The 144,179-nt window shown below is 42.9% G+C and overlaps 2 protein-coding genes across 3 annotated transcripts; both read left to right on the top strand.

The window, feature by feature from the left end:
* Positions 1–40,769: 40,769 nt before the first annotated feature.
* LOC133419670 (protoheme IX farnesyltransferase, mitochondrial) lies at positions 40,770–101,176 on the top strand. 2 transcript variants are annotated; one of them, XM_061709024.1, is made up of 8 exons: positions 40,770–40,868; positions 42,663–42,805; positions 42,968–43,136; positions 43,218–43,364; positions 45,104–45,228; positions 82,903–82,973; positions 93,447–93,679; positions 100,212–101,176. In XM_061709024.1, exons 1-8 carry the CDS (start codon positions 40,838–40,840, stop codon positions 100,658–100,660), a joined length of 1,368 nt encoding a protein of 455 aa, XP_061565008.1. In that variant the 5' UTR covers positions 40,770–40,837; the 3' UTR covers positions 100,661–101,176. The 2 variants fall into 2 exon arrangements, with proteins under 2 accessions (XP_061565008.1, XP_061565007.1); XM_061709023.1 differs by having other exon boundaries at positions 42,968–43,364; positions 100,212–101,174.
* Positions 101,177–104,915: 3,739 nt separating this feature from the next.
* LOC133419672 (heparan sulfate glucosamine 3-O-sulfotransferase 3B1-like) lies at positions 104,916–127,629 on the top strand. The gene is made up of 2 exons (XM_061709025.1): positions 104,916–105,769; positions 123,991–127,629. The coding sequence occupies exons 1-2, from the start codon at positions 105,159–105,161 to the stop codon at positions 124,607–124,609; spliced, it is 1,230 nt and encodes a 409-aa protein (XP_061565009.1). The 5' UTR covers positions 104,916–105,158; the 3' UTR covers positions 124,610–127,629.
* The last annotated feature ends 16,550 nt before the right edge of the window (positions 127,630–144,179 follow it).

Genomic DNA, 144,179 nt, shown 5'->3' with positions numbered 1-144,179 from the left:
CTTTACTGCATGTTTTCCTCTCTCACTACCCGTTTCCTGTCTAGCCTCTTTCAAAATAAAGGCCACTATGACCACAAAAAGGCTTAAAAAAACCGTGGGCAGAATGCCAGCTCCCTTGGGTATAATCGTCCTTGTCTTAAAAAAAAACACATTTAACATCAAGTCCAGACTTATAACAAGGGACTACCCAATCCGCCCTTTTTTTTGCTTGTAAGTGTGTATCATCCTGCTACAGCAGCTCCTCCTTCGTCTTTCTGCTCTTGAATGAGAACAAAATGATGATTAATGTCTTTACTCTAATTAATATACATCTGTGGAGTGGAAACAACAGAGTAGCTCCTCCAAAGGGATTTGGGAGATAGGTCGTCCGCATTAGTGTGTGCGTGGATGCGGCGGGGGGATTTTGATGTCGCCGTGTGAGGCAGACAGGTGGTGCTGATGGGGCTACGTGATTCACTTTGCTCCTTATTTGCATACATATGACAACCATCTGTGCTAATAGGCTTCTGTGATGTCTCTATTAGGCTCATTGCCACCACTGTTTTGCCTGAGGACCACGCCGTTGTACCAACATTGTGCTCATGTCCGTCGGCTTTAAGCAACGCGGCAGCTGATGCCATCTAGTACGTGGAAAAAGACTCGGCCGTTATGAACGGGTGGGACATAACTGCGTAATGGGATTTAAACCAAAAATATGCCACAGCTGCTGACATATAATCACCACAACCTGTCTTTCATAAATATTTGGATTAACAGCAAAGAAAAATGGACGATGAAACAGAAATAGGGATAATGAGAGATTCTCCACAAATCCCTATTCAATATGTCTCGCTGTAAGTGTTTCTGGCAGCTTAGTTGCAGATAGATTGTAGCGCACATGCATTTCGTTCAGTACAAAGGTGTACGTGATGGCTTCAAACAGGATCATACTGACTGAGGAAAACAAAAGGCAGCAGTTTGTTTTTGCGGAAAAATAATTTCCATTATGGATGGGGCATGTTTCTCACCCGGAATGTGGGTCATCTGTGTCCAACTTTGTGTTTGGGGGCTTACTTTAGAGGTTACTCATGACCACCTACAAAATCAGTAACCACATACATGATCAATGGGTAAAGTGGACTAATGGGCCAAAATATCAGATTGCTGTTTGCTGAACATTTGTTAAGTCTGCAGTTTGCTTTAATATAACGTGAGGAAACAATGTGTTGAGTAAATCCATCGGGCCACAGGGGTATTGTCTGATGAGATGCCAAAAGATGAGGAAATAGATCCACCTCTAACTGTGGAGCTGGACCAGCGCAAGAGGGCTAAGTGAACCTTTTACAGTGAAACATAGCGAACAACAGAGAACGTATTACACTCTGAGCAAGATTAGTAGAGAAGAAGAAACAGCAGACAGGGACAGAAAGAGAGAGACAGAGTACCCTGTAACACTGCCAACACCAGCACTTTGTTTCATTACAGGATCCCAGCTACTTTTCTTAGATTTTCCTCCAACCTTTGCAGAGGAAACAACTCAGAACTGTCTGGGAAGTAAAAAAAGTTTCTAAACCGGAGTTGCTCTGTTCCAGGGTTTGGACTTTAAGCAACTGTCTTTGTCTTTTCCAGATATTTACCACCAAGACGATGAAATAAAAGGGCAGCTCATGAATTTAAGCCTGTTTCGTGTCACAACCCCACCATCTAACTTCCAAGCAAAGATATAAAACCTCAAAATCGAAAACGTGAAGTATTTATGGAAAGAGAGAATTCCTAAAGCTGCTTTGACTTGTTTTTTTTGGAAGATATAATGAAATCAAGATTTTTTCTCATCAATGTCATTTTAATTTAATTTTCCATACACATGCATTTTTTATTTTTCATTTTTTTATTTTAGGTCTGCAACAGATTCCAGAAAAAAGTTTCCAAGTCAGCAAGGAGGTGAAAGAAGATCTCACTGACAAAGTAGCTGTTAACAATAATTTGTTATAACAGTTCCATAGAAAAGCCTGATTTGTCGACGAGCAGCGACCGACAGGGGATCTCCACTTGTCAACAAATGTCTGAGAAATTCAGTGAAATGCGTAAAAAAAAGCATGTAAGTATGCAAATCCTTTCCAAACTTCCTTTCCTCAAAGAAACACTGGAAAGGATTTACATATTTCTTCTTCTTCCGAGCTGGACCTTCACACAGTGGAAATGTGTGTTGTGGTTGGCCAAATTAGTGGTTTTAAGAAAAAAAAAAAAAGGGCTATGTGGTCTGTGCCAAAGACAAAAAAATAGAGCATCTGGAACTGTTATCAACAACAAATCCAGATGCCAGGCGCTGGGATAGCGTGGGCTTGTATCGGTTTCTTTAGCAATGCCCACTTATACTTGTGTGATGGCAGCGATGCAGAAAAGTAACCTAAGATTTCATCTTTTCTTGGCATTTTGTTTTCAAAAAAGCAATGAAAAATGTGAATGTTTCATGTTGTTACATAGTTTTTTTTATGTGGGATTGTATTAGTTTCTCAGTGCTGGTCAGGACTCAGTGCCTTGCATGTTTTAGATGTTTAGATGCTCCAAGGAACCTGATTCAAATGAATAGATCATCATATCAACTTGCCATCAAGGTGTGTAATTACTTGTTCATTTACCCTGCAGGTTAACATCTAAAACATGCGAGTCGCTGCTTCCTGAGGACCAGGATTGACAAACACATGCTTTTACTTAACCTTTAGGTCAAGTTAATCAAATTATCCCCTTGTCCTACACATAATACAACTTAATTGCTCTCGCTCTCTTGTAGCAACACATTCTCCAGGTAGGAGTTTTAAGGAATAATACAATTTAAATGAAACACATCTGTCGACACAAATCGTGGAAAATAACTTACTTTTTTTTTCGTGTACATGCCAAGACTTTAAGAAACTGTCACAAAAGGAAAAGTGACAGTTTTAATAAATTCATCATCTGGAAGTCAGTGACACATAAAACTCAAGACCAAGTTAATCTACTTCAATAAACAAAAATGTTTGGTCAGTGTAGCTGGTTTAGAGAGGTGGATTCGGATACCATCCCCTCTTCTAAGGGGTTCTTTTTAAGATCGGTGCCCTGCTGTCTTTTAGAGTAAAACAAATGCAGCAGGATGGGAAGTTGAGTGAAGATGAAGATGGATAAGCTGGATAACTCTACTCTGATCTGGGTCTGTGATCTCCCAGCACCCTGCAAACTTGAGCCCCAATGAACGACATATTACATAATTACTGAACCCCCTCAACTATTGGCATTTTTCCACTAGCACCCACTCGGCTCTACTCATCTCAACTCAGCTCGACTCAACTCGGCATGGTTTCTTTTCCATAACAATTCAGCACCTGGAGCAGAAGTAGGAGGTTGGAGTGAAGCTGCTGTGACGTATTTGATTGTGTGATCTAAACGGAGAAGACAACAACACTAAAGATGTAGAACCTGGAGGAGATGATGGATGTGCTGCTGGGTCTGTGGCTTGTGTTCAATATCAAGTAAAAAAATGAGAGAGAGAGAAGATTCAAGCAGCGATGCTTTTTTTTTTTTTTTGTTTGTCTCGGCGCTGCTGAGACAAACCCAGGTGAGAAGTGGGGGGGTTGGGGTGAAGCTGCTGTGACGTACTCAATTGCGCAACACGTTTGTTTGTGTCGGCACTGATGAGAAATCAGCTGGAGCCGCGAGCGGCTGAGAAGAAACAGAACGCCTGGTAGATCTGGTTGTTCCTTATCGTCCGTCTAGATCCCTTTTTAATTCTCTCCTCAGCACCAGGTTTATGAACATCTGCACCTCAGAGTTGGATCATGAAATAGACGTTTGCGCTGCCATTCTCTGTCGGATAAAATCGCCGCAAGCTCCCGTTTCCTGATTCAAACGTCTGACGGCCCCGCCGAGGATGTCTCGGAAGTAAAAGACTACACAGATTTTGATCCAGACTGTGAGGAGACTGATCCGTCAACAGATGGAGAGGAAGAGGCACCTGAGGAGACATTCCAGTCCAAGAGTGGACACTTGCTCTGGTCTTCAATCCCCCAGGACAGAGGAAGTGGAGTGAGAGTGGAAAACATTATGAAGATGACGCCAGGGCCAACACGCTATGTAAGATCTCTTGTGGATGACATCAAGTCCAGCTTCCAACTCTTGTGACGAGAGTCCATTGAGGGAATTATACTGAAGATGACAAACCTGGAGGGGAAGCGTGTTTGGGGACACCTGGAGAGAAATTGACCTGGTAGGCCCCCAAGCCTACATAGGTCTGATGATTTTAGCAGGAGTGTATCGCTCAAACAGTGATGCTACAAAAAATCTGTGGGATGCAGAGACTAAAGGTGCTTTTCCACTAGTACCTACTCAACCCGACTCTACTCAACTCGCCTCGGTTTGGTTCTTTTCCACCAGGGGTCTAACGTGCCGAGTAGATACTTTTTCTGTATCTATTCTGTCGAGGCTCTAAGCTGCTGAGTCGGCTGTATCTGACATCATCACACTACAGGCCACCGATTGGTCGGGGGGTTGGAGTCAGACGTCTGAGTCAGGAGGAGGAAATCAGAGAAAGAGTAACTTGCGGCTTCTTGTTCCTTTTTATTCGACAGGCAACGGCAGCAAAAGTCTGTTTGGTGATCCAACTCTGAGGTGCAGATGTTCATAAACCTGGTGCTGAGGAGAGAATTAAAAAGGGATCTAGAAGGGCGATAAGGAACGACCAGATCTACCAGGAGCTCTGTCTCTTCATAGCTGCTCACGGCTCCAGCTGACTTTTCAGCAGCGCTGAGACAAACAAACAAACAAAAAAAGCGTCGCCGCTTGAAGCTTCTCTCTCTCTCATTTTTTAACTTGATATCAAACACAAGCCACAGACCCAGCAGCACATCTATCATCTCCTCCAGGTTCTACATCTTTAGTGTTGTTGTCTTCTTCTTTTAAATCACACAATCAAATACGTCACAGCAGCTTCAGTCCAACCTCCTACTTCTGCTCCAGGTGATGAATTGTTATGGAAAAGGAACTTGGCCGAGTTGAGATGAGTAGAGATGATGTAGGTGCTAGTGGAAAAGCGCCATAGCATGGCACATGTGACAACTTCACATCATTTGCTTTTGGTCAGGAGCTGCTGAAAAGAAAGATCACCATTTGTAGGAACAGTGAGGAAGAACAAGCCTGAACTTCCTCCGGCACTGACCATGAGTTTGGTCTCTGGTTTTCCATTTTTTTTCTCATTACATGTTCATTTTGTAACACACTTTTAGTGCCTTTTTGGATTTTCATTGCAGTTATGTTATGTCTAATTCTATAAATTCATGTTAAACACTACTTTGAGACATTGTTCACATTTAAAGAATGTTCAATAACAATTTGGTGGTGAAAAATGTTTTTTGTGCTAATTTAAGAGCAGTTAAAACAGATGCCGGGAACACTAAACTAAGAGGTGGGAGGTGAATACGACAGGAGGGCTAAGGCGATAATGTGCGGTTACGTTTAGGACAACATCATTGCTTGACTTGGCTTGAAGCATCATGGGAGATTTCTCCAAGAATATCAGAAATCTCTTGCCCCATCTGCAAACTACACAAATCAGAGACAAAAATACTTTGCAATGCAGAAGCCTACTTCATTGAAAGCATATTAATGTATAATTTGTTTCCATCTGCGCACATGCATTAACTTTTGTTTTGTGCCTCTTGAACATGATTCCAAATTATAAATCCAGTCCACCTTAACAGGATTATCACATCCTGGTATTTCCCAGCTGATATGAATAAATGAGAGGAGCTTTCATTACTGCTCCTCTGTCCTTCTGACATTTAGACAGTCCATTAGTGTCCAAAAACTCTGCAGTATTTGGTGATTATTGAGGCATATGCTGCCTTTCCTTTGCATTGACGCTATCATTAGCAGATTTGAGACTCGTAATGATCAAGTTTCAATAAAAACAGATCGCTGAGTTGAATGCCCTGGAGAGTTTCCCCTCCTCAGCCTCTTTTGTCCTCTTTTTGTCTTATCTCCTCCCCTCCTCTGCAATGTTAACTCTTCGTCTCGTTGATTAGTAAAAGGCTTGCGTAGGTGTGATGAGTTCTGCCCAATGGAGCCATCCTTTCATCTACTCTTCTTCCTCACCGTTCTTTTCCTTCCCACTTCCTCTCATACATGTTCTCCTTCCCCACCGCTCTGTTTTGACACGTTCATTTCACCTTCCTCCCCCTCTTTATGTTAGTGCTGACAGTTTCTGTAGGTGTGATGGGTTAGCGAACCTGTTTGCATGATACCGTTCTCTTTTACACCTTTTCCTCCTCCTCTTTCTGCTGTTGATAAGTGACAGCTTGCAGAGGTGGGGTGAGCTTTGTCTGCAGCTTCCCACCCCCCACCCCCCATCAGTAGTTTGGTCCAGACAGCAGATTCCCAAGACAGTAATAACCTCTGAATAGATGATGATAATAGCTTCCAGACTAAAGACATCTCATAGTTCATCCTTTACTCATCCGTTCCTCCCCTCTGTTTCTCTCTCCCTTCTCAGATTTAACATGTTTATGGCTTCAAGGTATAAAGAGCAAGCGCTGCTTGCCCCGGCACATCTTTGTCTTGCAAACTGCTGCTACATTTGTGATGCAAGAGAAAAAAACAAGACAGAATATTATGAACAATGCTCGCCAAAAGCCGCCGCTGAGTAGCGTTTTAATTGGAGGTCTCCCACACCTACAACTGCACATGCCCCCAGGGCTTCTCGTTGGCCCTAATCCCATTGCGTAATGTTTTCTTGACGTTGTGCCTGACTGAAAATCAATTAGCAACCGCTGCAATCGCAGAGTGCAGGAAGACTCCTGGGCACCATTCGAGCTTCTTAATTTGTTCCTGAACGAGCAACAATTATACCACGCTAGTCAAGTGCATTGTGTGTGTGTTTTTTTCCCTGTGTCATGCATTAAACCGGCACAGATTTCAGGGTATATCAAAATGTTTTCCAGAGCCTCCCACCCCAATGAGATAATCAACCGTCATTCTCCTCAGCTTGATACTCGGACTTGGCATGTGCGATTCCTCAGATGCCTCACGCTGCGACTCCTCCATCATCGCTCCAATCCAATCTGCTCCTCTCGTGCCTTGTTTTGTTCCGCCCGGGAGAGTCGATGTTCAGGGACAAAGAAAGAAGGGCGTTTGCAGGAAAATGCAGCTTAAGTCCTATCCTCAGCCCAATGCGTTGCTCACTTGTTGTAAAAGGAAGGACGGACTGGAAATAAATCACATCAACCCAACGGATTAATGTGGGTCTGTCTAAAAAAGAGCAACAGACAAGGACACGCGCGTTCCTTTAGCTTTGCTTACTGCACATCCAAAGTGGAAAACTCATTTAAATGGAGTTATGACAATTACGTATGAAATAAGGGCATATAGTGGTGTGAACACTCTTCAAAGAGGAGCGTTATTAAACTTAACAGAACAGACGGGCAAACAGGCCAACACGGCTACAGATCATGAAACGCCTCCCTGACACCAGGCATGCTCATCTTGGAAGTGTCACTTTTACGAGAGCCGGGATACGGCCGTTAATAAAGACAAGTGCCAGTGTCTCATTAGACTCCCGGTCCCCGTGCCAGCTCTGCAGAGCAAGGGCAGCCATGCACAAGAACTAACAGGGTCATCAAGCCGCAGGAGGACTCCGGCCCGACACCGCGGGCTAACGGCTGCAATAACGTCTGCTGTTAGGCACACAACCAGCTGCTTAGCTTTCACAGCTGTTCCTCCGCTCAATCTACTCAGCGACAACATTTGTACACGATGGCAGCCTGATTGAAAAAACAGAAAACGCCAATACAAATGTCAAGCTGAACCCGTCTTTAGTCAAGTCCAGCGGGGAAATGCAAAATGCTGACCTTCTGTAGAGCATTACTTTGCACGGTTTCCATACCGCTGTACGTGCTTCTTCTTCTGTCTGCCCTTTCTGTGTGATCAAGTGCCTCATACAAACCCCCCCTTTCTTTTTCTTAAGTTTGTTTAATCTATGCACACTCATAATTAGTTTTACATGGAATAAGCCGCTGCAGCTGTTTCTATTCCAGGTGTGTTGACTCCCTGCCATCTTTACTGGCTGTCTACCAACATGTCAAAGAAGTCTGTTTGAGAAATGATATTTGAACTTTGGAAGCAGCAACAGTAAATGCTTTCAGTGCTTGAACTATTGCAACACTGTAACACTGTCAGCCGTAGACAGATCTGGTTTCAAAATAACACAAAGACCCAAACGCTATAACTGTCACTCATTCGTTTAATTTTACGTATTTAGATTTTAAAATACACAAAGGTATTTTTCGTTTGCCCCCAGTATAATATAGCCGCATGCCAAAGTATTCACCCATAAAAACATAACTTCTCTCAACATACCATTATTTATTTCATTAAAAATTTCACCTGAAAGATAAAGAAATCATGTGGGTGATATTCAGTGCCCTCTTACTGCTCTAATAGGATCTAAGAGATTATCATCCACAGGTTTTTATCTATATTTATATCTATAAAAGCAGACATTTAGGCGGTGTGCTGGTATGTAGCATTCAAGTACTTGCTAACACCATGCCAAGAGGGAAAGACATACGGAGCCGTCTTAAAAGCCTCAGTTGGAAGTCTCAGTATTCCCAAAAATGTTAGTCTGTCCAACGCTCCAATAAATACAACAGATGAATAGCTTAATTAGGTTAAACATTAAATAAATACAATCTATTTCAGACCCTACAGGAACCTCTGAACATGCTAAAGTTCTTGACATTTAATAAGAGGAAAACTGACGAGGTACAGTTTGTTTGGAAGCGTTGGCAGGAGAACGCTTTCATCTAATTGTAAATTATCTAAAGGCATAGCTGTGATTTGCTGAACTATGTCCGAGCAAACCACAAAACCAAGCACCAGTTTTCCAGCAAAAACCCCTCCCACCCATTATCAAGCACAGCGGTGGAGGGCTGATGATGTGGAGTTGTTTTGGAACCACAGGGCCTGAAGACCAATCTGTATACCACAGTACTTATAAATACTCTGGTATACAGAGTATTTATAAATACTATGCATACCAGAGTATTTATAAAGGGCAAATGTGAGGCCAGAGAATCATCAGCTAAAGCCGTCAAAGTCAGGTCAGATCTAATGATCCAAATCCAACCCGCAAATCTTTATCAGAATGAAATTGAATGAAACTGTAAAGTAAAAGAATGAAAGTTTTGAAACGCCCTGATCAAAGTCCAGGCCTGAGTCAGATTAAGAGAGGAACCATGCAGTCAAACCAGAAACAAACTGCTTTATTTGTGTCAAATTGTATTTACTTTTGTTCTTTCCCAGTCAGTTATTAATATATGTGAGTATTAAATATTGCAGCTGTGTCACAAAAATATATTATTTGTTGAGGTTCTATCTGCCAAATGAGACATAATATCAGATGATTTTTATGATGTTTTTACAAGTGTTCCTCAAAACATTTACAGTGGTGTAGTGTGGTGAAGGTCTTTGTAGGACTGATGCACACGGAAAGCCCCGGCTCACCTAATGCTTGGATTAATAAGGGAATGTCAGTCCCTTGTGTCCTTCTGGAGGATGCACTTTATCACTCCAGCCTGTTTACCAAAGGAGAACCGAGCTGAAACAAATGTCCTCTCGTTCTCTCCCTCCTTAGCTTTTCATAGAGTGATTGAGCAATTAAGCATGATTGATCAATCAGGGAGAGTGAGAAGAGCGGAATCTACCCAGGAACACTGAAGGAATCCATACGCTAGCTTTGAATTAGTGAGAAAAATGGCCGGAGGGACTGAGGCAGCCGGACGCTGGACTAAGGGAGGGGGGAGAAAAGACAGGGCATTTAACGTCGTGTGGATGTGTGGACCTGTGCATGTAACCTCCCAGGAGAGAGACAGATGTGTGGGCTGGAAAGGAGAAAGCTGTAAGAGGGAGGAGGAGTAGGGCTGGGAGGGAAACGAAAGTGTAATTAGTCTCTGAATGATAGCGGAGTGGCGTCCAGCCCCCATCATGTTCTCCCAGGATCGTGGCAAATCCCGTGTGCAATCTGTTAGATATTTCTGTTTCACGATGTTGAATTCACCGCATATCAGATCAGCAGACAATTGAAACATGGTCGTATCCTTATGTGCAGTGATCCGTAGGCTTTAATCCCCATTTCAATGGCCTTTTTTTTAGGTTATTGCTGATGAATAATGCTTTTTCCCACACACTTGTGTTATTGTTTTCATATCTGTAGCTCAGTTAAATCCTGTTGTTTCCAGACTTGTCTTAATTCCCATTATTCAAAGATACCGATAGTGGTTCGCCAAGGAGAAGGAGCCAGGCGATTGTCAACGGACTTGGCTGTACACAAGATTATCTATAGGCATCTGCCTGAACCTGTCCCGCACGTATGCCTCCTTCCTGTTCTTTCCCAGCCAATTATTAATATATGTGGGTATTAAATATCACACCTGTGTCACAGACAAATCCCCCACATTGGAGTTCAGCCGTCGTTTAAGCGGGGCTAGTTTATCCGCTGCTGGTGGCAGCTGCGTGACAGAGATTACGTGGAGACCTCAGCCCACCCAAGCAGAACAATATCTATCGGCTGTCTCTCCACCGCTGCAGCTCGTCTCACCTCCGTTCATTCATACACACTCAAAGAGAACATGGAAAACAAGCATCTTGGATTGTCTTATTTTTAATTTAAAGAGCTTATGCCTGCGCCTATCAAATAACATTCAAACACCAACCTACGATCGCTTTTACACACACATATTAAACCCGATATATTAAACCAGCAGCAGCAGAGATTACAGGCAGGTATCATCAGTCAGTGCTGACGAAGCTCTTTGCTAATGATCACACTTTGGATGTGCTGCAACATGTCCATGTTTGTTAAACTGGTGGTAAAAACTGCAATAAAAGCAATGGGAAGTTGGCATAAAGGATGTGTCAACAACTTTTCTACGGCTGAATTAAACATGAGGAGAAGAGCTGAGTTATTCATGAGCTCGATGGAGTACCAGGGAACTAAACAACGTGAGGATGCAGAGTGTTTAGCATGCTGGTGATGGCATTAGAGCATAATCGATATCTGGCAGAGATGTGCAGTCCTGAACACGTGGAGGGAACTCTTCTGAAATTTTACATACCATTCTCATTTTCTTATACAAAAAAAATGGATTGTCTTAATTTGTGTACTGTATATCGGTTTATGGACAGCTCTTCTGGAACGAAACTCACTTCGTTCCTTTATCTCCCTTCAAAATGACCAAAAGTCCCATTTTCATGAACCTCTTCAACATCTTGGAGGTATATCTTCAAAGTTAGCACAAACATTCAACTGGACATTCACATCTGCAATAAATAAATAAATAGATAAAGCTTTTAGACGATGTTTGTTTCAGGAGGAATTTTAAATTGGACATGAAGTTTGGTTGTAGTCTGGTTGACCAATAGGAGCAGGTTTAGCTCTGTGATATGTGAAAAAGAAGTCGTGGACTGCCGTATAGCTATGAACTAGTTTTAGATCACTCTTGATTATCCATCTCCATTGACCTCTCCTCACACAGAGTGAAGAATTATGGGTATTCAAACACTGGGATTGCATGCTGTCTTCTAATAAACAAACACCTCCCGACTATCAGAGAAAATGCTACATGGAAGTCAAGTTAAGCTCAGGATCACTGGATTCAAACGGTTTTAAGACAATAAACCCTGCACCCCAACCTGGGACTTGCTGATTGGGCCTGAGTTTCGGGAGCTGCATGCTGGCCTGCGGTCCCCACCCCTGGTCATCCCGCTGCTGCTTCCACCTGCCTGCTGTGCTGCTGCCGTCCCTGACCCACCAGTCTGGCCCTCGGCAGGAGGGTCCCCCCTTACGAGCCTGGTCCTGCTCAAGGTTTCTTCCCTCCTAAAGGGGAGTTTTTCCTTGCCACTGTTTGGCTTAAGGTTTTTCTCCCACTAGGGGAGTTTTTATCTGCCATTGTTTATGTAATAACTGCTCGAGGGTCATGTTCTGGGTATGGGTCTCTGGAAAGCGTCTAGAGACAACTTTTGTGTAGTAGACGCTATATAAATAAAATTGAATTGAAAATTGAATAATCAATATTATTATTAAAGAGGTCCTGTGGTGACCTGTCCAGGGTGAACCTGCCTCTGGCCTGGCATTAGCTGGGACAGGCTCTAGCAGACCCCCGTGACCCTGCACAGAAACGGGTATAGAAAATGTATGGATGGATTATAAAAGAGGAAACACCCAAACCTATAAGGAATGGTGAAACATGGAACAAAGTCATAACAACTGTCTCAATGGGAAGTCGCCAATATTTTTGTGTCACAAATTTTGTTCAGCTGTGACTAATGTCCTTCCCACTAGAGCCCTGCGCAGGACTGTTTTCTTCATCCCACTCTGACCATTACCGCCCACTCCTGCTGAATTTCTGACCATTACAGCCCACTCTCGCTGCAGTGCAGGCTGCGCGGCGAACCCCGCCAGACCCGGGCATCGCGACCCACCTATCCCAGGCCGGCGAGGCAACGCGGGTGATGTGGGCCCCTCTCCCGCCCCTGGTGTTGAGTGCATGTAATTAATGCAATAAAAACAGGGAGAGGGAGGTCAGGGTATCATGCTGACAATGATCCCCCCCTCCAGAACTAGGTGTCGTTGTTAAGTGTATTTATTAAATGTTGAATGTGCAGTGTCTACAGTGTTATTAAAGCCGGGAGGCGGGGAGTACCGGGCCACGTGGGACAATGTCCCCTACGGCCCAGACCCCCCGCCCCTTCGCCTGTGTGCGTATGAATCGTGTAGGGGGGGAAGGAGGGGGAGCGGAGGCCGAAGCCAGGAAGCAGGACCAGCAGACGGATAGTTTATTTAATGTAAGTTATATGGGTACAGAACATACGCTGCCTCTTGGATGAACAACTTGCTCAACTTAAGTTGCAAGGCATTTAAAGTAGTGATATCGTAACGATGTGAAATTGTACTCTAAATCAGTAGAACCTTAATCATTTTTTTATACATTTCAAAGTCTTGACCGTAATACTCTTTAAAGCAGGTTTCCTCCCTAAAGGATATAACATTTTACACAAGCAAGGTGCTCGAGTGGGAGGATTGCTCAATAGTGGCCAGTTATTTAACACACTCTCATTCCTGACTTAAACACAACTGTCTCCCCAAATCTTTATGTCCTCATCTGAACCTCTCCAGTCCTCCATTTGAAACTGATCCAACACGCTGAAACTCCTCCAACGGGCAGTGATGGGAGTGTGAAGTAGCTGGAATTCCAGCTGCAGTTGGGAGTGTATTTTCCAATTAAAAAAAGAGAGAGAGAATGTAATCTGCTCCTCTGACATCCTTTCATTAAGGGTTGGTAAGTCAGATTAGATCCACATTCTCCATCTGTTAACAGTCCTTTATGGATATCAAGAGATCCATGTTTCGGTACACGGGGCGGTTGTTTTTTGCTTGTAAACCCTCCTTGCTTCGTCCTCAAGGTCGTGAGCTCTAACCTTTTTCAGACTTCAACATCTGTCATTAAACACTTTATTTATGTAAAATCCGAGACGTTGAAAAGTATGGTACAGGTTTTAGACAGTATCGCCAATAAATGGAGAACTTTGAGCAGTCAGAAAGGTTGTTCGCAGGTAAACAAATGCTGCAGTGGGAACACTGGGGAATAAAAACATCACCCCGTGTTTCCTAGTTGGAGAAAAATACAGCCCTTGGGAAAAACAAATGAAGGCGTTCCCATACATATTTCACAGGAAAACAGTGAGGTTCTGTGTGTAATTAGGAACACTTATCATGAAGAAGAAGAAAAAAACAGTCCTCCGAGTGGCATTCCTCACTCTTAGCAGCGGAGGTCAAAAAACATCTTAAACAATACGAATGATCGTCTGCGGTTTCTGTTCCCAGAACACTAAAAGTGCAGCACGCTGAAAGTCCACAGGACAACATTTCCCACACAGCCCATCCTCAGTGGGAATGAGCATGCTCGACGCATTCATCCTGACAATCCTGACGAGGACAAATCTAATCCATTTAGTGAACTGGCCACATTCAGAATTTTATCAGCAAATGTAATTTTCTTGAAGGAAAATTGTCTGACTTTGATTGAAATTAAGCCACTAAACACAGGTGATATCACCTACAGAGGTGATGTGCTCTGGCATGTTGTAAATGGCATAGGGGAGATTATTGTTCCGATTTATTCTGATTGTGCAGACGGGGCTGGGATGCAGTAGTGCATGCTGCAGATCCATGTTTCCAATATTAGATTCCAGTTTCATAATGGAAGCATGACAGTAGTTCCCCTTTCGAATAGTAATCAGCAGCTCATCATCCGTCTTGTTTTGAGGGGAGATATTGTGACGAATGTTTGACTGATTATACTATTGATTATACTTTATAAAATCTAAAAGTGTAGATGGTAAAACTAGATGGCAGCATGTGCAGGAAAAAGGACGGGGAAAGCGGTGAAAGAAAGAACAGATCTGTGTCCCATCAGATCAGTTAGTACTCAGGCTCAGATCCAGGGGGTATTTCACATCCCTGCACTGCATATCCACCTGTTATCTATACTACCTGCCTGTTCCAGTGGACTATCACTTGGGTCTGGTGAAACCTATCCCAGCTCTTCGGGGAAAAGGCGAGGCCACACCTAGGAAAGCTCATCATCAGAGGGACGCATACACATTCCCTCCTATTTGGAGATTTATAATAATCAATTAGCCTAACAAACTTTTCTGACTGTGGGAGGAGACTGGAAGAAGCTCCATAAAGACAGACAGCTGACCGGAGTTGAACCAGGAACCTTCTTGCTTCAAGGCAACAGTGCTAGCCACAAAGCCACCATGTTGTCACCCTGCACTTGGTATAAACATGGCAAGCATCAGTCAAAAAGAGAAAAAGTACATAGAGATAAAGCACAAGAGAATCCTTTTGAGCCATAACTTCAAACTTCTGTTTTAGGGGCTGGAGTTAGTCGCTCCCTTCCCTCCCACTCTTACAACCGTGCAACTGTTGTAATTCAGTACAACTGTGAATTCAGTATGACATGAAGCTGTGTGGAGATAACTACAGGGATGTTGGATAATTCTACTCAAACCTGAGTCTGTGATGTCACAGTGAGGAGCTCTCTGATTGGCCCACGTGGCTCTGATCAGAGCCACAGCTCTGTTATATTGGACCCTTGAAGAGTTGATTATCACTCAACACACACAAATACACTTTAAACATTATACTAGACATTTTTTTTTGGGGGGGGGGGTCACATTTATTCGAGTATATGACGATGCAGAAGGAGTGTACAAAACTCCAGTTACAAGAAACGAAGGGAATGCTTTAGGACTGGGGTTCATCAAACGTATCCTTGAGCCACTTGTCCGTCAATCCAGATGAGCCCATGGATTCAGGTGAGTCTACAGACATGGGTCCTGATTTGTCGACCTGGATCTGTCATCCACGTTATATCTCCAACATAGGCAGGATGTGTGCGCCATCTCCGACAGCCCGGCCAACGTGCTATCAGCCTGAGCAGCGGTTGTTGAAAGCCGGCAGATGGTTTTGTGTATGTTGTAATCTACAGGATATATGGAAAGTAGTGAACAAAACAATGGTCTAAGTGAAACATCTGTATAGCCTACATATCCCTGACGTGAGTTGCAGCTTTAGTGCTGGTACCGAACAAGTCTGCCCACTGATCTGATGTGACCAAACTTGAATATTTCTAAGACATGCGCTCTCAACTTAAAGACAATTTTTTCATCAGTGGCCTAAACTATTAGTTTCTACTACACCAAAAGATATTCATGTAGAGACTATGCGTCACGGTAAACACACCTGCATACACACAGGTGGTTTTATTAGGGCCCGAGCACTTACAGTGCGAAGGCCCTATTTTTTATTTTTTATTTTTTTCCTTCTTCTGACAAAAGGAAGGCCTTTTTTCCCCCTAAACGTGCCCCAAAAGTCACCAAATCTTGCACACAAGCCAGGCCTGGTGAAAAATTTGATATTTAATGGTTTGCATTAATGGGCGTGGCAAAATGCCTCAACAGCGCCCCCTAAAAAACTTTGTGCCTCAAGCCCCACAATACGGTTTGACGTACAAATCAGTACACACCAATGTAATTTTTTTTTTTTTTTTTTTTTTTTTTTTTACCTTGTCTGCACACATATTATTGATTGATACCATGACGGTAGAAACCAAAAGTGTATATGTGTGCATTATTACTATATTTAATATATATACATATATATACGCACACATATGCGTACACATACATAAATATACACATACAAACCCATTGTTTTTTTTTTTTTTTTTGGGGGGGGGTGGGGGGGGGGGTGGGTGACGACCTCCACTGCCAATCCAGGAAGCAGGGACACACGGAGACACACGTCAAGCACTGGAAATCTGCAACAAAAAACCACAAACAAAGCACGAAACCGGCACGGAGCCAACCAAAACAATAACAGCTATCGACCTAAATCTTGAGATCTGATCGCAGTCTAAGCTACACCAATGTAATTTAAAGAAAAGTCTCTTGGCGCCATGGCCGAAACCGAAAAGGGAATGTCGGCCATTTTGAATTAATTGTGTAATTTTGGCGCAATTTATGCCATTTCTTCGGCAGTTAATACGGCCCGAACCGTAACGTGCACCCAGGTGGGTTATACATCACAATGTTCGTCTCCATCCTGCGACAATGCGCATTACTTTTTTCAGTCAAAAGCGTTACCGTGGCGACGATAGATGCCAAAAAGCGCACCCCCCCTTCATCTGATTGGTCCATATTTGATAGTTCCTACTTTCTGCCATAACTTTTGAACGGGTTGTGATAAAGACACGTGGGTGGTGTCATCAGACTCGGTATTGAGTACTTGACCTTCATTGGCCTGAATTAGCCCCGCCCCTTCTTCTGATTGGTCGATATTTTAAATTTTGAATGGTTTGACATAGAGAGTCATGGCTAGTGTCATCCGCTAAATGTCCAGGCCTGAAGAATCTACATCAAGTCATACAAGCTTCCACTGAAGCTTGAAAGTGCACAAGGGTGGGAGGGCCCGTTCATCGCTGCTTGCAGCTTTAATTATTGTTGCTATTGAGCAGTCCAACTTACTTTCAGGTTTAGTTTATTTCACATCGGTCTTAACAATGTTTATCAACCCCTCAATGTGACTCGTACCTGAATCGGGTTATTTTGTATCTGCTCCACACAGCTGCACTCACATTCACACACGGTGCAAATTTTGGTCATAATTATGGGCGCCTTGTTGAAGGTGCACACAGTGAATTTTTGGAGCTTGATACATATTTACACAGGCACAATCCAGTTTAAACTTGTTCGTCTTGCGACGGGGCTTACAAATGTCTCCTGCCATCTGGATACACAGACCGCCCTTTCTCTTCTGTATTTAATTCATAACTTCAGTGCAGAATCTCTGCGCGAGTGTTTGTGTCGTCTTATGTGGACGCCTAAACATATATTTACAGCACATGAGACGGCCACGGCAGCTCTCGAGCCCTGTAAAGTATCCCCCGGACCTCTGAGTACAGAATGTCCATCCACTCTTGTCTTCCTCGTGTCCGACCATCTGGCAGATGATGACTATTCCACCTGGCACAAATGCTCTGCAAAGAAACAGAAACAAGTTGGGACAGAAAAACAAATAAATCAGCTTGATTCCGCGAAGCAAGCCTGATCTAAACACATCCTGAGCAATTTCACATGGATTTTTCTTAAATCGACAAATCTGACTGTTGACGGTCAGTTGGGGGATATTTGGAACGGAGGGAAAAAAAAGATGACAGAGTGTGAATTTACTGTTGAAAGATGCCAGCGTTTGACTGACAAGCTAAAACACACGGGCTACACATCGCTGGTGTTTTTTACCCCTTCGCAGAGAGACCTGTTTAATACTTTTAAGTGGCAGAGTAAACATTTGGCATAAGGAAGCACTTGATTCAAGCAGAACGATTCAAGTCGGACAGCGGATAGGGAAGGGGACATGAAAGAAACCCTTCATGGATCCAACTGGCCTCGCGGGTCGAGTTTCAAACAACCGTCCCCGTCGTCCTTCACCCTCAAACACACTCTGCTCTCTCACGCATTACACTTCAGATGCACAAACAAGCGCGCTAGCACAAACACGCTCCTCTGAAAACCATGTGTGAGGCATTTGTAGTGTGGATGCATAAAGCTCATGATGTCAGGATATTGGTAAAAACTCAGGAATTCGGGGCTAATGAATGTTTTAAAGCTCAATAAATGGGGCAAAGCCAGTGTCTTTAAAGACCATCAGGGAGGAGACCGACTGCACTTCCTCTCCAGCACACAGTCCATCAGCGGGATTTTGAAACGCTGATTTAGATTTTTGGTTTGTCCACACTTGAACAAGATTGTTGTTTTATTGCCTCTCTGTTACGGTTTATGGCTTTTGATATTTTGTTAAGATATTTGGTCTCTGTTTTCCTGCTCTGTCTGTTTTGTTGGACCCATACTTGTGTTTAGTTAGCATTTCGAAAGTGCAGTCTGAGTTCTGTTCATATAACACAGTATGTAGTGTGGACTGCAGGACGGTATGGCGGTTATTGTTAGTATGCCACAGTAAGAGAGATTATGCTACGACACACCCAGAAGCCCCACACATTACCACTACTGCTGTAGTCGCCTATTGAATTACAGATATTGGCACGCTGACATTTTTTCAAGCTACACATCTTTATGGTTTTATGTTTGTTGTCTTTTTTGTAATTATTTGCACGTTGCATACTGGACACTGTCTTAACAAAACCAGTGCACACTAGTAGTTCACTGTGTGGTTTCTTCCTTCTGCATATTAATGAGTTTTGCTTCACACCATGAAGATTCACACCGTTCTCTAAAGCCCATACCATATACTGCGCATACAGTGGGGCAAAAAAGTATTCAGTCAGCCACCAATTGTGCAAGTTCTCCTACTTCAAAAGATGAGAGAGGTCTGTAATTTTCATCACAGGTAACTTCAACTAGGAAATCACATTGTCGGATTTTTACTGAATTAATTGGTAAATTCCTGGGTAAAATAAATATTTGGTCACCTACAAACAAGCAAGATTTCTGCCTTTCACAGACCTGTAACAACCATGTAACCATGTACCTGCAAATACATTCTTTAAAAATCAGACAATGTGATTTTCTGGATTTTATTTTTAGGGCCCGAGCACCTTCAGTGCGAAGGCCCTATTGTATCTGTAGGAATTTTTCTTTCTTTCTTTCTTTCTTTCTTTCTTTCTTCTGACGAAAGGAGGGCCTTTTTGCCCCCCTAAACGTGCCCAAAAAGTCACCAAATTTTGCATGCAAGTCAGGCCTGGCGAAAAATTTGATATTTAATGGTTTACATTAATGGGCGTGGCAAAATGGCTCAACAGCGCCCCCTTGAAAACTTTGTGCCTCAAGCCCCACGATACGGTTTGACGTACATGCACGGAAATCGCTACACACCTGTATCAGTACACAACTTAAAGAAAAGTCTCTTGGCGACATGGCCGAAACCGAACAGGAAGTCATCCATTTTGAATTAATCGTGTCACTTTGGCGCAATTTATGCCATTCCTTCGGCAGTTAATACGGCCCGAACCGTAACGTGCACCCAGGTGTGTTATACATCAAAACGTGCGTCTCCATCCTGCGACAACACGCATTACTTTTCTCTTTCAAAAGCGTTACCGTGGCGACGCTAGACGCCAAAAAGCGCGCCCACCCTTCATCTGGTTGGTTCAGACAGAAAAAACTTTGCGCCTCAAGCCCCATAATACGGTTTGACGTACATGAACGAAAATCGGTACACTTCTTTATCATGTCTTTACTTAAAGAAAAGTCTCTTGGCGCCATGGCCGAAACCGAACAGGAAGTCGGCCATTTTGAACATTCTGAATTAATCTCGTAATTTTGGAGCAATATGAGCCATTCCTTCGAGAATTAATACGGCCCGAACCGTAACGTGCACCCAGATGTGTTATACATCAAAATGTGCGTCTCCATCCTGCGACTACACGCATTACTTTTCTCTTTCAAAAGTGTTACCGTGGCGACACTAGACGCCAAAAAGCGCACCCCCCCTTCATCTGATTGGTCCATATTTGATAGTTCCCCAAAAGTCACCAAATTTTGCATGCAAGCCAGGCCTGGCGATAAATTTGATATTTCATGGTTTGTATTAATGGGCGTGGCCCAACGGCTCAACAGCGCCCCCCGGAAAACTTTGTGCCTCAAGCCCCACAATACGGTTTGACGTACATGCACGAAAATCGGTACACACCTGTATCATGTCGCAACTTAAAGAAAAGTCTCTTGGCGCCATGGCCGAAACCGAATAGGAAGTCGGCCATTTTGAATTAATTGTGTAATTTTGATGCAATTTATGCCATTCTTTCGGCAATTAATACGGCCCGAACCGTAACGTGCACCCAGGTGTGTTATACATCAAAATGTGCGTCTTCATCTTGCGACTACGCGCATTACTTTTCTCTTTCAAAAGTGTTACCGTGGCGACGCTAGACGCCAAAAAGCGTGCCCCCCTTCATCTGATTGGTCCATATTTGATAGTTCTCCAAAAGTCAACAAATTTTGCATGCAAGCCAGGCTTGGGGATAAATTTGATATTTCATGGTTTGCATTAATGGGCGTGGCCTAACGGCTCAACAGCGCCCCCTAGAATACTTTTCTCTGCCATAACTTTTGAATGGTTTGACATAAAGCGTCGTGAGTGGTGTCATGAGACTCGGTATTGAGTCCTTGAGCTTCATTGGCCTGAATTAGCCCCGCCCCTTCTTCTGATTGGTTGTCCCTTTTTTCTGCTATAACTTTTGAATGGTTTGACATAGGAAGTCGTGGGTGGTGTCATGGGACTCTGTAATGAGTCCTTAAGCTTCGTTGGCCTTAATTAGCCCCGCCCCTTATTCTTATTGGTTGTCCCGATTTTCTGCTATAACTTTTGAATGGTTTGACATAGAGAGTCGCGGGTGGTGTCATCAGATTCTTTATGGAGCCCTTGACCTTCATTGGCCTGAATTAGCCCCGCCCCTTCTTCTGATTGGTTGTCCCTTTTTTCTGCTATAACTTTTGAATGGTTTGACATAGGAAGTCGTGGGTGGTGTCATTTCTGATATGCTTATGGGTGGCGGTGGCCGTGAGTGCGAGGGCCCGTTCATCGCTGCTTGCAGCTTTAATTCATTTTGTCTCTTATATTTGAGATATACCTATGACGAAAATGACAGGCCTCTCTTATATTTTGAAATGGGAGAACTTGCACAATTGGGCCCAATCTCAATACTCCGCCTACTTTTCTTCACTCGCCCTTCTTTTCTCCACTCGCACTTCTTTTCTTCCCTAACCCCTAAAAAAGAAGGGGGAGATTTTAGGGCACTTGAGATCAAGGGCACTTGGCCCAGGTGCCTGTCCAATTTCTCCTACTCCCCCTCGTTTTCATCCCTACCCTGATCAGGAAGCTGAGAGCCAAAAGCTGTTTTAATTTCAGCTGTAGCGCTGTTAATATGGCACTTTATTAAGTTTTAATATTTTTTCAGGCATAAAGGTAACCTTAAGATCCGCAACCGGGGCTCAGTTTATCCAAATAACGCCTGTTAAGAAATTTGACCCGATGTTTTCGGAGATGAGAAGAGCCGCCGCCCCCGGGGAGCAGCCTCAGCTCACAGCCCGAGAAGAGATGTATCCGCCGGGTCAGGCTGCTGCGTCGCCCCGGGAGAGAAACTCTCTCCCGGGACGCAGCTCCGTTGAGAATTACGCTGGCTGAAATAAATCATTTAGGAAGATGTTGGTTTAATAGATGAAATCTAACAGTTGTAGCTACCCCTGTTAAGAAATTTGCTCCGAAATTTAGAGATTTCTGTCTGCCGGCTCCGGAGTTTAGGTCCGCGTTAAATAGACGCAGCCTATGGCGTAGCTTACGTAACCTACGGCGTCGCTTACGTAACCTACGGCGTCGCTTACGTAACCTACGGCGTCGCTTACGTAGGTTACGTAACCATATTCCGGCGCGATCTTAGCGAACAACGGACAAAAAAGGGATTATGTACATTCACTGAGTGAATATTATGAAAGTAAAATATTGGTTTGCGCCGAGAAATGTAATCAAAATGCATTTTTATGCAGAAACTAACTCAAAATATTGATTTTATTCCCAAAAAAATAAGAAATGTCCGCCATGTTTTTTTTTTTGATTCAGTCCGCAAATGACAACGAAAAGCATTCTGGGAAATTTTCATACCCCCTCGCTCGCCAAGTGAGCATCTGCAAACCCTCGATTTGAAGGGGCTATTCTCAGCCCCTAGCCCTCATTATGCCCCCTCCCCCTTGGTGAAAAGAGGAATTGGGACACCACTACCTTCACGAGAACGCGCAAAAGATAGGGTTAGTGAAGAAAAGGAGGGCGAGGGGGAGTATTGGGACGCAGCCTTAGTGTCTGACTAAATACTTTTTTGCTCCACTGTACATTTCAGTATGCTCATCATCTGCTGCATCATTACTGCCATGACAAATACTGATAAATGTTGTCTTTTGCACCATTGACAATATATCTGTGCCTCTCCTCTCTCTTTTCTTCGTCCTCTAGACCTGCTCTACCCGGCTGGCCTTCTGCAGGACTCACTCCCCTTATGATCCAGGTCCTGCTGAAGGTTTCTCTCTGGGGGAGATTTTCCTTGCCACTGTTTGGCTTAAGGTTTTCCTCCCACAAGGGGAGTTTTTACCTGCCATTGTGTAACTAATAATTCCTCAGGGGTCACGTTCTGGGTCTCTGGAAAGCACCTAAAGAAAATTTGTATTTTAATAAATGCTATATGACTAAAACTGAAATGTGTTCTGTATGTGTCAAAATAAACTCACATTCTTAATGTAATATGCTGTTTCAAAAAAGGTTTGCCTCCTTAAGACTTGGCTCACACTTGGTCTTAATGTGACAAATACTGCACTCAGTTTGTGCATTTGTTTGCTACCTCTGTGGAAAGCGTCCCCAAAACTAAATAGGCAAGACTGGAAGAAGAGACTCGACCCTAACTAGGGTTAAATCTTATTCACCTCCATAGAGGGCAAGAGGTCACATCATCACAACAAGGCAGATGACAAACTGACCAACATGACGACACGGCAGATCTTTACAATACACCTAATTTGTCAGTATGATGGAGAACGGTACTTTGTAAAGGATCTTAGATAGTTTATATTCAGGTACATTTTTAACAATTGACAGTATTTAGAGTATATTAGACTCAAATTTTCAGTTAAATAAGGAAAGATTAAGTGAAAGAAGAGAACAAGATTTAACAACAAATGAGGTATTTCAATTATTTTCTTGATGATTAGACTCATCACATGGAGGAAGGGAGGACGTAAGGGAGTAGGATCTGACTCCCAGAGTCCAGACACCGGGGATGCTGGATGAGGAGAGCAAGCAGGAGGCTAAGACTGTTCATGGTTATGAAGAGGTGGCGATGGGGAGGAAAAACACAGTAATGACAGAGAACGATAGAGCAGGGATGAAATTTAGAGACCAGGCATCGGACTGACCGGGCCAACCAGAAGGGAGCAAGAGGGTCATTGGCCCAGAGTACCGTCATCAGAGCTAAGTATAAGCTACGTTTGACAGCGTGGGAACACAGGAAATGGCAAAGACAGTTTACTGTAACGGTGTCTTCTGAGAACTTGATAAGTCGGTAAAATGTTTTTGCTTTGCCCAGTTTGTAATCCAGGTGTACAGACAGAAAAAACTGTCTTCTTGAGGTCTCTTCTTGTAGCGGATAATCTTGCCTCTTCCCTGTAAGAAACTGACTGCTGTGAGTAGTCTTGCTGTTAGGATTAAAAAAAAGAAGACCAAAGTGACCTTAAGCATTGTTCCTTAAGATGGACACACTTACACACTTCAGGACTCCTGATTATAGGACAGCGAGTCATGTAGTCTGAACAGGACAGCAATCTGTCTGCAAATCATGAAGTGTGAAAACAGTTTTAGCTGATATTTTGAATTCTGCGGCAGGAAGGAATTATGTGACCGAATAATCTCACTAATTGATGTATTTAGAGCAAAAGAGGACAACAAAGCAATTCTTATAACAATTGTATAATTCAACAAAGTTTTATTATGGCTCCTGCTTTCATAGGAAGTCATTTAACACGGTGAACGGTGAACCGTCTGAAGCTCAAGAAACAAACCCAAGAGCCGTGGTTCTGCTCTTTCAGAAGGCTTTACATCATCAAAAAGACAGTCCCAACCAAACAGGTTTGTCAATTTAAGCTGGTTGCTCCAGCGTAAAGACAGTAATAACTCATTTTGCAAACAGTGCAGCTTTTTTCCTGCATGCAGACTTTAATACTGCTATTAAGCTTCTCAACCTGTATATCAGTCTTAGAAAGCTGCTTAATGTCTTGGCTCTATGTTCTCTGGTCGTTGCCCGTTGTAGTTGGACGTCACAACTTAAACCTGGGAACTGCATTTACTGCCGCCAGGAAATAAGAAACATGCACTCATGTTTTAAATCCTGTGCATATGGACATTTATTCATATATTCATGTATTTCAACATTAATCTCGACATTTTGACTTTTTTCTCGACATTTTGACTTTTTGTGTACAATAAACAAAAAATCTTCCCCTCTCAAATATTTTTCTCCTGCATGGCCCTAATACTCTTCCGTAGATTCTCACAGAACAAAACACATCTAAAAAGTCAAATCTGCAGTAGTATTCAACTTGTAGCTGTAACTAAATTCGACAAGCGTCATCTTATAAATGTATTTGTCAACTCGGTTTGATAAATTATTCTCCAGACTGATTCCATTAAAGTGTTGCTGCTGGTCATAATTTTCCAGGTCACATCTGACAGCACTCTGTAATTATAAAATGGATTTATCTTTCCTTTATTGCCCACCGAGCTGTTGTAAACGGCGTAAGGTATTCTACTGTAGATCTGGGCTCCGTGGTGCTGCTCTGTCATTTATTACAAGAAGACAGAAAGAATTAGGAGAGAGGGACAGAGAAAGAGAGAGGGCACACATGAAAGCTGATCTCAACCGCTTCCACTCCCGATGGCGGTGAAAGCTCTCCGCCAGCCGCTCGCACTGAGCAGATCATTCTCTCTATGCAAATGGCTTTTAGTTGAAAAGAAATTATTGATCATAGATCAGAAAATTGTGCCACCATGCAGGAAATGGCGGACCGGCGAGGAGTCCAGGGTAGGTTTAAATGAGAATGGCGAAATGAAATATGCAAGTCTCTGGCATCCACCTTTTTCCTCATTATGTGGAGCCTTCTGACTGGTAATTAAATTCATGTGCTGATAGGATTCCCTCATTTTCTGCCACCGTGCTTTTCTTCTGCACTTTGTCATTCTGGCACATTCTGAAAAAGGAGAGGGAGTGATATTGGGGGCAGGATAGCGTCATATTTTGCTTTTGTTATTCTTTTTTGAGTTTTTAAATGAAAATTATGAAAAATAAGGTCATTACTGGATTAGATTCCTGCTTTTTTTGTACCACGAAGGTCGACTATTAGCCGTACAGGTGTAAACTGGTCATGTATTATAAATATATAGTGGGTAACATGCCGTTTTTAACAAGCAGAGGATCACCAAAGTACAGAGACTTTAACTGTAATGGACAGAACAGCCTCATCCCCGCTGAAAAAGAGAGGCATCCAGGAATGTTCCACATTTTTCCGCCTTACAAGACCACTTCAAGCACAGCTGCCAAGACTCTGTCACGCATGCAGCCATGCACAATGACCGACAGTCAGGAAGGTCCTCCTCCGGCCCTGGCGGTGTCAGATGGTGCAGCTAACGGAGCTGCTTTCCAAAGAGAAAAGAACATTTTTTCTCACAGAAACAGAGATAGGTCTCTGTAATTACACAAAGTGTGTGGCACAGAGATAGGCAAGGTTAAGCAGACCCAACGTTTGAGCCAATTTATATTACAGATTGCAAGAGAATGGACAGTGCAAAAGAGCAGTGAGAAAGACGAGACCGCAAACTTGTCATATTTTTCAGGTGAAATATACTGTATTATCTGAACTTTTAACACTCTGCAGCACAAAGCAGCACAAAGGATTATTTTTTTCTTGTTAAAATATCTGTTTCCTACAGAAGAGTATCAGGGCCATGCAGGAGAAAAAATATTTGAGAGGGGAAGATTTTTTTTTATTGTGCACTTCGAGAAAAAAGTCGAAATGTCGAGATTAATGTTGAAATACAATTTCAAGAATTAAGTCGAAATTTCGCCTTTTTTCTCAACATTTCGACTTTATTCACAAAATTTCGACTTTTTTCTCGACATTTCAACTGTTTTCTCGAAGTGCATAATGAAAAAAAAATCTTCCTCCTCTAAAATATTATTTTTATTTTTCTCGTGCCTGGCCCTAATACTCTGCCGTAGTTTCCGTTTCATTTGAGGAAATATTTGATCACTTTTAGAATCTACAATCTGAAAAAAATCAATCCAAGTACGTTTGAACCCCAATCCTGGTCAATCTTTCGCAACAGTTTTATATCACTTTATGGCATGAAGTAACCATCGCCAGCTTTGCACGTAGATCAGCCACAGTAGACCTGGCACAGGGGCAACTAAGAGAATCCAGTCAGTAATGAGGGAAGGGGAAACGAGAACAAGCAAGAGACCAAACAAGTGTAAATCTTCGCCAGTGTCATAAAAACCTACACTACAGGGGACCCGCTGCGCTAAAAGCCACCAATTTTCCTCTGAGGTACATTAGTAAGTAAGTAGGTGACAGTTATTTATATACCACCTTTCACATTCACCTGACATGAAGTGGAATAAAATAATTACAATAAAACATTGAGGAACTGAGACTTGTGAGTTGTTGCGTTTTAAAACCACTGGCTGTCCAACTGATTCTAAAACAGGAATTTCCTTTTTAGGGAGCTCAATAATATTTTTCACTGAAACTGGACTCCCAGCTTTAGGAATCTCTATCTGATGGCAAAACAATTGCCTCAAAACCCAACATTATTTCAGCGGGGAGGAAGAGACAGTCCATTTTGTAAGCTGACTCCTACAGGAGCCTGCGGTTTTGCAGCGTCTTCGCCTCCCTCGTGAGCTCCTCTGTCGGGAGATGGACACAAAGCAGGAAACTGATACTGTGAAGACAGGCGTGGCGGCAGAGAGCCGCTGCTGAGCTAAGATTTATGGCTGAGGATGATGCAGGCGATTACTCTTGGTTATTGATGAGAATTGGACGTAGACGATCTTTGGGGATCGTTTGACTACGTGTTTTTGAACTCAGCCGCTAGATTTGTTAGCAGTCTTCATCAGACCACCATAAGCTTCGTCAGCTTTTACGGACAAACGTTAGACATGTTGTTGTGGGGGAATGAATAGGAAATAATAGAAAAAAGAAAGGAATAAATAGATAACACAGCCAGACCGATGGAAAAAGCACATGAGTGATCGCCGCGTCTGGATGTGGAGACTCCGCTGTGACCCCACAAACCGCACGCACTGTGGACCTCTGCTTATTCCTCTTGACAAATTTGTGGGCTCGGCATCGCACTGTGGCCAAAATCCTGGACTTTGAGAGCTCAGCCAAACCAAATAACAGCTTCAACAATAGCTGAGGAGTTGTGGTGACCCCTCTGACCCCGTCTGGAGCTGCTGGACTGCGGTGTCACCTAGTCCGACACGGAGCGGCAAACCACTTGCAAGGCAAACCACAACACCGAGATAATGGAGCCCAACGAAAGACGTGTTTTTGTCCTCAGCCACTCCATAAATCAGCACGAGGTGAGGTCAAAGTGAAAACAGTAAATAGGACACAAAGTAAAGGGAAACTTTTGTGTGTTTTTCCTGAGCAGACGTTTATAATGGGATTGCTGTCCCGGTTAACACGGCCAAGGCTTTATAAAATAGCACTCCGGTCTCCTCGACTTAATTACAAACTTGGGTGGCGCATCTTTTTTATTTTTGTTGACGTTGGGGGGGAAGAGATGCATTTCAGGAAAGACAAAAGACAGACATCGTCTGACATCTCCTGACATCGTCTGACATTAACTTGGCGTGAGTGTGGTTTTCTCAAAAAAAACGAGTGCCCCTCCCAAAACCTACTTTTAGGCCTTTGGGAGGCATGGAGCTCATTCCTCTGAGCTGTTTGGACGGGGTTTTTGGTGAAAGGGGTTCCTCTGTGTGATTGATGAGCCATGGCCAATTAGAAGCTTAGCCACGGAGGCCCACAAAGACAGCCGGGATTTCAGACATAAACACTGGTGGCCATGGGGCTTGAGAATACCTGTTGTCTATGGAAAGAGGGCAACCATCCGGCCAGCAGCTGGGAAGGACACCGACTCTTCCTTTAAGGTTTCAGATGCCTCACTAATACAACGTACCTTTTATTTTAAAAAAAAAGTGGGTTCCAGTGGGGAAGTTGAGTGGATGACGTGAGTGTTCCAGCACGGTGTCGTCGGGGGGGTGGGGGGTGCTGAGAGGCTGCTCCGACTGACGCCGTGTGGTTGACGAGCAACATGGCGCCAGCCGAAAGGCTCGTTAGACAAACTGTGACAACAAAAAGTTGCCCTTGAAAATCAATTATAAACACGAGAGTGTCTCTTTATCTGTTTCTGCTTGAAGTTATGCAGCTCCGTCTGCCTCTCTGGGCTCTTTGAGAAGCTCCGACTCCGCTGCCATTCAGCCGGCCATCCCCAGCGGGATTAGTGATGGCACAAAATCCTGTGGGACTGCGCCTGTAAATCACAGCAGATGAACGGAGGCGATGACAGCTCTATGAGGCCTCTGCTATTTGGCTCGGCCGTTTACTGGGGCATCCTGGGAAGAGAGTGTTTCATTATAGGCAGTTAGTGTGTCCCCCTGTGTCAGCCACGTATAACTAGAAATAAAAAATGATTTAGCCATTTTGTGGAGAGCCTTGTGAGGGCAGCAGGCTATTTGCGAGAAAGCTTCTCTTATTAATATCTGCTAATGACCCTTCAGCGCTGCGCTTACACAAACCGGGGCCCATGCTACCTTCAGTTGACTCAACACATCATCTGTTCACCCCTGAGCACCAAGGTGGTGTGTTTTAAACTGAAAGCTGATTAAATGTGTGGAGTTTTTAAATCACTAAAGAGCCCCCTTTTTCCTCTTGGCACGCCAACTTCACAGTCAATTAGACAACTAGACATAATGACACTGTGCAAGCCCATCAGTCTTACATACTTTCCAGTTTAATAGTTTATGTTTTCTCACTTTGAATAAACATTTTGGCTTTTTTCAAACATTTGACATAGATAACTAAGGATTTAAAGCAAAGAAAAGTTATTTTTTATGGAAGTAACACAAGCTCTTATTAATAACTGCTGTTGTCACTCTCGTGCCATATTGATCAAGCACTACAATAGTTTCTTTACCCCTCATGTCTTCCATCCTGCAGCCTAAATCTTCTATTTAAATGTGTGTTCTGTGAGCATTATGTTTAACCTGCTGTCCCTCACTCTGCTTTTATTGGTGACCTTTCTGACTCTGGATCTACCAAGTCCCACACGCATGTTATCACTTTAAATCTCAGCGTTAGGTAGCTAATAGCAGATCTGAATATGGTGCTAGCACTGCTGATCTCTTTGCTGGGACACTAGACCTGAAGGTTCGTAGCGGAGTAGATCTGAAGTTATTCCTTTTCAAATTAAACTAAAAGTGGTCCTGTTGTGTCCAAAATGTGTCTAAAACATCTTGGGACAAGGTTTCAACATATGGCGTTGCTATTGTAAAACTGTAAACAATGCCAAACAATAGACTGTTCCAGTTAGCAACAGTAACTCAGGATGGTGGGGTGGGAGAATCCAATAACTGGAGTTTACATGGCAACTCTACAGTTCATTTTTTGATAGTAAATAAGGTAAAATAAAACAAAGCAATACATTTATGGATTATAAGTGCGTAGACTTAGTCTTGATTGGTGTAGCAATCATCACTTTTCCCTCACAGCTCCTCTGATGTGGATTAATCAAAGGAGCTGGAAATCATGAAAAACTTGGGCACCACGCAGTAGGAGGAGAAAGAGGCTTTTAAACCAATTTTCAAAAAACCTTTGGGTGACGTCAAGCAGGGTTTGGGATGTATTTGTCACAGCGTGTTTTTAACTTTCTGAACTAACACTCGGTGAGGTCATGGACTCCAGGGTTTGGTGCTTCTTTTAGATAAAGGGTCTCACATTGTTGTTTTCTAGCTGTATTGTACTACTATTCCAAATATACAAAAAACACATCAGTCTTTCTGGAATTGGAATCATCTTTGTGGTAATTTTCACGGTTGAAAGTGAAGCAGAGTGAAAAGATAACCTCTGCTGGCTGACATCAGCCTGCTTTTACTCTGATAAACTGTCATGAACCAGACAATAGAAACCTTCTTTCCTTCAGCTTCTTTGTTGCTCTCCAGAGAGGTTGTTTACAGCCATTTTTTTTTTTTTTGCAAGACAGTGAAAGCAGTGTGATGAAAGACTCTCATACTGAGACCACCACCAGAGGTAGAATAACCATAAAGACTCTTTCAAAGAGGCTTTTTGGTTGAACAGACCCCACAAACTCCTCCTGTTGCTTCTGAGCTCTTCCACTCTGTGTTTCCCATCTGTTCTCCAGGTCTCGTCTTTAGCGCTGCCTTATGGACATAGGACATTAAAGGCATGTTTGGCTTTGTCTTCATTCACTGGAGTGCATCATGCAATTATCTAAACAAGTGGAGCTTCCTGTCTTCCAGAGAAAACTATCCACTTCCTCTAAAATAGTTTCAGTCTCGCTCTCACCAGAAATTCCCAATAAGAAACTGTTACGCTAAAGACACTATTATTCTTATAGTTTCAGTACATTAGCTCAAGCAAGCAGAGTAATGGACAGGCAGTTGGGAAAGCAGAGAGTGTTCCCTGCAATTTACTCTCAGAGCCAATCCAATTAACACTTACTGGCAGCGGGTAAACTATTCCTTGATGCAATAAACAAACATTATTCCACTCCAGTCCAGAGTAGCAGCAGCAGCAGCTGCCCACCCGTTGATTTAGCATGTTTATTAACATCAGTCCTGGATTCTGTGAGGGATGTCAGTCATCAGTAGCGGTAGCCGACAGATTGCTCCACAAAAGATTATGGTTTGAATCGGTGCCCTTCAAAACCATTAACTTGGCAGGTCGGGCTGCTCACGAAGGAGTCCTTGCAGCTTCGGGAAGCAGAATGAGTCGAACATGGAAAATGGAAGTTGTATAACAGTGCGCAGAAATAAATACTATGGTGTAAAACCAAGCAATAAACTTCCCATGAGCCTTCGATACAAACCTAAATGTAGAGAGCCTGACCAGGTCATTGTGGGATGAAATCTTGTAGAACAGAACATAATGGTTAGACCCTGTAATAAAGGTACTCTTATGCCAGATCTGTAATGACCTTGTGTGTATTGTTGGCATTCATCAGTCCCTGCATCTTGATGGTGCATGAAGATTAAACTGTAGGATGTTATGCGGGAAGGAAGAGCTGGGAGCTCAGCAGCAGGACTGAGATGACCAAGGACGGATAGACGCTGAGCTTGCACAGCTGTGAGATTTGGGTTTGTAGGCAACAGCTGTAACCGGAAAAGATATTTTCATCGTGTTATTTCATAAAAGAGGATCTCGCAGCCAAGATAATTGTCTGTCTATCAACTAATGATCCAGTCCCAAGGCAAGTTGAATGTTGTGCAGCTTTGAAGACTGAGTTTCTTTTGAAAAAGACAAACAAACAAACCACGAAACACAAAGTGATTCATCATTTAGGGAGAAAAAGTGGCTGAAAACAGTTGTGTCTTAAGTCTGGATGTAAAACTTGCTACTGTTGTGGCATTTTGGATGTTCTCTGGAGGCTTATTTCAGACTTTAGGAGAGCAACTATGGGCTTATTCAACATGTTTGGATCTAACGCTTGGTTTCAATACGCCTCCGTGCCCTCAGACAATACGTCTGGTTGTTCATTCAGTGCTATGGGAACCTCCATGATCTCTTAGAGGTTAGAAACTCATCTTTCCTGCGCTTTTCGGAGCATGATTTGCACAATTTGGATGGAAAAATTGAGACTTGTGCTTTGAATTTCTGAGAAAATCAATGTGCTGTGCTTGCGAAGACTGGACAACGTAAGTTACGGATGTAACTATGGTTCTGTGAATTCCTGGATGACTGCCAGTGGCAGTAAACAGAGTGGATATGTCTCCTCGCGCTCCGCGCAGGTCGAGATTTAATAACAACAGTGTCACGTGAGTGACGTGTAGGCTACCTGTGCGTCTATAAATACCGCCCGGTAAACTACATCCGGCCTCCCAGAATCTTCTCGCAGGAAGTTCGGAGTGACCGGCGTGACTGGCAGTCATCCAGGAATTCACAGAACCATAGTTACATCCGTAACTTACGTTCTGTTTCATTCCCTCCTGACTGCCAGTGGCAGTAAACAGAGTGGATGACTCATACCAGCACTGTCACGAGGAACAACACCCACCTAGTGGTCAGCCGCAGAAGCCAAAGGCAGAACGGCCGCAGCCAGCGTGGACCCAGAGGCCACGTTAAGGCGATAGAATCTGGAGAAGGTGCACGGCACCGTCCAGGATGCCGCTGCACAGATCTCTGACAATGGTACTCCTCTCATTGCCGCCCAGGAAGTGGCCACACCCCTGGTGGAATGACAGACAACGCCTGAAGGGGCAGGTCTACCTGCCACGTCATAAGCCTGTTTGATTGCTTCAACAATCCAGTGGGAGAGTCGTTGCTTCGACAGGGCACGGCCCTTGTGCGCCCCCCTGTAGCACACAAACAACTGCTCAGAGCGTCGAAAGCTCTGTGTTGCCTGAAGGTACAGCCGCAACGCCCGGACTGGGCACAGCAAATTAGCCCGCTCCTCCAGCCGGGACTCAAACGGGGGAGGATGGTATGCTGCCAACTCTATGGCCTGATTGGCATGGTCAAGGGGTAACATCTTTGGCAGGAAAGCAACATTTGGCCACAGGGTCACTCCTGAGCTGTCCGCCTTCCACCGAAGGCACGTAGGACTGACTGAAAGGGCGTGGAGCTCGCTCACACGCTTGGCAGACGTAACAGCCAACAGAAAGGCGGTCTTCCAAGACGTCGTCCCCAAGGACCCCCCTGCCATAGGCTCAAAGGGTGCCTCGCCCAAGGCCTGCAGGACCAGCGGCAGGTCCCATGCTGCTGCACGCTGCACTCTGGGGGGGCGCAGTCTCCTGGCACCCCGCAGAAACTGTGCCACCCAGTAATGCGCACCAACTGGTCTACCATCGATGTGCCCATGGTGGACAGAAATAGCCGCTACTTGCACCTTCAAGGCCGAGGCCGCCCGGCCCGCCTCAAACAGATACTGCAGGTACCGCAGTACAATTTGTAACGGACAGGAGATCGGGTCAAAACCCCCGTCCCTGCACCAGGAGGAGAAAGCGGCCCAGCAATGCGAATACACCCTTCTTGTGGAAGGAGCTCTAGCATTCTGCAAGGTCTCACATACTGAGGGCTCAAGGTGCGTCAAGAATGACCCTCCCCTCTCAACGGCCAGGCCCAGAGTTGAAGGAGGCTCGGAGAGGGATGCCATACCTCCCCGCCCAGCTGGGACAGGAGGTCCGACCGTACTGGGAGCTGCCAAGGCTCCCCGTCCAACAGGCTGAGGAGCGGGGAGAACCAAATCCTCGAGGGCCACTTGGGCGCCACCAGGAGGACCCTGTGACCCGATAATCTCACCCTGTGAAGCGTGGACATCACCAGGGGAATCGGAGGGAACGCATAAAGGAGGCCTCTCGGCCAAGCATTCTCCTTCTCCTGGACCTCACAGCAGCCTTCGACACCATCAGCCACACCATCCTCCTTTCCCACCTGGAATCATCTCTCTACATCACCGGATCCGCCCTCTCCTGGTTAAAATCCTATCTCACCAACAGACATCAATTCATCAGCATCAACAACTGCTCCTCCTCCACTGCCCCTCTGTCACAAGGCGTCCCCCAGGGTTCGGTGCTTGGTCCTCTACTCTTCATCCTCTACATGCTCCCCCTTGGTAACATCATCCGCCGCCACCGCCTCCACTTCCACTGCTACGCCGACGACGTCCAACTGTACATCTCCACCAAATCCCTCACCTCTGCAACCCACTCTACCCTGACCAACTGCCTCGCTGAAATCAAGTCATGGATGCACTCGAACTTCCTCCAACTCAACTACAACAAATTGGACATGCTCATCATCGGCCCAAAATCCCTCACCAAAACCGCTCACAACTTCACCCTCACCATGGACAACTCCATTCTGTCTCCCTCCACTCACATCCGCAACCTCGGAGTTATCCTGGACAACAACCTCTCCTTCCAACACCATGTCAACCACATCACAAGGACTGCTTTCTTCCACCTCAAAAATATTGCCCGTCTCCGTCCATCACTCTCCTTCTCTACCGCTGAAACCTTGATCCACGCCTTCATCACCTCAAGACTCGACTACTGCAACAGCATCCTCTACGGTTCAACTTCCAAGGTCCTCAATAAACTCCAATACATTCAAAACTCTGCCGCCCGCCTGCTCACCCACACCCGCTCCAGAGATCACATCACCCCAGTCCTTCAGAAGCTCCACTGGCTCCCCATCCCTCAACGGATCCACTTCAAAATCCTTCTCCTCACCCACAAAGCTCTCCACAACCAGGCCCCCTGCTACCTCACTGACCTGCTCCACCGCTACACTCCCTCCCGCAGCCTCCGCTCCTCTGACGCCAACCTCCTGTCCCTTCCAGTCAGAACCAAGCACCGGACCTGGGGCGACAGGGCCTTCTCCATCGCTGCACCCACCCTCTGGAACTCCCTCCCCAAAAACATCCGTGACTGTACAGACCTCCCAGCATTCAAATCCCATCTCAAAACTCACCTTTACAGAACTGCTTTTAATGTGTGATTAATGTCCTGTCTCATGTTGTGTCCTTTTGTACTGTCCTGTGTAATTGTAATTTGTATTATGTGTTTTGTTTTAATGTAAAGCGTCTTTGAGTGCCCAGAAAAGCGCTATATAAATAAAATGTATTATTATTATTATTATTATTAAGTGTTGGCAAGAGTGTCCATCCCGAGCGGGGCACTGGTCTCTGCCAAAGAGAACCACAGTGGACAATGAGTCGTACACTCCGAGGCGAACAGATCCACACGGGCTTCCCCGTATCGATCCCAAATCATTTGCACCACCTGGAGGTGCAACCGCCAGTCCCCTGGGGGCAGCCACCGGCGTGAGAGGGAATCCGCCACCACGTTGGCTCTGCCAGGGAGGTGCATTGCCCTCAAGGAGGCCAATTGAGGATGAGCCCACATCCACAATCTCCGGGCCTCGTTCAAGGAGTCCAGCGACCTGGTTCCCCCCTGGTGGTTGACATGAAACACTGTCGAAGTGTTGTCTGTCCGGACAAGGACATGCTTGCCCCTGAGAAAGGGCAAGAAGTGCCTCAGCGCCAAGTAGACAGTCCGGAGTTCTAGGACATTGATGTGCCGTCCCCGCCACAGAGGGCCCCAAACCCCCTGGACTGACCTCTTCTGCCATACTGCACCCCAACCCTGAGGTGAGGCATCTGTTGTCACCACCTCTCGCCTCGAAGGGACTGAGCCGAGAGGAACACCGTGCAATAGAAAGGTGCTGTCCCGCCACCGGTGGAGATGAATAAGGCACTGGTGTGTAACCTTGACCTTGACCCACCTGTGAAGGCGAGGGTCCATCTGGAGGCTGTTGAACCACATCTGCAGGGGGCGCAGGTGCAGCAGCCCCAGAGGTGTCACAGCCGAGGCCGCCAACAGCATCCCCAGCAGTCGGAGCCATGTGTGGACGGGCAACCTCATCCCGAGGCGGAAGGACCGTAGCAGGTCTTGAATCCGCCCCGCCCGCTCTGCAGTAAGGCGTGCCTGCATCGATACGGAATCGAGGGACAGGCCGATGAAGGTGGTCTGCTGCGTAGGACGCAACAAGCTCTTCTCCCAATTTACCGACATGCCCAGAGCCTCGATATGTGTGAGGACCCTGGATGTCATCAGCTCCGCCTCCTAGAGCGAGGGGGCGCATATAAGCCAGTCGTCCAGATATGGGAGAATCTTCACCCCCGACAGGCATAGCGATGTCAAGGCCGCCCTCATGCATCTGGTGAAGATGCGAGGAGCCAGGGACAGGCCGAAAGGCAGGACGGTGAACTGATAGGCGTGGCCTTGAAAGGCAAAACTGAGAAACCGTCTGTGGTCTGGGTGTATCGGGACGTGAAAGTAGGCGTCCTTGAGGTCTATGGAGGTGAACCACTCCCCTGGAGTGACAGAGTGAAGGACGTCGCGTGTATGCAGCATCCGAAATGGGAGGACCTTCAGGTACTGGTTCAGACCCCGAAGGTCCAGCACAGGCCGAAGAGAAGTGTCTTTCTTCGGAATGAGGAAGTATGTTGAGTAAAACCCACTGCTCTGTGTATGTGGGTGAACTCTTGTGATGGCCTTTTTGTCCAAGAGTTTGGCTATCTCTTGTGACAAACACAGGGACCTCCCGGGGTCTCTGACTGAGGTTTCCCTGACCCCGGAGGGTGGTGGGGGCCGGCGGCGGAACTGCAACCTGTAGCCCTGGGACAGTGTTTTCAAAACCCATACATCCTGAGAATGGGCTGCCCAATAGGCCAGGTGCTGATGTGAAAACCTGCCCACCGCCGGCCCGAGGCCTTCATAGGATTATTTGGGGGTTTGGGGGGACGCTGGTGTTGCCCCTGCACCCGCTGAGACCGGCGAGGTGGAGGGTGTGTGCCCCTGGGTTGACGCCCACCACCCCCAGCAACCCGGCTGTGCTACAAGGGCTGCAGAGGGGGGCTCGGGGGATGTGAGCGGCGCAGGTCTTGTGCGCCCCGTCTCCTGGAGTGCTGAGCTGGGGGTCCCAGGCTCACACTCCGACGACCCCAGGCCTCCGATGCCTGACCCGACTGCTTCCTGCGCTCCAACGCCCGCTCTGCCTCTGGCCCAAACAACTGGCCTGGCACTACAGGAAGCTTCCGTAGCGTCTGCCTGCAATCGTCAGACATGGGTGCCTGCGCCAGCCACACCTGACGCCACGTCACCACCAGGGTGGACATCAGGCGGCCAAGCTCTCTGGTCATCAACCCGAAGGCTTGGAGCGCAGCGTCGTTCGTGTCACCCAACTCCCTGCCCTCATGCTCCGACTGCAACATCTGGGACTGGGCGAGGAGGAGCACGGAGAGGGAGCTCCCAATGCGAGCCATGCGGCCTGCCGCATCATAAGCCGTCGAGAGAAGGCTATCCGTTACCCGGCACTGAGGCCTAGAGTCACAGGCAGGCTGTCAAACACCACCAACCAGAGTTGAGCTTACCTCCCCGAACCTGCAGAAAATATAGATCCGAAACACGGATCTACGGAGCGATTAACCCGCGATGTGTTAACAGCGAGAAGATTCAAGAGGCCGGATGTAGTCTACCGGGTGGTATTTATAGACGCACAGGTAGCCTACACGTCACTCACGTGACACTGTTGTTATTAAATCTCGACCTGCGTGGAGCGCGAGGAGACATATCTACTCTGTTTACTGCCACTGGCAGTCAGGAGGGAATGAAACAGAACTAAATGGGAAGCAAGTCTGCTTTTTTGGGAGGAAAACTTCCTTCAGTTGTTTGACTATGATAAGAGATGGTACAGGCTATGGAACCCTTCTGTGTTTCTAAACAATGACGACGTAGACCGTATGCGTGCGCATTTTGGCAACAGAAGTATGGTGGAAATAAACAGCTTGTAAAGCTATGCAAGGGGCTGAAGACGTTAGCAGGTGGCCACATATACAGTGGTTATATACACCGATTTAACTGAGAAACCGAGTGTGTACACCAAAGAGAAATTAGGGTTAGGACCATCAGACACACCAGCAGCAGCCAATGTGGAAATGTTTATTAAAATGCATTAAGTCTTAAGAACAATAGGCCTAAATACAGCCGACTCAGCAGCTTAGAACCTCGGCAGAATAGTAACAGAAAAAGTATCTACTCGACACGTTAGACTCTTAGTGGGAAAGCGCAAAACCGAGGCGAGTCGAGTCGGGCTGAGTAGGTTCTAGTGGAAAAACGGCATATAAGTCTAAGCTACTGTAAATACGACCGCTCGTCAACAAGTGAGTTTGAGCAATGAGCTGTCCATAAAGAACTGTTCTCATTGCAGCGAACACGAGTGGCACATTGCCTGTCTCATATGGATTAACAAGGGCCGCATGGAAACAAGAAAATAATGCTGCTATGATCAGAAGAATTTTTTATTTTTTTTAAAATTTATTTTAATGGTCTTTTTTTTGAAGGCCTGTGAAAACACAATTTAATGGAAATAAAAGCATTTTCAACACAATATGACCCCTTTTATTGCGCTTCGACAGCTTTAGATGTAACAAACACAACGATAAACAGACAACTGTAGCTTTAACTTATTTATATAAATAATGTAAGGGTGCAAATTAAAAGCAATAAAGATCACAAAAGCCCCTTTTACATTGGCGGATACCCCACGTTTAACTCACGGATCTACTGTAGTGTGTCGCCTGTCCTTTTTACACTGACCGATGCGGGGTGGTGGGTAAAGCTGGCCCACCTATAACTGCAAAAATGAGACAAAGCCGGCCAAAAAACACTTGTCCTGATGTTTATCCATCCTTGTTTTGAAAACTACACCTGTCTGACGACGATAAATCTTGCTGATGTAGGATACATCATTCTACACACTCACACAGGTCACGTTATGTTACATGGATAACGCCTCCCGCCTCGCCTGCCCTCCCCTCAACTCGTCTTCAGGCCAATGGTGACAATTAACACGCCTTGCATTTATATTGCCAACGCGCGTTTAACACGCGTTCATCATCCAGCGCTAATAGCGGGATCCAATGTAAAAACGCTTCAAGATTTCTCCTCTAATTGGCCTTGCCAGTCAGAGGTCAGTCAGATGATTGTAGGGTACACATAAGTAGCAGACCAAACGGTACGACTGGTCTGAGGTCATACAGGGTCAGAGTGTGGAGTTTTAACTGGATTTCAGCTTGGAGTGAAAAATTCCATCGTCTTATTTTTTAAATACGTTTTGTAAAACTGTAAAACTTTAACTCAGATGTTTGCAGAAAACCTGCCCTTATCAGGTTCCAGCATATATAGTTCTGTTTAGCTGATGTAATGTATAGTTCTGCATCTTAAAACTTTAAAACTTAAAACTAAAATAAAAGTTGTATTTGTGTTTATTAACAAGCCAGGCTAAATCTTATGTCTCTAAAAAATATTTGTGATACATTTGTGCAACTTTCTAACCTTTTCTAAATACAGAGTAGATGTAACTCAGTATAATGGCAAATTAACACGTTACATCATTAAATCATGATTTTAGAAGCAAACCCCGAAAGCCACATGGATGACAGTTTAAAAAAAAGAATATCAAAAAGGAAACAAATCAGTTGGTAAAAAGTAAACATTTTACTGCAATACTGAGTGGGATTTTTGAGAACTTTTGCTGCATCATTGAGGGAACAGATGTGTTTGAATGAGTGGGTTCAGGTTCAGTAACTGTTAGCCCACCTGCTCGTGACATCCATATTTATTTTTCTTCCACCAAAAAACCAAAACCAAAGGCTGTAAAGTTTCCTAGTTTATCATACAGTATGTCGATATATATAGATACGTAATATGCCTGTTAAATATAAAAAAATAAAAAAATAAAATGTATATATAATGTAATGTATATGTATATGTATATATATATATATATATATATATATATATATATATATATATATATATATATATATATATATATATATATATATATATATATATATTTATATACATATATATATATATATGACTTGGATTTATATAGCGCCCTTCAAGGCACCCAGAGCGCTTTACAGAGATCATTATTCATTCATACACAATGACATCCTCACTGGTGGTGGTATATATATATATATATATATATATATATATATATATATATATATATATATATATATATATATATATATATATATATACATATGAGCATTTTAGAGGTTTAGAACATATAGACATTCAGCCAAACATTTATACACAAAAACTTGTGCAATACAGTACACAATATAAAATTATATATATTTATAAATGAATAAAATAAAAATATCTATAAAATTAATTTAGCTTAATAAAGCAAGACAGAAAAAAGGTCTCTATAATATGACAATGTGTGTTCGCTCTTTTGGTTTGACATAAGTTTAAGGGAGTCTATTAAATAAATTAATTACATAAGATTTACTATGTAACCTAATGGTTTATTGTCAGATTCAAACTGAGTGATAACATCTTTAGCCATAATTGTTATAGAAAAGTTAGTTTTACTAAGTATAAAATTCTCAAAATCAGTCCAAAACGCAGATGAGAGTGAGCAGTGATAAGATGTTAAAAAGTTTAAGATTAAGATTCCCAGAATATTAAATTTTTTTGAAATAGGATATTTGAGTTTTCTTAAGCTGTAAGCCATGATCAGCAATATTAAAATAATAAAAGGTTTGCAATATTTCAGTTGATTTGTAATGAATCCAGAATGTATGACATTTTTGCATTACAGAAAATAAAGGACTTTATCACAATATTCTAATTTTCTGAGACAGTCCTGTACACTTTTGTCTGTTAAATCTAACCCTCTAATCATCAACCACCGTTGTCATGGTAGCAGCAGGGCACGCGGGGCCGCGTCACGCCCGTGCCCCGGAAGTGCTTCTCTTTACCTAACGAGGTGAAGATGGCGGCGCGCTGCGTGTGAAGGGTCGTAACCGGAGCCGGCTTTATGAGCAAGGAACATGTATAAAACGCCATGTAGCAGACTGTCAGGTAACGCCAGTGGGGAGCGGAACTCCCCTCAAGTGCCGTTGCAGTTTTAAGTCATTTGTAATGTGTAAGGATTGGAAGTAACGCCAGAAGCTGGTTATATCAGGGGTTAGCTTAGCATGTAGCTCCCGGATGTAACTCAATCTTAGAGAGAATTGACCTTAGAAGGCTTTATATACACACATCTGACCCGCCACTGCAGAGGCTTGATCACGACTAATACTAAAATGGCCATTTAAATGGGCTGTCATGTCGGTTTGAGAGGTGCTGTATTTGTTGAGAATATTACAGTGAATCCAGGTCTGTAAGACACTAGAATAGAAATAGAAAGCCTTTATTATCATTATAATGGTACAATGCGATAAGGCAGCAGCTCCGTAAAAGTGCACACATGCAAAGACTATGTAAACAAAGACTGTGTAAACAACAAAATGAGAAACAGGAAACATAAATATATATACACTATAAAAATGAGTGAATGAGACAATAATAATGCACATGAATGGATGGAAGAATATTGCACATAGATGAGTAAAGAATATTGCACATAATGGATAGAGATTAGAGAATATTGCACAGGATGAGGAGCTTGAGGACTAAATATTACAGTGAATCCAGGTCTGTAAGACACTAAATATTACAGTGAATCTAGTTGTTGTAAGACACTAAATATCACAGTGAATCCAGGTCTGCAAGACACTAAATATCACAGTGAATCCAGGTGTTGTAAGACACTAAATATCACAGTGAATCCAGGTGTTGTAAGACACTAAATATCACAGTGAATCCAGGTGTTGTAAGACACTAAATATCACAGTGAATCCAGGTGTTGTAAGACACTAAATATCACAGTGAATCCAGGTGTTGTAAGACACTAAATATCACAGTGAATCCAGGTCTGTAAGACACTAAATATCACAGTGAATCCAGGTGTTGTAAGACACTAAATATCACAGTGAATCCAGGTGTTGTAAGACACTAAATATCACAGTGAATCCAGGTGTTGTAAGACACTAAATATCACAGTGAATCCAGGTCTGTAAGACACTAAATATCACAGTGAATCCAGGTCTGTAAGACACTGCAGATGTGACAGCCGCTGCAAAACACTTCACTAGCAACTATCATTCAGTTAATGAAACAAAGTACAGTGTTGGCAAAAATTGAAAGTAGTCATTGTCTTACCATGGAGGTGAAGAGTAATAAACATGTAATATGTTAAATCTCTCGAATCTCCTGTTTTTATCCAAAGCATTCAAATTAACACAAAAGTATCATGATACAACTCATTTGCTGTATGGCAAAAAACAAACAAACAACAAAAAACAAGTTAGACAATCAGATCTATGTTTAATACTTATTATTTTATTTTTCTTGGTTCTGTGCGCCCAGTAAATAAGTAGAGACCAGATACTTTGACAGTGGTTCCTCACAGTTGCTGCCTTGGGATTGGATAAGTTTGATCATCTCAGTCACTACCAGGTTCTCTGTGTTGGCTGTTGAGCTTAATCTGAAGACACAACATGACAGGTTAGATTGTTGATTGATCGTATCAGATAAAGATAATGTTGTCATGAATGTTGTCTTTTAAATTGATTTGGTCCAAAAAGTCTCAAAATATTCACCATACATACATATACAAATCCTTTTTTATAATAAATTTAACACAGGGAATTTGGGATCTTGAAAAGAAGAAATGTTGTAGCTGAGTTGTTTCTTACTAACCAGATAATTATTTTCTTTTTGTCTGCTTGATATAAATATTTTTTTGTCCTTTTTCATATTTTTCTTTCGCAGGTTTTGTTGGTGTAAGTGTGAAAAAGAAATTGGTCCAAATTGCTCCTCGATGTAACCAGACTGCTCGCTGCCTTATTCAGCTGCACAGAAAAGATCCGTCGACCTGGCTGACGTACCAGCATCTCACCTTCCTCAAACGACAGGTATCGTTTGCTTGACTCGGAATGTCCATGTTGTCTTTTTTCCTCCAAAATAAATGTAAACTTTACATGTATCAAAAACTTGCTTGCCTGTATTGTTGTGCTGTGCTCAGAAACTGTTTGTTCTTCAAATTAAGTTTTTTTTTTTTTTTTTTTTTCCTCAAGTATGTCACAAAAAACCAGAGTGAGCTTCATCAGCGTGCCATCCCCAAACAGGCACATGTTGTGACCATCGTGGATGAGAGAGATGACAGCGTTGAAACGCAAGTGCAGAGAGTCCCAACGATCAATCATGTGGATGCAGACGTTGTTCCAAAGCCAGACTGCGACACCAGTAAGACGGAGCCTGAAACCTCCACCCTGACCCCCTCTACGGAAAATGTGGCAGTGCCAAAAGGTTCTGTGTCCACTGCAGCTTCATCCTCGGTTGAGACTCCACACATCCAAGTAGAGACAGAGGCACAGCGGAACGCCCGCCTGGACCGCCAGTGGAAGCAGCTGAAGGTGGATGTGTCTGAGCTGCCGGATATCTATGCCAGACTCGCCAAAATCAAACTCACAGGTGGAGTACTTCACGGTTACGACATGGATCTCTCAAAATGAGAATGCGTCCGAAATGCCGGACTAAACAGTATATACTCAAAAAGTATACTTAAGTTCAGCACACTTTTGAGTAAATATCAGTAGTATGCATTAATTGGGACGTACTATTAAGAGCCAAAGGTTGTTACCATGGTAACAACTCCTGTCACAGCAGCAGTAGCAGCTGTTACCATGGTAACAGCAGCAGTAGCAGCAGCACCGCTCCGCTCTTTCCCGTTTATCCTGACCCAAATAAGATGACATTATATAATATTATTATATACCAATATTATATAATAATATTGTTATACTTAATATTATACTTATGACATATACTTAGCAACCAAAAGCTGCTGCATTGCATTGTGGGAAGTTTCTGCTTAGCTAGTGTCCATCAATCCACACTAATACATTTCTCCAGAATGAGTATGGATAGTACATACTATTGAGTATGTACTAATGTTTCAGACGCTCTAAAAAATCTCACATACTGTTTTTGCTACTCATTAGGGTGGAAGGATGGGATTTGGGACGTAGCATGTGTTCTTGGATATTTTTGTGGTTAAAATATTTCAACAGTTAGTTAATTATATAGTTATAGGCACATTCATCATTTTAACTGACCTACGCTGATTGAAGTTACTGTAAAAAATATCTGCAGTAGGTTTTAAAAAGAAAGTCTAAATTCAGTGGACGCTAAATTGATTTGCTTTGATCTTCTTCAGTCTTTATCACCACTGTCCTTTTGTCTTCACAAAACTAAAATAGTATATTTGCAAGACTTATTTATTTGTTAGAGTAACCAGAGGTCCTGCACTCTGCCTGGGCTTTTCTAGTTTCCTCTTCTTTTAAAAGAAAATAATGCAGAAGACATTGGTAAGGAGCAGCCAGAGAGGCTGGATTATAGGGAAGTAGGAACCAGGTTAGATAACTGCCAGCTCCTGGCTCTTCATTATAATTGTGTTAAAGAGCTTACGATGGTACGGAGACACACACATGCAGTGTGAAAATAACTTCAACATTACAGGTGGTGCAGCACCCTCCTGTAGAGGTGAGGCTCACTTTATCTTTAAATATCTTTAAATGGTTGGCAAATCAATGTGTGTTGATATGATGTGGAAAAAGTTATTTTTATTTGCTAAATTTAAAAAAAGGGAAATTAAACACAATGTCATATCATATTCATGACTGTCTGGTGTCAGAGGCCTGAAACAGATGGTGTTAAGAATATGAATGTTGTGTTTCAACCGGAAATGTATTTGTGTCATTGACAGGAGCAGCAGAAAATGCCGTAGTAAAGTTGGCTTGTACACCTCAGGAAGAATTGTCTTTCTTTAACGTGGACAGACAGTTTCACTTAAGAGATGCAAAAAATTTAGAGGTGATCCAAACATTGGAAGATTTTCTAACATCTGAAACCCTCTAAATAAATCTGCTCAGACTCAGAATTCATTGTTCACATTTAACTTGCTGAGTCTTGAAGAGAGCTGGGATCACCGCCCTTACTATTGAGTTGAGTAATTAGTAAAATTCACGTAAGAACAAACAAAACAGACAAACCTGCTGTTTAACAAATGCCTATTTATGTCATCTTCAGTTTGGATTTATTGATTTCAAAAATTGTTAAATAATGGTAATGATCAAGTTCAAATTTAACTGGAAGGTCGCTCTGCAAGACGCACACTTGGATTTCAGATTTTTTTCTTTTTTTTTTTCCAGCTCTGGTGGTTACAACTGCAGCAGCTGGATATGCAATGGCTCCAGTGCCCTTTGACCCCCTCATCTTTTTCGTTTCTTCTCTGGGAACAGGCCTCGCGTCTTGTGCTGCTAACTCAATTAACCAGGTTGGTTGACGTCGGTGATGCCCTGCATGCACGTTTCCCAGTGAATGTGTGTTCTCTGTCTGGCTTTCTACGTCATCACAAACATCCAGCAATTTCAGGTTGATGTCTTGAGATTTATCAGGATCTTATCTAAACGGAAAAGGCCCATAACTGAAAAAGGAAATGAATGCATCGACTGTGTAATTGTTTAATAGCTGTAGGAAACTGTGTTTAGGATCTTTAATCTGTTTGGTTTTACATTTTTTTCTTTTTTAAAAAAAATATTACCTGTTAATCTGAACAGTAATCGTGATAATGAAGTTATTATTATATTATAATTATAGTAAAGGCGGGGGGGCGGGCTGGACTGGCTGAGGGTGGAGGTGAGCGGGGGCTCCATGCCTGGCTCTGTGGGGTTCAGTAGTGAACTTTCAGCGCTCTTTTCTTCGTGTGTGTGTGTGTGTGTTTTTTTTTGCACAATAGTTGTCCTTATCTCTTTGATTCACTGTGACCGGAAAAGCCGGAAGCTAAACAAAGTATCAACTAGCGCTCGCGGGGGGTATTGCACCGTGGCGAAATGGAGTGACGGAGAAATAGATGGTAGATTAACCAGCACAAGAAACCCCAAGGCTTGTTTGTTTTGCTGCAGTCGCGTCACGGCAACGGCGTAGGCTCTGCGTTGGTTTAACGCAGAACCTTAATTTAGGCTTAAGTTTTTCCCATGTCTTGTAAATGTAAATAGTACACGGAATGCTCAGAAAGTGTTGTGTTTCTGCACCAATTTTACTCCGATGTACTGTATATATAATCTTAATATATATATATTCTCATAACACCCCGCACTTTTAACAACACAGCCTCTCCTAAAACGTCATGTTGTGCCAGTAAGAGAAACTCCTGAAAGAAGAAGCTGCGCATCCACTTTTGTTCCCTCTCTGCATTCTTCTTTTACGATGTATCTCTAACACGCATCAAGCTGACTGCAATGCTATCATTATTTCCCTCTTGAAAGCTTTTTTTTTTTCTTTCAGGCTCTAAACAAAGGAGCACTTTTGTACTTTTTACCCCCTAGTGTTGACGTTGTACATCGGAATTTGCTCCATGACTTGAGAATATTAGTATAATGGGGGACTTCTCCCGTAACCCTGGATTGAACTGTGCTTTGTGATGTCTTTGGCCTGTAATTTGGCAAAGACGTGGATTACACTGCAGGTTCGTGTCCTTGAGACGGACCCCATCTTCACGCAAACCCCCGCCGGAGTCTCACGTAAACAACGGCGTTCCAGTCTCTGTTTTTATTGTTCTGCAATAGTAAAGAGCTCCACAAGTTAAAGTTCATTACTCTGGCCATCTTGAATGAGACCTTGTGTGATTTAAGAGGTAAACATCTATGGAAATGAAGCCTTGTTTACCCTTTTTTGTTTTTGTGCTCAGGATTAAATTGTGTCAATCACTCTGATCCAGAAAGTTAAAATCTTATTGGCTCTGCAGTGACCTAAAACCAGGGATGGCATGTCTTTTTTTTTTGTGACCCTTTTCACCTCCACCTCACACTGAACAGGTGTGTAAATATCCTGCAGGTATTTGAAGAATGTCCCACTCCCTGCGCGGCGAATAGTTAGGCCCGGACCCAAACTCTAAAACCTCCAGGGTGCTGAGTGACGCAGGAGAAAGCAGACAGTGTTCTCGGTGCGGGCGTCTCTTCATCCCCGGTCCATCCTCGAATCAGTCCTGTCCCGTATCCGGAGATATCCACAAAACAAATCATATCCCATGAAGCAGCGTTATTTGGATTTGTTTGGTTTTCCCTTCAGGTCTCTCTTCTACGGAAGAGTATTAGGGCCAGGCAGGAGAAAAATAAAAATAATATTTTAGAGGAGGGAAATTTTCGAGAAAAAAGTCGAAATGTCGAGAAAAAAGTCAAACTGTCTTTCAACTTTATTTTCTCTAAATTTCGACTTTATTCACGAAATTTCAACTTAATTCTTGAAATTGTATTTCAACATTAATCTCGACATTTCGACTTTTTTCTCAAAATTGTATTTCAACATTAATCTCGACATTGACTTATTTCTCTAAGTGCACAATAAAAAAAAAAATCTTTCCCTCTCAAATGTTTTTTCTCCTGCATGGCCCTAATACTCTTCCGTGCGCTTCAAATCATGTGCTCTGGCTTTGCTCTCAGTTAAATTAGTTCACAAGCGTTGAATCATGTGGGAAATGCAAATTTAGTGCCATTTTGAGATGATTTTATAAAAGAAAAATGGGTGTAAAGTTACTGCATAATGCTTTAAAAACCGCCCAGACAGTGATGATTAGATTGCCACTGTTTTTAAAGTTAATTTTGCACAGCACATGTCCCTGAAGGCTTCTTACTGCACAATCCCAGGTATTTTAAGAACGCTACCGTTAAATATACGGCGAATTAAACAGATCTTAGTTGAATTTCCTTTGATATTTCGCTCGTGAATCTCAGCCCGCAACTCATCACTGCTTATTGTGTTTGATTCCAAGAAATCCTTTTATGAGGCTCGCTGGCTGGTGTGAGATGATTTTCTGTGGTCACATCGTCACCACTCATAACTGGAAATGGCTGGAGAAGGAATTGTAGTTTTAGACTGATTATTCACCTGTCTTACGTGAAGCTGACTTTGAAGCTGATCTTTAAATAAAGTCAGGCGAGAAGGAACCTGTGAAGGATTAGAGGGTGAACAGGAACGTGTTTGCAGTGGGTTAGGCTGGCTTCCATCTGCCCGTGGAGTCTGAACAAACAGCTTTTCTGCATTCACTGTAAACGTACGGCGTCGCTTTTTCTTTTTCTTCTCCGTAATTATGAACAGACAAACACCAGAGATGTCATGTTTGACACCGCGGCTGTGATGGGAGACTTCACCCCTTTGAAGTGGACTCACACATTCAAGGATGATGCTGGTTGTCTTTGTCACACACACACACACACACACACACACACACACACACACACACACACACACACACACACACACACACACACACACACACACACACACACACACACACACACACACACTCACCTGCCTGCTATTCATCTCAGTGTTTTGATCATCTTTTTGTCTTTTATTCAACTTCTTTTAATCTTTAAAATACCTACGCTTCATTGTGAGTGATCAAAGCTGAAGGTGTTTTATGTGAAGAAGAATATAAAAGAGACGGACAGAGAGAAGGCAGAAGCAACGGTTGAAGTCTCTACCTCTGTCCTTGTGCTGAGCGTCGTGTTTGCATCTGACCACACAACTAACACATTAGAGAGGAGAGGAGGGGGATTATGGAGAGAAAGGAACGTGCTTCAGCTCGTGGAGGCAGCAGTCCCGTCTTCGTCTGAGCGGTGGACTGGCACTTACCCACAGGGCAAACAGAAACCGTTGTGGTTTCTTTTGAAAATGTTATTCTATTTACGAAACTGGTGGAAGGAACCATGAGTCACGTCGCGGCGGCCAGTCGCTCTTTTAAGTTTCTTGGCAGCCGCAAGGCTTGTCATGCCTGATTTATAGAAAGAAAGGCAACTGGGATCCAGCAACAATGGGCTTTAATTATTCCAAGCTCCGATTCCCGTTTCCCAATGTGCAACCGTGCAGGGTGTTGTTTTAGCGGCTGCAACTAACGATTCATTTGGTGGTTTCGGTAATCCGCCGGTTAATTTTTGGAGTATTCAGTCAGCTGAACGGCAGTACTGTATTGCAGGTGTAGATGTTGGCACGCTCGAAAGTTGTCTAGCTTTTCCGTTTCGCCGTAGCTCTTCTTCGTAAGCGGGGTTTCACGCTGTCGTCATGGCAACCGACTTCTTCCAGTTATAGCTGATTATTAAGCGCAGCCAGATCAACCTTAGCGTGTCATTGATATTCACGTGGGTTTATTACGGAAGAGTATTAGGTCCAGGCAGGAGAAAAATAAAAATAATATTTTAGAGGAGGAAGATTTTTTTTTTCATTATGCAGTTCGAGAAAAAAGTCGAAATGTCGAAGTACAATTTCGAGAAAAAAGTCAAAATGTTGAGAAAAAAGTCAATATTTCGTAAATAAAGTTGAACAACAAGGTTCAGAATACAAGAATTGGACTTACGATATTGATTTGAAACACACATCACACATATGCAGTTGCATAACTTCAGAAACGTCTCCTTAACGTTCCACTCCAAGGATGTAAGTTAGTTAGTTAGTTAGTTAGTTAGTTAGTTACGGCTGCTGCAGCAGAGCTGTCAGTCGCTCTAACTGGATTTGATGGGCCAGAGGAGACATTTACACTTTATTCACCAAATTGTATTTCAACATTAATCTCGACTTTTTTCTCGACATTTCGACTTTTTTCTCGAAGTGCACAATAAAAAAAAATCTTCCCCTCTCAAATATTTTTTTTCCTGCATGGCCCAAATGCTTTTCCGTAGTTTATACTTCATGCCAACGCATTTTTGATAGAGAGCTGTTAGAAGCTGACCGTAGTTTTGGGTTCGGGGGGTTCTGGGGCCCACGCCGGTCCTGCAGGTGTTCAGCTGTCTGAGCACCACTTCAGCTAATTGGATAATTTGGTCAGATGAAAGTTTGATGCCGGAGCCTGAAAGACCCAGACGGGTCTAACGTAGTCTAGCAGGGCGGATCGGACCAGATAAGGCCTTTTACTGTCAAATGAGTCCCACTGAGCCGCTTTGACAGCGTCTGTAGCGTGAGCCACACCACGTCGGTTTGTGTGTTTGTTCCAGTGAAAGATCAAGCCGGCTCACGTCGCGGCTGCCTAATGTCATTTCTGCTTTCGTGACGACGGCAGGGAGTTTTCTTTTGTGTGCGTCTCTTGTGTGGTGAGCCTGTTGAGGCTGGCACGCTTCAGCCAGCCCCCACAAGCCCCTTCCAGCCTGCACCACTTTCAGCTACACCCTTATTTGTTTGCTCTTTGCAGACATGCATTATTTACATTGATCTCGCATGCTGTTGAACCTACACAGCACATCCTGGTCAGCCTGCAGTATGAAGGGAGATGACTGAGCAGAGACGAGCCATCCTTTTCAGTTACAAGTTACCATATCTGAGGCCGCTTGAATGCAGCTTTAGTAGCACTAGAATTAAAGGCTTTTGCAGCGAAGAAAGTCAAAAGATTTGAAAAGCCTTTCTGACAGATAGTCGGTTTCCTAAAATTCTGTTCTGTTGAGCCAAATGATTGAACCTGGTTAAAACTGATCTTCACACTCATTGCTGTGTAATCTTATAACCCTTTTAAATCTAGAGACTGCTCATGCCTTTAACCTGAAAAGCCTCCGTTAAGCTCATCAAAGGCTAAAGATACCCCAGTTTCCTCCTTCAAGTGCACAAAGAAGGCTTTTTCTTTTAGCTGAAACCTCTTGTTTTGGTACCTTTTAGTTGTGTGTGGCCTTTTATGTTTCAGTATTGTAGTCATTGTAGTCTAAACGTGTGTCCCTTTTGAGGCAAGCCGAGGTTAATCCATAAATCTGGTTTGTTAAATTGCACTAATGCAGGTCTACCAGCTGGTCTTGGCTGCAGCCCATAAGACACTCTTTGTGTAACGCGTGTAATAGTGCTGGGCGGTATGACCAAAAATTTATATCACGGTATTTTTCAAAATTATATCGGTTTCACGGTATATCACTGTATTTTTTTTCTCATGCACAACTGGGTGTTAAACACATTTTCTAATGATTTGGAAAGGAATTGCTGCAGTAAATTGGCTTATAAAGGCCTATTTTACTGTCAAATCAAATCCAATTAATTTGATTTAGGCATGCTTTTCAAAAAACGTCTGACTCCAACCCCCCGACCAATCAGTGGCCTGTAGTGTGATGATGTCAGATACAGCCGACTCAGCAACTTAGAACCTCGGCATAATAGTTACAGAAAAAGTATCTACCGGTACTCGGCACGTTAGACCCCTAGTGGAGAAGAACCAAACTGAGGCGAGTCGAGTCGGGCTGAGTAGGTTCTAGTGGAAAAGCACCATTAGTGTTGTGGCTCCCTGACTGAGCTGGACCTGAATTACAAACCTGGAGTCAACTATTACCGCTGGCTTTCAGGGTTGATTCCATCCATGTCAGGTGTATTTTACAGGGGTTCAAGTCCCTCGTTTAACCCTCCGGTTCATTTAACGCTGCTGTTCCAGAAACATCGGCCTTACTGCTAACCTGCTCGTACTGTTTGGATCAGCAGGGATGGAAACGGTAACAACCTATTATCTTTTATTTAGTACATCTCTGAGATACTGAATATCTCTTAGGCATGAAGACAGCTGTTATTCTTGGACATGGAGTCATCTAAACACTGGTATCAAACAATCTTAAAGTCTCCTTCCACTGCCAAGGGATTTCAGACTTGTTTAAATTTAAATAATTATGGTAGAGTAAACTGTTGTCAGCCTTTGTAAGAGAAGGAAACAGTAAGATGTTGTGGACTGAAACTTTTATAATATACAGAAAACGTCTCTTTCCTCTTGGACTTGTGTGGCGTTAGTACATCCCTCTGTACTTTCTGATGGTACCACATGGCACACACGTACAGATCAAACGCTGGGATTGTTATTCCTCATTACGTGACAGACTACGCTTTGCACCACGCCGTGGAAAACAACACGTCAACCTGCTGGAAATCAATAATACCGGTACTTAACTACCTGGTGATGTTAAGGACTGTGATCTTTCCAGCTTCACTGAAGGCCGTTGCAGAAACCCAGCTGCTTATCTGCTCTTACTTTAGCGATAAACCAAGTGACAATAAAGTCATTTTCTATCAGTCAGGCTGTTATTTACACTTGTGACATTTTATATTCTGAGATTATTATATTATATAAAGTATGACACAGATAGAAAATGCTGCAGTAGCCTCTGCCAGTATCTTGAGAGGGATTTAGGATTTAGACTTCATGCATTTAAGAGCAAATCTTTTCAGAAGATTACAAAATAATATACATTTACAATTTAGTGCAGAAATTCATGTGATTGATTGTTATTAAGAAAAATAATCTCTTGCTCCATTGTGCTGAAATGGTCCCGCCAGATCAGTTATCTTGTGTTTCTGAAGTGGTGGCTGACTCCGCTCCCTAAAAGCAGCAGCTCTGAACCGGTGAACCGAGCTGTCAAGACCGGGGGAAAAGGCTCCGTTTGTGCTCGCTCTTTGTGGTATTTTGACCAAAACATGTCACAGACATTTCATTAGGATCCCAGAAAATGCATCAGCCTTTGAAGAAAAAAAGGCATAATAGGTCTCCTTTAAGGCTTTTGAAGTTGTGATGAAAATAGAGAATGCCTTTAGCTTTTATTTCATACTATGTTTATTGCTTTTGCATGCGCAAATAAGTTGTTTAAGCCTAAATGGTCTTGTGATTTTTTTAATTGTATTTCCATATCTACTTTGCAGTACTGTACAGTACTTTATTAGATTTACTGTTTTTGCTTATTGTCAGTATTAAATGCTTTGGTCCTTTGTCTCGAAATGATGCAGGGCTTTTTAATTTAAAGTAAGAGGTCAGACACATCAGATTTTCATCAAATGCGTTATTTTTACATAAAAGGAGACCCCCTTCTTAGCTGCAGATGTTACTAAGATCCTGTTTTGCACCAGCTTAGTTAAAACAAAAGAGCGAGTTGATCTCTGACATAAACGCATTCTAGCTTTTTTGTTCTGATGGTTTCCACCAAGCTGTTAATACAGCCTCGGAGAATGTCTGGACATTTCCTTTCTTAAATGCCCTGGAAACATGGCACAAAAAGGACCCAATTGGTATCTCCCTTCTAGTGCTGGATTAAAATGAATATTTAACCACGCAGCTCTGTTTAATAGTTAATTTTTTAAAGCCTTTTGTCTTCGTCAGCGGTGGGGTGCCAGTTCATTTGAGACTCCACAAATTGATTTCTTGTAGCCTCAGATGGGAGACAGATGCTCTCCTCTGATAATGCCATGAAAGGGAAAATCCACCTATTATATGCCCTGAAGATAACGGCCACCACGAAGCTAAGTGTTATTCAGGTTTAAGATTTAAATACAACGCTATCGATACACTTATTGTTGTTAGTGTGTATTTTTACTTTGTAAATATACATCATCCTTTACTAGAATCTGGCATCAGCATTCAAATTGAACAACACTTTAGAGTAATAACTCTTGTTTTATATAATAATAGTTGTCCCTCTTGTTTGGAGCCTTAAAATGTAGAGTCTGTAACAAACAAATCGTTGTTTTAATATCAAGACCCAAACAAGTCAAATATGTCAAAACAACAAAGAAACTATTTATGACCACGTTATTCGCTGTGATTTTACATTTTAATCAAAGCAGATAAATAGAATAATAAATAGAAAGGCAGGGTAAATTTCCAGAGATAAAGCTAAAGGTAATTCTGCCAGCAGAAGCATTTTAATCAAATCCCTGTTTGGTGCTAATTTTATGCGGTGCAGCTTTCTTGCTGATTCAATCCTTTGAAATACATGGCCACCTCTTCCAGTTTAACCTGCTTTATAAACTTTAACGAGCTGAACAGAGGGGAATGTAAAGAAATATATATAACGAACGTGGCGAGCAAAGTTTTTCACACTGTCAGCTTTCCTCAACTTGTCTCCATGTCAGCAGTCGGCGTGCATCACAACGCACTCGAGCAGCGTTGATATTAGTCACACCAAATGTTGTTATCGTTGCCAAGTTAACAACAAGGTGAGATTTTATTTCCCATTATTGGAGATAATTATGATCTTAGTGCTTTTTATTCACCTCTCGAAAACGGCTTTCCTTAAACTGTATGAGACTGCGATTGAACATGTGTCATGTAAGCAAGGCAAGTTTATGTGTATAGCACAATTAAACACAAGGTAATTAAAAGTGCTTTACATCAACATTAAAAGCGGCAAGACACAATTAAACAGTAAATAACAAATAAAATGATAAGAAAAGAGGTAAAATAATAAAAAGCACCAGTTGTTAAAAAGTAAGGGCAGTAGATCCAGCAGGTACATCTCTTTCTTACAATGGTAAGAATTACGTTTCTATACGGTCAAAACGTACAAAGACCAGGTCAAATACAGTATTAGAAAAGTAATCTGTGCTGATTCGTGCGGTGAATCAGACCAATTTGGCAATTCTACGTCACAATGTCTGCATTCAGGGCTTATCTGTCACTAGTGTAACTTCGTGCGGTTTTCAAAAATCACAAGTATTTAATTTAAGAGTACGCTTCAGTAAACAGTAATGTTTTTATCCTGATTTAAAGGAGCTGACAGTTGGAGCAGACCTCAGGTCTACAGGAAGTTTGTCCCATAGATGAGCAGAATAAGTGCACGCTGCCTGTAAGCCAGAAATAGACTTTACATTTGGACCTCTGACACGACTCAGATCAGCACTCAAAGTTCTGGTAACAAAATTAATATCAGAACCGGAACATAATTGTATCATAATCTCATCATCTCTCGTGAGAACACAAATAAACAAAACCTGAATCTATTCGTACAATTTAAAGCTTTGAGTCTGTTACGAAAAACCGCTCGCATTCATCCTGATCTTAGTTGCACTCGAGCCTTAAATAAATGCACTCTGTCCTCACTTCAAAGGGACACGCCAGACAAATGGAAAAACGCCGCGCTTAGTGGACTTGTCAGCAACATGTTGTCATCTATGTGATGCTCACACTCCAGCGCTGCTCTACAGCACCTCGGTGAGCTGTCAGCGCCACAAACACACCTCCTAACAACAGAGACGACGTCACCAAAGAGTCACGACACACGCTGAAGTGACGGGCAGGTGGAGGAGCCTCTTCTGCAGCCTCCGTCATTAGCCTCTGGTTTTTGACAACAGTCTGTAATTATGAGCTTTGGTGACCAACCAGGGGAGATGTAGACACTACTTAGACCTGAGTCAGAGAAGGGGGGAAAACGCCCACTTTAAAACTGTCTGGCACCACTAAATCTCTCAACACTGCTTTGACAAAACATCATTCTGGTTGCTTTTGGCAACAGCTGACGTAACTCAAGCTGAATTTTTTCATTTTTTTTTCCATCAACCAACACGCTCCCTCAGATGGGTTGAGTTTCTCCATCGCTGTTGCAGCATGTGGCCGTTTTTCGCATGTGGAGTCTGAATATATCCATGTATTATAGGGGTGTAACGATACACTAATCTCACGATACGGTACGATACACGATATTGAGGTCACGATAACGATACGATACGATATTATAGCAGTATTTTTTAACAACCTTGAATGAGGAACATATGACTGGAAAAAAATGTCTTTTATTTGAAAGACACATAATACAAAACAATGCTGTGCGTTTGCCCTATTTTTACAGTTTAATGCTGTAAAGTGTAATGCTTTATAACTGTTTAAGTTTTAAAGAGAAAGCCAGGCCAACCATTTTCTACAAACTGAACTAAAAGTAAATGTCAGGTTTGCATTATGCATCTTCAGTTTCATACAAGTAAAAATATTTTGCCACAAACTGAATAGTTTCTCTCATGTATGATTTGACTCTTTTCTTTTCCAGAAATTTAACAACTAAAATTGAATAAATAAATACAAGTAAATAAATACATACAATTTTCATCATAAAAAGATTTATTCCTGCTCACCTTATAAGTGTAAGAGGAGATTCATTTTTGTTAAGAAGGTTATTTTGGTAATTCAGGGTTCATTATTTTGTAAATATATTCTTTATATTCTGTAAATCAGGGACTATAATTACACTAGTCAGTATATCAGTTGTTAGTATGTTTTAGATTGGGCGGAGTGATACAGCACTAGGTGTTGTGTTGATGTTCTGAAATCCTACACTGTTGAGCGGACATTGAAGTACACGCAAACTCACGCAGAAGTTGTCTCCGTGTTTATCCTACTCACGACCCCAAAAAGGTTTAATTTAATAAGGTAAGGCTTAACTCTACACCAGACTTACATCAGTAAAGGTTCAGAACTCAAAACAGGACCGCAAAACGGGACTACTTTCTCCTGAGCGGAGGAAGATTTTGGTCCGCGCAGCCGCGGCCGCGGTCGGATGCGCGTTTCTAGTCAACACTAGACACAACACTATTAATATTAATAACATAATATCACGATACAGGTTGTCACCTCCACGACACGTATCGTGACGTTTTTGTATCGCGAAATTTCGTGGCACGATATATTGTTACACCCCTAATGTATTATTAACAGCTTTTGGATATGTTTTCCTCTCGGAGCAACTCCAACCTCTCCTGCTGAAGCAGCTCTTTAGATGGGTTTGACTGCGTGATTTAGTCTTGAGCGCTCAGTTCCTGCGTGCAGGAATGGTCGAGGTATCATGCAGGGAAGAGGTTCCGCTATGTCTCCAAGACAAATGACTGTTTCTCACTGCAGAAGATCGTGGACAGTAATAAAGGGTTGTCGAAAAATGCACTTAGTTCAGAAGTGGCCCTCCCGGCTTGTTTCCAAGTCTTTGTGCAGTTTAACTCTTGCACGAAAACGGCCGGAGCGTTGCATGCCTGTGTACTGAATGTAATGTCATTAAATGTAGAAAAAAACCACAGTCCAAATGTTTTAGTTTTTTCTTCCTTTTTGGCAAAGCTGCTCACAATATCCATTATGACAAGAAGATGGTTAAAATACTCTGACAGCAAAAGGAATGGTTTTGCAGCGATGCTGAGCATCTCTGTAATGCTAATTTTAGTCAGATGAGTATATACTTAGTCCTGTGATGAGCGGTTCTGTACTGCAGTCAAATCTGACTAAAGTTATCGTAGTAAATTGTTATTGTTATGTGTAAGATCGTTATTGGGTTTTGTGGTTTTTGCCCAGCCGTTCCTGCTTTTAGTTTGGTGGAGGAGCAATTTCAAATCTGGATTCAAACACAGTCAGTATTCTGTATTTAAAACCTTTTAAGGTGCTTCAAACGAGTAAAATTACGAACAGTGTTGTGTATGATTAATTACGTTTTGACGCTAAGCATGGGTAAGAAATGTTTTTGCGAGGCTGCAGAAAATAAGGAAAATGCATAAATGGAATGTGTGAAAATTTAAAGTTTTGTGTACATATGTCTTTTAACTGGTGGAAGTCAAGTTTGCCCTCTCTTTTTAAAGGTAACTTGGCCAAAGGCAAGCAGGAACACCGTTTGTAATGCTGGGATCCATTGGTAATTAACAGAAGCAGCCCTGTTTATGGTTGCCCCTGAGCCAGCACCACACGCTAATTTAATCAAACGAAAAGCTCTTGGGCCAAGTGCATCATTCCTGGAAAACAAGACGGTTGCTGACATACACCGAGCCTCTCTGCAAGCTTTGGATGTGTCTTTCATTATCCAAATATTGGCTTAACTGCCAAGATTATTTTGTTCAAAACAAATTTGTCTTGTAAGACAGTCTTGTTTATCCTTACTGGCTCATGGAAGTTTAGGGTCATTATCTTCATCTTGCCATTTCCTGAGAAATGCATACACGATCTTAAATCCAAAGAGATGTGCAGCTGCTCATTTCGTCCAGGTTGATGTTGACAGAGGTTATTTTAGTCTGCACTGATGTTATTAGCTGTTGATTGACATGATCTGATTTTCAGTAACGGGACAGTCTGTTTATTTTTTTCCAGTCAGAAACACATGGTAGCATATGATGCTCTGGGTCTGCAGATAAATAAGTGCTTACATTCTGGCATTCCTTAACTTTTCTGTAAATGGGGGTCACCAATTTTACTCCAATGGACTTTACATACTGGCCCAAGCAGGAGAGAATAATCCCATAATGCACTTATGGTAATATATATATAATATAAAAAGATGAGAAGATCCTTCATATTGTTACGGCCCTTTTAACTCTGGTTTGTGACAGATTCAGCTGCATGTACGGTATCAGTACAATTAATTAAAACGCTGCGGCTCCTCCAGGTGGAAGTATCCGGGTCTACCTCACCAGCTGGAAGTATCCGGGTCTTCCTCACCAGCTTTAAGTATCCGGGTCTTCCTCACCAGCTGGAAGTGCCCGGGTCTTCCTCACCAGCTGGAAGTATCCAGGTCTTCCTCACCAGCTGGAAGTATTTTGTTCTACCTCGGGAGGCGGGAAAAGGAGGTGATCTGATTTTACGCCTTTCCAGAAAGTGGCTCTTGCATACGGCACCGTTACCGGCAAAAGGCGGAAATGTTCTGCAAAAGAATGCCAGTTTGTAAGCATCTATAGAAATGTCCATCAGGATGAAAGGTTATTGGGACGCTTGTCTTCAATGTGAAACATGTAGGAACAGCAACTTGCAGAGCCTGTAAAATAAAAACCTAATCCAGCACTTCAAAAGAGCATCTTTGCTGAAAATGCCCAATTTAGGAAGCTAACAGAGGCCATATGCGTTTGATTAGAGTTTGTGGGGGGAAAGTTGGAATCGGTCAAAGAAATCCAGAATCCAGAAATTGGAATTGACCACGAAAATTGTTGCTAAAAGTATCGTTTTCCTTCCGTCCATCTGCATGTCCCCTCTCTATTCTACATATACTGGATGATTTTAACTTTCCAAAATGATTGCTTTTCCGTATCCATTTTTGTTTGTTTGAATTTTGACTAATGTCAGTAGTGTGAATGGGTTCATTTCCTTCTCCAGGTTTGAAGTTAAAGGGCTCTTCATGATGCCTTAAATTACACCTCATCTATTGAAGTAATGTCCTGAGAGTTTACTATTGTACAGTTCTCCCTATCAGCTGAGCATCGTGAAGACATCCTTTTATTACCAGACGCCTCATATTTAGACTTGCTGTCAGTTTTTGCTGCTTGGTGGTTTCAGCAATTGTGCTGGAGCTTTCAGCTCCTCCACGTCTTTGAAGTGTTGAAAGGTCTGGTCCCCAGTGACTATTATTCAGGCTATATTTCCTGATTCTTAGCTGTCATCCCAATCCTCAATCCTTCATTATGTAATCACAAAGCCTGTCCTGAACAACTGAAAAATGCCAAAGCTGATATTTAGCATAAAAAAGGGTTTGTTTTGTATGGTCAAAGGTGGTCTTTTAGTTTTGCTCATAATAGTCTCATTTAATGCAGAAATGTCCTAGAGAGCCATATTGTCATAACACTTGTTACCATGCAAAGCCTGTTGAATGTTAGAGGCGGAGAGCACCCTAAAAATATAGTTCCTGTCTTTCCAAGTCCTGCTCACCATGATGCAACCCAACATCAGCTAGTGATTCAATTCAACATCTAACGACTGTCATTCACATTTCTCCTCATTAACCTTGATACATTTACTAGTGACTGCCTGCTCTTTATAAAGACACTGTTAACCACTACATAAATCTTTGTTTAATCCTTTCTTGAGATGGTAGAGTAACGACTTAGATATTTGTGTGATAATTAGGGCTGGGTATTGATTCAAATGTCAAGAATCGATTCGATTCCGATTTTTAAGATTCAGAATCGATTATCACGATTTGATTCGATCCGATTCCGATATTGATTTGGGTTAGTGTTATTAAAACAGTTTTTTGAGCTGTTGCATGAATGATATGACTGTAGTTCTGCAACATATGAATACTAGTATTATATTGAGATTCAAAAGCAAGTATTGCAGCTAATGATGTTGTAAGGACCAATCAGCTCCCAGAATGCTGATAGAACTGCTTTCAGAAACATTGTGGGGCAGAATTACCAAACAGGTCCAGGGCAGCAAAGAGAGGACGGAGGAAATCGCTTTTATTTTTTCCCATTTATGAGAATTTGGTTTTTAGCATTTTATGTAAATGTAACCCCAAGACGGTATAAAAAGCAAAGAAATGTAGACAATTTATGCAATTATAACTGAAAACTTTAAAGTTTTCATACCTTTAAACATATTTAAAGGCAAAAACATGGCACCAGTTATTCTCGTGTCCACCAAAACATTCCTTTTTTGGGCATAAACAAAAAATACTAAAAGTTGTAATGTAATGATGAAAACCTTTTTTTTTTTTTTTTTTTGAATTGATCTTTAGACATATGAATCGATTTTTAGGAATTAATATGAGAATCAATTTAGTCCTGAAATGAAGTTTCACGCCGTGGATTTTGTAAGACTTGGGAATGCTGTTTAGTCTGTAGAGAAAAACAACACCTCACATGTCTCTCAAGCGTACCATGTCATCCATCTAAGGCAAAAACTCATCATTGCAGCATTTTAGATAAAATCAAGGAAAATCATGCAATATAGACTTTAAAATATTTTTCTTGGAAGCTTCAAGGGGTTAATTAGTCACTCGGTGGTTTCTCTCTATGGAACAACTCAGTTACGAGGACAGTCGGTGGGGCAGTTACAAACATATTTGAGTCAGCAAGGGTGTTTAACTGGGCTTTTTCCTTTTGGCCTAATATACAAGCACGTGAAGGGAGCTGGCTTACCGACCAGCGTTAGACTCTGCCACAACACCACGGAGCTTTTCCAGTTGACCTGTTATGCCACTTACGAAAACAACAGATAAAGCTTTGCTTTAATTGGTGGGCACAAATTGGAAAAAAAAATGGCAAAAGGTGAATTTGACAGATGTTACATGGTTTAGTAAAGACGGGAGGGGATGTTTTCTCCTCGCACGAAGCACATGGCTCTCCGGAGAGCCGAGGAGCCGCTCAGCGCGACACGCGTCCGCGCAGCCGAGCCTTTCTCTTCCACAGCTGAGAAACGTCACCTAGTGTTGCTTAAATGTGACCACATGAAATCATTCACTATCATCGAAACAAAGTCAAACAAGACTATATGAGAGGATGAAACATTGCAGTCCCTACACCTACAATTAGTCTTCATATAAAGGTGCTCTAAAGGGCCCTTATCCCAGGTAAAACCAGGTAAAACTGGGACCTGAACATGTTCTTAGCAGATGTTCTTCAGACGGGGAGTCAGAGAGATGCAACGTGCACTTTCTGTTTTGAAATTACACTTTTTATGTTTGTGCCACTCACTGCTTAGTAACTGTTTAATAAATACAGTTTTGGTAAATTTGACTTATTCCCCCTTTTTGCATGAAAGTTTAAAATGAGCATATATTAATGCAGTATGAACAAGAATTTTTTAATGTAGACATATAGAATCATCATACTGGTGTGTATCATCAAAGTGTTAATTCAAGGCCAAGGCAAAATATCGAGATATATATCTTGTATCGTCACATGGCCTAAAATTATCGGCTTCTGCTTGTCTGACTGTGAGAAGTTTGGTCCAGTTTGATTTCCATCAGACTAAATTCTCCGCTGGTGTTTTTGTGACATATCGCTCATCGATCCTCTGCTGGTCATACTGTACCATCTGACCCCGAGGCTGCTAGCAGTTCAAAGGATCTGTTGGGTGTATGAGGACGTAGGAGTGTGGCAGACTGTCAAGTTTGCACCTATTGATTATGGCACAAAAAGCAGTTCAAAGTCTCTGGGTTTGTGCAACATGTACATATATATTTACCCAGACTGACCCCTGTAACTTGGGCCTTTCTTGCTTTGGAGCCAGCCACACCTGGGGATGACAGAGGGCTTATGAAATTACAGTTGTGTTTCTGAGTTGTTTACATGGACGTCTGCAGCACAACATTACCTTACCCCTCATACTATGCCGTATTCACTCACTTGAAAGCCACATCAGAAGCCGCAGCATTGTCACATCAAACAAAACGGAAAAGTGGTGTCTTTTGTGGGCGTTCATAACATAACCCTGCTCCCTAGGCCCCCCTGTTAAATGGGTTATTAAATCGGAACTGCAGTTTATTGTTCCTACGCCTGGATATCTATGACATCGCCAGTGTGGACCTTGTGCAGATTACATTCGGCAAAAACTAATGCAGCACTCGTCCTTTTTGGCATTATCTCCCTGCATACATGTCTCCAACGTCACTCTGAATGCACAAAGAAGGCCTTATTTTTTTTCAGAGTAAAGGCTTTTTCACTCTGAGTACCATTAATATTATTGTACCGTCACTCATTCACGTAGGACGTAACCTCTGCTGTGCTCCCATTCATGTGACCACTAATTAGACCCACTGTGCAAGTTTACCTTGCACAGATCCAGGGGATGCAACAGGAAAATGTGTGATGGAGGCTAGGCCTGTGTTGAAAAAAATCGATTTTCCGATTCTAAATCGATTCTCATATTAATTCCTAAAAATCGATTTGTATGTCTAAAGATCGATTTTTTTTTTTTCATCATTACATTACAACTTTTGGTATTTTTTTTTGTTTATGCCGAAAAAAAGAATGTTTTGTTGGACACGAGAATAACTGGTGCCATGTTTTTGCCTTTAAATATGTTTAAAGGTATGAAAACATAAAAGTTTTCAGTTATAATTGCATACATTTTCTATATTTCATTACTGTCTTGGGGCTACATTTGCATAAAATGCTAAAAACCAAATTCTCAAAAATTTAAAACTGAAATAGACCGAAACGGAAACAATTTAAACGGAATGTGGGAAAAAATAAAACCAATTTCATTCAGCCTCTGTTTCCTCCCTGGATCTGTTTGATAATTCTGACCCACACGATGTTTCTTTTTTTACACATATTAATGATTGATACCATGACGGTAGAAACCAAAGGTATATATATGTGCATTATTACTATATTTAATATATATACATATATATACGCATACATATGCATACACATACATAAATATACACATACAAACCCAGTTTTTTTTTTTTTTTTTTTTTTTTTTTGGGAGGGGGGGGGGGGGTGACGACGACATCCACTGCCAATCCAGGAAGCAGGAACACACGGAAACACACGTCAAGCACTGGAAATCTGCAGCAAAAAAAACACAAACAAAGTACGAAACCGAAATAATAATAATAATAACCACCTTTGTATAATATAATATTGATAAATTATTAAGTTTTGTTGTCCTGCCAATGGAGGCTCAAATCCTCCATGGCAGGACACTTCCACACCGACACAGACACACAATCACGCACCGTTTCCCCCTCCCGGGGGGGTCCAGCACCGCCAGAAGGCACCCCAGGCGGCACGGCGAGCCCCGCCAGGCCCGGGTATCCCGACCCACCTATCCCAGGCTGGCGAGGGAACCCGGGTGATGTGGGACCCCCTCCCGCCCCGGGTGTTGAGTGCATGTGATTAATGCCATAAAAACAGGGAGGGGGAGGGCCAAGTATCGATTTGACACCGACCCCCCCCCTCCCGAACTACGTGTCATTGTCAAATGTATTTATTAAGTGTTGAATGTGCAGTGTCTACTTTGCTGTTAAAACCGTGGTGACCTAATATACATACCGTGGGGCACACTGGTATTCTGTAGTTGATCCATGTGGATAAATCCTCACAAATCTCCTTCCAGAACCTCTGTACCGGTGTGCAGAACCATAAAGCATGCATATAATTATCTGGGGTGTTCTCTGTGCACTGTGAACAGATATTAGAGGTGACAAAGCCCATCTGGAACATCCTTTGTCCAGTATAATGTATTCTATGAAGAACTTTGTACTGTATAAGTTGTAAGTTTGGGTTTTTAGTCATAGTTAACGTATTTAAGCATATTTGTGACCAAGAAAACTGGTCGGTATTAAGAGAGAGATCCGCCTCCCACTTGGAAATCGGGAGAGAGACTGAATCGTCCAGTTTAGACACTAACCTGTAGAGTTTTGATAACAACTTTAACGTGCTTAGATTCAATAAATCTTATTATTAGCGGGAAGTTGTAAGTTTAATTGGCTAATTTTGTATGTTTTATTTATTATGGCCTTAAGTTGTTGATACTCTAAAAATGTATTCCTGCTAACTCCGTATTGAACAATAAGTGCAGGGCTCCAGACTGCGACCAAATGCTCGCATTTTGCGACCAAAATTTGAGTATGTGCGACTGAATTTCATGTCCACTCGCACACGTGCGACCAGTAAATTTGCCAGCGTTACACCAACGCCGTAGGCTCTGCGTTGGTGTAACGCGGAACCATAAATCAGCCGTTAGACTATCCAATTAAATCATGTTGGACATTTAACTGACGCTGTTGTAAACCAATAAAGCTGCCAGAGCCTTGGTATTATCCAATCAGAAACAGAGGAGGGCGGGTTCGCCCCCGTCCCTCAGGGAAGACTGACTTGTCAGAGACTGGGGGACCAGCAGTCACGTCATTTAATTCACACATGCGTGTGGTGTGAAACTATCAAACAATGAACACGGCGTCAAAGAGCAGCGGTAGCGTTAACAAAGCGCTGGTTTTTAAAACTTGAACTAAATTAAGTTTTCTTTTGAAAAAATGCTGAAAAAAGAGCCGGGGAACCTGCGCTTCTTTCCCCCGCCCGCCCCCGCTGCCCTCGTGAAGAAAACAAACGTCGAAGCGGCCGCCTGAGAAACCAGCGCAGAAAATACAGAACCACAGTTTACTCCGTACAGACGGCGGGCTGAGCAGGACTGTTAATGCTGGAAATTACTTGCTGTTTGAGACTGTGTTAATGCTGCCATGTGCGTCAATCTCCGCTCACACAGACAACCAGCTGCGTTAAGAAACAGACCCCGCTCTCGCGCTCCACGTGAGGAGAGCGCGTCGTACTGTAATACAAAATTATGATTATTACACCTACAGACGTCGCCGTTAAAGTAAATGATCTTTTTTCGCATGTATCTTTTCGTGTCCTGTCAACTGTGTGCGGGCAAAACTTGCAGATCATTGAATCGCCAGGCACGTTACACACGGACAAGGACACACCCATACACACACATACACACTCATATACACTCATACACACTCATACACACCCCCACCCGTGCACAACCAGTGTTCAGTGTTTTGGATATTTCAGCTTAAATTTCAAAATGTTATATAAGTTCAATGAAGTTCATAGCTTATTTGGTTTTTTCTGTTATTGGACACACAGTTTGTCATGACATACCTGAAAAATCCCTGATGCTTCATGGCAAGCTGTGTGTCTGGTGACAGAATAAATTAGACAAGCTAAAATTATTTGTTTACTGCATGAGCTGTTGATATTTCCTTCTTTTTGCACTTTAAATGGATATTGAAAGACCCATTTGAGTTATTTATTTTTTAGTTATTTCACAATAATTATTGTGAAATTATTATTTCACTAGTTATTTTACAGTCGTATAATTCAGGCAACAGCTCAAAAAACATTTTTAATAACACTAACCCACATTAATATCGGATCGAATCAAATGGTGATAAAAAACAGAAAACAGAAGGGCTAATACAGCATTTAACTTTTTTACTTGAAACCTTTGGGAAACGACCGCACGGCAAAAAAGGGGCCATTCTTAAAGTGTGGTGCAGCGCATAGATGGAGGGGGAATATGAACTGGCCTGAAAAAATGTTTTCAGTCAAAAATATTTTTTTTGCTTTAATCCCTGAATTCATTAATCTATTATGAAATATGTATTACTAATACACTGAAATGTAGTAGAAATGTAAAAATTTGGTTAGCGTGTCGATAAACGATGTGCGCTCCTAAAATTTCTGATTGTGCCCCTAAAAATTTTCAGTTAGGGGCTACTGTGCTCCTAGTGAAAAAAGTTAGTCTGGAGCCCTGAAGTGTATTGAAAGGTACAAACTGTCCTCCTACCATTACGTGCTGTAAATACCGTATTCCTTGATCTCTCTGAACGAAATTAACCATCTTTTTATCATTTTTCACGATGTCTGGGTTGTTCCATATGGGTGTACGGTCACATGGAAAAAGTGAAATTTTAGCTACTTTAAGAAATTCCCACCAAGCTGATAAAGTTGTGCTAATATTAATGCTTTTGAAACATTGATGATGTTTGATACTTGACTAATGAATGGTAACTCTGAGATTTCTAGTTCATTACAAAACACTTGCTCTCAGTCCAGCCATTCACTATCTAAAGGATGATCTTTTGACCATTTTACAATATACTGTAATTTATTGGCTATGAAGTAATACTGAAAATTAGGTAACTCTAAACCTCCATATTCTTTGGATTTTTGCAATGTCTTTAAACTAATACGTGGAGTTTTATTTTTCCACAGAAATTTTGATACATATGAGTCCAACGATTTAAACCAGGAAAGAGGGGGTTTGCATGGTATCATTGAGAAAAAATAATTTACTTTTGGTAAAACCATCATTTTAATAGTGGCTATTCTACCCATGAGTGAAATGGGGAGAGAGCTCCATCTGGAAAGATCATCTTCTATTTTCTTTATAAGCTGAACATGATTTAATTTTATTAACTCTGACAGCCTAGGGGAGATGTTTATGCCTAAATATCTAATGTTCCCTGATTGTAATTGAGTATTGGTTATATTCCTAAAATTGCAGTTAAAGCGACACTACGTAACTTTTCCACCTTAATATCATATTTCCAGAGTCATTGTGATGGTACATCAACTTCCAACAGGTTTAATGACACCTCTGTCATGGTCTGAGGGAGTCTGTATCACCTTCACTGGCACTATGTAACTTTGAGGAGCATGGTAGGAACCCTGCCACACTAAAAAACTACAAATCGTTACGACTTTGACTGCTTTACGGCATACGTCACTTCCCCCTCCTTCCCGATTCGCAGTCGAGACGAAAATGGGCGGGGCGTGGAGCTCAGAGCTCCGCAGAAGCTGTTGCTGCGTTACGGCTGCAGCAGCTCCACATAACAGACGTGGGGAAAATACCCTAATGGTTTAACTTTTCAACGGTTTCCTGCTCGGAGGCAGAACCACGCAGGTCAAGTATCTGATATAACAAAGTAAAAGAGTGAAAGAGCCGTCGGCTCGCGGCTGTAACGACCAAACACACAGTAAAGCATGATTTATGGTTCTGCGTTAAATCGACGCGCAACGTATGGTGCGTGTCGCCGCGTACCCTACGCCGTAGGCTCTGCGTCGATTTAACGCAGAACCATAAACAGCCTTAAACCACAAACACTCACACAGACGGGCGTCGGATCAAAACACGGGTTTTATTCCCCACTTCTCCAGCTAAACGCAGTTGCTGGCCAGCTCTCTGCGGAGCAATTAACCCCAATCTTCAGATAAAACTAGTTTGTTGAGGAAAAAATATTAACTCTATTTGTAGCTGCAGAGGAAAAAAATAATCTCACGAGGAAAACAAAAATATTGCTCACGCCTCGGAGCCTCTTCAACATAATATAGCAGTCAAAAAAAAAGAAAAGAGAAGTAAGAGGGATACAAAACATGTACTGTATGTTGTACTATTATAGAAATTTATTGAAACACATGGCTCTTCAGGGATTCAGGGATCTCTTAGGGATTTCATATGGATCCAGACCGTTAATAATGATTATTTTCTCCATATACCGCTCCCTGGCTTCCTTGTTTAAGGTATCCCGGTAAATTCCAGTTCCTTTCCAGCAGTTTAACATCTTTTTTTTACGTTCCTTCTGTTCACTTGGTGAAACAGAAAAGCATCCCATCTCCTCTCATCAAAACAAATGCAGCGACGGGACAGGAGTTTTCCGGCAGTACGCGCTGGTGCTCATGGGAAACGTAGTGTTCTTTCTGGTAAAACACTACCGATTTTGTCCACAAGATGCCGCCAAACTCAGAAAAGCTGAAAGTTACGTTGTGCTGCTTTAACACACAAAACAGTGGATTTAGACCAATTAATAGAATAATCAGACAGAGATGAAAATCCCTCTATAAGTGCAATTGTCTGTGATAGTGAAGATCGTGAGTTCTGTAGGAAGAGGAGTACGTCATCCGCATAAAGACTTATTTTGTGCTCTAATATTTTGCATTGTATACCTTTTAATATTTTGATTTTGTCTAATAGCTGCTGCTAACGGTTCAATAAATATTGCAAATAATGAGGGAGAGAGACGGCAACCCTGTCTAGTGCCTCTTTGCAAGGTAAAACTTGCAGAGATTTGATCATTTGTCCTTACACGTGCCTTGGGAGAGCTGTATAATATTTTTATCCAGTCAATAAAAGATTCGCCAAATCCAAATTTATGCAAAGTTGCCAATAAAAACTTCCAATTTACCTTATCAAATGCTTTTTCCGCGTCTAAGGATATAATAGTAGCCTCCTGTTTATTGTTACTCGAATAGTCTATGATATTTAATAGTCTGCGAATATTAGTGGAAGAATGTCTACCTTTAATGAAGCCTGTTTGATCCGGATGTATAATAGAAGGGGTGACTCTTCAGACGTTCAGTAAGGGCCTTGCTAATTATTTTAAGGTCTACATTTATCAATGAAATTGGGCGGTAGCTCGATGGGAGCAAGGGATCTTTGTCCGGTTTTAATAAAAGACTAATATTAGCAGAGTTCATATTTAAGGGTAAACTTTTATTCTCCCTAGCATTTAGAATCATTTTATAAAACGTTGGTGCTAATATGCTCCAGAATTCCTTATAAAATTCAGCTGGGAAACCATCTGGGCCCGGAGCTTTATTATTGGGCATATGTTGAAGAGCTTCATGGAGTTCTCCTATTGAGAGCGGTGAATCTAAATTCGTAACCTGTTCCTGATGTAACTTCGGCAGATTAATTTCTCCAAGAAACTCATTAATGGATTGATCAGATGGTTCAATTTGTGACGAGTATAATTTATAGTAAAAGTCTCTAAAGACTGAATTTATTAAACAGGGATCATGTGTAACTTCCCCTGACTGGTCCTTAATAGATGTTATGGTTGTTTTTTCTTTGTTTATTTTTAATTGATTGGCTAAGTATTTTCCCGATCTGTTAGCATGTGCAAAGTTTTCCAGGCGAAGCCTTTGTACTAGAAACTGTGTTTTTGCGTCAATTATTTTATTTAATTCTATTTTAGTTTTCCTTATTCTGTTAAGGATACATTCGTCTGCAGAGGTCTTGAAGGCCTCCTCTAGCGTCTTTATTTCACATTCTAATTCTTTTGTTTTTAAGTTGTCTTTTTTTTTCTTATTTGAGGAAAAGGAAATTATTTTGCCTCGCATTACTGCTTTCCCTGCTTCCCATAGGACGCTCGCTGATATTTCCGGCTGGTCGTTATTTTAGAAAAATATATCCCATTCTTTCTTAAAAAAATTTGTAAAGTCGGGGTCTTTGAGCAAACACGATGTTTCTGAAAGCAGTTCTATCAGCATTCTGGGAGGTGATCGGTCCTTACAGCATCATTAGCTGCAATACTTGCTGTTGAATCTCAATATAATACTAGTATTGATATGTTGCATAACTAAAGTCATATAATTCATGCAACAGCTGAAAAAACTGTTTTAATAACACTAACCCAAATCAATATTGGATTCGAATCAAATCGTGATAATCGATTCTGAATCTTAAGAATCGGAATCGAATCGATTCTTGACATTTGAATGGATCCCCAGCCCTAATGGAGGCCTATGCTGATGGTTCGATAAGAGCGTATCAAAAAGGCACAATTGGTAGAGTAGATTCTCACCAACTCACATTTTTATAGTATTTCACTATACAAGATTTGCTTTCTGTTCTGTTAAAGCGGGATGTGTTTCATTAGGAGTCTGCTGGTATAGCAACAGACTTAAGCTGTTTTCACTCATGAACACCAGAGACTCTCTAAAGAAAGTGCAGTGAGTTTGATCCAGACCTTGTCTGCTGTTGCCGTTCACACATGCTCTTCCCAGCGGGAGGCTCTGCTCTGGAGATGCACTCCCACAGCTGACACAATCTTGAACTGACGAATGGTGATTATCAGCTGAAGCTTACTGCATTCTTTGTTATCAGTGACATAAGCCTCTAAAATTACATTTTTGGATATTTATGAGGATGACCATAAATCCATTCTTTAACCATCACTGTGCCTTATCTCTGAGAACCTTTGCCTTCGCTCCCTCATGTCACACACTTACAGGAAGAGTTGCTGCAACTTTTGTTGGACTGATGTTGACAGCTCACTTTAAGAAACTAGCCGCTTGCCTTTTTACCTGAGAGGATGGAAAGAGAAGGGATGGGTCTCTGTACTAGGGGTGGGTATTGGGAAGAACCTCACGATACGATACGCATCACGATACTTGAGCCACGATACGATACACATTGCGATATCCCGATTATGCGATATCCCGATTATTATATTCTACATAGTTCACCGAAAAATTAAAAAATGCATTACACATCTTAAAATCCAAGTTGTATATATGTACATCAGATGATAGTGATGGATCTTAAAATCCGAGTTGCACGTTCATCAGATTATAGTGACAATTCATGGGACAAACTGAGTCAAAACAATGTTTTATTATAACTATACAAGCTAAAGTTACAACATATTTGTATATGTTTTTCATATTATTTACATCATATGAAATTAACATTAAATTTAGTATGAGGTTGCTTTAATTATGTGGCAAATGATAATAAACACAAGAAAGATGGGTACTAAAACCAAGGACAGGCACAGTGATCAGTCAGTATAGATATAAATCCATAAATAAATAAACCTCTGTCCATTATTTTTCATTTTTTAAGGACAGGCAATTCTGTTATATAAAAAATAAATTATAAAATGAAATAAAACGGGACTGGTGACCTGTCCAGGGTGTAACCCCTGCCTCTCACCTGAAATGAGCTGGGATAGGCTCCAGCAGACCCCGTGACCCCGCAAGGGATAAAGCGGGTAAGATAATGGATGGATGGATGAAATAAAACGTGAAAATAAAACCGGAGCTCAGTGCAGGGCCCTCCCAGGGTTGGTAGAGAGTGGCAATGCCCAGGACTGTCACTTAGGTAGGAGCACTGGGTGATATAATGGGAAAAAAATCGGGGATAAAAAATATAAAAAATTTTAAAAAAATCGATATTCAAATTTTGAATATCGATATTGAATCAGCTGGAAAAGTATCGCGATATATTGCCATATCGATATTTTTGCCCACCCTTACTCTGTACTAAAGCTCTGTCTGTAGGGAACTTTGTCATCCTGTTTATGCATTCTCTTCGTATTTACCCCTGCAAACAAGATGAATTATGCAGTCCTGATGTCTTTTCCGTCTGGTGGGTGTCTCTGCTTCCTTATGAACACACCATTGTCTTTTAAAAGGGGAAACACTCCCGGACATTTTTCTTAAAACTATGCTGACATTTAACACCAAATGTCACAATACTTTGTAATTTTGAAATGTAGTTGAAACAATCAGTTTTCTCCCGTTTGGATTAAGCAGCTGCTTTTGAAGCCCTGTACGATATGGATTAGTCTTTTACGTCACAGCTGACACTAAACTGGCAAAGCCTGCACGTCTTCAGTTGGCGTCCTGCCTTGTCTCTGGAACTTTCTGGCTTCTTGCAGACCAACTCACCTTGTGATTGTGATTGTACATTTGGCACGTGACATTCAGGATTACTTCAGTTTAGTTGTCCTGTTGTGTCAAATAAAGGTGTAAATTTCATCAGGAACCTTTGTCAAGGCAAGGCAAGTTTATTTGTATAGCGCAATTCAACAGTAGGTAATTCAAAGTGCTTTACATCAACATTAAAAGCAGCAAGACACAATTAAATAGTAAATAACAAAAAAAATGATAAGAAAAGAGAAAAGTTGTTAAAAATAAGGGCAGTAAAGTACAGCAGGTAGGTATTTAATTAAACAGTAATGTTTTTAGGCCTGATTTAAAGGATCTACAGTTGGAGCAGACCTCAGGTCTACAGGAAGTTTGTTCCACCGGTGAGGAGCAGAATAACTGAACGCTGATGAACCTTGCTTGGTTCTGGTTCTTGGGAACCACAACAAACCAGATCCAGATGAAGCTCAGGGGTCTGGGAGCTTCATAGGAACTAACAGATCCAGATGAACCTCAGGGGTCTGGGAGCTTCATAGGAACTAACAGATCCAGATGAACCTCAGGAGTCTGGGAGCTTCATAGGAACTAACAGATCCAGCATGTATTTTGGTCCAAGACCATTCAGGTCTTTGTAGACCAGCAGTAAGATTTTAAACTCTAGCCTTTGCCTCACTTGAAGCCATTTCATGACCGGTGTAATATGGTCCAGTTTCCTGGTGTAATGTGGTCCAGTTTCCTGGTGTAATATGGTCCAGTTTCCTGGTGTAATGTGGTCCAGTTTCCTGGTGTAATGTGGTCCAGTTTCCTGGTGTAATGTGGTCCAGTTTCCTGGTGTAATGTGGTCCAGTTTCCTGGTGTAATGTGGTCCAGTTTCCTGGTGTAATGTGGTCCAGTTTCCTGGTGTAATATGGTCCAGTTTCCTGGTGTAATATGGTCCAGTTTCCTGGTGTAATATGGTCCAGTTTCCTGGTGTAATATGGTCCAGTTTCCTGGTGTAATATGGTCCAGTTTCCTGGTGTAATATGGTCCAGTTTCCTGGTGTAATGTGGTCCAGTTTCCTGGTGTAATATGGTCCAGTTTCCTGGTGTAATGTGGCCCAGTTTCCTGGTGTAATATGGTCCAGTTTCCTGGTGTTTGTAAGGACTCTCCAGCGTTCTGGATCAGCTGCAGCTGCCTGATGGATTTCTTGTTAAAGCCTGTAAAGATGCCATTGCAATAATCCAACCTACTGAAAATGAATGCATGAATAAGTTTTTCCATGTCTTGTTTAGACAGAATCCCCTTAATTCTAGCAATGTTTTTTAGGTGGTAATAGGCAGATTTAGTGATAAACTTTAGATGGCTGTTGAAGTTCAGGTCTGAGTCAATAATTACACCAAGATTTCTGGCTTGATTTGTAGCTGTCAATGACATGGAGCCAAGGTGAGCGCTGATCTGCTTCCTTTCAGTGCACCACTTACTCCAATCAGATGTAGAGACTGAGTAGATGTTTTGGGTTGTGGCAGGTGATGATGCACCTGAGATAACGTCACTATTATTTACAGGTGGTGACCTGATTAATACTTCACATGCAGGTCGCGGTAACCGCTCAGGTGGTCTGTTCCGGTCATTTTTGTCTCGTCGGTTTGTGGAATCCAGCAGTAATGGTGAAGTTAGATCAGGCCGTTACCTGTCTCCAGATACGTCTGTCCCTGTCACCCACGCTGTTGTCGGGGGAGACCTGAGATGCAGCAGAGGGATCTGTCCTTGGCAGATAAATAAAACAATGGTTCACGTTGATGCATAATGAAGAATGTCGCTATTTCTTTTTTTCGTGAGCTGTTTTGGCATTGAACGTGTATTAATTTGTTAGGGGGAAAAAAGATTCCTACAAAGTCTTGTGCATTGCCATGGCAACAGTGAAATCTTCAAAGCAAGCAAGACTGATCATTAGTGATGACAAAAAAAAAGAAAAAGGTATTGTTACTTTATTCAACTTTAATGCTGAAAAAATACTAGAATTTCACCAAGTTCAACACTTTTTTTAAGTGATTTGATTTCTTTGATAATAAATTGCAAGAAATGGATCCAAAACCAAAACGTTTGATGGAAATGTAGTTGACCTTCACCCAGAGTTTAACTGTCAGTGCCCTTGGTGATGCTGTCTGTGCGCAGAGAACCTCCTGGCGTTGTCTTATTCGGAGGTCTTCAGCATTTTCCTTTTTTAATTGGTTTGTTGACTGAACCTGTCTATGATGATCCCATGAATCTGACCGTGGATCACTGCCGCAAAAACAAGCCAAACAGAGGTGCTGACAGCGGCTGTCGTGTTTGGGAGAACACTGACGGACTTCACGTGCAGCCAGACCTCAGCACGTCTGATTTCCCAGGGTGCATTTCATGTAGGGGGCTGAGACCTGCCCGATGGGCTCAGTAGTGAAGCCGACTCACATGCACACGCTCCGGTTCCCGTCTGCTTGTGGTCAGACGCAGCTGCGGACAGAAAACCTAAACACTCGCATCCTGTCAAATATGCACACGGTCATGCATATGCCTTCTTTTCAGCTGCACCCGAACTGTTGAGAGGCTTTCAAACTGCACGTCACGTCAGTCACACACTCGCAGCTCATTTGCAAATGCCCACTCAAGACCGTTTGTTTCTTTTTAAGCTAGCGACCACACACACAGCCTGTTTCTATACCTTCAGCTCCTCACCCTGATAGGGTTTTCCCACAATAGCGCTGAATAGAAAGCTGTGTCTGCACAGTTCGTGGCAATCACTACGGAAGAGTGTTAGATTTTTTTTTTTTATTGTGCACTTCGAGTAAAAAAGTCGAAATGACGAGATTAATGTCGAAATACAATTTCGAGAAAACAGTCGAAATACCGAGATTAATATTGAAATACAATTTCGAGAAAAAAGTCAAAATATCGAGATTAATGTTGAAATACAATGTCGAGAAAAAAGTCGACTTTTCGACTTTTTTCTCAAAGTGTATAATGAAAAGAAGGTCTTCCTCCTCTAAAATATTATTTTTATTTTTCTCCTGCCTGGCCCTTATACTCTTCCGTAAATCACAGCAGATTTAAAGTGGTCTCTTTAGTTATCAGGCTGAGACTAGAGATATGGCCCGGCGGTTTTCCAGAGGAATTCACATTGTTTGCACAGTAGATACGTTTACAGTGAAGAAAAAATGGACGCGTCAGCCGACATGTTTCCGTGTCTGTACCAACCCACTTCTGCAAGTCTGGATCCACTTCTCCAAGTCCAAGTTTAAAGTTTATTATTTTAATGGCATGGCACTTCTGTTGACTTAAGTGGCTGGTTTCTCACTCGGGGGCGCGGGGTTATAACTGCCATGTGCCTTTTCTGCAACTTCAAATAAACACAACATGTAAGCAGATATGTCTGTGTGAGAGTGGCTGTCTTGATCCTGCAGATTTGCTGTCATCCCTGCCGTCCCAGAAGAGGTGAGGATCTTGTAATGTGAGCCTCCTTCACCCGAGGAGGCACCGCGGCCCGCTCATGATGCAGCAGGAATGATGAAAACGGGGGGATCACATGACACAGGAAGACCCGCTCAGCGTGGCACTTTAGCATGGTCTACTTTGAACAGGCACGAATAGCACTCATTTCTACGGAAGAGTATCAGGGCCATGCAGGAGAAAAATATTTGAGAGGGGAAGATTTTTTTTTTTATTGTGCACTTTGAGAAAAAAGTCGAAATTTCGACTTTTTGCTCGAAATTGTACTTCAACATTTATCCCGACATTTCAACTTTTTTCTCAACATTTCGCCTTTTTTTTCGCCTTTTTTCTCAAATTTTTTACTTCTCAACATTTCGACTTTTTTCTCGAAATTGTACTTCAACATTGTCGACATTTCAACCTTTTTCTCAACATAGACTTTTTTCTCAAAATTGTACTTACATTAATCTTGACATTTCGACTTTTTTCTCGAAGTGCAAAATGACAAAAGAATCTTCCTCCATTTTTCTCCTGCCTGGCGCTTATACTCTTCCGTACATTTCTCCTTCAGTGAGGGACTAAAACTTTTCCTCATCTTATTAATAGAGTCAAATCAACGGCTTTCAGAGCCCCTTAAGCTCACATGGGTAATAAAAACAAACCAAAAACTATCAAATATGAACATTCCCCTGCTTTCATCATTGTATCCACAGTTTTCGGCTTTATTGCTCCTTTTGTTCCAAAACCTCATCCCTCTCCGTGACCCATGCAGCGAGCCTGGCGCGTCTGTACCCTGCAGTAATATTTCCCAGATCGGCAAATGTATTTTCAGAAGCAAAGGGACTGATTATCGGCGAGGCAGAGGTAAAGCAGCTCTGCTCAGCATTAATTGGCTGATTAACATGAGGACAGTTTAGCACTTCAGCGTCTCGCGCTCAGCCCATTAATCAAGAACGCGGCTGTGCCAGCTGAAGGGGTGCCAGCGGCGCCGCACAGACCGCTAGACACTAGGAGTGTGTGTTTAACTCACAGCTGAAAGGGAGACGTGATCCACTCGTTGGCCAGACACAGTACTGCAGTTTGTGAAGCGGTGCCGGTCGGGAACAGAGCAAGACTGTCGTGTTTAGCAGCAGGACAGCACAGTTCTGGTGTTTGGACCCAAAAAAAAACAAAACAAGAAGCTTCAACTTGGCGGGTTACCTGCCTCGGAAGTCGGATGAAGGATGTCCAGTGACACATGCACAAGAATGGACGGCTTTTTGATAGAAAGAGGTTTTGATCACAACGTATTTGTTTTTATTCCTCTGTTCTTCTAACCATGAACTAAACAATCACAAGAAATCTGAGCTTTTCCCTCGTCTAACGAGTAGAGCGTATCCCCTTTAATTTCAGAGATCAGAGAAACATCTGCCTGCCTTCCATGTGCAGCGTTTTAGAGGCAGAAGCATGTTTTAGTCTTTCACCAACACTGCAGAGAGCAGGATCTAGATTTCTCCTCCCTGTACCTTTCCAAACAACCTTCTTTACCTTATTCTATCATTCTTCTGAGGTCCTCGATCCTTATTTCCTCACACAGTTTAATTGGTGCTTGGAAAGTGCAAATTATTGCAGCGCTTCTCACACTTCCAGTGCCGTTCGTTGGGACTTTTATGTCACAGCACAGCAGTCGTCTTTGTAGCCCAGAAATAACCTTGATCTGCCGTGTGTGTGTCTGTGTGTGGTGTTACTTCTTATTGTTTTATTCAAATTGAAAACATTGTCAGGCAGAATAATGGAGTGGACTTCTGAGTAGAGATTAACCAATGTTAATCTCTGACTGCGTCTTCCTCAGAGACGGTTCCCAATTGATGCAGAAACACACTTTGAGACCTCTCAGGATTTTTATTTTTTAGGTAATCTTGTGCTCATGTGCGTCAGAGCACCGCCAGACAGTCCTGAGGATGTTTTGAGTTGGTCCTTTAACGCCAAGTTGCAAACACGTGACATTATGACAAGCGAGGACTTGCGATGGTTGGTTTTTGCCGGTGCACCTGCGTCTCCCTGCGTTTCACTCCCATGTTTAGACCAGCTGATGTGTCGGCCAGCCAAAGCCTCCCAGCTGCCTGTTCCCTGTTCCTGTGTTTAGGCACACTCTTGCTGCTTGAGTAAACACAGTAAACTCACAGTTTGTAATTACTCCATCGCTCCTCTCGGACCGTCTCCTCGGCCTCCTTTGACGTTTTTGTTTTCGGAGATACAGTATATCTGACTTATCAGGCAACGCTTCTCTCATGGGAGTTGGAGGATGATGTCTGCTTTTTTATAGCTTCACAACCATGAAGCTATAGGTACTCAGGAAACACTCACTGTTTCCTGAGTGTTAAAATCAGTCAGTCGTATGCGCTTTCTGGGTCTGGATCTTCATAAGTGAGTGAACTTCGCCTCTAAGAAGTCACTCGTTACCTTTGTTTCGTAAATTTGGCATCCTTAATATCTATCAGATTAATAACCTCCAAATTGCTCAATTTGTATATGGTTCTTTAAATAAAACTCTTGCTAACTTTTTTCACAATTTCTTTTCCCGAAATTCTTCAACCCATAAAGCCTCCCAGCTTCGGCCCCCACATTCACAGTTTCAGATCTCTTACAGAAGTTCCAAGATGTGGAATTCACTTCCTCCCCACCTTGTCAAACTTTCTCATTAATTATTAAAAAAATCTGTGAAACCTATTTTGCTATATCAATAGCTTAATAATATGATGTAAACTTCTACTTACTCACATTTGTCTTTTTTCCTAATTTTTATACAGTATTGTAGTTTTTTCTTTCTTTTCTTTGTGTGTATGTGTGTGTGCCGTGTGTGTGCTGCGTATGATATGCATTTATGTCCATGATAATGTCCATTTTTATGCTCATTTAAGGAAGTCCTCTCGTCAAGCCCCTAGAGGGTTTGTTGGACCTCCTTGCATATATGCTGTCTACTGTTTTTTTATGGTAATTGTATTACTGACTTTTTAATATGTGCTAAATAAATGAATAAACAAACTTACAGTACAAACTCCGTGTTGGTAAACTCTTCCAGAGTCTGTTATCAATGAAGAGCCGATGGTTGGCTACGGGTCACGTTCTGCCTTTGATAAGTGATGATCAGAAGCCGAACACCCCCTCTTCTCTGCTTCACACCACGGTTCTGTCTGCTTTCCATTGTCATCATCTGGCACATAATCGTGCTTACAATTACGGCGTTTGTGTGTGCTTTTGTGTTTATAATTGAAAGCAGCAACCATCTCTGGGTTACTTCCGCTCTCGTGCTCCACCTATCTCCGCGTGTATATCCGGAGCCGCTGTGCAGGCGTGGGCTGGCATGGACTTGGTTTGAAAGGTTTTGTGGGGATTTTTATGGAACGGTTTTTGTTTTTTCTGGGATTGAATCCTGTGATCCTCGTGAGCTAAGCAGCAGCCCCCAGTTTCTGTTGAATATGTCACGGTTTGTTAGTAGGTAGAATCACACGGGGTAAAATGTGTAAATAAATGATCTGATCTAATCAAACTTAGGCCTGTTTCTCTTGATCAGGAGCGAACAACAGGGAGCTTATTGTTCCTGCCGCTAATGAAGTTAGACTGTCAGAACTCTTTCCAAGCCTTCCTGCCAAAAGAGGTTTCTAAAAAGGCTTTTATTTGCCAACATATCCGTAGGGCATTTTTAAAAGAGATAAATGATGCTGTTTATTTATTTTATTTATTTATTTAAAGGACAATGTGCAGGTACATTAAAAAGATGGCTGCACCAGAGTTAGCCACAAGCTAATTTCCATCTGTAGTCCTTGACAAACATAAATAGTACACATTAGGATACTGTTTTATCGCAAGCAGAGACGACTACATCCTCCTCTTCATCCACGCCTCTACAACTGCTTTCATAGCAGCTGGTTTGGGATTGCAGACTGAACCGCTCGACTCTACTTCCTCCTCTGCAGCTTTTACAGCTTTCCACAAGCATGCAGGATTAAAAACAGCCTAGCCTGTAGTTTGCTATTAGCGTTCCTCGTGGGTGGATAAAACTATGGAGCTAGAACAGTCTCAAATGTGACAAATGCACACGCCGATCCACAAATGCACAGGACAAGAGTTACAAATGCACGGGATGATTTGCAAATGCAAAGAACAATTCACATATGCATAGGACAGGGGGCACGGTGGCGCAGCTGGTAGTGCAGCGTCTCACAGCAAGAAGGTCCTGGGTTCGATTCCCGCTGTGGGCGCTGGATAGGCGGGTGGGGTTGGTGAAAGGGCCTTTCTGTGTGAGTTTGCATGTTCTCCCCTTGTTCCCTAACTAATTCCCTAGCTAATGTGAGCTACTCTCACAAAACCATGCACACAGTCCTGGGATATACACTGCTGATGTACACACAAATATAACCTGATTTACAGATCAGATTAAAGGGGCGGGTACACCTGCTGTTTGAACCTGCGTTCGCGTCCGTTCGCTTAGAGAAGTGATTAAATATTTGTAGTAGTTTAATAAACCAGCTGGAGGACTAAAGATAAATAAACAAGACAGCAACACGGGATGGAGAGGAGATCACTGCTCTGCCTTTCTTGTGATCTCGTAAAGAAAACGTCGCGATTGGAGATGGTTTGTCGGGCCGTTCAACCAGAGCCGTCGGGAGACTGGAGAGCTCGTTCGTCTTGCCGATGCAGGCAATTGATGATGAGAAACAGCGGAGATATTTCTGCATTTCCTCTGTTTGGTTTGACACATGGGATTGTCCCACTGATTCAGCTCAAAACCAGACACGCGAGTTTGCAGCAGAGAGCTGGCTGTCATCCTGCGGACTCTTGTCCTGTGCATTTGTGGATCGGCGTGTGCATTTGTCACTTTTGAGACTGTTCTAGCTCCATATGGAACTGCATGTTAACTCCTCATGTAAAGACGAACAAAAACTTATGTACGATGTTAATTTGATAATATAAGAGTCCTGAAATTGTTGATAAATGCCATAACCACCGACCTCCTCACGTTACACAATCAAGCTGTCTGAAAGCAGCTGCGACCCGTTGACTCTGAAACTCTGCAGACTCGAGACTTGCCTGTAACGGCACACACGCAGACGCAGCCAACACAAGTGGCCCAATTATTTTATTGCCTCCACTGTAACACATGGCATTGTCGGGCGGAAGTAGTGACATGGGCCGGGAGAGCTGCTGATGTGAACCAGATGAGGAGGAACGACTTGAAAGGCAGAAAGAACAAGAGCAGGGTTGGACAAATTGTGAAGTGACAGCACGGTGCACACTGTGGGGTCGGCTCTGTGACCGTCGTTCATAATAAATCACCGTCACGCAACACATTCAGGCAAACAATGACCAAAACTGCCCAACAGTTTTGCTTTTTGTGACTTCTCATTTCAAATATTGATGCGCTAACAATTCATTAGTCCTCTTGTTCTGTTCTTGTGAGTTTACATTATTGAAGCTATGTTTCATGTGTGCAGTGTTACAGCGGGCTTGGCCATGGGCCCGCCCAAGGCCTGGCTCAGCTCAGCCCCGCTCGGCTCTCGCCGGGCCCGCAAAGTGCATTACTGTCTCTCATGTGGCCCCTGACCTCTCCACGCATTTCCTGACCCAGGAAATAGAATTAACACCTCCGTCTGGGCCTCGGGGTCCGAGAGCCACAGACACAGCTGTGCGTCAGTGCAGCCCAGTCCAGACTCGGCTGTAGCACACCACGGCAGCTGAAGCACAGCGGAGGAAGAGAGTGTTCATGTTTTAGTGAGCTGGGAGAAGCGTACCGCCACTATGACTCCAGCAGAACCTACAACCAAACACGGAGATCATTATCTCTAGTCATTTTCAAAGTCCTAATAGTCTCAGGAAATGGACAATAGCTTAGCTGCAGCATTTAATGATTATCCATTTAGTGAAAAATCCCAGTTATATCTCAGTAACTTAAAGGATAATGTAACAGATGAATATGTAGCTTGCTTTGAGTGGTGTTTTTCTTTTGTCTGCATACATATTAATGGTTAATACCAAGTTGATAAAAACCTAAAGCATATATATGTATTTTAATATATAATCAATTTAATATATAACATATACAATTTTTTTTAAAGATATGTGTGTATATATATATATACATACATACTAGTATAGTAGTATATATACATACACTAGTATAGTAGTATATATACATACACTAGTATAGTAGTATATATACATACACTAGTATAGTAGTATATATACATACACTAGTATAGTAGTATATATACATACACTAGTATAGTAGTATATATACATACACTAGTATAGTAGTATACTGGTGCAAACTGACGTAAGAATCTAAATTCTTACAATTGGTTGTCTTTGCGTTTTCTTTTTTTTTTTTATCTGAAATTTAAGTAACTTGAAGTTGGACGTTGTTAGACGTCGCACACATCAACTGTCCCATCATGCAACTGGGCCTCTAAAAAAAAGGTAGTGTCCTTAAGAAACGTAAGCTGATCAAATGCACGGCATTCCACCTTTTTATGTATAATAATGCTATTCCAGTGTCACAGTGCTGTAAATCTGGGAGTCGTGGTTCAGGAAGAGGAAAGTAGATAATCTGTTTAAAAGATATTTTACGCGGCCCGTATATCAAAAAAGATGCATCCTCGTAATCCATGGTGTAAAACTCTTTATCTGTTTTCTTCATTAGCCAATGACTTTTATTAGGCGAGTGAATACACACATCTAGGAGCATTTGAAAACACACACACGCACACACAGATTAGCCAGTTCCTGCGTTTAAGCACCCCATGTGTTTGCATTTTAGTCACACATTGCCAATCTCATGGGAGCACTTTGAAGCATACTCCTCCGGAGCAGATCATAAAACAGGAGTATAAGTAGTTTTTCACATCGCGGTATCCCAGAGCGCCCCCACCCCCACCCACGAGCTGCCTGCCTCCACCTTCAGACCCATTTTTCTCCAAGACACACGATCATGGTTCGGCTCAGAGATGACTGACTGGCCTGTTTGTGCAAGACACCCATCACCGCTGCTGTCGTCACAACCGAGATGACTTCACATTTCTGTGAAAACTAACTGGGGCGGCAAAAGGAAATAGCAAAATAGTCTACGACGTGTGTTTGTTTCCAGGCACAACTCAGCTTAGTTTCTATTCTTTTGCAACATCAAAGAGTTTTCTGAAAGCTCAGTTTCTTCACCTCCATCTGTACCTTCATGAGAAGAGATGTAGGTGTTGTGCAAGAGCTCACTGTGAACATCTAAACTGCACCTGTAGTGTTGCCTAATGGTGCTTTTCCACTAGTACCTACTCAGCTCTTCTCATCTCAACTCGGCCTGGTTTCTTTTCCATAACAATTCATCACCTGCAGCAGAAGTAGGAGGTTGGAGAAGCTGCTGTGACGTATTTGATTGTGTGATCTAAAGGAAGAAGACAACAACACTAAAGATGTAGAACCTGGAGGAGATGATAGATGTGCTGCTGGATCTGTGGCTTGTGTTCGATATCAAGTTAAAAAATGAGTGAGAGAAGCTTCAAGCGGCTAGGGTTTTTGTTTTTAATTTTGTTTGTCTCGGCTGCTGAAAAGTCAGCTGGAGTCGTGAGCAGCTATGAAGAGACAGAGCTCCTGGTAGATCTGGTCGTTCCTTATCACCCGTCTAGATCCCTTTTTAATTCTCTCCTCAGCACCAGGTTTATGAACATCTGCACCTCAGAGTTGGATCGCGAAAGTCGTTCTTTCTCTGATTTCCTCCTCCTGACTCAGACGTCTGACTCCAACCCCCCCGACCAATCGGTGGCCTGTAGTGTGATGACGTCAGATACAGCCGACTCAGCAGCTTAGAACCTCGGCAGAATAGTTACAGAAAAAGTATCTACTCGGCACTTTAGACCGCTAGTGGAAAAGAACCAAACCGAGTGGAGTGGAGTCGGGCTGAGTAGGTTCTAGTGGAAAAGTGCCATGATAGTCTGACTGATGAGTATTTACTGCAGTCTGCAATATGTTCAGATAGAGAGTTAACTTCTCCTTTTCATTTCATGTTGTGCCTGCTTGAGAACGGGCTGTGCTTGTCTCCCGCAGTAACCCACTGGTTGTTCTCTCTCTGCAGTACTTCGAGGTGCCCTTTGACTCCAACATGAACCGCACCAAGAACCGTCCACTCGTCAGAGGACAGATCAGGTACAGTCCTCTCTCTCGCTTGTTTACGGTAACCTCCTTTCATCCTGACTGATTTGACAGGGCCGCCGGCATCGGCACTCTTCATTCTTTCAGAAGGTACGACTTGATAGTGTCCAGGGGGAGAGACATTCAACAGCTGAGCAGCTCTGCTTGACAGCTTCTTGGCCACCCAGGCTTCAGTTTTGTACCGTTAAGGCCGGATGAATGATGAACTGCTCTGCCTCTCTGTTGTGCGCTGACCTGATCCTAGAAATCTGCTTCAGGAGGACATTTTTCCAGAGATGAAACATGACCTAAGAGCTCGGGATGTCAAAACATGTTTGTTTTTGCAAGCAGTGTTAAAAATTAAGACTGTGCCTTCTAGAAAGGAGCAGCACTACGACCAGACTTGCTTTCACCCGTCAGGTTAAGCTTATTATCTATCCTGGTGTGGAAGCAGACGTATAGCTGCGCCTGTATCGCTGCTATTATGAGAGACGCCTGCCAGCAGCAAGTCAGTCAGCCAGTCAGCTGTCGTTTGAACATGCTAACGGGTTGGGTTGTGGTTCACCAGACCACCTCCGCTTTCCTCCCTCATTCTTTTAGGTGTCACATAATCTTACATTGTTGCTCAGTGAACTTCGTAGAAACGTTACTAAGGGAGGTAGAAATGCTTGCCTCCACCTGCCCCTTTGTGAAACTGTCAATCTATGGTAAAAGGCCAACGCACAAATATTCAGTGATGTGTGAACCAAAGGAAACACAAACCAACCACACTCTCAGTGTTTCACTCTTTCATAAAAATATCTGTAAATATCACACGCAGCCAGAAAACTAGCAAAATATACCTGCTAGAATACAGCCACTTGATGGTCTACTGGACCTTTACTCTGTTCCTGTTTCACAAATTCTTCATTGACACCATGTTTAAAAGTGGGCACTTGTGTTTTAGAGGTGGTAAATATTTCTGGACTATCCAAACACTTCCTTCTCTCCTGGGTTTCAGCCTGTTTATGACAAGGAGGAGGTGCGTGTCTGTCAGTGAGTCCCATAGACAATCTCTGTCTCTCTGTTTGTTTATACCTGTCTCCCTTCTTTTCCTGCACCATCCAATCTCGTGTGAAGAAGGAGAGCAGATGGAAAGCTGGACCGTCCTGTCAAACAAGCCGTCAGAAGCCACATTTTACACATTCTCTGGGTTTGCCTTTTAATTTAGGCCAAATTATACCTCTTATTTGAGTGCCGCGGGACGTCGGAGTCGGAGGACAAGTTTGTCAGGACAACAGTAGTTTCTTTTTTGTTCTTTTGTGATACGTTAATGACGCTTAGCTTTAACACATGTGTGGTAATTGTGAAATTCTTCCACCTTGAAAGCAGAGTTCAGTATATCATTTTGTGTCTGCTGAAGGAGGTGAACACACCTTGTAATTATTGAATCAAAGATAATTGCTCTTGGAGTGGCAGTGAGTGGTGTTGGAGGGCTCTTCCATTTACTCTGCTCGTCAGTCTCACCGAGGCTACTTTAATCATTTCATGTCTTCGATTTCTATCTGTGTGTGTGTTTCTTACTTTAAATCATTTCAACTATGGATTACTGGATCTATGGATCAACTAACCATTATTCAAATATGGAATAATGGTTTTCATTTGAAAAAGGCCCAGTTCCCTTATTTGGAGGGTAAAATGATACCTCTGAGGTGTTGTTTTTTTTGGTAGTGTTAAAATCTCAGTTTGTTTCCTTTTGAAGGAATATTTGATTATTTTTAGGAAACATTATCTACCTCTCACAGGCGTCTATCTCTACCATCAGAATAGAACAATTTCATTGCGGTGATAAAACCCTTTATTGGTGGAGTTAAAAAGGAAAAAAAAATGTATTTACCTAATTACTTTACCCTATACAGGATTTCATCCTTCTCTGTACTTCGTAGAGACTTGATACTTTCAGAGCAAACTGTGCAATTACCCATAATTGAATCAATCAAACTTTACGGTCACTTTGCTGTACATATGGTTTAGTGCAGACTAAATGTGAAAGCTTTTCTCTACGGTTCACACAGAGGTTAAAAGATTAAAATTGTTTACTGCCAGTTGATAACGTTTTTAGAAACATTCTTGAGGTGTTCCAGTCTGGATTTAAATCCCGTCCCAGTACTTGTTTGGCACTGTTGAGGGTTTTTAATGACATTCCTTTAGCCGCAGACGGTTTTGTTTTGGTTCTGTTGGATCTAACAGCTGCCTTTGATGCCGTCCACCCCTCAAATCCTCCTGTCTGCCTGGAAAGGTGGGGTGGCCATTTGGATGCTCTGGTACAATGGTTCCGATCCTACTTAACTGAGAGGAGTTTGTGTGTTTTACTTGGAGCTGCAGAGTCCTATAGAACACCTCATGTGCGGAGTGCCTCAGGGTTCTATCCTTGACCTCTTCTTTTTTCGATATACAGTAATCCCTGGTTTTTCACGGGGGTTACGTTCCAAAAAGAACCCGTGATAAGTGAAATCTGCGAAGTAGCAACTTTTTTTTTTTTTTTTTTACAATTATCACCTCCGCCCCACTGCAACCCGATTGATTGCATTTGAACGGGAGAAAATGAAAAATTATTATGAAAAAAAATACAATAAGTAGAGTAGGACAAATAGTGACTTGCGTGTAGTGATGCACCGAAATTAAAATTTGTGGCCGAAACCGAAAATAATAATAAACACTTGGCCGAATACCGAACAATACCGAACATGGTTCTTCAGCAGTTTTTTATTTATTTTGCCAATTTTTTCACCATTGCATAAATCAAATACATTTGATTTAGGCATGCTTTTCAAAGAAAAAAATCTTTTACAAAATTACAAGGTAGAAAATATTTATTGAACATAAAAAAATTTCCCAGCATTATGTTGTTTTGGTTCCACCTCCTGGTGAATGTTAGGTAAAATTCTTATAGGGTTAGTTTTTGGTTGGCCAACGATTTATTACGGGAGCGGCCAGTCTATTAGGTAAAATTCTTATGGGGTTAGTTTTTGGTTGGCCAACGATTTATGTAGTGCGCAACGTTACGGGACGGAGCGGCCAGTCTATTTCCTTATTTTACAACGCCGTTATTAATTGTTCGTTTTTTTTCCCCACTTATTCCACCGAACACCGAAAGTGTTTTTTGCCATTTTCGGCCGAACAATTTCGGTTACCGAACAATCGGTGCATCACTACTTGCGTGTATTTCACTGCTCTTCTGAGCTGCTGCATCCTGACTCGCTCTGTAGCGTATTTTTCTTCTAAAGCCCGCGGTGCAGGTGTGTTTTTTCCAGAGAAGAACATAGTTATGATGAGTCGTTGTTGTCGCTCTTTTTTCTTCTGGGCAAAAAGATTCTTCTAAACCGACATGCCAACATGGATTATATCTGAGACTGTAATGAACGATTCATCAATCATCATCTTGAGCTGCTGCTGAAGCTCATTGGTCGTTCTCAGCTTGTTGCTAAGCAACCAACGTTATTGACACAGGAAGTGAAAAAGCGGGGAGACTGTTTAGCCAATCAGAATGCAGAACACGATGTACAATGCAAATCCGTGAAGCAGCGAGACGTGAGAGGTGAACCGTGTTATAGCGAGGGATTACTGTACTTGTTTCCACTTGGATCAGTTCTCCGAAAACAAGAAATTTCTTTCCACTTTTACACTAAAGCCAAATTTGGCTCTACCTCTAACCCCACCTCTTACTCTTACTCTACCTCTGTCTTAAATAAACAAACCTGATGAGAGCGGGTCTTTCAAAATGAATAGAAGCTATCCATCTGGCAGTGAGAAACAAAAAGTAACAAAAACACGAAGAGCAACGAAAAAAAAAAAGCATCAAAAAGTGCTAAGTAGTGTAGATGATTAATTAAGCTAATTTAGCTCAGAGCAGCTCAGTCTGTCCTGCAAATCTTGAGTGTCACAGTAAAAACACCCGCAAACAACTTGTTTACTCAGCTACGAGGACAAAGCGGGTAGAGCCGGTACGAGCCGTCCCGAGCCGGAGCGCGCTGAGTAGGTACTAGTGGAAAAGCGCCAAAAGCGGCCATCTTAGGTGAAGCTTTAAAGCTGATCCCCAGATGAGGATTCGGACAGCTTTAGAGTTGAATTTCACCGAAACACAAATGTTCAAACATTCATAACAACACATCTAAGGTGCAATTCAACCAAACATTTAAAACCTACAGAACAAAGCCTGGGTGTAAAACTGGACAGCGGGTTTAGCCTGCGGCAATCGGCCAAGTTTAGCCTTTTCTTTCTCGACGTCACATTGAGATTTTAATCCATGCTTTTATCAAAACATGTTTAGATTACTGTAATGTCGTAGTTAGCCAGAAGTCACTTACTCAGTTGCAATGAGTTCAAAACCCTGCTGCCCGGCTTTTAATCGGTGCAAGAAAACAAGAGCACTTTACTCCAATTTCTGCATCACTTCATTGCCTTCACATTGATTTAAAAATTATCTTATCGGTTTTTAAATGTCAACATACTCCAAAGCATCATCGCTTCCCGTTTTTAGATCCTCTCTTAAAACACATTTTTCGTTTTGGCCTTTAACATTTTTTCAGTTCTGTAATTTTTTCTCTGAAGCCATGTTTACATTCAGCACTTTGGCCAACCATGGTGTTTTTAAAGTTCTTCATAAACGACGTGGAGTGTAGTATTTATGAGTATTTATACCTGCACACTGCAACAAGACACAGTGCAGTCAAAACACAGAACAGATTCATTGCTATGAGCAGCAGCCGGTGACCAAGGTGCCATTTAACGGGAGCATGTGGTTAAAGTGACTCATGGCGATGGATACCAACATCTAAGATTAAAAATAAACTAATTTGCTTCTAATACCTTTTATTAATTAAATGAATGGGAGAGATGTGGCGAGTCACCTGGAATGTGACATTTGCTCACTTCTATCCCAGTAATGCAAAAAAAGTGTGTCTGGCAACTTCCTGGTAGTAAATACAGGCAATCGTAATGTTCTGAATTGTTAACAAACAAAAAAACGTTGTGCATGTCGTGTGCACTGAGCTGTTTAATAGTTCATGGAAAAAGAGGAGAGAAAACATCCCAAACGTCTTCCCTACAGTGTCCAGACACATGATTCTGTCCCGGTATTTTATAGCCGTCCTACCCTCATCTTTCAATTGTTCCTGGACTCCAGTGTTGCTCCCCTTGTGCTACATCTACGGGGATTACTGAACCAATGAAACATCTTCCAGTTTGGACATCGCAGCACTTTAGATCATCGGGGCCAACATACAGACTTGGATCAAACCCCCACCACGCCCCACTAAGGGTCTGAGTGTGAGCGGTTGGTGGGACATCTGTGAACTCTCTGCAGAAATAAACTAGTTATACTTTCTCTGAGCAGTTCCTGCACAAGTCACACACTATGGTCTGTCTCTTGTTTCTCCAACTTTGATCAATATAGTGCCGTCTTCACCAACACAGTCTTCTTTTTGACATGTCCTCAAACCTCTACCTCTGATGTTTGAGTTGTTAAAGCAGCTGCTGAGATCAGCTTCATGGGGAAAAGTATCCTTGTTGCTTAAATAGCAGTGACAATTGTTTACTGATTGCAAGTACATTACAAGTGAGAGGTAGTTTATCAACGTCGTGGTGCACAGCTGAAGTTTAGTTGTCCTCAGCTCGCTTTGCATCCGTAAGCAGTCCAATCACACTCTATATTTTTCATACGTTTGATTTATTTATTTTTTTGTAAATCGTTGCAGAAATGCACAAAAAGGTGGATGTCCTCTGATGGATCGTTGGTGCCCATGGTTTTACATTAATTTGAATATTTCTAAAAGTAACAAGATTTTGAGACTATCCATCTCTTTTCCGGAGTCTTGTGTTGTTGCGTTTAATCCAATTCATTTCATGTGGAAGTTCCCACACCTTCTCACATCTTGCCAAGCGTCACGACAAGTGTGTACATTTCTGAAGTGTTGTGTGTGTGTGTGTGTGTGTGTGTGTGTGTGTGTCTGTGTGTGTGTGTGTTGGGGGGGCAGCGTAGCTTTAAATCTTAGGTGCCAATATCTGACAGATCCCATGCTCTGTTGAATCTGCTTCCATGTTTCTATTTATCTATTTTGTCTATTGTCGCTTCGCTTTTTTCTGCTCTTTTACTTCTTTTTACTTTTTCTACACTCATTTTTATGTATTATTCCATCAACCTGCCGAGGGACTACAGGTGGAAAACAGCAAGCTGCTACAACCTGGCACAATGCATATTCTCTTGTACAAGATTAATGTCTTATTGTGCACTGTCCCTGTTGTGAAATAAATAATTAACAATTACAATCCAGAATCACAATTTGACTCTGTGTATAGAGGGTTTGCATTGACGTCACTTTCCCACTGGACCAGCCCCCTTACTCGCACTGAGTGGCAAAAACAGCTGCAACTAGTGGAGAAGACGGGATAACAGCTGATTATCAGCTTAAATTAAAGGCAGTTGGACTTGACAGTGACCCGTACAGTTACCCCAAGAACCAGTGGTCCATGGACATTAATATTTGGTACAGTTACCAAGAACCAGTGGTCCATGGACATTAATATTTGGTACAGTTACCCCAAGAACCAGTGGTCCATGGACATTAATATTTGGTACAGTTACCCCAAGAACCAGTGGTCCATGGACATTAATATTTGGTACAGTTACCAAGAACCAGTGGTCCATGGACATTAATATTTGGTACAGTTACCAAGAACCAGTGGTCCATGGACATTAATATTTGGTACAGTTACCTCAAGAACCAGTGGTCCATGAGCATTAATATTTGGTATAGTTACCCCAAGAACCAGTGGTCCATGGACATTAATATTTGGTACAGTTACCAAGAACCAGTGGTCCATGGACATTAATATTTGGTATAGTTACCCCAAGAACCAGTGGTCCATGGACATTAATATTTGGTACAGTTACCAAGAACCTGTGGTCCATGGACATTAATATTTGGTACAGTTACCAAGAACCAGTGGTCCATGGACATTTATATTTGGTACAGTTACCAAGAACCAGTGGTCCATGGACATTAATGTTTGGTACAGTTACCAAGAACCAGTGGTCCATGGACATTAATATTTGGTACAGTTACCCCAAGAACCAGTGGTCCATGGACATTAACATTTGGTACAGTTACCAAGAACCAGTGGTCCATGGACATTAATATTTGGTACAGTTACCCCAAGAACCAGTGGTCCATGGGCATTAATATTTGGTACAGTTACCAAGAACCAGTGGTCCATGGACATTAATATTTGGTACAGTTACCAAGAACCAGTGGTCCATGGGCATTAATATTTGGTACAGTTACCAAGAACCAGTGGTCCATGGACATTAATATTTGGTACAGTTACCAAGAACCAGTGGTCCATGGGCATTAATATTTGGTACAGTTACCAAGAACCAGTGGTCCATGGACATTAATATTTGGTACAGTTACCCCAAGAACCAGTGGTCCATGGACATTAATATTTGGTACAGTTACCCCAAGAACCAGTGGTCCATGGACATTAATATTTGGTACAGTTACCCCAAGAACCAGTGGTCCATGGACATTCATATTTGGTACAGTTACCAAGAACCAGTGGTCCATGGGCATTAATATTTGGTACAGTTACCCCAAGAACCAGTGGTCCATGTACATTAATATTTGGTACAGTTACTAAGAACCAGTGGTCCATGGACATTAATATTTGGTACAGTTACCAAGAACCAGTGGTCCATGGGCATTAATATTTGGTACAGTTACCCCAAGAACCAGTGGTCCATGTACATTAATATTTGGTACAGTTACCAATAACCAGTGGTCCATGGACATTAATAATTTGTACAGTTACCAAGAACCGGTGGTCCATGGACATTAATATTTGGTACAGTTACCAAGAACCAGTGGTCCATGGACATTAATATTTGGTACAGTTACCCCAAGAACCAGTGGTCCATGGGCATTAATATTTGGTACAGTTACCAAGAACCAGTGGTCCATGGACATTAATATTTGGTATAGTTACCCCAAGAACCAGTGGTCCATGGACATTAATATTTGGTACAGTTACCAAGAACCTGTGGTCCATGGACATTAACATTTGGTACAGTTACCAAGAACCAGTGGTCCATGGACATTAATATTTGGTACAGTTACCCCAAGAACCAGTGGTTCATGGGCATTAATATTTGGTACAGTTACCAAGAACCTGTGGTCCATGGACATTAATATTTGGTACAGTTACCAAGAACCAGTGGTCCATGGACATTAATATTTGGTACAGTTACCCCAAGAACCAGTGGTCCATGGGCATTAATATTTGGTACAGTTACCAAGAACCAGTGGTCCATGGACATTAATATTTGGTACAGTTACCAAGAACCAGTGGTCCATGGGCATTAATATTTGGTACAGTTACCAAGAACCAGTGGTCCATGGGCATTAATATTTGGTACAGTTACCCCAAGAACCAGTGGTCCATTTACATTAATATTTGGTACAGTTACTAAGAACCAGTGGTCCATGGACATTAATATTTGGTACAGTTACCAAGAACCAGTGGTCCATTGGCATTAATATTTGGTACAGTTACCCCAAGAACCAGTGGTCCATGTACATTAATATTTGGTACAGTTACCAATAACCAGTGGTCCATGGACATTCATATTTGGTATAGTTACCCCAAGAACCAGAGGTCCATGGACATTAATATTTGGTACAGTTACCCCAAGAACCAGTGGTCCATGGACATTAATATTTGATACAGTTACCAAGAACCAGTGGTCCATGGACATTAATATTTGGTACAGTTACCAAGAACCAGTGGTCCATGGACATTAATATTTGGTACAGTTACCCCAAGAACCAGTGGTCCATGGACATTAATATTTGGTACAGTTACCAAGAACCAGTGGTCCATGGACATTAATATTTGGTACAGTTACCAAGAACCAGTGGTCCATGGACATTAATATTTGGTACAGTTACCAAGAACCAGTGGTCCATGGACATTAATATTTGGTACAGTTACCCCAAGAACCAGTGGTCCATGACATTAATATTTGGTACAGTTACCCCAAGAAACAGTGGTCCATGGACATTAATATTTGGTACAGTTACCAAGAACCAGTGGTCCATGGACATTAATATTTGGTACAGTTACCCCAAGAACCAGTGGTCCATGGACATTAATATTTGGAACAGTTACCAAGAACCAGTGGTCCATGGACTTTAATATTTAGTACAGTTACCAGAAGAACCAGTGGTCCATGGACATTAATATTTGGCCACAAATCCAGTTTCCTGATATTTATATGTGCTTAATTTCTACGCCGGGGAAATACACGAAGCAAAGCTTGAAGGCTTACAAAAGTCTTGACGCTTGGTCTGACTTCAAGGCAGGATTTGTTGTAGAAATTAAAGTGATGAGGACACCGACCTTTATGATTTGACCGTTTAACGTTAGCTACCCAAAAATCCAACATTACCTGATACAAAATGGGAACCACAAATCCACGTTTCGGTGTCTGGAATTGCAGTTGTTTCTGTGAATTTCAGCGATCCATTTGTCTCTCTTAAGCTTATTTTTCGGCAGTCTGTAAAACGATAACTCCGATTTCTTGCTAAATCTATGAATACAGTTTACGTTGTCACTCAGTCTTTCTGCCACTTAGTCTTTCTGTCACTCAGTGGGCGTAACCCGCTGTGAAGTTGCATCTGTGACGTCATGCCCAATCCCTCTATTATCACCAGCCGCCTGAAGTTCGTGTCAGGATGTGTGCTCAGGACAGTAAAAGCCCCTGAGGCCTGAGACCCCGCTGATCCGGCCCACACGAAGCCTGTCAGCAGCTCGGAGCCAGCCTGCACCGCCCCACCTACGACCACATAAAACAGACATAACACCACTAATCACATTAATGCAGCGACCTCGCTGCACAGGCCGCCACACCAAAATAAAAGCCCTGTTTGCTTTTTGAAGAAAAGGCCTGCGTTTGGTCAAGATTTCAATCTACCCGCTCTTTAATTTATGGAGCAATTAGTGGTGAATTTGAACCAGACCTCGCCATCACTGCTTTCAGTTAAAGAGGAGGAGGAGGAGGAGGAGGAAGAGGAAGTCTTCATCCGGCTGAAAGCCTGAGCCGCTGTGGTTTTCTCCAGCGAGGTTTGATCTCCGGCGTGTGCACATGCTCTTCATCTTGCAGGGCTTCTTTTATCCCTGACAAAGTCTTATCAGATGAGTTTCCTCCCGTGTTGAGACTCAGCCCCGCTCGGCTGCCGACTGCTGGACCCTGTGGTCTGTTTCTATGTCTGGGAGGATATCATCGTCTTATCTGGGGCCTGCACAAGCCCACCAAACATAATCACATCCCGGCTCCCACGTCAGTCACAAGCTTTTGTCCGAGTCTGAATCGCTGCATTGTAACTCCTCCTCTGAGCTTCCGTCTGATCCGTCTTCATCGTTGTGATTGAGCTGATCTTGTCTCTCTTCCAGCCCCCTGCACGCTGTGTCGTTCGCCGTGGCCTGCGGCGTTCCCGGAGTGGCCCTGCTCTCGCTGGCGGTGAACCCCCTGACGGGCTTCCTGGGCGCCCTCAACATCCTGCTGTACACCTGCTGCTACACGCCGCTCAAGAGGCTCAGCATCAGCAACACCTGGGTGGGGGCGGTGGTGGGGGCCATCCCCCCTGTCATGGGCTGGACGGCGGCCACGGGCTGCCTGGAGCCAGGTACGACTGTCCTGCACAAACATAGCCCGCTGGGCGACACCTGAGCAGAAACACGGCTGCTGAGGGGAGATGTCGTTAGTGTCATTACTGTGTTTTTGTCGGTGTAATATGACATGACGCTGCATTTCCTGTGTGTACACATGGCTTGGAGCCAGCTGTTTCTGAAGTTTATGCCTCACAGGCTGTTTGTAAGCACCATCAGTCCATAAACTACACACGTAACATTTTATTGACCAGTTGATGGTCAATAAAACACATTTTTGGTCAATTTTGTGATGGCCACCAATTCCCGGAGTTGCTTGTTTTCTTCTCTGATAATTAGATTATTATGAAAAACACCATCTTTGATTCTGAGAAATATCTAAAATAATTTTATTGACTGAATAGAGGGTGTGCATTGACGTCACTGGACCAGCCCCCTTACTGAACTGAGTGGTAAAAATGTCTGCAATTGGGCTGCTCGGTGGCGCAGTGGGTTAAGCAGCAGCTCATATACTGAGGCTACAGTCCTCCTCCTGCAGCGGTCGCAGGTTCGAATCCCAGCCTGCGCACCTTTGCTGTGTGTCTTCCCCGTTCTCTCTCTCTACCCCTTTCCAGTCTGCATCTTCAATAAAGGGCCACTAGAGCCCAAAAAAATCTTAAAAAAAAAAAAATGTCTGCAACTAGTGGAGAAGACGGAATAACAGCTGATTATCAGCTTAAATTAAAGGCAGTTGGACTTGACAGTGACCTGTACAGTTACCAAGAACCAGTGGTCCATGGACATTAATATTTGGTACAGTTACCCCAAGAACCAGTGGTCCATGGACATTAATATTTGGTACAGTTACCAAGAACCAGTGGTCCATGGTCATTAATATTTGGTACAGTTACCAATAACCAGTGGTCCATGGACATTAATATTTGGTACAGTTACCCCAAGAACCAGTGGTCCATGGACATTAATATTTGGTACAGTTACCCCAAGAACCAGTGGTCCATGGACATTAATATTTGGTACAGTTACCAAGAACCAGTGGTCCATGGACATTAATATTTGGTACAGTTACCCCAAGAATCAGTGGTCCATGGACATTAATATTTGGTACAGTTACCAAGAACCAGTGGTCCATGGACATTAATATTTGGTACAGTTACCAAGAACCAGTGGTCCATGGACATTAATATTTGGTACAGTTACCAAGAACCAGTGGTCCATGGACATTAATATTTGGTACAGTTACCCCAAGAACCAGTGGTCCATGGACATTAATATTTGGTACAGTTACCCCAAGAACCAGTGGTCCATGGACATTAATATTTGGTACAGTTACCAAGAACCAGTGGTCCATGGACATTAATATTTGGTACAGTTACCCCAAGAACCAGTGGTCCATGGACATTAATATTTGGTACAGTTACCAAGAACCAGTGGTCCATGGACATTAATATTTGGTACAGTTACCCCAAGAACCATTGGTCCATGGACATTAATATTTGGTACAGTTACCCCAAGAACCAGTGGTCCATGGACATTAATATTTGGTACAGTTACCAAGAACCAGTGGTCCATGGACATTAATATTTGGTACAGTTACCAAGAACCAGTGGTCCATGGACATTAATATTTGGTACAGTTACCCCAAGAACCAGTGGTTCATGGACATTAATATTTGGTACAGTTACCAAGAACCAGTGGTCCATGGACATTAATATTTGGTACAGTTACCAAGAACCAGTGGTCCATGGACATTAATATTTGGTACAGTAACCAAGAACCAGTGGTCCATGGACATTAATATTTGGTACAGTTACCAAGAACCAGTGGTCCATGGACATTAATATTCGGTACAGTTACCAAGAACCAGTGGTCCATGGACATTAATATTTGGTACAGTTACCCAAAGAACCAGTGGTCCATGGACATTAATATTTGGTACAGTTACCAAGAACCAGTGGTCCGTGGACATTAATATTTGGTACAGTTACCAAGAACCAGTGGTCCGTGGACATTAATATTTGGTACAGTTGCCCCAAGAACCAGTGGTCCATGGACATTAATATTTGGTACAGTTACCAAGAACCAGTGGTCCATGGACATTTATATTTGGTACAGTTACCCCAAGAACCAGTGGTCCATGGACATTCATATTTGGTACAGTTACCAAGAACCAGTGGTCCATGACATTAATATTTGGTACAGTTACCAAGAACCAGTGGTCCATGGACATTAATATTTGGTACAGTTACCCCAAGAACCAGTGGTCCATGACATTAATATTTGACCATGAATCCAGTTTCCTGATATTTATATGTACTTAATTTCTACGCCGGGGAAATACACGAAGCAAAGCTTGAAGGCTTACAAAAGTCTTGACGCTTGGTCCGGCTTCAAGGCAGGATTTGTGGTAGAAATTAAAGTGATGAGGACACTGAACTTTATGACTTGACCGTTTAACGTTAGCTACCCAAAAATCCAACATTACCTGATACAAAATGGGAACCACAAATCCACGTTTCGGTGTCTGGAATCCAGTTGTTTCTTGCTAAATCTATGAGTACAGTCGATCGCACAACAGCTCTTTCCCATTTTAGATGTTTTCCAGTTGCTCAAACTGAAAGTTTACGCTGCACCTCAGTCTTTCTGCCACTCAGTCTTTCTGCCACTCAGTCTTTCTGCCACTCAGTCTTTCTGCCACTCAGTCTTTCTGACACTCAGTCTTTCTGCCACTCAGTCTTTCTGACACTCAGTCTTTCTGACACTCAGTCTTTCTGACACTCAGTCTTTCTGCCACTCAGTCTTTCTGACACTCAGTCTTTCTGACACTCAGGCTGCGTCCCAATACTCCCCCTCGCCCTCGTTTTCTTCACTAACCCTAACTTTTGCGCGTTCCCGTGAAGGTAGTGGTGTCCCAATTCCTCTTTTCACCTAGGGGGAGGGGGCATAACAAGGGCTAGGGGCTGAGAATAGCCCCTACGGATCGAGGGATTTCAGATGCTCACTTGGCGAGCGAGGGGGTATGAAAATTTACCAGAATGCTTTTGCCGTAGGCTCTGCGTCGATTTGACTCGCCGACCGAAGGCAAACAGGCAGACTCGTCTCAGAGAAATAGAGAGAAATAATCCTGTGACTCGTCAGATTTGTTTTGGATGTTTCTGATATAATAGTCTTCAGAAACCACAAAGTAATCCATGTTATCTGGGTAATTTAAACACTTTCAGATAAAGTTGCGGAAGATCACGCCAGAATAAAGGGATTTATGGTTCCGCGTTACACCAACGCAGAGCCTACGGCGTAGGTTACATAACCTACGCCGTAAGGTCTGCGTCGATGTACGCGGCGACGCGCGCCGTACGCCGTACCCTACGCCGTAGGCTCTGCGTCGATTTAACGCGGACCCAAACTCCGGAGCCGGCAGACAGAAATCTCTAAATTTCGGAGCAAATTTCTTAACAGGTGTAGCTACAACTGTTAGATTTCATCTATTAAACCAATATCTTCCTAAATGATTTATTTCAGCCAGCGTAATTCTCAACAGAGCTGCGTCCCTGGATAGAGTTTCTCTCCCGGGGCTGACGCAGCAGCTTGACCCGGCGGACACGTCTGTTTTCGGGCTGTGAGCTGAGGCTGCTCCCCGGGGGCGGGGGCTCTTCTCATCTCATCTCCGAAAACATCGGGTCAAATTTCTTAACAGGCGTTATTTGGATAAACTGAGCCCAGGTTGTGGATCTTAAGGTTACCTTTATGCCTGAAAAAATATTAAAACCTAATAAAGTGCCATATTAACAGCGCTACAGCTGAAATTAAAACAGCTTTTGGCTCTCAGCTTCCTGATCAGGGTAGGGATGAAAACGAGGGGGAGTAGGAGAATTGGGACATGCACCTGGGCCAAGTGCCCTAGATTTCAAGTGCCCTAAAATCTCCCCCTTCTTTTTTAGGGGTTAGGGAAGAAAAGAAGGGCGAGTGAAGAAAAGAAGGGCGAGTGAAGAAAAGTAGGGGGAGTATTGAGATTGGGCCTCAGTCTTTCTGCCACTCAGTCTTTCTGCCACTCAGTCTTTCTGACACTCAGTCTTTCTGACACTCAGTCTTTCTGACACTCAGTCTTTCTGACACTCAGTCTTTCTGACACTCAGTCTTTCTGCCACTCAGTGGGCGTAACCCGGTGTGAAGTCTCATCTGTGACGTCAAGCACATTCCCTCCCATATCTGGGCAGTGTCCTTGTAGATGGAGCCCATCAGGTGGTCTCTCTGAACCTACGTAATCCCCCTTTTCTGTATAGTGTGGAGTTTGAATGAAATGTGTTACATGAATGTTGCGCAAAAGAGGGGGGTTATTCAGGAAGCGTGCAGGACGCATGGAGTGTTGTGACAGCTGTATGAAGTGTTTCATCGCTCTAGGCATCTAGGAGACATCCTCAAGTTCATATTTAAGCTGTATTTCTGGTTTGACCTGTTAGCCGTTGATTTCACCGTAATTCCTTTAATCCATAAGGCAAGGCAAGTTTATTTGTATAGCACAATTCAGAATTCAGAGTACAGCAGGTACATCTCATTCTTACAATGGCAAGAATTACGTTTATATATGGTCAAAACGTACAAAGACCGGGTCAAATATAGTATTACAAAAGAAATCTGTAACAATTTGTACGGTGAATTAAACCAATTTGACAATTCTACGTCACAATGACTGCATTCAGAGCTTATCCATAACGTCGCACGGTTTTCAAAAATCACAAGTATTTAATTTAAGAGTACGCAAAAAAAGGCTTTGAGGTTAAGGGCACTGTAACGGCATGCGTGCATGTCTGACCCAGCGGGTCTGTTTCCAGTCGCAGCATCAAACCCAAGCTGCAGCGGGTGCATGCACAGGAAGTTTACTAAAAGCAACCGGAGGCAACAACCTGCGCAGCACATGTGGCTCTCGCCTGGGAACGTTCCTGTCACATGTTGCTCTGATTGATTTCTGCAGCGAGCACGCGAGCTGCCATTTACGTTCACTGCCCATGAAGTTGCGGGGAAGGGAAAAACCGTGGAAGTGAAAACGTTGAGTCGTGGAGGAGAAAACGATGAGCCGGCTGTCAGTCGGCACTTTTTCTTTCAGTTCGAGTCAAACGCGACCACATTTACAGCCAAACAGATGAGTCATTTCAGAGAAAAGCGGAGCTTCAGGGAACCACTCCAGATGAATGGCAGCGTTTTCATCTTGTTCGGATTAAGAACAACGTGGTATTCTTCTTGTAGTGGTTATCTGCATGCTGTTGATTAATGGAAAGTGGAGGCGCACTGTGTTATTTACTTCTGAATGCAACAAAGAGGGTTTTTCAGCCTATGTTTATTTAATGGTTCTTATTTGTGTTGTGGAAACCTCCTTTTATTGTCAGCATAAAATTAAAATCTGCAGCATTTAACTTTAAGCTTCATTCTGGGCCCAGTATTTGGCTAGTGACTGGACCAATCCGGCAGCTCCTCAGTCCTCAGCCTCCGCCGTCAGCGTCTTAATCCCCTCCTTCCGCCGCCTTTAACCGTATAGAAACGTCATTCTCCTCAGTTGTGTGAAATAAGACCTGGAAACAGACATTGTGGCATAGAATTGTCAATTTGGTTTAATTCACCGTACAAATTGTTACAGATTACTTTGGTCTTTGTACGTTCTGACCGTATAGAAACTTAATTCTTGCCATTTTAAGAATGAGATGTACCTGCTGTATTCTACTGCCCTTACTTTTTAACAACTTGTGCTTTTTATTATTTTACCTCTTTTCTTATCCTTTTATTTCATTGTATTTGTTATTTACTGTTTAATTGTGTCTTGTTGCTTTTTTTTATAAGTATATTTATTGATTTCAAAGGGTCAGACAATAGTGAATTAAATGACATTACAGAAATATGCAGCCTCTTTTAAACACCAGCCAGAACATGGAACACACTCTCCATACAGACGAACCAAAGTAGAAAAGTAACTAAAAATTACCGAAAATAAAATAAAACAAACTTAAATAAAGATATAGAGATGAATAAAAAAAGAAATGAAATGAGAAGGAGAAAAAAAAGGGGATACAACTTGTAACAAGCCAATAAATAAGTAATAACCAAGACAGAAGGGATAATCAATCATGATATCTGGGTAACAGCGTGTTACAGATCAGAACCTGGAATTGGATCTTTCAATGTCAGGCCAAGCTAGAACATAAAGCCCGCTCTGAGATATATATATATATATATATATATATATATATATATATATATATATATATATATATATATATATATATATATATATATATATATATATATATATATATATATATCTCAGAGCGGGCTTTATGTATATATATTCCAGGAAAGGGTCACAAATGTAAAAAAAAATATAAGTGGTTTGTCCTTGAGCCAGAAGCTAACAGCTTCTAAAGGGATGAGTTCTATAACACTCCAAATCCACTGTGAAACTGTAGGAACAGAGTCTGAAACACATCTCCTTGCACTAAACGTGTCTTGTCGCTTTTAAAGCGAATACAAATAAACCTGCCTCTAATCTCCCCCTGTCTCCCCCAGGTGCGTTGTTGCTGGGTGCTTTCCTGTACAGCTGGCAGTTCCCCCACTTCAACGCCCTGAGCTGGAACCTGAGGGAGGACTACTCCCGCGGCGGCTACCGCATGATGTCCGTCACCCACCCGGCCATGTGCCGGCGGGTGGCGCTGCGCCACAGCGTGGCCCTTATCGGGCTGGCGGCCCTGGGGCCCCTGCTGGACGTCACCACCTGGACCTTCCCCCTCATCTCCCTGCCCATCAACCTGTACATCAGCTACCTGGCCTTCCGCTTCTACCACGCCGGCGACCGCGGCAGCGCCCGCAAGCTCTTCTTCTGCAGTCTCTGGCACCTGCCCATGCTGCTGCTGCTGGCGCTCACCTGCAAGAAGTCCGGCAGGAAGCAGGAGGACGCCGCCGCCATCACCACCACCGCCGCCACCGCAGCCTCACCTCTCACGCTGACAGCTAACTAGCAACGTTAGGTGATGGACACCATGTTTTTATTTGAGGAAAGCAGCGGCACAAATAGCCACAGGAAAACTCACTGAATCGTCACATGGGTTTTAATCACGTGAATGTGTGTGCACTGTACATATTCTGTATTTATTTATAAGAGGGCTCAACGGCTCCTCTCCATGTGACTGATTCTCCCTACCTTGTACAGTGTAAACTGCTCTTACGGATCCACACATGCCTCAGCGTCAGAAGATTACCCAAGGTCGCAATTGTAATTGAAGTTTGTGTTTAAGTAGAACGAATCTTCTTGATTAACTTACTTGATCCTTGTTACTTGACGGTTATTATTAAGCCTTTTTGCATTTGCGTTTTAAGCAAAATGGGCATCGGTTCAGTGACGTGATGCTCCGGTCTGCCAGGTACCAGACCAAAGGAGACACAAATGTTCTCTTCCAATAAACATGTGGCGGTTGGAAGCCTCTGGTGTCCTTATTCACTCGTTCAGCTCAAACTCTTCTGTGAAGGAATTGTTTTGTACATTAAAAGCTCTTTTCCACTAGAACCTACTCAGCCCGACTGGACTCCACTCTCCTCGGTTTGGTTCTTTTCCACTAGGAGTCTAACGTGTGGAGTAGATACTTTTCTGTATCTATTCTGTCGAGGTTCTAAGCGGCTGAGTCGGCTGTATCTGACATCATCACACTACAGGCCACCGATTGGTCGGGGGGTTGGAGTCAGACGTCTGAGTCAGGAGGAGGAAATCAGAGAAAGAACGACTCGCGGCTTCTTGTTCATTTTATTCAACCAGCAACGGCAGCGCAAACGTCTGTTTGGTGATCCAACTCTGAGGGTCAGATGTTCATAAACCTGGTGCTGAGGAGAGAATTAAAAAGGGATCTAGATGGGAGATAAGGAACGACCAAATCCACCAGGAGCTCTGTCTCTTCATAGCTGCTCACGGCTCCAGCTGACTTTTCAGCAGCGCAGAGACAAACTAAAAAAAACTAAAAAGCATCGCTGGTTGAAACTTCTTTCATTCTAATTTTTTAACTTGATATCAAACACAAGCCCCAGACCCAGCAGCACATCTATCATCTCCTCCAGGTTCTACATCTTTAGTGTTGTTGTCTTCTTCCTTTAGATACACAATCAAATACGTCACAGCAGCTTCTCCAAGCTCCTACTTCTGCTCCAGGTGATGAATTGTTATGGAAAAGAAACCAGGGCGAGTAGAGTAGAGTAGGTACTAGTGGAAAAGCACCATAAGCACCTGAGCCTTATCAAATGAAATCAAAGCAGCTTGTTAGGTGACGCCAGCTTAGTATGGACGTAATATGTGGATTTAACGTTCTATCTCGGCCCTGGTGGATTTGCTCACTTCAAGCACAAACCTCCGGCTCTATTTAGCACGCCACCTCCACACCTGTCCGTCAGCATGTGCTCCCCTTCCTCCCTCCAGCCCTAGTTTTTGGTATTTGGTTACACTTCCATCACCGCACCTCCCATTCCCTGCACTGCCATCCTCCCGCCATAAAAGGGGGCTGCAGGATTTAGCCAAGGCCGCGAGACCTGAAACGGCCCGACATCCTCGTAAAGCGTCTGACCGGATCCAGAGTTTTATATCAGAGGGGTGAGAGCAGAGTGATCGAGCCAGCTGTTACAGTCGGGGGGGAAAAACACACACTCACACACACAACCTGTGTGGAGATAGAATGTCGACACCGACCTCCAGGGCTCAGAGTGATGGCCTGTCAGGGTTTACAACATCCGCTGCCCAGACTCCAGCAGCTCTGTTTTATCTTTGCTTTTGGAGACGTTTTATCTAATTTCTGCTCATTTTTTTTGTTTGTCGCCTTGATTAACCACATTATATGCCAATGAAATGAATGTTTATGTTCTGTGGAAAAGCAGAAAATGTAAGCTTTGAAATAATTCATTTATTTAACTCACGACCATGATCACATGGTAAGGAGCACAAGTATACAAATGATTGTACATTTATAGCAAGTGGCGGGCTGTACATGTTCAATTAAAATACTTTGGCAATATAAATATCATTTGAACAGAAGAAGGAGCCTAATTTATCAATAACATTTAACTTATTAGGTTGTAGTAACAAAATCAATTTAAACATAGATGGTCGGTTTGTATAATACTTTGGTAAATATTTTTGTCTGAGATTCATTATAATATTCAGAATTAACGCTCAAACCGGGGAGCAGACATGACAGAGTTTCTCAAAACATGACAAAACTTTAAAGCAACAAGTGTAATTTCTTTTCAAAATACATGCTTTTTAAATAATTAAGTACAACAAATAGCTTATTTTTCTCTTGGTCATTATTGCCGTTGTAGGATTGGTCCATAAAGTAATAAAAGCCTGCATAAATAAGCAGCAGACTATTTTTTTTCTTGTATTACCTCAAATATAGGATGAATAATGGCGTTTTCTTCTTCTTTGGCGCAGTCCTTGGAAGTTTCATTTTTCATTGCTGATATCAGTCTTTAAATCATTCAGGGGATTTGGCCCTTCAGTGCTGAGCCAGGCGCGGGGACGCGCACAGGGCCCCCGCGGGCCACGCTGGAGTCCCGGCGCGGGGACGCGCAGGGCGGGGAACCGGGGGTCCGGGGAACCGCGGGTCCGGGAGTCCGGGGGCCAGAAACGGTGATGGATCACCTCTGTCTCTTCTGCAAAGGTCGGCTTGTCACAAAATATAAATCAAATAGTCGCAGGAAGCATCAGGTGATTCTCCTGTAAGGTGAGCACTAAAAGCAGGAATCTGCTGGAGATTTCAGATAAAAAGTCACCCCTGGAGAAAAGTTTAAGTACACTACCGGCACCAGTGGGGCGTTTCAAGAAAGATTTTATAAAGTTCTGTTCTGCATAATATATACCTTAATTGAAAACATCTTATTAAAAAAAAAATCGACTTTTCTCTTTGTTTAAAGGGTTATTTGGTCTCGGTTCTGCCGGCGACTCGGCCGTTTCTCAGCGGGCGTTGGATTGATTATGCGGCCAGAATGACAAAAATGATCAATAATCATAAGAAAAAGGCAAAAAAAACTAATAGTTTTCAAAGCTTTTTCTCTTCAAGTTTAACCTAAAATGCTCCTTTTAAAAATATGAAAACAGGCTGTCAGTGGGTTTGTTTTATAGTCGGCTGAGGTCGTAGAGGTTTAAATTACAGACCTGTTTTAAATCAGTCACATGAAAAAAAAAAAAAAAAAAAACACTCAAACAGCATTTCCGTTTAAATGCTTGTTTTCAGTGTTGGGCATTTTTATGCTTGAGAGTTTTTCAGAGCTTTCCAATTTTCTTAGATAGCATGACAATAAAAGTGTGTCTTACCATGTATAAGTGAGGAGGGGGTTGTGGGCCAGCAGTTCTTCAGTTTGACGCAAAACAGTCTTGGTTAGGAATAAATTAACATTCAAGACTTTTTGGGGGGCAATTAGAGCAAAAACACAATTCATGTCTGTTTTTCTCTCTGTATCTCTTTCTCGCTTTCTACTTCAACACCAAGTCCATGTATGCCAGTGAAGTAGTTTTTTCCCCCCTAAATAACATTTAAAAAAAATACTAAAACGGATGTTAAATTAATTCAATTCTCTGAGTTCCAGCTGAACTTCCGACTACCGGACGTTTAGCTTTTTTATTATTTTTTTTTTACTCCGATAAGTTACAAAACTGAATCGAAATTGAAAAATAGAAACTACGCATATTATTATTAACTAACAAACGTAACAAAGTTATTTAACCATTCACCTTGATCACTAATTATAATTTATCATGTATAATTATTGGTTAATTATATGCCAATAAAGTTCTTCGTTTATTCAGGTTTATTATTTAATTATTTGGGGGTTTATTTTGTTTATTTTCCCCATGAAAGTACAGCTACTTATAATAATGAAGTTGACACAAATTTAACCAAATGATTAAAGGTGTAATAAATAACCCCGGCTGTGTCATCGTCTCACCTCAGCTCGCGCCTACATGTTGCCTCCGGATGCGACTTTTAGGAACCGAAGTGGATTCTCTCATAAGAAACTTTTCCCTGACAGCGGTCCGACTCACACACGCCTCATCTCCATACTCCAGCTCCCACGGCTGGCCCCGCCCCCCGCCCTGTGATTGGTCCGCTTCTGTCAACAGACGGGCTGCGCGTCGCCGTCCCGCGCTCCTATTGGCCGCCGCCGGCCGTCACTCGGGCGCGCGCCTGGTATAAAACGCTGTGCGGCGGCGCGAGCGCGCTGCAAACCTGCGATGAGGCTGAGCCGCGCTCTCATCAGCTGAGACTATGACAAATAACTCCTCCATGCCCGTTCACTCCCGGATATTCCCATTTTTATATTCAGTTTAGTATTTTTTTCCCCTGTTTGTTTGGTTTTTTATTTTTCAAATTTGTTTTGGTTGCCATGAGTTTAATTCCGCGTGGATTGCTGCGGTGGCACCGGGACTGAGTCTGGCAAATATGCGCCGCTGCTGGGATTTGAGTTCCCCCCGAAAGGCTTATGGAATATAGCCTGCTTTATTTCCACAGCGTGCACGCCGTCTGGTCCAGCAGCCCGGTGAAGAAGAAGCTGGTCCTGCTCAGCATCATGTTCCTGCTCTGGCTCTACCTGCTCTACTCCTGCGTGGGCTCCTGCGCCACGGTGCCCAGCAGCCTGCTGCTGGAGCCGGGCTCCAGCTCCGCCTTGGGCCGCAGGGCGGAGGGCAGCACCGGCACCGGTACCGGGGGCCCCGGGGCCCTGGGGGCCAAGCCGGACCTGGTGTCCAGGCTGCTGGCCAAGCCGCAGCCCTGGGAGGACGTGGAGAGCGACTACGAGGAGCCGCCGGTGCCGGTGCGCCCCGCCGCCTCCAGGAGAGACCTGCTGGACGACTCGGACCCGGAGCCGGACCGGGACCCGGACCGGGAGTCCCGGGCCCCCGAGCCCAGCGCCATGTCCAGCTTCTCCAACGGCTCCGGCTCCAAGAAGCTGCCCCGGGCTCTGATCGTCGGGGTGAAGAAGGGGGGGACCCGGGCTCTGCTGGAGTTCCTGCGGGTTCACCCGGACATCCGCGCCGTGGGCGCAGAGCCGCACTTCTTCGACCGCAACTACGACAACGGCCTGGAGTGGTACAGGTGAACACGCAGCCTTTTTATTCCTCTTTTAATCTTCTGAAACAGTAAACACCAATTTTAGGAGATTTTAGACTCATCAGAAGAGCAGCCGAGGCTGCAGCGCTGCAGGGAAGTGATGCTGATATCACCAATACGCTCTGTGGCTTTTATAAATTATTCTATTTCTCTAGTTCATGTATTTATTTATTATTATTATTTTAATTCCCACACTAGATCAAGCTGAACAATTCCATTGGTTTATAAGGACAGTGATTCGAGCCCCTTAAAAGTTCACCACATCTCACTAATTATCAGACATTATCCAGTTTGCATGAACATTAATTTAATATTAAATACCGAGCTGGATGAACAGACTTTAAGTTCGGTCTCATGCCAACAAGGAGACATTTTCAAACTGTTTCCTTGCACAGATTCCACCTTGATCATGCTCCACCGCCGCTGTGCGTAAAGATGCGCCGCGACGCGCCTTTACGCATGTGGTGGAGCTGATCTCTCTGGAGCTGGTCTCCCGAGCTGGTCTCCCAGCTCCAGGGAGACCAGATCCAGAGAGATCAGCTCCAGAGAAACCAGCTCCACTGGTGAGAGATCAGCTCCACCACCGCTGCGCGTAAAGGCGCGCCGCTTCTGCGATGCGCAGTGATCTCTGTCGGACGCAGCGCAGCACTGCACCCTCAGCCTGCCGCCGTAGGCGTCATTTCGCCTCGATTTAATTCACTAAATCACACTTATGAGCGCCCCGGGACAGATAAACCACCACAAGAAAAAAAAAGAAGAACAAAAACGCTCCAACTTTTATCCACCAACCCCCCATGTTTTGCACTTCGTTTTGCAGCAGGAGGCCGAAGGTTGAGTGGACAAATTGCGCAAATCCGACTGGTCTCATTTATTTGGATTGACCTTTTTTAAAATGGTGAAAGAAAAAAAAATGGCATTGATTGTTTTGATTGTGGGATAATTAAGCTGAAAGTGTTTCCACGTTTGATGCGTGTGCGTGTCTCTGAACGTTAGAAAAGAAGAAAGTGAAAAGCTTCTGTTGAACAAAAAACCTTTGACGTCTTCTGGGGTGGATACACGAACTTTATCCTGTTTATTTCCACCACAAAGCCTTGAAATGAGAGCAGACGGACTGTTGGACGTAATTACTCTATTAGCTGGCCTATCAGCAAATGGAATAGTTTGTAATTGAGTTTTACAAATATTCCAGTTCTTTTTAGTGGCTTTATAATTCAGTTGGTTTTTATCAGTAGTTGATTACACTGGTGTTTCTCATAATCTGGTTTTATAGCCTAATCAAGGTTGAATTATAGCTAATAAGAAGCAGATGGCAAATCAATTTATTGACCAGCTGTGTAAATTGCATTTTGAGCTTTTTTTTCTTTTCAAATCTTCAGAAGAGTTTTTTTTTTTAAAGATATCAGATCTTCTTTTTTCTTTCACACGCAAACAAGAGGAACCTGATCAGTTCATACATTTTCTTTTAGATTCCTTTGCTGCTCAAATTAACGCCCTTATTGTAGCCGATAAATGGCCTGTGCAGGACATGGAAAGGGGGCCCAACAATGTTCCACCTCATCGAGGCCGGGGGATAAAAGAGCCGAGGGGGAGCCGAGTGCTGGCAGCGTTTAAAATAAAGACACAGCCCCTTGATTTGTGTGACGTTTCATGAGCCTCCTGCGATGCAAACGCTGATTTATTACAAGCAGATTTACCGGTTTAGCGTATAGGCTGGCCGTTATTCAACCCGACCTCCACCTACAGAGTTTCCAGCTCCTTCAGACTCACAAATGTGGAAAAGTGACGGCTGGCTTTTTAGGACGTGAAATCAAATACTCTTTAAACTGTGAAGAACTTGTGACTTGAGAAAAAAAATGAAAAGATGAACACATTTACATTTTTTTAATATTGTCTTCAAAACTAAACTTTTTTTTTTAGACTATGGACATGACTCTCTGTAGCTAAATAGAGGCGGTCGTGCGTCACAAACATCAGTTTACTGGCGTTTCTTTGACAGGAGTTTACTCAGATTGGAGCAGTGAGATCCGTCTTGACGGATTTTTATTCTAAGAAATGTATGTTTCACTAAAACAGATGGAGTTAGCAGTCCCTGTAGTGGAGAAAAATGTTAGCGTGTCCTTTTTTTTCATGTGAGGATGGACAGAAAAAGGAAAAAAGTACTGTATTCAGTTCTGATCCTCCTAACTGTCCCATTAGGACCACAGATACTGAGCTGGAATTTTCCACACAGAAGAAAAAGTGCGTGAAGTTCCAGTAAATCAGCCCTGATGGCCGTCATTCCTGCAGACATTAGGGGTGTGTTTGCGTCTGGGTTGTGCAACTCACCTCTCCTTGTTTGCTCATTTGCACAATCGCCCTGGCGTCCACTGCTGCTGCGGCCAGCTCGCGCCATCTTGGCCTCCCCCGGCGGACGGACGTTTGGCCGCTGGAATTCCACCAAGCAAACGCGGCCACAGAGAGCAGAAAAGAGCAGAGGAAAAACAGCGGAAAAGTAGCCGCTTTAGAACGAGAGGGAGGTGGAGATAACAAGCCCGAGTGTGGGGTTTCTGCTGTTCCTTGACAGTTTTTATTTGTGCCTAAGACAAATACGGGATTCATGCGTTTGACCGAGGGGTCTTTATATCAGGAGGTGCACATTTTCACAGTGAGGTCATGCATGAACTGGCTTGAAGGGACACACACACTCCCGGACACACAAAGACGGGGAGTCGGGGCTCAGCGGGCCAGTGTGACTGAGTGAGACCAGGACACGGCTTCACTATTTCTGTTTGCACCTGTTTTCGTGGCGTGGTGAAAGTGCAACTGCTGTTATCTGATAACAATGGAAAAAAATACACGTATCTCCCTCTTATCAACTCACAGAGCAAACTTACCGAGTTCATTCCTACGAATCCACTCAGAACAAGAGCTCAGGGGAACATTTTATACTTCAGGATGTGTGTTAAATTTAATTTTTAATCTGTGATTTTTTTAATAAAGCTGGTTGCAAGGAAAAAGTCTGGGAATTTGATAGAAACAGGCAAGGAAACCGCAAAGTAACTGAGGTCATGGAGAAGTACTCCAGTCGCCATCGTTGAAGTCTCACTTCAGTTTCAGTCTTTTCTAAATATTAAGCTACTTTACCGTTGTTTATTATAAATGTCGAGCTGCTTCCGATCCCGGTGAAACCTGTTCAGATCAGCCCAACACTTCCTAAACCAGAGCAGTGTTATTTACTCCTAGTTTCTGCTGGCTGCAGCCCTCACGTCGTCCTGTCAGAGTGTCTGCTGCACGTTGCCCTTTTCATAACTCATTTATCCGTATTGCCTCTGAAGGGGCTTTGATATTTAATTGCCGTGCTGTGGTTTTGCTGTCGTGTCGCGGCTCAGTGTCGGGGCCTGGGCAGCGCCAGCGCCCGCCGCCCTGCCTGAGTGGCCGCAGCGTTAAACTAGAAGCTGCACACTCGGCCGGTCAGTGTGTACTCGGAGTTTACACAAATGTGTACTGTTGTGGAGTTAAAATTAACTGCAGCACGTCAGCAGTTGTTGTTTATGTCTGCATACTTAAAGGGGATATGTTATTCCATTTTTTAAGTTGAGAGTGCAGATTTTAGGACTTTAAAGTGACTATCAACTCGAAAACTTGAAGTAACATAACTTTGTCACTTTGTATGGTTTGAAAATGTATCATTAAGATTTTCTGGAGGTTGTGACATCACAGACCCAGACCCAATGAAATTATCCACAGTCTACATCTTCCTATATTCCATCTGTAAGTTGGCAGAATTTAAAGAAAGGACACCCCCACAGAGGAGGAGGGGTTAAAGCGGAATTAAAACGCTGACCCTCCCCCCCTTAAAAATGTTATGCAATTGTTTTTCTGAAGCTGATGAAATCTGTTGAAGTCGTCATGTAAAGTCTAACATCTTTTGGTCAAACTACTGCATGGATAAGGACACAAAGCCCCCTCTCCAACCACACCTTTTCAGCTGTGTTCATAGCAGCTGGTTTAAAGGGGGTGGAGTTAGTTTCCTAATGCCATCAGGTGTGCCGGTGCTACGTACTTAGAGAAGGTAGAACCGTTTGAAATTCAGTGAAGTTAAAGCTAAAAACAGGGAAGTGATCTGCTGATCTGGGTCTGTGATGTCACAGAGACACAAAGAGCTCACTGAATGACATTTCAAACAATAGTAGTCACGATATGTGCCCTTTAAACCAGCTGCTGAATGTTCGAAAAGGAAGCTTTTGCATTTTAGTTCTGCAGTATTTTGACCGAATATTATTGAGACGTTTCGTTAAGACTTCAGGAAATCGTGTCAACTTTGGAAAAAGCATGCAATATACGTGGTAACTGTACAGTCTTGAGTTTTTGATGGTTTCCAGTCATAGGTTGAGCTCCAATTACGGTAAAGACCCAGGTGGGGTGGGATCGGCGCCATCCCTGAGCAGGATGTCTCCCGCTCAACCTTTGTATGGACACTGTGATAAAACTGTGGAGGTAAACAGAATTACAAAGCAGGGTCAGCGCGAGCTACTTGCAGAGCCACAAAAGGACAAGTGGGGCATTGTTGAGGAGTTGGGGGGGGGGACTCCATCCCACTATCAGACCTGGCTCGCTGGCGGAAGTCTGCGCCGTTATCTCCCTCCACCCCCACTGCTGGTTCTTGAACGGCTTTCAGGCTGCGTCTCCTGGCCGTGTCGAGGACAGTTCTGGATGGCTGCACGGGCTTTTATCTGCTCGCCACAGGAGCGATCCTGTTTCCATGTAGGTGACCCATCCGCTCTGTTGTTGCCACTGACCTCGCCCTCCTTCCTTCCTCTCGGGGGCCAGAGGGGCCACCTGGCTCTATAGAGTGGCACTGAAAGGCATCGGGCCAACAAAACATGGCCCGCTGATGTTTGCATACATTGTGGAGAGTCCGAGGCGCTTTTCAATAAATGTACACGGCAGGATTCGGACAGGCTCAGCTGGGAAGCCGCAAATAATCTTCATCTGCAGTCACAAAAGACGGAAACACTCAGACCTTGTAGACAAATGTCAGCAAGCCCTGGCTCCTCTGGGATGGCCAGTATTGATTAGTCAGGCCTGATTGGATGTAATGTGTAGAGATGGGTTAAGGGCCTTTGACGGGGGTCAGAACCACGTCTGCTTGTGCGTGTTGACCATCTGCAGAGCCACAGCCAGCTCCAGGAAGCTACAACCCCCGTGGGGGATTTTAAAGCTTGCAGGAGATGGTTTTTAAACCTCTGCCACATGATGCAAATGAGGAGGATGTTTCTGTGAGAGTGTCTGGTGGAGTTGTGTGGAGAACAATGCGGAATTCAGACCATGAGATACTTTGCTTCTCTGATTGCTTCCTGATTCCTGGAAGCCCGCGGATCTGTGGGGAGCGAGCCCCCGGCCAGCCGAGGCTTACAGCTGACAGCAGGTTCACAGAAAACACAAAAACCCAACAGAAGTTCCACTTCCCAGCTCCTCCCGGGAAACATCTCCCCCGGTACGAAATGCTGCTCCCCATTCTCCAGCTGTGCATTTGTGCCGCTCATGTGTAAGAATAGTGTCACATGTCACGCACCCGCGCCTCGTCCAGTCCTGGGTGGGGCTGGCTGCAGGCCTGACTGACCCCACCCCCCCCCCCCCCCCTCCTTTGGTCAACGCAGAGGGACCGGGCCACGGTGACCCGCGAGGAATGAGAGAAAAGGCAGCTTTTATCCCCAAATTACAAGTGGTTGATAGTGAAAGCAGGGAGCTCTTTTCCACTAGAACCTACTCAGTCCGACTCCACTCGCCTCAGTTTGTTTCTTCTCCACCAGGAGTCTAACGTGCCGAGTAGATACTTTTTCTGTATCTATTCTGCCGAGGTTCTAAGCTGCTGAGTGGGCTGTATCTGACATCATCACACTACAGGCCACCGATTGGTCGGGGGGTTGGAGTCAGACGTCTGAGTCAGGAGGAGGAAATCAGAGAAAGAGACTCTGACGGATTCTTGTTCATTTTATTCAACAGGCAATGGCAGCAAAAGTCTGTTTGATGATCCAACTCTGAGGGTCAGATGTTCATAAACCTGGTGCTGAGGAGAGAATTAAAAAGGGATCTAGACGGAGATAAGGAACGACCAGATCCACCAGGAGCTCTGTCTCTTCATAGCTGCTCACGGCTCCAGCTGACTTTTCAGCAGCACAGAGACAAACTAAAAAAATGAAAAAGCGTTGCTGCTTGAAGCTTCTCTCTCTCTCATTTTTTAACTTGATATCAAACACAACCACAGACCCAGCAGCACATCTATCATCTCCTCCAGGTTCTACATCTTTAGTGTTGTTGTCTTCTCCGTTTAGATACACAATCAAATACGTCACAGCAGCTTCTCCAACCTCCTACTTCTGCTGCAGGTGATGAATTGTTATGGAAAAGAAACCAGGCTGAGCTGAGATGAGTAGAGCTGAGTAGGTACTAGTGGAAAAGCGACATTAGTTTGGCCTCCCCGGGTCGGCTGGAGCAGCCACTGACGGCAACAAGGAATGAGTGAAGGAGGACAGGAAGTCGCCATTGACACATTTGGAGAAAAGTATGAACTATTGTTAGAGGACTCGTGTGTTCAAGTGCCCCCCCTTTTAGGGATTAAATCAAACTTTTGCGAGCGCGACTCTAAAGGAGCAGTTTTGAGGTGTGGGATGGGGAGAGCCGCGAACAAGCGCTGCCTCTGTGGCGTGTGTGAACCGGGCTCTGTTTTAATGAGCTGATCATTGGGATGTTGTTGCACATGTCAGAACAGAACCAGACATCCTCCCTCTGGGGTTAATGGCCATTCATTGCTGCTGAAGAAAACAATCTTTGGCACATTTGAAAGGTTTACTCGGAGGCTACGGGAAAGCACCCGCAGATACGGTTTGGTTAATTACTCACTATTACTCCTGCTGAAAAACAGAGATGCAAAGGAAAGATGGAGACAGACGGAGTAAACAATGGCGGTAAAGCTGCACTTGTCCCAGGTAGAGTCCCAGAGGTAACCATTAGGGGTGTGGGAGAGTGGCTGCCTGTGGGAGAGAGGACACACACACTCAAACACACACTCCTAGCGCGACCCAGGTCCCCCGAGGTTTCCGTCAGCCCGGCAGTAAAAGAGCAGAGCTCATTAGAAAGCCCCGAGTCGTCTCTCCACCGCGGCTGCTCGACACTCGTCACTCTCTCCATTTCCATGCAGTCCCAGAGCTGCCGGGCCGCTCTCACAAGAGCCGTAAAAACTCCTCGCCTCTTAACACAACCTGGCCCCACTCCACTCAGCGCCAATTATTTTGCACCATGTGCAGATTTTCTCCTCAGTGTTTAACAGGTTGCAATCAGCAGGCAGCTCTGGAAACCATAGCAACCACTCAATTGATATCAAAAATCCACTCTGAACTCACATTTTGCACAAAAAAATAAACCTCAAAAGGATATTTAATCCCATTCCAGATATACCATCTTTGATATGACTTTCTGAGACCGTTGGACTCCCCCATATAATCATAAAAGTAACATAAAAACATGTATTCATAATTATACAAATAAAAATAATTATTTAGAAACTCTTAAAGACAAAATTGGGGGTGATTTTAATTTCAATATATAGTAAACACTTCAAATGAGATAAAATAGGATATTTACAGGGTTAAATATTAGTTAGTAACGCACTTTTGGGAAATTTGATTTGGAAAAAAAGAGAAAAATATAACTAAAGCAATTTAACTGTTAAATCTTACGCAAAAGCCCACTGATTTATGCTGTTTAAAGCTGGAGTTGATGGAAATGAACCGTTTTTTTAATAATAAATGTTGATCACTGTGTTGAAAGTGAACATGTCAGTAATGACAGGCGGTGTGTTCATATGTTTTTTTTTCTTCTTTCCAAAATCATGAAGCCTGCGCTCCAAATAAATTACCACAGCATGATTAAATACGAGGGTGTGTCTCCCTGGCAGCGGCTACTGCCGGAGTGTGGGACGTTTACACATAAATACATGTCAGTCACGTTCAGACACGTGCCAAGAGTTCTGGGCTGGTTTAACGGCGCTCCGGCATTCCCACGCCGGGGCACCGGTAGAAATGCATTTTTACGTCGACCAGCGATGATTAGTTTGCCAGAACGGTGAAGGGGAGCGAGCGTAGCAACAGAGGGCTGCAAATAGGAGGGTGGAGCGACGGGAGCTCGTTCCCTCGCAGGGTCTGTCATATCCACGTGTTGACAGTGTGAACTGCGTAAGTCCTCTCGCTGATTGAAGAGCAAGGCCAAAGTTCTGCTCTACAGAGCGAAGCGTTCGGATAAATTATGGCCCTGTGCAACAAAAGCCCACATTTACTGGTGAGAAAACATACCTATTTGCAGTCTCAATTGCTCTTAATCTCAGCAAAAATGCTGCTTTAACCTAAAACCCATATTTTCAAAGAAAATGTTGGTCATGCATTTTGTCTATTACCATCCTGCTCTTATGCAAGTGGACATAAAAATGAGGAATTGGATTTGACTGAGCACTACACACATCCCAGGAGGATCACAACTTATCGATACTTAACACTAACTGGGAGCATAATTCATTGAAGACCATCCACTGATAAGGAAGTGGTCTTCTGTCGGGGTCGCTCCCTGCTGCACATCAAACCGAATGATTAAATCTCTTTCACATCGACTTTGTTTTACGCCTGGAGGCTAACTCCATCTATTACAGACAATCTATGCACGAAGCTGCAAGAAAAGCAGTCTGGGTGTGCACCCTTGTCTCGAGCTGAGGCCTGTGGCTACTTTGAACGCGTGCAGGGGTTTGCAGAGCAATGCCTGCAACGCTACGCTTCCACTACAAGCTGTGAAGCCGGCCAGAGCAGCAGAGCAGAGCAGAGCAGGGGGAACGCTCTGTAAATAAAAGATCTGTCAGCCTGTCAGGTGTGCATGAGCTTTGGAACTAGTGAGTCCTCATATGTCTTTTTGAGGCTGGTTTTCCACCTTAGCTCGCTTGCTGCTCCAAATCACTTTTTTATTTATTTTTTTGACATAGCTCAGTTCCTTTTTATAGCGAGGACCATTTTAGTGCGCTCAAGTTGCCAAAAGTGCCGTAACAAAACAGTACAGGATTTTGCATTAATCATGATGAACTGTAAACAACATGATTCAACCTCCAATCATCCAACTTCATTTCGTTCAAATTGAGGCCATGTCATGTTTTCTGGCTCTCATCGTACATAATAGTTGCAATAACAACAAAAAATAACAAAACAAACGTAATATTTCAGTGTTGCCTGTTGCCAAAATGCTGTGTTGGTTGTTGTTCTGGCGCGCGAAACACAACAACGCTGGCGAAAAGGCGAAGACAAGACACACCAATGGCATGTTTTAGAAAACACAAGAAAACCGTTTTTTTTTCTGAAATGTTTAAAAAAACAAAACAAATTGGACGACATGAAACGCTAACAGCTATTACAACTAAACCATGGATTCAGAAATCCTAAAAACAGATTAACTTTCTAGCAACTGACCCATCTGATGTGGCCCATGGCCGCATGCGCTCACGGGGGGAGGACATAAGTCTGCACTGATTCCCACTGGCACTTAAAAATCACCTGTCAATCTAACAATCCCGTCCTTAGACTGGAGAAAGAAGCAAGAGTGCGGGAGGGAAAAGAAGAAAGAAACCCTGAGAGATGAGGGGAAAACCCAGAGAGAACATGCAAACGTCAAACACCACATGGGAGTTTTCAGGTTGAGGAATATTCTCACAAAACCCATCAACACTTTGGAAAATCACAGCAACCATTCCCAAACAGATCCTCTGAAATATCCTGTTGCTTTCTAAGCTTTGTGGATTTCTCCATTTTTATGCGAGTGAGTTATTGTCATGTCTCCTGTATTATCTGGTTGTCTCTTGCTGTACGCAGCACAATCCCTGTCTTGGATTTTTAGCTGTGACTCACACAGCTGTGCTGCAGGTTTTCCCCCGAAAAATAATGTGGCCGCTGCACCGCCACTCCCCAAAGATGTAAACGCTGAGGCCCAAAACGTCTGGGGCGGTTGTGGCCGCCAGGTAACGCTGAAAACACAGCAGGCACGCTCAGTCCGGAGAAGAGTGCAGGATTACCTCAGGAATGCCACGCTTCCCGTCTCTGGAAGGAGCAGGTTAATTGTCACACCCGGTGCTATTTTATTCATTATCGCTAATTATATGTTGGGTACCAGGCTGTCTTCAGGAATTTGTAAAGCATTAACCTTCAGCAACAGCTGCAGGATGAGTAATGGGGGCTAAATAAAGGAAGACGGTTTCCTGCTCAATGAGTGACATGCAGCAGAGAGGAAATCCCCTCGCTCTCGTACTTGCAGTGTAGTTCACCTGTCTTCAAAAAAGGGTGTGCAGCCTGTTACGGATGACAGCCAATTCAAACAGGATGCAAAGCAGCTCCCGCCGTCTGCATGTGTGTGTGTAGGTGTGTGTGTCGGGGGAGTGGGGGTGGTGACATGTATGTTCTTCTCCAGTCTGTTTCATCTTTTATTCAGCTTTGCCGTAGTGAGATCAAGGCGTCATGTGCCTCCTGGTGCATGTCAAGTGTCAGGAAATCCGTCAGACGGGCTGATTTCTGCCTGCACACCTGCACAGAAACACTCGCTCGCTCGCACCCACACACGAGTCCTCGCCCGCAGATCCTCATTGTTGCTCGCCCTTATTGTTTCTTCTTTTTTTATTCCTCATCGGTTAATTCGGCCCCGTCTGTCGGGCCGTCGCACCCTGATGCTGATGGAGTGCTGGAATGTGTGGCTAGCTATGGGCTAACACCTTTGGCAAACATCGCGAGCAAACACGCTGATTAGTGAGTATTACCACCGCTAAACAAATTCTGGGATGATGTCACCAAAGACGGCGGATGGAGACTGCTGCTTGAGGTGTGCACAATCAGCAGCCTGATTGCTGTGGCAGCATCTGGTGACTTGTCATGTCAAACAAAGTGGTGAGATGTTGCACTATGTGCCTCGATCCATCAACGTTTTTTTTTCTTACTAACAAAATAAAGTTTTCTTGGCAACATTTTGCATTGGAAAAGGGAAAAAAGGACCTCTGATGGAATGCTGTCTCCCAACTCTTCAGTGGATGAGGAGGAGGTATTGCTATTTTCTGCTACCCGCCATCCCTTTTACCAACTCCTCTGTTTTATTCATGCCACATGGTGGGCTCCCTCGCTTCGCTGCAGGGTTATTAACGCTCGGCAGTCCCAGACAGTTGTCTATGGCCGCAGGCCGATGTGGTTCCAGCCCTGGAAGATCCTTGTGGCTCCACGCATTCCTGTGTTGTTCCCCCAAAGGTGCCAAATGGCACCAGATATACTGCATTACAGGCTTTCGGAGTAGGAAGCACGATAGTTGGTGATAAAGGAGAATATATTTGTGCTTATGCCTTTATGGTGCTGCCCATCACAAGGAAACCGCGATGGAGGAATCTCTCAGCCTCTCTTGAATCTTTTGACAATGTGCAGACATACATGCAGTCCATACTTTTCTGTTTATTTAGTCTATTTGACGAGTGTCTGATGTTACCTCTGAAGCCAGACTGGGTCTGCGCCCGAAACCAGCCTGGATGGTCTGTAACCACAAGTGCTTGTTGATTCATTGTCTCCATCCTCCACTCTCGCTCTTCAAATACGTTCTCAGGCGCATTCTGCAACTAACTCCCTGGTTTCAGCAAAAACATGACGGATGGAAGGGTTGCGTCGCGCGGGTTAACTGCTTTGTTTACTCGGCGGGTCAGCAGATTCCCAGGCCGCTCTGACATCCTGCAACGTCTTGATGGAGTTCAGGGCTCTGGGAGCTGCATTCGTCACCCAGACCGGGGCTCCAGATCTTGCCCTCAGAGTTTGGGTGTCAGAGTGTCACTGAGTTTAAGGTGGATTTGTGAACCATTTCCTTCATCCGTCTACTTTCTGTACCTGCTTCCTGTTGTTCAGGGTTGTAGGAGGTCTGGGGCCGATCCCAGCTGTCTCCAGATGTGAAGTGGGATTCATTCCCCTTGAGACCTTCTGATAAAGACTTTATCAGGACTTAAGAGTGTATTTTATGGCTCTATGGTTTAACTACGCTTGTAGCCTATAACCTATCCTGTTGTTGGCGTCTATACATGTCCGTTGATTTGTGTTAATTAAACCACGGATGTTACGCGGCGACGCAGGTTCATTTCTGCAGCATGGTGTCCATCAGTGATGAACTTCCTCCTATTTGCTTCTGTTATCTAGCAGACACGGCAACAGAGCCTAATCTGAGTTGGGACTGATAAATGTTGAGTAACAATAACTTTTACTGTCATGGCGGCAATTTCTCTTTCTATCTAGCTCTAAAATGATGAAGACGCAGTGGTGCGAAATGCCGAGAAGGAATTCTCATGCTTCCAAGCAGAACAAACCACATTTGCTGTCTTTCCAAAAATGATTGCATCGGGCGAATCCTTTTTCACGTGAGGCTGGTCATGTCTAAGGCCGGCGAGAAAAATGCCAGTGGGTGAACCCGGTGTTCAGGCAGCAGAGCAGTGAATTACCCCGACTTTTCCAACCAAATCCGTTTCTCAGTACTTCAGGATGTCAACATGGCAGGTTGATGAACAGCAACAATTAACTTCCCCTCCATGCAGCGTTGGACCTTCCTGTTTGCAATGACGCAACGTCAACTTTGATTGGACAACCGCTTAGCGCTGGATGCCCTCATTTGCATAAAGTTGAGCAGTGCTCAACCTTTTGACGCGCTGCCTTCCCAAGATCTGTGCGCAATAAAGACACCACTTTACGTTCCATAGAAAATAAATGGGATCCGTGCGATGTGAGCAATTTGTCGCATCCAATGGACATCCGCCGTAATAGATCTGTGGAAGTCCTTTGTCCATGACGAGGAGCAGTGGAAAACATTTAGATTGTTTCTGCTACTTTTGATGAGTTACTCTGGTTGTGCCTTCTACATGATGCCAAAGGGAGCCTGTTTCTACAGAGCAGTGACTCCTTTTAGTATATTACGTGATCCGTAGATTCATAAAAGATGTTTTCATTGCAGATTTTCAATATTCCTCTTTGGAGGCCAGAAAAACCACCCAATATTATCATAACCTTTTTTTGGGTTCCTTCAAATCCAGTCTATCCGGCTGCTCCGGTTGCTGCAGGAGTTTAGAAACTGATTGCGTACACGTTAAGCGATGCATACTGGGTGGAAATCATGGCAGGCACTTTTGACAACAGCAGTTATAATAATGGAGGAGGACTTTAGCTGTCAGACAGCTTGATGGGCTGGATGGCGTGCTCCATCCTCTAAGCCCTTCCATCCAGGTTTGGGTGTGCGTTACTAGGCCAGTCTGAATTATTAATTATTAATACTGGAGGGGCTTCCACTCCGCCACCTTCATGAGTTTCCAGTGACACCTTTACTCAGTGAAGCCTGTTAATTTGAAACTGTAGTCTGACAGAGTTTATGAAGCTGAATTATCACAGACAGGTGCTAAACGTGCACGGACACATGGGGACTTGGTAAAAAGCATCCAAACACGTATCCACCTGAAACATGAACCCCCCACTTTAGCTTACACTCCTGCAAGATTTCAGTTTCAAGGAGGGGACTCTGGTTCTTCTCAGACAGGAAATGAAATGTTGATAAGTGGTAAGTGTCCACATGCTAACACCTGGACTCCAGTTCAAGTGCTTGAAAGTGAGCGCTTCTCCCTGGCTGATGCGGAGTGGCTCGGGTGGCTGCACCATAAACCATCTTCTTCACGCTTTGAATTTATAGCCAAAGCTATGCTCTGTGGTTTGATTTAATGTCAGACTTCAGGCACTGTGGAGCATTTTTCAAAATGTCTGGCTTCTGTGCGAGTTTAAATGATACTTTTGAAATATTCAGTGAGTCGGCAGAAGAGCACACGTGATAAGGGTAAGGTTAGGGTGCATTAGGGTTAGGGTGTATGCCTCTTCATGTGTGTTTTGTGAACAGTCTTTATCCAGCAGCAGCTCATCCATGAATTAATGCTTTTATCATCCTTTATTTTCTATTCTCTTCTTTAAAATAACAGGAAAGGGCTTTATCCTGCATCGTTTCCCATGCATTGTCTTATGAAATGCAGAGTGTAACTGTTTGCACATTAAGTTCAAATGCTTGCCATCTGCAGGGTTAAACAGATCAAACTGGGGACACGTTTGACTTCCACTGAGGGAGTAGAGCTCAAGATCCTTATCTTCTGGGAGGAATGAAGCCGTTTCTTTGTTTTTCCTGAAAACACTTTAACATCCACCACACCAGTTCAAGACTCGGGGCTCGGTTAAGAGGCCCTTGGAGAAGACAGAGAGCCATTCAGCATTTCTTTTTCTGATTTTCTCTGTCGCTCCTTCTTCTCACTTGTGAAGTGTCACTTTGCCACCGGACCTCAAGCCCTGATTGTTTGGGGTCGAGTGAAACTTGTAGATCAGTGGAAAATAGAGCAGGGGGGGTGGGTGGGGTGGCGGGTAAGTGGGGAAGAAAAATTCCCAGAACTAAGATTTGATTTGGTTTTGAGGCTGCTTTCAGAGCGCGCTGTTGTTCAGGGTGGTGTTACCTCCCATAGGAAGACAGTACTCGCCCTTCAATCCATAGAAACAGCTCCAGATTTAAAAGCCCAAAATAATAAAAACTGCACCCTTCCTTTGCTTGTAGGTACAAAATGTCCTCTGAGTTGGCTGCATTCAAATCCACTAACCCTAATTTGAGATTCAAATGCTTTTCAACAGCCAGACATGTGAGACAACTGAAAATCTTTTGTATCAAATAGGAGAATTGACAGACACGCGGCAAATAGCTATTGGCTTTTGTCTACCAGCAAAGTAGTGGTTGTGTCGGGGATGCTGCGACGCAGGCGGCTCTGCGGCAGCCCGTTATCATCGAATCAAACGTGACAGGGGGGAGGCAGAGGCGTCTGACAGAAATAACCCGTTTCCTGCCTCCCGTTTAGCTCCGGCACGATAAAGACTGGAAGAAAACGCGGGCCAAAGGGCCACTCTGTTGCCCCCTCCTTTGATGCAGATATGCAATGGGGGCTTCTGCTATCTGTCTTAAAAGTGCTTTTGCTGTGTCTTTCAACTTTGGAAACACTCCCTGTGCAGAGAGGAAAAGAGCAGGAAAAAAACTTGAACCTGGAAGAAGCCTGAGCATGCTTTGAGTTTGAGCTTTGAGTCATGATATTAGTTGTTTACCGTGCGATTGTTCCTAGGCAGACAGCAGGACCCTGCAGAGTTGCTGTTATCTAAAAGGAACAGGGTGTTGTTTGCAGGGCAGTTTTGGCACACGCTTCACTCAAGAGCTCGCCAAAAGGCTTCTCTTGAGGTTGAAGCATGAAGAAGTGCTCCTCTCATCTGCCAGTGAGCACCCCTTCCTCCTCTATCTGCCCCCCCTCCTCTCTCTCTCTCTACCCTGCCCCCATCCCCGCCCCTGTGCCATGACCACTGCCCTGCACACCCCTTCAATGTGTGTGTGTGTGTGGGGGGGGGACGGACAATGGTTCACTTTGAAAGAAAAGCAGAAAAAGAGAGGAGCCCGGTGTCACCGAATTGCCTGTTTGCTGACAGAACCTCTAAAAGCAGCACCTCATAAATCAAAAAGGAACATAATAGCCATTGTTCCCCCAAGAGCCACTTGTCTCACTAAAATTCCCCTCTTCTCCTTCCTTTTCTACTTTTTGTTTTTGGCTCCATTTGGCAGTGTGAGTGGGCAAAGTCAGAGGTGGACGGTGTCACCCCCCTTTTTTCCTTTTTATGGGCGGGGGTCCTTCTCTTGTGAGTTTGGCGCTATTTAAGGGTTTCCTCTCCACTTTCTTTTTTCCTCTCGCTGTGTGACCATCCCCGTGTTTTATTCTTTCTGCAACCCCCATCTCTAGATGTTTAGGAAGAAAAAAAAATCAAAATAAAAAAAAGGACTCCCTGAGGTTGGATCAGCATAATCTATCACTATGCACATTGTAACTCCGGCCTCCTCCCTATCTATACGCCACATTGTCATGTTGAAATCGGATTAGATGGTGAGCCATTTTGCCTCCTCCGTTTGGCCCCGCACTCTTTTTGTATGTTGGCACAAGGAATGACAAAAAGCTTGCTACGCACTATCACCGCTGTGCATCAGGAGAATGAGGAATAGGATGCAGTTTAAGTCAAGCATGTTCGGTTTATGCTCCTTGAAGATGCTCGAGAGGAACCAAGTATAAACAGTTTGACGTTACTGCCCATCGTTTCACTTGTGCTCTTGTGTTGTTTGCATTTTTGTCTGCAGAAAGGGTTTGCCAGATCGGTCATGCTCTCACATGAAACCACATACGGTATCTGTTTTGATTTCAATAAGCTATTAATGAGCTTTTGGGAACAGCCTTGCATTCCCTCCATTGGCGCCATTCACCACTGGGATGTGTCAGCAATCAAGATGATGTTATCATAATTAGATCACTAGTGCTGCATTAGGATTACGCAAATCTGCCGACACCATTTCCATGGAGCATCTCATTGGCTACCTGACATTACCCTGGGTGTGTTTTCTCCTCTCTCCCCAGAGAGTCGGAGAGGTTCTTGCACGCAAATATGTGCTGATGTTACATGAATTAACCATGTCCTAGATGGACTTGAACTAGATTCCAGCTCTTCCAGTGTCTGCAGAGTAGTCGGCGAAGCTTCAGCGGAGAGACTGGAGCTCTGGGTGCACGGAAAGTGTTGGGTATTCTGGTTCCAGCATATTTTACCTCTCGCTGTGTAAACGTATTGTTCGGGATTACAACAGATTTGAATGGGATCCCTCGCCACAGTTTTGTCAACACAATGCCATATCAGTGTTAAAGCATTAACAACAAAGGCAGGCTTCAGGGTACAACAGAAATCTTATCTCTGAGTGTGTTCACCCTGATAGATCAGCCCCCTCAGTTGGAGCCTCCTTCCTTTGTCTCTCCTCTTTTGAATACTTAAACCTGCTCATTTGCAGTTGTATTTCTTTTCTTTTTTGTCTTGTCTTTTTAGCATAATCTGCATACAGATTTCAAATTATACAGAAAAAAATCAGGTTGGTCTTTGCCCTTAAGTTGTCTGTTTTTGCATGTTGCACGCAACACGTGCGACGTGGGAGGGAAGTGTCTGATGCCTGCTGATGTGCAGTGTATCCTGCTGACAATTACCTGCTGCGTTCTCATATTACACGAGTCCGTGTCGGGGTAAAGTCAGTTTGATGACTGGTTCGATTGTCACACGCAGCTTTTTCCTGGGTAATGTGCAAAAGCAGCTTTCGTGCAGTCGGCCTTACGGCCCAAAATTTGAACCCCTTCCCTCCACTACGAAGCAGGAACACATTTGATCCCGTGCAGATTGCGCAGGCTGGTTTTCTTCCTGCTCGGGGGGCCGGAGAGGGAAAGGTGATACATTTCTCAATGTCAGTCAAACGGCTCTTATCGCCTCCACCATGATCTAGACTCTGTGGTTGGCCACCTATCTGAAACCTTACGCTGAGAGAGCAGAGCACATTCCCTTTTTATTAAAGAGTTACTTTCAAGTGCAGCTTGCTGTATGAGGTCCCTTAGCCAATGTTCCCCTTAAAACCAAGCCAGTCTTGTCAAAAAACAGGTTTTCGATCAGAAACAAGCCGCATCATCTTTCAGAACCATTGAGTCTTTTTTATTTCTCCTTTTTCCGCGGGCTTCACGTTGGGCGGGGCACCGTGGCACAGCTATGCCGTGTGGTTGGTAGCGTAGGGTGTCTCGATTTGACCACTTGGGAACTTTACACCCAGCAGGGATCCCATTAGATAATGGACACCAACTCTGACCTCATTTAAAAACTAAAAAGAGCTTCATCAAAAGTATTCGCAATGAATGCAAAGCAAGTTAAACGTCTTCACATGGAGGAATATTTTCAAGAGTGAGCCAAGCTGAGAGCCAAATCGGCTCTTGGCCTGAAGCTTGATCATGTTTAGAAACTTCCTTAAGACTGTGTTTGATTATGCAGTAAATAATGGTTGTCTGTTTTTTGTTAGAAATAAGGCATTTTACGACTGAGTGAGGTTGTTGATGTTGGAGAGCTGCCTGCACTAATAGGTTTTCAAGCCCTATAATAAGGCTAAACAGGCTCACTGAGTCATTGATTGCAGAACGCAGTGCACTCCATCAACCTGATTACATTATGCAAGACCGTTCTCTGCCTTACCCTTCTCTTAACCCCTTTTTTAACCTGTCTTTCTTTTCCTTGGTGCAGGGAGCTGATGCCGAAGACCCTGGAGGGCCAGATCACCATGGAGAAAACCCCCAGCTACTTTGTGACCAGGGAGGCTCCGGCCAGGATCTCGGCCATGTCCAGGGACACCAAGCTGATCGTGGTAGTGAGGGACCCCGTCACCCGAGCCATCTCAGACTACACACAGACGCTTTCTAAGAAGCCCGACATTCCCTCTTTCGAGAGCCTCACCTTCAAAAACAGGACTACGGGGCTCATCGACACGTCGTGGAGCGCCATCCAGATCGGCATCTACGCCAAGCACCTGGACAACTGGCTGCAGTACTTCCCCATGGAGCAGATCCTGTTTGTGAGCGGCGAGCGGCTGATCAGCGACCCGGCCGGAGAGCTGGGCCGCGTGCAGGACTTCCTGGGCCTGAAGAGGATCATCACGGACAAACACTTCTACTTCAACCAGACCAAGGGCTTCCCGTGCCTCAAGAAGGCCGAGGGCAGCAGCAAGCCGCACTGCCTGGGGAAAACCAAAGGACGCACCCACCCCAACATCCACCCGGAGGTGGTGCAGAGGCTCCGGGACTTCTACCGGCCCTTCAACATGAAGTTCTACCAGATGACCGGGCAAAACTTTGGTTGGGATTGATGTGAAAGTCATGAAAAACTTTTATTTTTTCTTCTTAAAATTTAAGTTGTTTTCTTTCTGTATTTCAACGGCAAGATGTGGAGATATTGCTTTATATATGTAAAATGTACAGAAATCTATTTTATAATAATTTATTTTTTATTTCTAAGCAATTAATTCACAAAGCTGCCTAACCATATTTGTACATAACATCCGACCCACGTGTTTTTAACATTCCTCATCTTAGGTTTGAATCCTCCTGCAGACCCGGTGGATCTATCAGTGCTTCGTAACGCAGATAATCAGCGATAACTGTGGTAGAAGTCGGTGTGAGAGAAAACAACAGCTCTACATTACGGGTACAGAGTGCTCACACCCGTCCATGTGCATTCTCATTTGTGTTTGCGTCATAACTTTACCTCCGCCCTCCTCAAACGGTGCGAGTGGGAAGAGTATTAGGGCCAGGCAGAGGAGGAAGATTTTTTTTTCATTATGCACTTCGAGAAAAAAGTCGAAATGTTGATAAAAAAGTCGAAATGTTGAGAATAATGTTGAAGTACAATTTCGAGAAAAAAGTTCAAATGTATATACTTTATTCACGAAATTTCTACTTTATTCTTGAAATTGTATTTCAACATTATTCTCGACATTTCGACTTTTTTTGACATTTCAACTTTTTTTTTGAAGTGCTCAATTAAAAAAAATCTTCCCCTCTCAAATATTTTTTCTCCTGCATGGCCCCAATACTCTTCCGTATGTTTCAGTTTCTTTAGGCGGTCCAGTGTTCGTACGCTGGCGTCAGCCAAAGCAGGACATCTCATGTCCCGGTCCACTCAATAACAGGTTGATCAATAGGCCTAATTGATACTCATTGTGTCACTCATGCTTAAAGCATACAGCTGCCCTTTCTTTCTCAGCGCTCCTGCTGCCTGCTTTAATGAAAGACCCATCCATCAAACGCTAAGTCCCATCTCAGACCACATAAGGGCCCATGTTAACATTATGCTAATGGCTTAAAGGTAACTGGCGGATCGATGGAGCCTGCGCTCTCCGTGCTGGCTCAGAACCAGCTCACGCCCCAGCCGTCCAGTTCAGAGGTCGCACTAAGTCCCACCAAATCAAATTTCCTCAAGAGGCATTTGATTTGTTGAGGAAAGGGGAGCCAGCACTCGGAGAGTCGGGGGGGGTTTCCACGGCACGACGGAGAACCTTCGCGTGAGGCGGCAGATGCATATCGGCCAAAATCAAGCATGAAGATAGAAAAGATGACAGACGAGCAGCAACTTGGTTGCGCCTCAGTGAAATGGCGCCTCTTCAAACGGAGGACGTCCACCGGAGCGCCGTCTTAGATCCCAGACTGGGGAGATGAAAGGAACAGGAGGGGTTTTTGTGAAGTGCTCACAGCGCACGAGAAGCCTCAGGCAGGGGTTCTGTGTCTAACCTCTGGTGTCATCTCCAAACCTCATGTGCCGTCATGCATGGCCTGTGTACTTTATGCCTTATTCACCCTCGTCATCTTCACGTTTCCAGCCTCCACAGCAGATCTTAAATCTTTACCTGTTGCCAACAACAAAAGAAAAAGCACTTCAGGTTAATATCATATTTCAAACAGCTTAATCTCTGCAGTTCTTTTTTTTTTTTTTTTCGTTCTACTTGAATTCTTGATATGCAAGAAGGCAAATATGTACGGTTATCATTCTTTGATGCGGTGTTTCTACAGCGGGTGGCACGCTACCATCAATGCACAGCGTGGCAATTGTGTTTTGCTGTGATATTCTGTGCAACATTATGCATTCTAGCGCGTGGGGTCTGTGTGTAAACGCAGGCATCATGGGAAGGGATTGCAGCATCTACAGAGGGGTTTCCGTTGTTTACGTAGAGCCCAGACTGAATGTACACAAGCTATCCTCACCAAGAGCCCTCCAATCAATTTTAAAGGTCACATTGCCACTTAGGGACAAGTTCTATTTGTCTGTTTGTCCTTTTGAAGTTAAGAAAATGTCGTGCCTCTTTAATCGACCAATCCAACACAATTAGCCTGCTCCTGCCATGAAAACAGATAATGACTACTCCAGCTGCTTCTCTCATTTTCCGTTCAAAACCATCCGCCTGGTTTAGCCTCAAACCGGCGGTTGGTAGCAGTACACTGTATTTTTATTTTATTTTTTTTCAAGAGAAAGCCTTCGTCAACCCAAACTACCCCCTTTAGTCCGGTGTTTAATTATGAAAGAAAAAGAATTTTGTGGGTGATCTCTCTTAAAAAGCGAATATTCTGGAGGGTAATTCAGACGTTTTCCTTTCAAACTCACGAGGAGTACTGCTTTCGATTTGGGAACTCGTTCACGTCACTGAGGGGGATATCTGAAAAATGAAAAACACTTGCACTCGTGGATTTGCTCCACGTTGCTGCATCGGTTATGGTTGAGTTTTATTCAACCTGTTCTGAGTTCTAAAACTGTTGGAAATGTTTGTCTTATCCACATATAATATGTATCTAGACTAGTCAATCTGTGTATATACAAAAAATGGAAAAGACGTGTAAATCAAGTATTTTGTGGTATGTACGTCAAAAGAATTTTACACAGTGCAAGAGGAAAATGGAACATATGTTTCTAGATGATTAAATAATGAGCATTCATAATATTTCTTTGTAAGAAGAAATAAAGAAAGTATATATTTTACCAAAGTTTCTTGCGTCTGGCTGGTATTTCCTTGATTTCCTTCAAATCTACAGTGTTTTCATGGTAAATTACGCGTGCAGATATCAGCTTTCAGCTGAATAAATGGTATCTGGGTGCTCAGGCCGGATATGTTGACGGGAAAAATCGACCAAAAGCTGAGATGTAAGCACTTCTAGTGGAACAGGGTGTACTTTAGCTGAACGAAGGGAGATGTTATAACATTCCTTTTCCCTAATATAATAATAGAGTTCAAGTGTTTTAACTTAGTTTACCAAGAGCGCTCCTGCTGTCCCGATGTCCTCAAATATTTGTTTGCTTAGGGAAAAAATGCACTTATTTGTGCTATCATCAAGCATTAAAGATGTTTTCCTGTCTTTAAATAAGAAGAAACTTGAATAGAGGTGTTTTCTATATTTTGCACATTGCATATGTCCCGTACTGTCCCACACATATGTGTGAATATTTCCATACTTGACCGTTTGCATTTCAAAAGAGTTTCTCTGTCTTTGAAACTTTCTGCAATCAGTTTTCCTCTGTGATAGTATTACAGAGCAATAAAGGAGAATGTAAAAGCCCAAGGCATATTTGTGTACGTTCATCCAGGACACAGGATCTGTCTGAACCTCCTGAGCTGCTGAGAGGGATCATCCTCCTCATCAATACTGCCGTACCGTGGCTGCTGACTCCAGCGTACGATTTGATCTGTTGCTGGAAGTAGCCGGGCAACACTTTTTTGTTTTAAAGAGACTTTCGATATCTTCGTGTCTTCTCATTTTTCATCTTTTTCTTCTCTATTATTATTACAATGCCTGGGGGACGTAGACACCACCGACTGGAGCAACCAGCAGGATCAATAGTAACTTTCATCATCATAAATGTATGAAATACAGACATGAAATACTGGAAACCCTTAAAGAGCATATTGCAGGTTAGGGTTTTTTCAAAAATTATATCTGACCTTATGTGAAAATGACTATGTGAGAAGTTAATGTAGGATTGAATATGTTTTACAAGACATAAGGGCACGTATTCAGAGGAAAAAGTGGCTGATTTTAGCCAAGCTCCTACAAACGCTTTTTTTTCCGAACACCGCGTCATATGACGCAGCAGGAGGGAGACGTCTCCACAGCTCTGCCCGTTCTGACTATGCAGACCCCGTACACACGTAGCCGGGTATCTGCTAAACCCAAGATATTTTCCTACGTTTGGACCTGTCATCTACATGAAAACGCAAATAAACGAATGTTTAAAAAAACTCCGGGCAAAGTGAAGATTTTTGAAAACTCCGTTTATGTAGCTGCGTGTAGACAGAGACAACCGGAGTTTTGCGTTTTCGAACGTCACATTATGCTCCAAAACAACAACAAATCTGCTCTGATTCTGACGTCTAACGTGCAACCTTTGTTTACTACAGAACTACAGATAATCCACCATCTGTTCTCCAAGCTATTTATTAAATAAATGGTCTCTGCTCTTGACCAGCGTTTACTGCATTACACCGACGCAGAGCCTACACTGTAGGGTACGCGGTGACGCGCAGCCATACGCCGTACCCTACTGCGTCGATTTAACGCGGCAGCTCCGTGGTGGGACACGGGGGGACTCGGGCCCGTCGTTACCGAGAAGGCCCTAACGAGTTTGCAATTATAAGGCTGTGGCCCGTCATATTGGTGTGAATACACATTCACAACCTCTTCAGTGTCACAACTAACATTAAGATCCATTATTTTTCCTATTGTTGAAATTCACTGTACTCCCCGGTGCTACGTCACTTCCGGTTCAGCTTTTTCAGATGCGGAAGTAAAATAATGTATTTCAATGTAAATTCAGTTCCTACATTATTTTCCTACACATTGATTCACAGGGGTCTCCAACCTGCAATATGCTCTTTAAATAACACGTGACCAACTCGCTGCAACATTTTACAGGCACATTTTTCTAAAAAGGTGAAACATATTGCAGACAGTCTTCTTTAACATTAGAGTTTTTGTCTCCCACTGAATATATAATATAAGGTATAAACTTTGAAAAGAGGAATTGGTATTAAAGATACTATGAGAGAAAAAGAGAAGAAAGAGAAAAAAGCTTAAAAAATCTTTTTCATAGGGCAAACACTGATAAAAACGGTAAAGAATCGAATTCACTCAAGCGCAGTTGTTTCGGTTGCTACTTGAATATGTTGTTTTAGCCCATCACGCCATGTCTAGTCCTCTCCGTACGTCACGTGCGGTTTCCTCAAATGTTGCATCTTTTGAACAAATACGACTATAATGTGTTTTGACACTCACATATTAATCACATATATTAAACACAGACGGTCCTGCTTTTCATCGCTGGTCAAAAGCTAAACGCTGGTTGGATTGTAACAAGCTGCTAAGTTAGCTAAGCTCGTGCCTCGCTTGCTGGATAATATTTTCAAATATTCAAAGTTAAATGGGGCATTTAATGAATTTCCCTCCCAGTCAGTGGTTTTCAACTTGAACAGAGAAGGTCTTGATGGCAGAGATTATCCAAAACAGCTTGTGTAATTATCATTATGTAATGGCAGTGTCCAGGTCCGCAGCTTCATGCTACCCGCTCGCTGCGGCGCTAACCCCTGTGTTTGGCTTCATACGCTGGATCCCGACGTCCTGTACAGCTGAACGCGGGTCCAGCGGATCAGAACAGTCCGGCAGTTTCAACATCAGTATGGTTTAAAATTCAAAACTGACCCGAATTCAGTCAATGGCCTGACATGTCACATAGCTATCATTTTTTTTGTCCATCGCTCCTATAGTTTCTTGTGCTGGCCCCCCTTTTTTTCTCTCTTTTTTTTCTTTTTTTCTCTTTTTTGCATGTTTGCAGGCCGGAGCTTTGGGAGCTGCATGCTGGCCTGCGGCCCCGGTCCGCCCCCCCTCACCCCCGGTCATCCCGTTGCTGCTTCCACCTGCCTGCGCCCCCCCCCTTATATATTGACCTTAAATATATTTAAGGTCAATATCTGTAGGAAATGTTATGTAGCTCCTACAAACACTTACAAACTAGTTAGAAGGGTTTCAAGTGAGCTAGCTCTTTAAAATTATGACATCGCCAACGGTTCAGGCACCCGATGCTCCTGCATGTCAACTGACCGTTATCTGGGAGAGAAAAGCAAGAAAAAAAAAACAGGAACGCAAATTTTAATGTAACTTTTGGAGCAAATCAATTGAAGCGTTTAATTGTCAGTCTTCCGATAAACCAGCCGTGCGACTTCAGAACACTTTTGTCAGCGTTCCAGCAGCGTTCCAGAGGTATTTTGAGGCGCTGCTGCCGCCGTCTGTTTTGAATCGGCCCACTTGACAAAAGGTATAAGCCGCTTGTGCTAACAGGAATGTTTAGAAAACGTGTTTCATGGCTGCTGGGCAGGTATTTGTGTGCCAACAGTAAATCAACTGTTGCATGTCAAACTAAATGCTGTTGTTTACACGTTGATTTTAAGCGCTGGTTGTAAAGTTTCAGTTGGGCACAGAGCCATAACTATTACTGTCCTTGTAACGCCTCTGTTAACCTGCTTGTTAACACCAGAGTGGCAAATCTATTCCTGTTAGCTGGAAACCTACGAAGAAACATGTAAAAGTTTACCTTTTAAATGCTTTCAAATTGAAACTAACCTGAACATTTACATGCCTTCATGTTTACAACCCTCTAATGTTTGAAGGTTTTTGTATGTTGATGCATTATTAAGGCATTATTTACCCAAATGCAAATGATTTGATCTCCTACATATCAGTTAAAATGGTTTCAAGCTGTTGTTACACTCCAAAGCTCTTGTAAACCTGAATTTATGTTATCTGTGGTCGTGATGGCCTTGATTGACAGTTTCCAGACAGTTAATGAGGACAGAGAGCGGTAAAAGATTTAGACTGGATGCACGAGAAGTGCAGCCTCCCTACATTTGTTTATTAACCTTTCTTTAACAAACCTCTTTTTTCCAGAGTGCCCTGACTGAGACAGGCAGCAGTATAGAGCACATGAGTTGTAAACTCATATAATAACAACTATATAACATAAAATATGAACAAAAGCATTAAATAAAACATCTTAATGAAAAACTGCCTAAAACTACCATTAATTTCAGACCTTGAAAGGTTTCAAAGGTCATTGTAATCCTGCCTGACGGTTATTAGTCAAAACATCTACAGGTGATGCATGTGAAATATTTAATGACAAAGTTTTTCATAGCGTCTGAAAGTAAATGAGTGAGTTAAGAGATGGATGCAGATTTTTGTTACCAAAAGCGATAACAGAGTTAAAAGAAGATGTATTTCTTTTAAAGGGGTCCAGCTGTTGGAATAGTGTTGATCTCAAACTTAAGCAATGTACTTCCTTTGTTATGTTCAAAAAATCATTATGTGTATTTATATTTAGGGCCCTAGCACTTACAGTGCGAAGGCCCTATTGTATCTGTAGGAATTTTTTTTTTTTTTTCGTTTTTATTTTTCTGACGAAAGGAGGGCCTTTTTTTCCCCCTAAACGTGCCCCAAAAGTCACCAAATTTTGCACGCAAGCCAGTCCTGGTGAAAAACTTGATATTTAATGGTTTGCATTAATGGGTGTGTCAAAATGGCTCAACAGCGCCCCCTAGAAAACTTTGTGCCTCAAGCCCCACAATATGGTTTGACGTACATGCACGAAAATCGGTACACACCTGTATCATGTTGCAACTTAAGGAAAAGTCTCTTGGCACAATGGCTGAAACCGAACAGGAAGTCGGCTATTTTGAATTAATCGTGTCATTTTGGCGCAATTTATGCCATTTCTTCGGCCGCTTCTTCGCCTGAACCGTAACGTGCACCCAGGTGTGTTATACATCAAAATGTGCGTCTCGATCCTGCAACGACGCGCATTCGTTTTCTCAGTCAAAAGTGTTACCGTGGCGACGATAGACGCCAAAAAGCGCAACCCCCCTTCATCTGATTGGTCCATATTTGATAGTTCCTATTTTCTGCCATAACTTTTGAATAATTTGATATAGAGAGTCGTGGGTGGTTTCATCCGCTAAATGTCCAGAGATGAAGAATCTACATGCAAGTCATACAAGCTTCCACTGCAGTCTGAACATGCACAAAGGTGGAGGCCGTTCATCGCTGCTTGCAGCTTTCATTGGTAGTTATGGCTGTAATTGAAAAAAGGGGAAAAGAGATATGTATGTGTATGTATATGCATCTATGTGTGTACATGTATGTATGCAAGTGTATGTACAGTATATGTAAATATTATATGTTTGTTTTTTTGTTGTATTTTGTAGCTGTTGTATAGTTGGCGGGCATTAATAAGCTCTGCTTCTGCCTGAGCCTTTTTCAGTCAAATTGTAAAAAAAACTGTCTCTTCCTTGTTGCCTTGAAAGGTATATATGACTGAAATAAACTTAAACTAAACTAAACTAAACTAAACTAAACCAAACTAAACCAAACTAAACTAAACTAAACTAAACTAAACTAAACTAAACTAAACTAAACTAAACTAAACTAAACTAAACTAAACCAAACTAAACTAAACTAAACTAAACTAAACTAAACTAAACAAAGCCGGTGAGCTTTCCAACATTCTAGGAAGAATGAGACTATTTGTGTGTTCTGAGCTGATCTGGATAGCTAAAATCTGCTATGTAACTTTCAGCTTTTGTTGAGTTTGGCGGCTCCTTTGGACAAAAGCGGTAGTGCTTTACCAGAAAGAACACTACATTTCCCATGAGCACCAGCGTGTACTGCCAAAAAAAACTCCTGTCCCCGTCGCTGCATTTGTTTTGATAGTGAAAGAGAAGACGGGACGGACTTTCAAAACCACTGTTTTCAGCGGTCGTTTGCAGGATGGATAGCGAAGAGGTAATGTATCTATTTTTGGCTAAACAATATAATATGACGATGTTAAGTTCAATTTGGTTTTATTAGTGAAGTCACCCCCCCGCCCCCCGTCCTGTTTCAGCCAGATAATGCGTCCCAAACTACAAACTCATACGCTACTCCAACATACTTACTGACAAAATAAAAAAATACTTTATAACCTGTGAATAACTGAATGTTTTGCAGATCAGCCCTGCACAATTTTACAGTTCTCAGGAAAAATAGTAGAAATGTTCTATACATTTTCTTTGCATTGCATTCTTTCCTCTAGTGCTGTAATTCTATTCAATTGTATTATTATTTTATAAAGCTTCCACAATTTTATGATCACTATTATTATTCTATGTGTCTGTTGTTGATATTGTCAGTAATTTTAGAATTACCAAAACCACGCCAGCGAGTGAACGCCGGGCCAATGTTTATTCTTGTCCGGGCATTTAGCTTGTTACTCTCCCGCTTTCTTTTTTCGCCTCCTCCGATAAAACTTTTATTTTCTTGGGTTTTTCCGCTGCTTCGGCCATGACACCAGCTTCTGCTGAGCTCTGCGCTCCACGCTACCGCCCAGCTTTGGTCTGGACTACGAATGGGGAAGGAGGGGGAAGTGACGTATGCCGTAAAGCAGTCAAAGCCGTAAAAATGTGTAGTTTTTTAGTGTGGCAGGGTTCCTACCATGCTCCTCAAAGTTACATAGTGCCAGTGAAGGCGATACAGACCCCTCAGACCATGACAGAGGTTCATTAAACCTGTTGGAAGTTGATGTACCATCACAATGATGATGATGAAATATTAGATTAAGGTGGAAAAGTTACATAGTGCTGCTTTAATGTTTACTTTTATTCTAATTCAATGCGTCCACTGGAATTATAATTGTTGAAGTAAAAGGTGTTCGTGGTGCCAGTTTATTTTAATGGCATAGGAATAGGCATAGGTCAGGAAGTTTATGTTGGTGGTATCTACGATTTGTTTAAAACACAATGTTCCCTTTTTCTGCAGACGTCTTGTGTGTTGGAGTGCCCTTTAAGCAAAATGTCTAAATGTGGATAAAAATACAACATGAAGTCATGTTACGGGATAAAAGTCATCTGGCACATGAGGGTGATGGACGTCTAGAGCTTTGATTTTTGCTAGTTCATTTCTATTTCTGCAACAGCTCTAGCCACTTTTAATCGAAAAAGATGTAGACATATGCAACGAATTGTGCCGCGACAAATTCATTATACTTGGAGCGGCTTCTGGCAGGTCATTGTCCATGATTTCACGGAGAGGCAGTGGATGCAGAACCTCAAGCCTGAACTTGGGCTGTCACAGATGAAAGATGAGAGAACCGCGGTCGACATCTTTCATCATAGCTCCAAACCAGAGGTCCAACATCGTACAGAATGATAAGCTTTGACCGCTGTCTGACTTTGTTTGCTTACCGGCCATTTACAACGAAATCATGAGTTAATAACTCCACCTTGGTGTCATTACGAAGAAAACACAACATGGACACAAACAGAGCTCAAGCTTTGTGGAAAGTTAAAATCTCTTCCTTTGCATATTTTTATTCAGCTCCATAAAAGCCTCTAAAGTACAGTTCGTTTGTTTACTGTTTACGTCAGCGCATGCCGATGATGCTTTTCTACATCCAACATCATGTAATCCTTATATGCTAATCTCATAGCCAGTTGTTGATATTAAGCAGATTCAAGGCATGTAATATGAGATCTAATGATCCTTTCTGTCCTTCCCTAATACTAAATACCTTTAGTATGAGTCGTGCAGCTTTTGATGAGGAATGTGAAGCAGTAAATGCCAGAAATCTTGAACTAAAGAAGACTCTCTTTGGTACGCCATATCATCTGTAGACGTGAAAAAAGTACAGTTTCACTACAGTTTTGCCAAATATTTCATTAACCAATTAGAAAACCCACCTCATGCAAGTGTTAAAACCCTTTTCTATTCACAATTAACATTTTACACATTTTCACAGGTAATTAAAACAAACTGACTGTGAGGAAAATGGCCACATTAATTCAACTCTGGTCTATATTTCAGGACTACATGATTACATGTTGTCTAATGGCTATCAGATATTCAAAAAAATGTTTGCACCTCAACATAAAATGTCTAGTTAAATGTTCAAATGGAAGCCTTGTGGTTTAATGTATTTCTTCAGCGTCCCTGCTGTCCTGTTGCATCAACATCTGTATGTGTTAACTCCTCAGCACGTATTTAGAAACCATTCGAAACGTTTGGGCCTCTGGCTTCAAAATGGTTGCACAAATGCACAAATCTGTATTTTTCTGTTTTGTGTTCACTGGCGGTGTGGTTGTGGGAGTGGGGGGTCTGTGTGGTTCTGTGTGACCCGTACTGTGTGGGAGGTTTTCCTGCTGGTAGTGGTGGGTCTTCCTGCTTATCGGAAATGCCCGCTGCCCGCACCCTCACTCCCCGTAAAAGAGCCAGTGTTTCCTTGTGGCTGTTAATGAGACACACGTCCAGGCTGTTTGTTTACAGCTCTGCAACACCGCTCTGGATTAACACAAGTTTCTTGTAAGAAAAGTCACACGTGCTGCATTTACAAACGTGTCTACAAACAAGGATGCTGACTTAAGCCTGTTTGTGGTTTTACGTTCTTATTTTGTTTCCTGCAGTTTGAATATAATTTGAGAGTTTTTCAGCGCAAAGGTTTATTTGAAATGTTGCATATATGCAGAGTGTAAAACACAAAACAATTCAGTTATAAAAGAGTAAAATGTTGTATATTTTCTGCTTTGTAAACTTACTTATATTACTTATATTTAGCTCTAAATCATTGTTTTGGCTTCGTCCTCTCAGGAGTAAAGATGCTCTACATCTAACTGTCACATCCAGCTGGTAGTTTGTCTGTTCTCATGCTGTTGCCCAAACAAATCTTAGAAGGACCCCAACTGCCAAAATGACTTCTGAAAATGAAGCGTCCAAAGGTTTAGACATGTTTTATTACAACTTTATGGCCTAAATCTGAGTTTATTTCATCGCGGCAGACTGAATAAAGCATAATTTACTGGAATCAAACTTCCTGTCCCAGTTTGTATTTACCAAGCCCAGAAAACAGGCGTGTTCCTGCTTTCCGAGCCCGAAGGAAGAAGCAGGCTGTAATGAGTGGAACATTGCAGAAATCCCCACAGTGCGCATGCTGTGAGTCCTACATAAAAAGATGGGTAAATTATGTCTTTCCTGTCTGTCACAGACGTCATCCTAAGGGGATAAAAACAGGAAATTTAAGTAGAGAGTGTGTCAGGGGTATTCCCACATTGCTCTATTATATTTGCATAAAAACTAAGCAAATGCATTGCTTAAATTAGTCTTGTAAAAGTTGGGTGCTATGGTTGCTATGGGTGTATGTGAGGACCACCAGTTGGAAATATACCAGCTAACACATCAGTGGGGGGTTGGAGCAACGAGTGGTGCTGCTTCTCCAGAGAGCCATTTAACCTCAGTGGAAAACGTATAATGCAAAGCAAACATGGGTCTGTATTGTACGACAACATGTGCGGGTGAACAGAGAGCCGTCAGTTAACACCCAACAAAAGGGACGTGCGGTTTCCAAGACCAGCCCATTTCCCGGTGATGGAGCAGGTACCGACTCGTCTCTCATCAGAAATGGCGGTCTGATATTTACACGTCTGGAGTGGGATAATTGCTCAGCTGGAGCTCTGAAAGACGTACAGGAGATGAGGACAAACAGGATGTGGTGGAAGTGATGAAAAACAGTTGAGAAAAAAAAGCTCCCAGGCTGGCCAATTGGATGGGAGCGTGTCCTCCTGGCCTCCGTCCAGTTTGTTCCCTGAATCGGAGCCACCTGTATTAACTTGTGACTAACCTGATTAACCTGCTCATGGATCCGACAGATGCAGATACATGAATAGATAGATTTCTGGGCTGGTGGCCAGGCGCGCCATCTTGAATGAAATGGTTTGTGTAATTAACAGAGGGGCCCATCAGAGTGACAGGGGGTAATTGTGGTGTTTGCAGATGATGTCTTATTGTCATCGAGGGTGCCTCCAGGGCTGTTTTGGGTAGAGACACTTGCTGCTTTGGGCTTTGGGATGGGAACAGACACCTGGCAACATTAGACATGCAAAACCCCTATTGACTCTCTCCATTCCCCGCCTCCTCCCTCCTCCCTCCACGATTCCACCCCCTGTCTTCCCCACCCTTCCCATCCCTTGGCACTGTACCTCCTGAGCAGGTTGCAGTGTGGTTTGTTTGATCATATTAGCTTCAAGCTGCTGCAAAGCAATTGCACAATAACCAAACAGCCTTGTCACACTGTCTGAAAACATGGCAGAGGGGCTGCAGGCGGGGCATTAAAAATTTAGGCTGCTCTCCTGTTAGATCTCGACATGAAGCGGCTTTTATAGAGGAAATGGTAACTTGGTGCATGGCTTCACACGCGGTCTTTAATTTCATCCTGTGTTGTACCTTTATTTACCTAAATAACTCACGATGCAATATTTATTTTTACAGTTAAGGTTAAGGGTCTGTGATGACAGGTTTAACACCCATATGGATCTTTATATGTCTCTGATAATAGGCTACATCAAAATGATCACACAAAGCATAAAAAGGGAGGAGTATTGCACATTCTGGTGTTCTCAATAGCATTCTGTAATATGTTTTATAACATTTTACTATGTTTTTCTTTCAATAATATAGTTATGGTGTTAGTATCCACTGTTAAATTGGCTTATTGAGATTAGATCCATAGACTGTGGTAAGTGACAAATACTGGATTTGGTGTTGCTACATATTCCAGTCTTTTAGTAACGAGGGCTCCAGGTTTCCAGGACGTCACAGGTCCCATTTAAGCTGTTATTAATTACCTAAAACAGGATGCATTATCCTCGTGCAGCACACCGAACAAGCAGGAAAATGCTCGGTCTCAAGCTTGTAAAGACAGCGCTACAATTCCAACACCAACTGGCCAAGAAACATGTTGTAAAAAAGGTGAGAACGCCACAGAAAACAAACACCAGCAACCAGCTGCTACGTTCCACAAAGCTGCCGTCAAGCAAGCTAGGACTGCACACACCGCAAAAACCTAACAACAGAACAAACAAACAAGAACAGCTTAACTTGCAGTGAAAAACTCCACTTGATTCACTTGATGTAATTTCACCAATATTTTCTTTGATCTGATTGGATAACTCCTGAGGTGAAGTGGATTTATGCAGTTTTATTGTCTGTGAAGATCCATAGACGTGTCAGTCAGCCCAATCTATTTAGCGGGTCTTGCGATATCTCCTGGCGTAAACACCCGGACTCATTCATCATTCCACGCGGTGGCGTGTAGTGAACGCTGAAGTCTCCGCTGATACCATCAAACCCTGAAGGGAAACGTTGAAAGGAGTTATTACATTTAGGAGGGTACCTACTGTATGTGAAATAGTTTACCAGAAACACCTCGGTGACACAAGTGAACTGAAATGAACCAGAACTTTCTTTTCAAAATGTAACAACTCTGTTGGACTAATGGAAAAAACAATATCAGCACAATAAGGTGTTGAGATGTAAGACAATGGATTTCTAGTCTTGGAAATATTCCAAAAAGTCCTGGAAATATGTGTACTGAATTTGAAAATGAACTGTAATCTCATACGTGAAGGCTAAATTAAGAAGTGCTTTAATAAGTACTGTATTCCTGTAGTGCATTCACCAGCACTATGTTTTTAATTTTTGACTTCCTGGTCATAAATATGTTGCATAGACTTCAATAAGGCTATTTCTTTTTTTTTTTGTTTAAAGTACACATTTGATTGGGTCACACATGAAAATGGCTTTCAGCAAAAATAGAACTGGTATACAGTAAATTTAGAGGTGCATATTTGCATGTGTCAGTGGAAATAGGGAAGAAAAGAAAGATAAAGCGCACACTGCATACTTAAAAAAAGGCTGAGGCGTCTCAGTGGAATTCCCCACAGTAAACAAAACCACAGCAGAGATCAAAAGTGAACTACCTTTCACTGCAAGCATATATATATATATATATATATATATATATATATATATATATATATATATATATATATATATATATATATATATATATATATATATATATATATATATATATATATATATATATATATATAGTATATGTGTCTGTGTGTGTGTCACTTTTCAAAAAGAATCAGTGTCTGCTGTAATTCATTGCTGTTAAATTCAGATTTGATTGTGAGCCAATAATCTGTAACGTGTTATTAAGAGTTAATTCCATTATTTTAGCATTAAATGTACGCTACATGCTAAACAGAGCCCCTGGCTTGTGTATGATCATTGGATCATGCATCCCTGCCCTCCCCTCCCCCATCCCCGACTCCCCCTGCACCGTTTCCTCTGTCTTACAGATGTCAGACACGCTGGGACAGGCTGAACCTCAGAGATGCTGCAGTGAGAGGAAACACGGGGATGGAGGGGGAGTTTATCTCATCACCGCAGGTATAGAAGCAGATTAGCCAGTGAACCCGGGGGAGGCTGCGGCGGCGTTCACCGGGGTGATGACCCACCGCTTAAACAAAGGCGGGCGCAGTGGGGTCCCACGTAGCTCAGGTTTGCATTTCTCAGATCAGTCGTTCATAACTCATCTCAGTTACTAGGATCAGGCTTCGGCTTGTCCTGTCGCGTGCCTCTTTATCTGATCCTTTCACATCAGAAGATCAATTGGAATTGGCTTATTTGCATATAAGAATCCTATATGACAAGGGATGGATTTCAAATCCGAGAACGACAAATCTATGTATTGACATGTTAAATGGTCTTATTCTACAGTCATTTCCTCTTGAAATGAATGTACAGCGATAGAAGAGACCTATGATGCTCCTAGCTCTGAAAGTACTGGGTGTATCACCAACCTCATGTTTACGTCTGTCTCCGACTGGCAAAGAGGAGTGTGGTTTTTCTTTTTTTCATAATGAGGAAATGTAGAGTTCAAGCGGAAGGCAGGTGGGCTCCACTGATTAAAGAGAATTAATGACGTAACTGTAAGAAGACAGATGTTTTGACTGGTGCTGAGGTTCCTGCGAGAACGGCTTCAGCGTGGGGGATCAATCCTGCTAGAAATGTCTGCATAAACATATATATTTAATTGTGCCTGATTTTTCCGCGTGTTTCCTTTCAAAGACCTTTGAGTCCCTAAAGCTTGTTTTTAACAGTAGCTTGTAGGTTAATATGTAACACAGGCATCCTGTTTTTGCAGTGAGATGAACATTTCAGACATTTGGGTGCACGTCACTTGCATGAGGTCACTGACGGTCGTTGACCTTGTTGATCACCACGGATTTTTTTTTTGTTACATGGCCGAGGCGCAACTTCCTCCTACTCTACCGATTTACTCATATTTTTGCTCTAATCAACCTTGTTTCTAATGCTTAATTAACCAATAATGTAGCCCTCTGCTCATGAATATAAATGAACTTTCCCTGGCCACTCTGGGGTTTTTTTCCCCTCTTTTTTTTGTGATCAACTGTTTTTTATTATTTTGTTGATGCATACAATGAAATCGAACAATTATGCACGCAATTGTATAGCAAAAACGTTTAAATCACCCCCCCCCCACCCTATAGCGATCCAACAAGACAACAATAACACAACAACAGACAAGAAAGCAAAAAAAAGAAAAAAAAGATAAATGTTCTGTCAATATTCAGTTCTTTCAGTTCTTCAGTGGCATGTGTCCATATTTTTAATGTCCTGGGTCCCGCACCAGGAATTCTTGCCACTGAAAGTTCCAGATCCATAAGTCCATAAACAGATGAAACCAGTGACATGTTGGTGGTTTCCATCGAAGAGCGAGCATTTTTTTAGCGGCCGTTAATCCTGCCAGGTACACAACTTTTTCTTTGTAATGTAAGTTTAACTGAGAGTCGTCATTAATCAGGAACACCCTGGGAGAACATGGGGTTGCCTTTCCAGTGACATTAGATATATATATATACATTATATATATTATATATATATATATATATTATATATATATATATATATATATATATATATATATATATATATATATATATATATATATATATATATATATATATATATATATATATATATATATATTCATTTTCATTTTCATTTTCATTTATATATATATAAAAGAAAAAAAAAAAAAAAGGTATAGATATATCCATCCATCCATTATCTAGACCCGCTTTATCCTTTGCAGGGTCACGGGGGTCTGCTGGAGCCTATCCCAGCTGTTTTCAGGTGAGAGGCAGGTTCACCCTGGACAGGTCACCAGTCCATCACAGGGCCACATATAAACACACAAACCATGCTCACAACCACACCTACGGGCAATTTAGAATCAACAATTAACCTTCAAGTTACTTGAACAAAAACTCCAAAGAGGAGAACTGATTTTGTTCATTGCATGTTAGTTTTTTGGTGTTAAATAAGTTCTATTCAGAAAGTTAAAATGAATAAACTGGTGATTAGGATTTTTTGAGGTAAGTTTTAAGTGGGTGAAAATGTGTTTCCAGGGTAATTCATCACAGATTAGATCAGTCTGCTAACGTGACTGAAAAGTAAGGTTTCTTTTTTTGAATAAAGACTGACATTCGTCTGTCTGGCAGGTGTTTGTGTGTATGTGTGTAAACATTATGATCAATTGCAAGTGGCATCAATGTTGTGAATGAATGAAAAATTAAAAACATGAAAATGAATTGCTGAACAAAGTTTAGTGGATGAATAACCTGTGCAGTCTGCTCAAGTTAAACGTGTTCGCGGTAAACACTGAGGAGCTCATTAGTCCAAATTTTAAACCTCTCAAACAGAGTTATTCCTCTGTTTACTGCAGCTGAAACAGTCAGTTAGAGGCGTGACAAATCATTCATTCTTATTTCAAAGAAATACAGGCGTTTTTGTACAGGCGTTTGAGTAAACTCTACATGGTTGGCTGGGTGATCGCACTTTTGTTAAAATGGAATTATGGTTGTTATTATTGTTTTTTCTCTTGTCATACTTGTTATCTATTTCTGTTATTGTAAACTTGTAATTTTGTTTGTTTGTTTGTTTATGTATTTGAGCACATTGAGTCCATGCTCATAATGTGAAATGTGCTTTATAAATAAATTTGACTTGACTTGACTTGACTAGGTTGTATTCAGGACACGGTCGTGAGGCGTCTGTAGTCCAAACTGTCTCCACCTGCTTTTATGCAATGCTTTTGTCTGAGTTGGAAAAGCTGTCACCTCAAAAAGTAATTTGTTGAATAATCTTTATATAAAACATATTTTAGCACCTGCCTCTTTTTCTGCCTGCTGTCACACAACTCTTGAAAATGATGTGTCTGGTGGCGCCAGAGACGTTTGTGAGTCATGGTTCACATCAATTTGCTGCTTTCATGTCACTGGCATCATCGTGGCTGCTGTTTCGCTGCACCGCAGGGAACAGGTGGATTAAATGAGATGAATTAATTAATTAGGATGAAAACAAAATCTTAGGAGAGAAGCAGAAATTAAATGCCACAGCACATTTACTGTATGCACCTTGTCACAGCCATTTGCATATATTTGTGTTACAGGAGTGTTGATGTAGACACCTGCTGATTGGTAATTTATTCTGATGAAGTTTTAAAGAATTGCCATAAAATTGTTGATAAAAGTCCAAAAAGATAAATGAAAAAACTATATATAGGCGAGTACTTCCATAAAATCCACTTTAACCATGCACATCCCTGGTGCTTATTTGTTTGCATGAACACATCGCTTGTGAATGCCAGTTTTAATTTGCTGATGCACACTTGATGATACGCCGGAGACAGAGCAGTGTGCGTGTCTGTTCTGATTATCGCAGCACCCCCCTGCCGAGACACTTAAATGTGGTCAGACACACACCGACTGATGGCCATCAATAATGCACATAGAGGAGGATCCAGAATCTCACGTTATCACCGGGGACAACTGGTCTGTCCCTGCTGCAGGCTCCCGTCTCCACAGATGGATGGCTTCAATTTTCTATCAGAAGATGGAAGTGGAGGAAAAAAGAACTAGCCTGTGAGGTGGTGAAGGGATATCCTCATTCTGTCTAATGTGTGTATATTAATATATGTGGAAAATGAGTCATTTAACAGACGAGGCAATATCTCACAGGGGTCCTTGTCCAGATGTTGGTGTACGGTAATAAAGCGTTGGAGGGAAAGATGGTGAGAGCTGGAGGCAGAGAGAGGGAATTTGCTGGTGTTCAGAGCAAGAAAATCTCAAAACATTAAATCCAAAGGTAATCATTCTGTCAAGATATGTATCTTTGCTGACAAAGCTGGCTGCAGCTTCGTGTTGTCACGGTGTTGCCTTTGCATCAAAGTAGTAAAATGTGGCTCAGCAACGTGTAAAGGTGTACAGTAATCCCTGGTTTCTGGCGGGGGTCACGTTCCAAAAAGAACCCGTGATAGGGGAAATCCGCAAAGTAGCAACCTTTTTTTTTTTTCCCACAATTATTATACAAGGCTTCAAATTGCGGAGATCAGCACCGCCCCACCACGACCTGATTAATTGGATTTGAATGGGAGAAAATGAAAAATACAATAAGTACAGTAGGACAAATAGTGACTGGTGCGTATTTCCCTGCTGATGCTGCTGCATCCTGACTCGCTCTGTAGCATCTTTTTCTTCTAAAGCTGCAGTGCAGGTGAGTTTTTTCAAGAGAAGAAAATAGTTATGGGTAGTTGTCGTTGCTCTTTTTTCTTCTGGCCAAAAAGATTCTTATAAACCGACATCCCATTATGGATTATATCTAGAACTGTAATAAACGATTCATCAAAGGCTCCCGTTCTTGAGCTGCTGCTGAAGCTCATTGGCCGTTCTCAGCTTGTTGCTAAGCAACCAACGTTATTGACACAGGAAGTGAAGAAGAAAAGTGAAAGGTGAGCTGCGTTATAGCGAGGGATTACTGTACATATGTTTACATGTAAGCACGGTAAGGTTTTAACACAACACCTACATCTTGGAAGGAAGAAGTGCATTTTATCTTTGTTAAGGTGAAGTCCCATTCGGACATCACCAGTAATCTGGAAACCATCACCCT

This window comes from Cololabis saira, chromosome 19 (genome assembly GCF_033807715.1).
Source record: "Cololabis saira isolate AMF1-May2022 chromosome 19, fColSai1.1, whole genome shotgun sequence".
Lineage (NCBI taxonomy): Eukaryota > Metazoa > Chordata > Actinopteri > Beloniformes > Belonidae > Cololabis > Cololabis saira.
Note: the sequence above shows the minus strand (reverse complement) of the source record. Positions and strands in the feature narration are given on the sequence as shown.

Bases quoted from the DNA above. Each gene is read 5' to 3' on its own strand.
- LOC133419670 (XM_061709023.1), top strand. From the start codon at position 40,838: ATGTATAAAACGCCATGTAGCAGACTGTCAG. The intron at 43,365-45,103 runs GTGGAGTACTTC...TTTTTTTTCCAG, and splicing joins CGCCAAAATCAAACTCACAG to CTCTGGTGGTTACAACTGCA. The intron at 45,229-82,902 runs GTTGGTTGACGT...CTCTCTCTGCAG, and splicing joins CTGCTAACTCAATTAACCAG to TACTTCGAGGTGCCCTTTGA.
- LOC133419672 (XM_061709025.1), top strand. From the start codon at position 105,159: ATGGAATATAGCCTGCTTTATTTCCACAGCGTGCACGCCGTCTGGTCC. The intron at 105,770-123,990 runs GTGAACACGCAG...TCCTTGGTGCAG, and splicing joins AACGGCCTGGAGTGGTACAG to GGAGCTGATGCCGAAGACCC.